Genomic DNA, 144,179 nt, shown 5'->3' with positions numbered 1-144,179 from the left:
TGGTGTGCTGGGAGGGCAGCACATCCAAGAAGGACACATCCAGGCTGGACAAACTGATCAGGCGGGCCGGCTCTGTGGTCGGCATGAAGCTGGACTCTTTGGTGACGGTGGCAGAGAAGAGGTCGATGGACAAACTATTGAACATCATGGACGATGCCAGTCACCCTCTGCACACCGTCATCAGCAACCAGAGGAGTCTGTACAGTGACAGAATGTTCCTTCCCAAGTGCAGGACGAACAGACTCAAAAACTCCTTTATCCCTCATGCCATCAGACTGTACAACTCCTGTCTGGGGGGAGGTGGGGTAACAGGAGGACAGAGGATGGGAAGGAGCAGTAGCCTAGCCTAACAATAAGCAATACCTGACAATGTGCAATATGAAGTGCAGTATCTCTCCTGCCGCCGCCCCCCTCTCTTTTTTCCTCCCCTCCTTCCCGCCCCTCCCCCTTCCTCTCTTCCCCATATCTTATTCTTTTTATATTTGTATATGTAAATACTTAATTTATTTTAATTTATCTAAAAGTTTTCTCTATTTTGGGGCGGCACGGTGGTGTAGTGGTTAGCGCTGTCGCCTCACAGCAAGAAGGTCCGGGTTCGAGCCCCGTGGCCGGCGAGGGCCTTTCTGTGTGGAGTTTGCATGTTCTCCCCGTGTCCGCGTGGGTTTCCTCCGGGTGCTCCGGTTTCCCCCACAGTCCAAAGACATGCAGGTTAGGTTAACTGGTGACTCCAAATTGACCGTAGGTGTGAGTGTGAATGGTTGTCTGTGTCTATGTGTCAGCCCTGTGATGACCTGGCGACTTGTCCAGGGTGTACCCCGCCTTTTGCCCGTAGTCAGCTGGGATAGGCTCCAGCTTGCCTGCGACCCTGTAGAACAGGATAAAGTGGCTAGAGATAATGAGATGAGCTGAGATGAGTGTTCTCTATTTCTTTTCTCTGTTTATCTGTAATGATGCTGCTGGGATCTTAATTTCCCTGAGGGAACCCGCCCAAAGGGATCAATAAAGTTTTATCTAATCTAATCTAATCTAATCTAATCTAATCTAATCTAATCTAATCTAATCTAATCTAATCTCTTTGAGTGGCAAAAGTATGTGAACCTTTGCTTTCAGTATCTGGTGTGACCCCCTTGTGCAGCAATAACTGCAACTAAACATTTCCGGTAACTGTTGATCAGTCCTGCACACTGGCTTGGAGGAATTTTAGCACCACTGTAAATATACAGTACATTCAACCTGCCAGTTTAACTCAGGAATTTCTTGTTTAAATAACAACCGAGGCCGTTTTTCCGAGTTAAAACTCGGAGCAGTGGGTCACCTTTTATATGTCTGCTTTTCCCCATAGCAACATGCAAAGTGGAGCAGAGAAAGTGCTCATTGTTTCAATGCCAAGGTCAGTTTCTATACAATACTGAAGAAAAAGCATTTCAGAGAAAGAAGAAAAAGTAATTGAAATTGGGACAAAAGACAGGCTGGACCAGATGCTGAATTCTTCAGCAATACACATACAGAGGTGCAGTTTGTCCTTGTCTAGTTGTTGATAATAGTTTTACACAGAGGACACCGGATGAGACAGCATCTTAATTGAAGACGCTGCTCGTAACGAGCAGTGAATTCTTATAGATACAATTATGAACAACACTGATAGTAGATCAGTGCTTGGTCAGCTTATTCTTCAAACTGTGTACATCCCATGCACAAATTACAATTTCATGACTTCCATATAGCGTCTTGCGCACACCATGACATCATTCAGTTACCGTCATTCTCTTGCTTTTACTGTATATCACATGACAGCAAAGAACATGCTCGACTCGTGTATATATAATCATGATATGATGAAGTTAGCACTGATTCATTAACCCGATGAACCCCAGACTACTTTCAGGGTAATGCCACTATCTTTACATTTAAACTCTGATCTTGGGCTCACCATACATGCTATATCTCGTTTTTTTTTCTTTTCCTTTTAGCCTATCCAGATCTTCCATCAATTAATATGATAACACTTGCACATTTTATATCCATCCATCCATTTCTTCTTTTTTACACCCTCATTCATTTATTCATCTTCAGGAAGTGTTTCATCTTGGTCAGGGTCACAGTGGATGCAGAGTCCACCATTGGGTGTTAGCAGGGTTAAAAATTAACTTCAGGGCTTGGGCACCACTCGGGCCAGTATCCCTGAATTCTTAGTGGCCCAGGCCAAAGTAAAGTGGCCTTAAATTTCCTCTAGTTGAACACAAAAAAAAATTAAAACCATTTTTACTTGAATAACACCCCAGGGTGTTTAACTTATGCCCCCAGAAATGGATTAATCAACAACATTAATTCTATGTAATTTAGATATTGTACTGTACATTATTCAAACATTACACTACATTACAGTCATTTAGTTGACGTTTTTATTCCAAGCGACTAACAATAAGTGCATGTAGACTGGGGATCCAAGAGAATCCAAGAGCAACCAGTGCTGAAGTACTGGTGTAAACAAATAGCCTACAAATATCATCCAGTATCTGGAATGATCAGGGTAGTTAAGAAGTTGAAGACGCATGGACAAATACATAGACAAGGAATCGTTTAATTATGGTGTGTTTATTGTTTCCAAAGTTTTACAGCATTTGCATCTACGATACATTAAAATGTTCAGCCGACACTTCTCTGACTTCACTTCTTGAGCCTATACAAGAGACATTACAATACAGTTGGCTAGTAGAGTTCTATTAGACAAGAGCTCGGTGCTGATGGTTAATATGGTTATAGTTATGGTTTTGGTATTTGGCAGACACTTTTGTCCAAAGCAACTTACAATATATACAGTGGGGCTTGAAAGTTTGTGAACCCTTTAGAATTTTCTATATTTCTGCATAAATATGACCTAAAACATCATCAGATTTTCACACAAGTCCTAAAAGTATATAAAGAGAACCCAGTTAAACAAATGAGACAAAAATATGACACTTGGTCTCGTCTCGTCTCGTCTCGTCTTCTTCCGCTTTATCCGGGACCGGGTCGCGGAGGCAGCAGTCTAAGCAGGGAAGCCCAAACTTCCCTTTCCCCAGACACCTCGGCCAGCTCCTCGGGAAGAACACCGAGGCGTTCCCAGGCCAGCCGAGAGACATAGTCCCTCCAGCGTGTCCTGGGTCTTCCCCGGGGCCACCTCCCCAGGGAGGCGTCCAGGAGGCATCCGAAAAAGATGCCCGAGCCACCTCAGCTGATTCCTCTCGATGTGGAGCAGCAGCGGCTCTACTCCGAGCTCCTCCCGAGTGACTGTGCTTCTCACCCTATCTCTAAGGGAGCGCCCAGCCACCCTGCGAAGGAAACTCATTTCGGCCGCTTGTATCCGCGATCTTGTCCTTTCGGTCATTACCCAAAGCTCATGACCATAGGTGAGAGTCGGAACGTAGATCGACCGGTAAATTGAGAGCTTCGCCTTTTGGCTCAGCTCCTTCTTCACCACAACGGACCGGTAAAGCGACCGCATCACTGCGGAGGCTGCACCGATCCATGACACTTGGTCATTTATTTATTGAGGAAAATGATCCAATATTGCATATCTGTGAGTGCCAAAAGTATGTGAACCTCTAGGATTAGCAGTTAATTTGAAGGTGAAATTAGAGTCAGGTGTTTTCAATCAATGGGATGACAATCAGGTGTGAGTGGGCACCCTGTTTTATTTAAAGAACAGGGATCTATCAAAGTCTGATCTTCACAATACATTTGTGAAAGTGTATCATGGCATGAACAAAGGAGATTTCAGAGGACCTCAGAAAAAGCGTTGTTGATGCTCATCAGGCTGGAAAAGGTTACAAAACCATCTCTAAAGAGTTTGGACTCCACCAATCCACAGTCAGACAGATTGTGTACAAATGGAGGAAATTCAAGACCATTGTTACCCTCCCCAGGAGTGGTCGACCAACAAAGATCACTCCAAGAGCAAGGCATGTAATAGTCAGCGAGGTCACAAAGGACCCCAGGGTAACTTCTAAGCAACTAAAGGCCTCTCTCACATTGGCTAATGTTAATGTTCATGAGTCCACCATCAGGAGAACACTGAACAACAATGGTGTGCATGGCAGCGTTGCAAGGAGAAAGCCACTGCTCTCCCAAAAGAACATTGCTGCTCGTCTGCAGTTTGCTAAAGATCATGTGGACAAGCCAGAAAGCTATTGGAAAAATGTTTTGTGGACGGATGAGACCAAAATAGAACTTTTTGCTTTAAATGAGAAGCGTTATGTTTGGAGAAAGGAAAACACTGCATTCCAGCATAAGAATCTTATCCCATCTGTGAAACATGGTGGTGGTAGTATCATGGTTTGGGCCTGTTTTGCTGCATCTGGGCCAGGACGGCTTGCCATCATTGATGGAACAATGAATTCTGAATTATACCAGTGAATTCTAAAGGAAAATGTCAGGACATCTGTCCATGAACTGAATCTCAAGAGAAGGTGGGTCATGCAGCAAGACAATGACCCTAAGCACACAAGTCGTTCTACCAAAGAATGGTTAAAGAAGAATAAAGTTAACGTTTTGGAGTGGCCAAGTCAAAGTCCTGACCTTAATCCAATCGGAATGTTGTGGAAGGACCTGAAGCAAGCAGTTCATGTGAGGAAACCCACCAACATCCCAGAGTTGAAGCTGTTCTGTACGGAGGAACGGGCTAAAATTCCTTCAAGCCGGTGTGCAGGACTGATCAACAGTTACCGGAAACGTTTAGTTGCAGTTATTGCTGCACAAGGGGGTCACACCAGATACTGAAAGCAAAGGTTCACATACTTTTGCCACTCACAGATATGTAATATTGGATCATTTTCCTCAATAAATAAATGACCAAGCATAATATTTTTGTCTCATTTGTTTAACTGGGTTCTCTTTATCTACTTTTAGGACTTGTGTGAAAATCTGATGATGTTTTAGATCATATTTATGCAGAAATATAGAAAATTCTAAAGGGCTCACAAACTTTCAAGCACCACTGTACACTACATTAATAGTAAACCAATACAATAATCCAATCGCTCTACTCTGACAGTGCCTACCTTCCAGATGATGGCTGCTGTATGACTGCATGATTTCCCTTATATTTTTTTTACTCTGGCTTGGCTTAACCTCAGCCTTTAAGCAAACAAACTCACCCTCTCTCTCTTTTACACATAATTTTCCCAGTTTTATTACTGTGTAGATAATTGTACGCCTCCATACTACGCTTTTGTAGTTCCTTAGGTCCTCACCATCAGCACCCTCACGAAGTATAAAATAATGGACCATATCAACATAGCTGACATCGGGCCACAACTTCATGTCGTCTGTCCGTTCCGTGAGGGCAGACTTTGATCGTCTTATCCCCAGACCACATCAGAAAATTGGACCCGTGTAACCATCTTTTAGCCAACGTACATAGCAGTTAGCGTTAGCTATAAACATCGACACAGTGGAGCGGAAGAAAAATACCAGCTTCCCCTTTGATGCAGCAATGAACCATGGGAAAGGTCAGAGTTCAGGAATGTTGTGGATATCGTGGAGCGATCTGAAAACTCACAAACGGCTTTGAATTTTGCATTTTAGAACTAAACTTTTACTAGAATTCACGAGCTAAGACTTGAGGAAAGGAAAGCAAAGAAGAGAAAGGTACTCCAAGGAAGGAGCATTTTTATTGTTTTTTTCATCCTTCTCAAATCGTAGTCAACCTTCAGGTGATCAAACCTCACTTTTAGTGGCTCTGGTCAGTTTTTAATCACCACTGGCGAGCACCAAGTCTCAGCCCTGTGTTAGGTAGGAATTAGCCACTAATCCACATCCTGGTATGTTTTTGGGATGTGGGGGGAAACCAGAGAACCCTCGAGAACCCACATGGATATAGGAGAACATTCAAAACTCCACACAGACAGCAATCTGAGCTCAGGATCGAACCCAATACCCTGGAGCAATGATGCAGGAGCAGCAGCACGATCATTTATCCAGGAAACCAAACTACTCTATTCCTAAATAATTACCCTTTGGAGAATAATGCAGTTATTTAGAGAGATGATCAGACTGTAATGAAGAATATATCCAGTACCTTTATGTAATTAGAATATCGAATGAAATAAGTAACTTTCTAATGTAGGCCATCATTTAATTAACATCATTACAAACCCTATGGCTCATTTTGATAGAAATGGGTCTGGATGTAGAAGAAGCTCATTTATAATTCCACACAGTCGCCGACTCCCAAACACCTGGATTTATGCAGCCGGATCCAGAGAAGCTGTCTGAACCGGACCGCTGAGCTTTAAACCTGAGTGGGTTTTCAAAGCTGTTAGGCGACAGACTGGCGTATGGGATTAAAGCTTTAAAACCAGGTACCACGCCCTAATCGGCTTACTTTTGCCTTTCCTTATATCGGGATGAAAGTGAACCTGTTGAAAACTGATATCAGGATTAAAAAAAAAAAAAACTCTACAAACTAAAATGTAGTAAAAATGCAACCGAGCCTATGATCATTAGATTTGTACAGATTTGCATGTTACATAAATCCGTATTTTAACTTTTTTTTTTTATTATTGTGAGAAAATAACTACTGTGAGTTTAAAAAAAAAATAACTTACCAAAACACAGTATTGTTACAACATTGAGTTACGTCTGTGGATCGAGTGTTACTGTGGAGTAAACGCTTTCTGATACTGTCATGGGAAAATAGTTACACTACCGTTCAAAAGTTTGGGGTCACTTTGAAATGTCCTTATTTTTGAAAGAAAAGCACTGTTCTTTTCAATGAAGATCACTTTAAACTAATCAGAAATACACTCTATACATTGCTAATGTGCTAAATGACTATTCTAGCTGCAAATGTCTGGTTTTTGGTGCAATATCTCCATAGGTGTATAGAGGCCCATTTCCAGCAACTCTCACTCCAGTGTTCTAATGGTACAATGTGTTTGCTCATTGCCTCAGAAGGCTAATGGATGATTAGAAAACCCTTGTACAATCATGTTAGCACAGCTGAAAACAGTTGAGCTCTTTAGAGAAGCTATAAAACTGACCTTCCTTTGAGCAGATTGAGTTTCTGGAGCATCACATTTGTGGGGTCGATTAAATGCTCAAAAAGGTCAGAAAAATGTCTTGACTATATTTTCTATTCATTTTACAACTTATGGTGGTAAATAAAAGTGTGACTTTTCATGGAAAACACAAAATTGTCTGGGTGACCCAAAACTTTTGAACAGTAGTGTATATTGCTTTTTTTTTTTTAACCTAACATGACTTAAAATATTTATTTTAAGCTGGAACTCTTTACTCGATGATATTCAATCACTGTCATCTATTAAAACATTTAAAAGAATGGTAAAAAGTTCTTTCATAGTCGATAATTCGGTTTTGTTTCTTTTAAAATTTTTTTTTTTACTTTTTCTTCATCGACATCATTGTTTTTGTCATTATCATGCTTTTTTATTGTTATTTATTAGAATGACTTTTTACTTAATTGTAGTTTTTATGATTATATGTGGCGGCACGGTGGTGTAGTGGTTAGCGCTGTCGCCTCACAGCAAGAAGGTCCTGGGTTCGAGCCCCAGGGCCGGCGAGGGCCTTTCTGTGTGGAGTTTGCATGTTCTCCCCGTGTCCGTGTGGGTTTCCTCCGGGTGCTCCGGTTTCCGCCAAAGACATGCAGGTTAGGTTAACTGGTGACTCTAAATTGACTGTAGGTGTGAGTGTGAATGGTTGTCTGTGTCTATGTGTCAGCCCTGTGATGACCTGGCGACTTGTCCAGGGTGTACCCCACCTTTCGCCCGTAGTCAGCTGGGATAGGCTCCAGCTTGCCTGCGACCCTGTAGAACAGGATAAAGCGGCTAGAGATAATGAGATGAGAATATGTATTTTATTATTATGTAGACGTATTTATTTATTTATTTCAATTTTTCCAGAGCCCTACTGAAAATCATATTGTATGGCGTAGGTCTTCTGAATAAAGAGTCTTCTTACTTTTTTTTTTTTTATTTTAGGAATAATGTATGGTACCTTGCTCCATAACAAGATTAACAGGACTATTAAACATTTAATTCCTTTTATTTTATTATATTTTAATTAGTACAGCAGAAGTAGATGTACACATTACATTTAGAATGGTTTTTTTTCTTATATGGAATTTTCTTCTTTCAAACTGATCGATGCTTACTTTTGTTGAAAATGACTCTCCTATCCCAAACATATGTCATATTTTAATTAGAGTAAGAATTTACACGTCAGCTGAACATTCGAAAAAACACGTACTGATATATAATAAGGCCACCTCCTATATAAAGACCAATAGATTTGAGTGACATACAATCCCTGATAAACATTATGCTGAAATATAGCAAAAAGTATATGACATGTAGTAAAGGGTTAAAGTCAAAACGACTCGGAATATTCAGAAAACTACTGTCATAATATTGCTTTAAAACCTTTGAACCTGTCAGTGAATCATATGGATGGATTTAAAAAAAAAGAAAAGCAGGTTGATAATCATGACGTCGATAACCAACAGAATCCCACAAATCATGAATTATGTAAGGAAATGATGCATGTGTGCATTCAAACCGATTCTGCTTTTGTTTGTTGAATCCAAGAATCGAAGCATGAGAAGACTTCACAACCAACAAAGGACACATGGTATCCATTACAAGTCTAAACGTCAGACTTGTATACAATATGCAACACCACCGAATCCACTATGGTACAATACAATATGTGATATATATATATATATATATATATATATATATATATATATATATATATATATATATATATGTTATTTACCAGCTGGGAGGTCCGTTTTGTGAAATACCGTGACCGAGGTCTTGAAAGTACTGAGCGAGGCCCTCTGGGCCGAGGTCAGTATTCAAGGCCGAGGTCACGGTATTTCACCATACGGACCGACCTTAAGCTGGTAAATAATACATTTATTTTTTTCTTTACCAAATTCTAACAGAAAACGAGAGCGCCTGAAAGGGAAAACCGAGCCGAGCCACCATTTTGAATCCTCATTCACGGCTGTAATGCAAATGGCTTCCTCCTCGGTATACAAGTGCACTTCCATGGCAGGAAAACAACTACATTTTGCTGCCTATGTAGTCCCCTATTTATACAAAATTGAGTCATTCAGGATTCAGCCATGTTTTTGCTCGGCGTTAGCAACAGTTACAGGTTTTTAGCTTTCTCCTGAAATGTTTTCTTTTATTTCTTCTTCCTCAGGGTAGTAAAACTCGCTTTCGCTGTGAAGACTGTCGTTATCGCTATCCATGCTGTAAAATTAATGCTATTCTCCTGAGAAACGCGAAAATAAATGTTGACAAAAAGTGCTACGATGTTTGTTGTTGTTGTGAACGAGCGAGTCGCCAGAGGTCCGTATCCGGGGTCCGTAACCAGGGTTCGTATCGTAGGATACGGACCCGCTCACCAGCCAATCAGAGCGCAGGATTTGATGGAAACCGGACCGCGAAAAAAATAAAATACGATATGTAGAGGATATTACACGGTGGCGTGAAGATATGAAGTTTATCTTCAAGTGGTGAATGTGTATATCATGAGTGAGTGAAGTGAACGAGTGAAATATTTTTCATCATGAGAAGATAAACTTCATATCTTCAAGCCAATGTGTGATTTTCTTTTTATTATATCGACACATTCACAAACAAAAAGTCCCCAAATTTATCAAAACAACTCACTCATCGATTTCCTCACGAGTCACATATAGAGATTTATGTCACGGTTTTGGTTCTCCAGGTCCCGGATGGAGCTCGGATGGAAAATACAAGTGGTGTATTTCCCAGTAAAACACTCGTGTCCAAAAAATACAATTTATTATTCTATCCACATTTACTGGATATGAGCAATTGCACACTCTGATTGGCTACTCACTACTAGGCTATCAGCTCATATACCATGAGTAGAGAAAAACAAAATGGCGGAGCGTGTTGCTGAACCAACTGAAGATGAAATAAAAACTCTACTCAAAAACACTCCCCCCCCCCAAAAAAAAAGCAACCAAATATGGAATAAAAGTATTTGATGATAAGAACTTTTTTTTTCAAGAATTATTATTATTGCATTTTTCACAAGTTGCTACTGTCATTTCGCCGGTTTGTTTAAATTCTAAGTAGAAAGGATTTTGTCAGATATTTTGTATAAAGTTTTTATTCACTGAATTTGCAAAAAATAAAAATGCTCTGTTTCTCAAAATCCAGTGAATGTGGATAGAATAAAACAGTTATTCCACTCAATCTCGTCATACATGGCTTATAGCAGACTCGGTGCTACGTGCCTCGTCAGCTATCAGCTCATGTACGACTCGATTTTGTGGAATAACTGTTAAATATCCATTGATCAATATTTAACCAACTATGAATCAACAGAATCTCTATATGACTCTTTATGAAATGTAATCCCTCTTATCTCTATGTTTATGCACCAGTTGTCTGTCTTTTTGCTATATTAACTGAATTCTAATCAATCTATTTGAAACCATCTAATAATTGATCATTTTCATTTTATGACTGTTGTTTCAAATTCTTTCAACCGTTACCTGTTTAAATCAGTGCATCAATCCAAATCGTCCGATTGTTACACTACTAGTATGCTGATCAATGTGAGACACAGAACAGGTGAACACAATAGGATAACAACCTCAGGAGAGTTAGAATGAAAACAGAAAACCAAAACAAGTAGGAATGACGACACGAGGGAGGAAACCATAACAGATATTTACTTTGTTAATGTTCCTGATGGGGCGGCATGGTGGTGTAGTGGTTAGCGCTGTCACCTCACAGCAAGAAGGTCCGGGTTCGAGCCCCGTGGCCGGCGAGGGCCTTTCTGTGTGGAGTTTGCATGTTCTCCCCGTGTCTGTGTGGGTTTCCTCTGGGTCCTCTCGTTTCCCCCACAGTCCAAAGACATGCAGGTTAGGTTAACTGGTGACTCTAAATTGACCGTAGGTGTGAATGTGAGTGTGAATGGTTGTTTGTGTCTATGTGTTGCCCTGCGATAACCTGGCGACTTGTCCAGGGTGTACCCCGCCTTTCGCCCGTAGTCAGCTGGGATAGGCTCCAGCTCGCCTGCGACCCTGCACAGGATAAGAGGTTACGGATAATGGATGGATGGATGTTCCTGATGGTGTCTTCATGCTGAAGTTCTTGTTACAGATGCCACCTTTGTTGGAAGAGTTGATGTTTCCGCCTCCATTTATTTGCTTATTCCCAACGTAACTCAAAAAGTAATGGATTTGGATGAAATTTGGAGGAAAGGTGAGCCATGGTCCAAGGAACAATTGATTGGTATTTTGACGCAAATCTGAACATGTGGCTTGGTGGAGATATGCACTCAACATTCTACCGACTGCCTTTCTAGTTCATGAATGTGTTCTAGAATGTCAGATAAATTCATTTTAATATAAAGTGTTACTAACATATCGATATCAGTGATGAATTTCTTTTTACCTGAAAGGTATTGAATTTAAAAAAAGCACAAGCACCAGTTTTTGTTGGTGATGCCTCCCATTAAGTTCAGCATAATTCAAACTGAGCTCAGCTCTGGCTCCAAATACATTTATACTTTTTTTTTATCTTTAAACATTGAAAAAAAATGCTCACTATGGAGTTGTTTAACTCAATAAAATGACTGGATGAGATCATTTCAGACTTGGATATTGTGCACACTGGCGTTTTGTTTAACTGCCTCAATCTGATCTCAAACAATAAAAAAGTAGAATAAAGTTTTGAAGTTATCCAAGCATTTTTCTTTGGAGTGGAAATAATGGGCTGATGAATTACTGAGAAATGCTGCGCAAGGACATTTCTGAAATGAAAAATACCGTCTGATAAATCAGTTCCTCCAATTCTGCCTGCTCAGGTTAATTATATATCTTATATACCCCAGCGCTGTTGAATTCTGATTGGTCAGAAGGGGTTGATTAGTTTTCTACAACAGCGAGTGCAGCTTTGTACTGGAATAATAAGGCAGGTTTATAATAATACATTATCGTTTCTGTAGTAACTTACACAAGGACTAATAGTTCGGAGTGCACTGGTGTTGAATCAGCTTGAATCTGAAGGGGTTTATTTTACAATGAATGCCAGCTCGTTGGACGTTATCCTGCTTATTACATGGGTACTTATGAAAGAAATCAATAATTTGACAATATGTAGATTTATAAATCATTTTAATTGATCTAACAGGGATTTTTTTGCTTCCACCAATGATGCTGTCGAAAGCAACATTATGTCAAACAGAAATAACAGGCTTTATTCTATCCACATTCACTGGATATGAGCAATCATGCACTCTGATTGGCTACTCTACTACTAGGATATCAGCTCATATACTGTGAGTAGAGAAAAACAAAATGGCGGCGCGTGTTGCTGAACCAGCCAAGGACGAAATAAAAACTCTACTCGAAAACAAAACCCCAAAAACTGTTAAGTATTTAAAAGAAACAGAAATAGCTAAAATAATATAGTTTTTTTTCACCCTTCTTCCCCCCAGTATCTCCTGTTCCACACTCCAGCCCAGTCAGTGGCGGTAATGTATGGAATCAATTTTGTGCCAAAATGTTCATACAATACTTTTGAAATATCAAACAAAAACGACAAATCAAAATACAAAAAAAAAAATCAATTTTTTTAGACTGGCAAACAAATAATTTGTGTAATCGTGCAAAATTTCAGTCTGTTACTCTTCAGAAACCTTTTATTTTTGTTCCGCGTCTTTCTCAGTTTTGTTTGACGTAATTTATTTTGGTTGCGATTCCAGCTTTCTCGTTTGCGCTCCCTGACTTTTTGCTTGCAGTTTTGGCACAAACTTGACGTGCGGGTGGGCTGTCCAGGAACGCATTCCCATTGGGTAACTTGTGTTTGACTGACAGCTGTGCTCAGCCATTCCCTACTCGGATTCTGGCGGACTGTTTGACGAGTGACCGATCCATTGACGGTAAATAAGGATTCAACAAAGTGTAAATTCAATATCATAGTCGCCACTGAAGTCCACTCGATCCTTGTTTACCGTCAATGGATCGGTCACTCGTCAAACAGTCCGCCAGAATCCGAGTAGGGAATGGCTGAGCGTAGCTGTCAGTCAAACACAAGTTAGCCAATGGGAATGCATTCCTGGACAGCCCACCCACACGTGAAGTTTGTGCCAAAACTGCAAGCAAAAAGTCAGGGAGGGCAAACGAGAAAGCTGGAATCGCAACCAAAATAAATTATGTCAAACAAAACTGAGAAAGACGCGGAACAAAAATAAAAGATTTCTGAAGAGTAATAGACTGATATTTTGCACGATTACACAAATAATTTGTTTGCCAGTCTAAAAAAAATGAATTTTTTTTTTTTTTTGTATTTTGATTTGTCATTTTTGTTTGATATTTCGAAAGTATTGTATGAACATTTTGGCACAAAATTGATTCCATAGTAATGCACCTTTTAAGTTGGTTTGCCAACTGCCAAAAAAAAAAAAAACGAAAGAAGAAAGAGAAGAAGAAAACCCCCAAAAATTACAAAAAAGAATGATTATTATCACATTTTTCACAAATTGTTCCTGTTATTTTGTCGGACATTTTGTGCAAAGTTTTTATTCATGAAATTTGCAGAAATGCACCATGTCTCAAAATCCAGTGAATGTTTGTAGAATAAAACAGTTATTCCTCTCAATCTCGTCATACATGGCTTATAGCTAACTCGGTGCTACGTGACTTGATGGCTACCATCTCATGTTTGACTCGATTTCATGGAATAATTGTTAAGCGTCAGAATACAGGCACTCACAGATGCAGATGCAGGGGACACTGGGGGCTTCGCCAACAGCATGCTGAGCCAAAACGTAGAGCAGGAATCATAATCCAGAAGTAAGCGAGGGTCAGTCGATCAGCAAACAACAGAATGGAGAGAAAACAAAAGACGAGGTCGGTGATAAACGTAAGCATGGGTCATACACTGGAATTCAGGTGGAAAACAAACGGCTCGGTAAAGTTAAACACAGGGTACTAGACAATACTTTGCGAAGTGGGGAAGTGAGAGCTGAGTGTATACTGTATATAGGAGTGCTTGGTAATTGCCGGATGAGAGACAGGTGTAATTAGTAGTCAGGTGATAGAGGGCGCTGTGACTCTTGGGGCCACTCTTGGGAGCGGCCATGTTTGGAGGGTGCTCCGAACTTGTGTTTTCGGTGCCGTTACGGACATTAAGTATAATGCCTGTATCATTGCACAATCAGAATCAAGTATTCAACAAATCTATGTAAAAACTAAGAATAATAATGAATGGATTTAATTTAATATCATTGATATTTTGTAGGCGGCACGGTGGTGTAGTGGTTAGCGCTGTCGCCTCACAGCAAGAAGGTCCGGGTTCGCGGCCGGCGAGGGCCTTTTTGTGTGGAGTTTGCATGTTGTCCGCATGGGTTTCCTCCGGGTGCTCCGGTTTCCTCCACAGTCCAAAGACATGCAGGTTAGGTTAACTGGTGACTCTAAATTGACCGTAGGTGTGAATGTGAGTGTGAATGGTTGTCTGTGTCTATGTGTCAGCCCTGTGATGACCTGGCGACTTGTCCAGGGTGTACCCCGCCTTTCGCCCGTAGTCAGCTGGGATAGGCTCCAGCTTGCCTGCGACCCTGTAGAAGGGTAAAGCGGCTAGAGATAATGAGATGAGATGAGAATAAACTAAGACTGAAGTGCGATTTTGCACATTTCATGGTCATGTCATGCATCCTCATCCTGTGAACATTTACTGCACATTCCAGCACAGACTTCACAGCTTGGTTATTGATTTAACCCACTGCACATATTCTCTTCTTCTCACACATTCATGTCATGACTCTTCATCCTGTGACCCATTTTTGCAGATACTGTACAGCTTGGACTTCAAAACAACCCATCCACATGCTCCTTAAATATGTCTTTTTTAATTTGGGTGGTTGACAAGATACGAATAGGTCACGGACTACGGATTACAAGAATATAATAAAAAATAGGTACCCTATGGGTACATGTGGCTACTGCTTATAAATAAAATAATTTTCTGATACCGTGTCCATACAGTAAATCTAGCACATATAGATGACTTGCAACCACGTGATCAAAATGTGCTACGTCATGAGCGTCCACCATGATGGTGGATCTAAATCAACTACAACCCCGATTCCAAAAAATTTGGGACAAAGTACAAATTGTAAATAAAAACGGAATGCAATGATGTGGAAGTTTCAAAATTCCATATTTTATTCAGAATAGAACATAGATGACATATCAAATGTTTAAACTGAGAAAATGTATCATTTAAAGAGAAAAATTAGGTGATTTTTAAATTTCATGACAACACCACATCTCAAAAAAGTTGGGACAAGGTCATGTTTCCCACTGTGAGACATCCCCTTTTCTCTTTACAACAGTCTGTAAACGTCTGGGGACTGAGGAGACAAGTTGCTCAAGTTTAGGGATAGGAATGTTAACCCATTCTTGTCTAATGTAGGATTCTAGTTGCTCAACTGTCTTCAGTCTTTTTTGTTGTATCTTCCGTTTTATGATGCGCCAAATGTTTTCTATGGGTGAAAGATCTGGACTGCAGGCTGGCCAGTTCAGTACCCGGACCCTTCTTCTACGCAGCCATGATGCTGTAATTGATGCAATATTTGGTTTGGCATTGTCATGTTGGAAAATGCAAGGTCTTCCCTGAAAGAGACGTCGTCTGGATGGGAGCATATGTTGCTCTAGAACCTGGATATACCTTTCAGCATTGATGGGGTCTTTCCAGATCTGTAAGCTGCCCATGCCACATGCACTAATGCAACCCCATACCATCAGAGATGCAGGCTTCTGAACTGAGTGCTGATAACAACTTGGGTCGTCCTTCTCCTCTTTAGTCCGAATGACACGGCGTCCCTGATTTCCATAAAGAACTTCAAATTTTGATTCATCTGACCACAGAACAATTTTCCACTTTGCCACAGTCCATTTTAAATGAGCCTTGGCCCAGAGAAGACGTCTGCACTTCTGGATCATGTTTAGATACGGCTTCTTCTTTGAACTATAGAGTTTTAGCTGGCAACGGCGGATGGCACGGTGAATTGTGTTCACAGATAATGTTCTCTGGAAATATTCCTGAGCCCATTTTGTGATTTCCAATACAGAAGCATGCCTGTATGTGATGCAGTGCCGTCTAAGGGCCCGAAGATCACGGGCACCCACTATGGTTTTCCGGCCTTGACCCTTACGCACAGAGATTCTTCCAGATTCTCTGAATCTTTTGATGATATTATGCACTGTAGATGATGATATGTTCAAACTCTTTGCAATTTTACACTGTCGAACTCCTTTCTGATATTGCTCCACTATTTGTCGGCGCAGAATTAGGGGGATTGGTGATCCTCTTCCCATCTTTACTTCTGAGAGCCGCTGCCACTCCAAGATGCTCTTTTTATACCCAGTCATGTTAATGACCTATTGCCAATTGACCTAATGAGTTGCAATTTGGTCCTCCAGCTGTTCCTTTTTTGTACCTTCAACTTTTCCAGCCTCTTATTGCCCCTGTCCCAACTTTTTTGAGATGTGTTGCTGTCATGAAATTTCAAATGAGCCAATATTTGGCATGAAATTTCAAAATGTCTCACTTTTGACATTTGATATGTTGTCTATGTTCTATTGTGAATACAATATCAGTTTTTGAGATTTGTAAATTATTGCATTCCGTTTTTATTTACAATTTGTACTTTGTCCCAACTTTTTTGGAATCGGGGTTGTAGGATGGCAGCTGCCGAAAGTGTGTCCGTAAACAATGCTGAATTTTCTCAGTATTACCATGATTTGAACAGTCGAGCAACGATTCGATACAAAGATAAGATAGATATGTGTGGTTTTGACTCATATTATTTAAAAAATGTCAGACTTTTCTGAAGATAAGATGCTTCTACCGACCATCGAGTCCCCAGATATCGCGTTCTATCTGGTTCGGCTGCTGAAGAATCAAGTCCGACCGTGGATGAAACATAGCCCATGTTCTGAGTGGGTGCCCAGTCTGGATTGTTTCTCTCATATAATTTTGCTGGCACTCCTAGAAGCGAAATGGTAATACACGTGTTAAAATTATACCAATGACCGAGTGAACCACGACAAGAGAGAGCGCTCATTTTATAGCAAAATTCTACCAACACGAAATAAAATTCTTCCCTGATATTATCGAGAAAGCTTTTGAATCTCACCTGAGATAAAATGACTACAGCAAACACGAGCTGTTTTGGTTTTAGTCTCTGTTAGATCAGCCCTGCCGATGTTGTTCAGCCGTGCTCATCTCCTCTCCGTACTAAGCCTCAGTTTCCTCGCCCTCTTTCCAAATCACAGATGGAATTCTAAAAAATCGGAACGTGCCACGGTCATGAGTACCATTGTGACCACAACCATATACGGTACAGCACAAAGATATGGAAGAGCTAAAAGAACGCTTAATGCAGTGGAAAAACAAAGAGTTGCGCATGCATGACTGTTTTATATGGAATGTCGTTTGACCCCGCATTTGTATCTCCACCAACATGGCCGACATCCGGGTCTCTATTTTGCTTTGATGTCACTTGCAAGTCAAGGATACGTACTATCAGTTATACTCGCCTCATCTCTTGTAAGCATCACCAAGCTGTGAGCAGCATCAGGGCTTGTAGTATTTGTTTACTGTGTTTTGTTCAAAATACAGTGCTGTGAACTAGATCTGCTTTAAAAATAGTAAGAAAGCACTTGTTCATGAATTGTCTTCGAAGCATTATTTAGTACTAATGAGCACATTTTGTTTCACGAATGTAGTTTAAAGACTCTAAAATAAAATAAAAAAAATTAAAGTGAATAGCAGAAGTTTGATATTGGCTTTTCAATCTATCTGCCGGGCGGCACGGTGGTGTAGTGGTTAGCGCTGTCGCCTCACAGCAAGAAGGTCCTGGGTTCGAGCCCCGTGGCCAGCGAGGGCCTTTCTGTGCGGAGTTTGCATGTTCTCCCCGTGTCCGCGTGGGTTTCCTCCGGGTGCTCCGGTTTCCCCCACAGTCCAAAGACATGCAGGTTAGGTTAACTGGTGACTCTAAATTGACCGTAGGTGTGAATGTGAGTGTGAATGGTTGTCTGTGTCTATGTGTCAGCCCTGTGATGACCTGGCGACTTGTCCAGGGTGTACCCCGCCTTTCGCCCGTAGTCAGCTGGGATAGGCTCCAGCTTGCCTGCGACCCTGTAGAAGGATAAAGCGGCTAGAGATAATGAGATGAGATGAATCTATCTGCCAAAAGGCAAAAAAAAACCCTACAAAACCTTTCATTTGACCTTTCAGAAGGACCAAACAAAAGCTGTGATAACCAAAAGGTACATTTTCTTCAAATAAACACCACTTACTTGATATCGAATCAGTTGCCTTGGCGAACCACAAGGTGACTTTGGTTTATCTTTTTATCTGCCGATTATCTTCCGATACTATGGTGTTCTAACGAGGTTTCTCTTGTTTCATTTCTGGTTCTGATTGGTTCCGATGTTTATCAAGAAGTAGAACAGGTAATCGAACTTGATCAGAATAAGTGCTGATTGGTTACAAAGTTTTGCTATTGTTACACTCATTCTTACAACACGATGACATAGTGGCTTCACCACTTGTTCTTGTGTGCCTCTGATAACGTGAGATCAACTGTTCGTATCGCGAGATCACGATTCGTCGTTCTGGTGACTGTAATGCACATGTGCAGTGCGCTATTGTTCTACTCATTCTTACAGTACATTCTTACAACATGATGACATAGTGGCTACTGCCTCACTTCGCCTCTGTGAGGCAGTAGCCACAAAAAGGATACAAAATACGGAGTGGTTACGGATTTTAATATGGATGCATCACAGATGCGAGTAATGTACGAATTGGTCACGGACGTTTCAGTAATTTACGGATTGGTTACGGATTTCATACGGATGATGTATCATGGATGGTCAATTTTACGGATGTTCCTACGAGTCTACGCAACAATGACACAGACGTCACAAAGATTGTCCCCATGGTGACGTTATGTGCCGATGGTAGCTACATGATGGAGGTAGAAGCGCCAGATAAAGTTGAGGCAATACTCATGGAGTCTTTCAATAAGAGATGTGGAGCATCTAATAATATACAGAGAACACAACTCTGAAATTTGCCAAAATGGGGTGAAGTTTGCATATTTCTCTCAAAGACTCATCTCATCTCATTATCTTTAGCCGCTTTATCCTGTTCTACAGGGTCGCAGGCAAGCTGGAGCCTATCCCAGCTGACTACGGGCGAAAGGCGGGGTACACCCTGGACAAGTCGCCAGGTCATCACAGGGCTGACACAGACACAGACAACCATTCACACCTACGGTCAATTTAGAGTCACCAGTTAACCTAACCTGCATGTCTTTGGACTGTGGGGGAAACCGGAGCACCCGGAGGAAACCCACGCGGACACGGGGAGAACATGCAAACTCCACACAGAAAGGCCCTCGCCGGCCACGGGGCTCGAACCCGGACCTTCTTGCTGTGAGGCAACAGCGCTCACCACTACACCACCATGCCGCCTCTCTCAAAGACTGATGTAGAAAAGAAGTTCGAAAAGAAGTTTACGTCCCATTGTTGTAAAACTTTAAGAACATTGCTGTGTTCCATTGCATCAATGATGAATCTCTATCTAAACCGAAGGCACATGGAAATTTCATAAAGCAAAGAAAAATATCCATAAAACCAAAGCCTTCAGTCATTTAAAAAGATGGAGGAGATGGTAAAAAGCAACATGGACCGACCAAAGTGACCGTAAATTATACAAAGAGTCCGTAGCCACCGAAAAGAAGGTGTAAATCACAGATATGCCACGGAATGTCTGTCAAATCCATTCCCTCAAAGATAAAAACAAAACATTAGAAAAGGTTGACTGAAGATGCCTGAATAATACATTTACAAGCAATTGCATGTAAAGGCAAAGGATTTGTTCATTTCATTGCAACTTTTCCGGATCTTATTGTAATTTTAGGCATGGAAGGCATGTCGAACGAATTAAACCGAAGTCTTCAATTTTAACAACTTAAAACAAATTAAAGAAGCCTAAAAAAATTACATGTTTGAACTCCCGAAGTTCATAATCAACCCTCTGGGGTCTGAGGGTATTTTCTGTCACTCTAATGATTTTTCCATGCTCTGATTTTGTTGCCAATTCTAACAAATCTCATCGCATCTCATTATCTCTAGCCGCTTTATCCTTCTACAGGGTCGCAGGCAAGCTGGAGCCTATCCCAGCTGACTACGGGCGAAAGGCGGGGTACACCCTGGACAAGTCGCCAGGTCATCACAGGGCTGACACATAGACACAGACAACCATTCACACTCACATTCACACCTACGGTCAATTTAGAGTCACCAGTTAACCTAACCTGCATGTCTTTGGACTGTGGGGGAAACCGGAGCACCCGGAGGAAACCCACGCGGACACGGGGAGAACATGCAAACTCCGCACAGAAAGGCCCTCGCCGGCCCCGGGGCTCGAACCCAGGACCTTCTTGCTGTGAGGCGACAGCGCTAACCACTACACCACCATGTTGCCCCTCTAACAAATCTAAGCAGTATTTTCAAAGTCATATGACTTTTTTGTATTCAGCACAAATTCAGCTACAATAATATCTCTGTAGTGTGTATGATTGTAATTTAAAAAAAAAACAGATAAATGAAGATGCTGTAAAAAGTAGTTTTAGAACTGTGTTGGAATTTGTGAAAAAACATGACCTTACCCATTGTGTCGAACCGTTTTGGTCACTTGAGGTGATTCTGTTCAGTCTCAGGAATGGATCAAGCACAAAAACTTAAATCTGCTCCATTGATTTGGACAATTAACTAGCCATCAAAAGATTTCTGTTTTGGGATAAAGGGTTGGCAGTGGGAGGGGTATTCAATGAGAAGAGTAAAACATTTCCATTCAATGAGAAGAGTGAAAACCCCTCCCACTGCCAACTCTTAATCCCATCAGGTCAAGTCCCAATGGGTAAGGTCATTTTTTTTCACACATTCCAACACAGTTCTAAAACTGCTTTTTACAACACCTTCATTTATCTGGTATTTGACTTTATTTTGGTATTTGACTCTATTCAGTGTGTCTTGAAATTAACTCTTGTACTGTTATGCTCAGTTCAGAGCCACAACCAACTCTGCTACTCAATTACTCTGTAATTTTGCTCCAACTCCAAATTTTACTCTCTAAACTCAAAATCGTGCAAAATTAATGATTTTTGAGGAAAATACTTTTAACTCTGGACAACCTGCTCAGTCATTATTCCTGTGTATGCACTACAGCGCACACATATCAACCCATCTGCTCATCAGAAATAGAAGAAATATTTACACTTACTTGAGCTGATCTTTGGCTGGATCGAGTCGAAGTAGGAAAAAAAAAGGCACCACTCATCATCAGTGTCGCAGTTCTCAAGATTGAATTGAATCACTGTCCTGAATCATGAAATGAATCATGAATTGATGCACTGTCCTGAAATTGAATTGCTGCCCTGAATCATGAATTGAATTGCTGTCTTGAATTATGAATTGAATCATTGTCCTGAATGATGAATTAATGCACTGTCCTGAAATTGAATTGCTGCCCTGAATCATGAATTGAATTGCTGTCTTGAATCATGAATTGAATCATTGTCCTGAATCATGAAATGAATCATGAATTGATTTGCTGTCCTGAAATCAAATCACTACCCTGACTCATGAAATGAATCATGAATTGAATCACTTCCCTGAATCATGAAATGAATCATGAAATGATTTGCTGTCCTGAAATTGAATTGCTGTCCTGAATCATGAATTGATTCGCTGTCCTGAAATTTAATCACTACCCTGAATCATGAAATGAATCATGAATTGATTTGCTGTCCTGAAATTGAATCGCTGCCCTGAATCATGAATTGATTCGCTGTCCTGAAATTGAATCACTACCCTGAATCATGAAGTGAATCATGAATTGATTCGCTGTCCTGAAATTAAATCGCTGCCCTGAATCATGAATTGAATTGCTGCCCTGAATCATGAAATGAATCATGAATTGATTTGCTGTCCTGAAATTGAATCGCTGTCCTGAATCATGAAATGATTTGCTGTCCTGAAATTGAATCACTACCCTGAATCATGAAATGAATCATGAATTGATTCACCATCCTGAAATTGAATCGCTGCCCTGAATCATGAATTGAATCATGAATTGAATCGCTGTCCTGAATCATGAAATTAATCATGAATTGATTCGCTGTCCTGAAGTTGAATCACTGCCCTGAATCATGAATTGAATCATGAATTGAATCGCTGCCCTGAATCATTTGAAGCACATCAAATCTGCGTGTCATCTCGCAACAAGTTTTTACCTCCAAATAGCCTAAACTATGTCTGACAGATTTTATCCTGTTTACGGTGGGCGTTCCGATCGTGAAAGAGAAACCAATGGAAACTGAAAGAGTGAAAGTGATGATCATGCCGTTACCATGTGAACAGTCTTTTATGAATGTGTAAGTGGGCGCTCAGCGCTCCGACTCCGGTGTGACTGAGGAAGGTGACAAGTTTTATGTTTCATCTAATTTAGGTAATTTAAAAACGATAATATTATTTGGCAGTGGGCACATAGGAACGTGTAAAGTATAAAGTTTCTCTCAATATGTTTATCATGTTTATATGATAAACTTGCGAAGATATCTATCTCAATACACGACCTGCTCATTCTAAACCTGTTGAGCTTCACCGGCGATGCTCTCGACCTCAAAGGGTTAAAATATCTTACCTGCATTTATATGTTTATATGTACTTTATTAATTTACTAGTGATATTTCACGAGGGTGCTCCGGTTTCCCCCACAGTCCAAAGACATGCAGGTTAGGTTAACTGGTGACTCTAAATTGACCGTAGGTGTGAATGTGAGTGTGAATGGTTGTCTGTGTCTATGTGTCAGCCCTGTGATGACCTGGCGACTTGTCCAGGGTGTACCCCGCCTTTCGCCCGTAGTCAGCTGGGATAGGCTCCAGCTTGCCTGCGACCCTGTAGAACAGGATAAAGCGGCTAGAGATAATGAGATAAGTAAATCCGCTGGAGGATCCCTTTAAGGAAGGAGTCTTCAGTGTCGGTGCTCTGGAATAATAAGGTTTCTGCAGACATTAGAAAGCTTTTTTTTTTTTTTTGGGGCCAAAAAAGTAAAGTATTTCCAGATTTTCAGAAACGTGTTTTTTTGTCTTATTAACTTCAAAAGTGAAAACAAAGCGAGGCTGGGGAAGGAACCACTGTTCATAGTGTCTTGTTTTATGGACATTTCAGAACATTAAATGTTACTATAAACAGATAAAAACTAGTGCTGTCAAGCGATTAAAATATTTAATCGCGATTAATGTCGCGACTGTCATAGTTACCTCGCGATTAATCGCAATTTAATCGCACATTTTTGTCACATGAAAAACCATTGTAATTCTCTTATCAGCATAAAAAAAGTGAATTGGCTTGCTTTGTACCAATGTTTTTTTTATTTTTTTTATTGCAGAGCATAACACGTCTCGTCACAGCCACTGACATCCATAACTTCCATATTAGATGAGAAAACCAAGGGATGAAAAATAAAGTGCATATCACTGTGAAAATAAAAATGTTTTATTTTACTCTTCATTAGTTTCTTTTGAAGAGAAGTATTTGCCATAAAAGAAGAAAAAAACAGATAGCAAAAATAAAAACATTCATCATACGTTCAAAAACGTTCATCATAGTGTGGCAGTGTATTATCTCATTCTCACTGCTTATAACTCTACACCCCCCCGGTGGAGATGAGCTGGGAAACTGCAGACTGAAGGAACAGTATTGAAAAGTATTTTTCCAGTCTCACCTGTGAAAGGTAATCCCATGTGATCTCGTTTGGACGGTAAACCTGTCGGTACAGTTAAACGCAGCACATGAATGAGGCATCTTTATTCTCGGCTACTGTCTAGACGCTATACCAGAGACAGTTGAAGAATCTCCACTTTGCCCCATCCAATATGGCGGCGAGGATGTAGGAACTACGGGTGACTCGCAGGGCCAAATTAGAATTTGTGTTAACGGCACTATTTTTTTTAATTGCGATAAATTGAGATCGCGTTAACGCGTTATTATCGCGTTAACTTTGACAACACTAATAAAAATATATGACAGTGTTCATGAATAAATAAATTAAAATTGTAATCAAAAGCAAATTCTCTTTTGGATAAAATAGACTGGTACCAAAATCCAGAATTGTGACACCCAAAGGCATTTTTGAGACAAAGTCGGCAAACAGTCTTATTTTGTCAATTTGGGTGTGCCGAATTCAAATCTGCAATATGCCGAGCTCTATCTGACCTCTGTTGACCTCTAGAGGTCATTGAACTTTGGGCCTGTAAACGTCTCAGCTGAACCCAGTTTCTCAGCTTTCTAAGGAATGAAATGTACTAAAATGATTCATGAAGTTAGCAAATGGCCTTGTTTGTTAAATGTTTGGGTGCTGAATTCATTTTTCATTTGTAAAACGACATATGACCTCTGATAACCTCAAGGTCATTAAACTTGGCCTATAGGCCTATGCATTTAACGGCATTTTTAAACTGACTTTACTCCCCCAAAAAGAATATGAACAGACAAAAAACAAATAGAAAGGAACAAATACAACATTAAATGCCAGTCCATGTACATGTGACTTACTTTTCACAATGAGAATGCCTCGGCGATCACCTTACATAACATTGCATTACATTTAGTGGTTATTGTTTATACAAAGCTACTGAAAAAAGGACAGATTCAGCAGCATACAAAATGTGGGGGCATACAGGGTATACAGGTTAATCAGGGTTAGTATATCTCATCTCATTATCTCTAGCCGCTTTATCCTTCTACAGGGTCGCAGGCAAGCTGGAGCCTATCCCAGCTGACTACGGGCGAAAGGCGGGGTACACCCTGGACAAGTCGCCAGGTCATCACAGGGCTGACACATAGACACAGACAACCATTCACACTCACACCTACGGTCAATTCAGAGTCACCAGTTAACCTAACCTGCATGTCTTTGGACTGTGGGGGAAACCGGAGCACCCGGAGGAAACCCACGCGGACACGGGGAGAACATGCAAACTCAGCACAGAAAGGCCCTCGCCGGCCCCGGGGCTCGAACCCAGGACTTTCTTGCTGTGAGGCGACAGCGCTAACCACTACACCACCGTGCCGCCCGGGGTTAGTATATATGAGAGTTTTTTCTTTGTTGTTTGTTTTTTGTTTTGTTTTAAACGGGGTAAAGCCTTTACAAAAAACAAACAGCAAAGAAAAAAACTCTCATATATACGAACCCTGATTAACCTGTATACCCTGTACGCCCCCACATTTTGTATGCTGCTGAATCTGTCCTTTTTTCAGTAGCTTTGTATAAACAATAACCGCTAAATGTAATGCAATGTTATGTAAGGTGATCGCCTAGGCATTCTCATTGTGAAAAGTAAGTCACATGTACATGGACTGGCATTTAATGTTGTATTTGTTCCTTTCTATTTGTTTTTTGTCTGTTCATATTCTTTTTGGGGGAGTAAAGTCAGTTTAAAAATGCCGTTAAATGCATAGGCCTATAGGCCAAGTTTAATGACCTTGAGGTTATCAGAGGTCATATGTCGTTTTACAAATGAAAAATGAATTCAGCACCCAAACATTTCACAAACAAGGCCATTTGCTAACTTCATTAATCATTTTAGTGCATTTCATTCCTTAGAAAGCTGAGAAACTGGGTTCAGCTGAGACGTTTACAGGCCCAAAGTTCAATGACCTCTAGAGGTCAACAGAGGTCAGATAGAGCTCGGCATATTGCAGATTTGAATTCGGCACACCCAAATTGACAAAATAAGACTGTTTGCCGACTTTGTCTCAAAAATGCCTTTAACTCCTTAAATAAGCACTTTTTTGAATTTTGGTGCCAGTCTAAAACACGTCTGCATGGAATATCATTGTTAAATACTCAAATCTGGAGTGATAAGGGCATTACGTAAAAAAAAAAAGAAGAAAGTGTAATCCTGCAAAAAAGTGAAGTCTGTGACTTTTATTAAATACAGCCTGTTCAGTTCCTGTCTTTCCTCTTGAAAGAACTCAGTAATCAGGAGCTAAAGAATGCTTCCGATAAAAAGAAATCCAGCATCCACCAGTCACTCAGTGTGCACCGGCTGTGGAATAATGGGCCTCTGAGCTGATTGACATTCTCAGCAGGCTCTCGGCGGTGGTTTCCCCTGGTACCGGCAAAAATGCCTACTGCTGCATCCTCAGCCTTTATGCAGATCTGGGCCACTCGCCAAAGCTGGGTCCAGAACAGGGGACAAGAGGTTACAGGGACAAAAGCAGGGGATTGGTTTGCAGAACTGGCTATTTAAGCAGCATTGTGGAGATTTTATTTTTAAAAAAATGAAGAACGACTTGCATATTCATTTTTAGCTCATCTGACTTGTAGGCCAGGCTGGATGAGCTTATGCGATCATGCATGGTCCATCCGTCATTGTCGTACGTCCACAATTTACAAAAATCACTACTCCTCCTATAGCATTGATCAGATTTTAATCAAACTCGCATACAGTGTTTCCCAGGTGGGTGTGTATAAAAGTTGTCAAGATGGTGGTGCCACCTATCATATTTACGATTTTATGGGCCTCTGAAATTTTTGCATGACTCTTTGTAAACTGCTAGGACATTTTCACTGAAACTCACCCAGAAGACTCTAAAGACAGATTCCAACAAGAATTGTTTACCAGGTGGTGCCACCTGCCATGGATGGCCATCGTAGTCCATGGTGTTCTGAACTGTAGACAGTGATCCATCAGCTTCCAGTTCATGGCAGGGCTGTGCCATGGTGGTTCCCAGGTTGTTCCTGACCATCCAAACCAATTTCCTTTCAGCAGAGGGTGACAGTTTGGGTTTTCATGAAGTGGCTTGGCAAAGTGACTACACCTCACAATAACTTGCATACAATTGTTTGACCTGATCTTGGAATTTGCAGTTGTTTAGAAAAGGCTCCAAGAGACATTCCAGAGTTGTGTACATCTGTAATCCTCTTTCTCAGATCTGCACTGAGCTCCTTCCCATTTTACTGTGTGTTGGTCAATCCAATGAGTGCTGTAAACAAACTATTTTTATGAAGGCACAGAGAAGCTACCGGCTGTAGTCAATCATGATCACTAACAGGAAGTTAAGAGACCTCGGCCTTGGCAAGATGAGGGAGAGTTTGGAAGTTTCAGCACCTCTGAATTAATAATTTAAGTGAACGTATGTAAATTTCTGACCCTGTATGTATAATTTTGACCCTGTGTTGATTTCAGAAAACCCAAAGAAAATTAAAACTTGTGCACCAAATTCTAGTGTTTTTTTAATGAAAGATGTATGCTGTACACTCATTCTGCCACAGAAAAAGAACAGTTCAAAGAAATGACTGAAAGCCCAAATATTGCCATGACATTCATATCCAAGATGACATTCATGTCACTGTATGTAAACTTCTGACCACAACTGTACAGGTGATCTTTAACATCGTATAATATTTACTTTGTGATGGCAGTATCAAGGCACCCTGAGGAGATGAAATTGGAAGTTGATGGAGTCATCCTGAAGCAAGTAAATCAATTGAAATACTTGGGGAATATTTTCAACAGCAAGACTACACATGAAAATGCTGTTTTGGTGCAAATCAAGGAATATAGCAAAAATGTGAACCTGCTCTTTCCCCTTCTAAAAGACAAACACATACCTCGAAAAGTGAAAATATGCATCTGTAAGACCATCTCTCATTATCTCATCATCTCTAGCCACTTTATCCTGTTCTACAGGGTCGCAGGCAAGCTGGAGCCTATCCCAGCTGACTACGGGCAAAAGGCAGGGTACACCCTGGACAAGTCGCCAGGTCATCACAGGGCTGACACATAGACAACCATTCACACCTACGGTCAATTTAGAGTCACCAGTTAACCTAACCTGCATGTCTTTGGGGGAAACCGGAGCACCCGGAGGAAACCCACGCGGACACAGGGAGAACATGCAAACTCCACACAGAAAGGCCCTCGCCGGCCATGGGGCTCGAACGCGGACCTTCTTGCTGTGAGGCAACAGCGCTAACCACTACACCACCATGCCACCTCTGGAAGACCATTCTACAATCAATACTATGTTATGGCTGCGAAGCATGGACCCTTACAGTACAGTCAGAGGAAAATGTTTGTACATCCTTTGGAATTTTTTACATTTCTGCCTAAACTGGTCATAAAACATCATCTGAACTCTCCAGCAATCTTAAGAATGAACAAACAGTGTCTGCTTGAACTAAAACCACCCAAACATTTGCGTTTTATCATATTTTTATTGGCCATAAGATGGAATTATTCACAGGATAGGGAGGCATAAGTAAGTACACCCTTTGATTTAGTAGCTGGTTGACCCTCCTCTGGCTGCAATAACTTCAACCAGACGTTTCCTGTAGTTGCAGACTAGACGGGCACAACGATCAGGAGAAATCTTGCACCATTCCTCTTTGCAAAACTGTTGCAATTCAGCAAGATTCCTGGGATGCCTGGAATGGATGGCTTTCTTGAGGTCATGCCACAACATCTCAGTTGGATTGAGGTCGGGGCTTTGACTGGGCCATTCCAGAATGTGAATTTTGTTCTTCTGAAACCATTCTAATGTCGACCTGCTTCTGTGTTTAGGGTCATTGTCCTGTTGCAGAACCCATCCTCTCTTGAGTTTCAACTTTTTGACAGATTGCCTCAGGTTTTTCTGCAAAATATCTTGATATACTTGAGAATTCATTTTCCCATTGATTATAGCCAGTTGTCCAGGCCCAGAGGCAGCAAAGCACCCCCACACCATGATGCTACCGCCGCCATACTTGACGGTGGGGATGAGGTTTTGCTGATGGTGTGCTGTACCGACTTTCCTCCACACATGATGTGGTGTGTTCCCCCCAAACAATTCAACTTTGGTTTCATCAGACCACAATATGTTTTTCCAGTGGCACTGAGGAGCATCCAAATGCTTTTTCGCGAACTCCAAGTGAGCAGAAATGTTCTTTCTGGACAGCAATGGCTTCCTCCGTGGCCTTCTCCCATGAATCCCATTCTTGTTCAGTGTCTTTCTTATAGTAGATGTGTCCACAGAGATGTCTGCATGTTTCAGTGATTTCCTCAAGTCTTCAGCGGACACTCTTGGATTCTTTTTTACATCATTGATGATGACTCGCAGTGCCTTTGGAGTGATCTTCGCAGGGCGGCCACTCCTTGGCAGAGTAACAACCGTTCCAAATTGTCTCCATTTATACACAATTTTTCTAATTGCAGACACATGAACACCAAGGGTCTTAGAGATGGTTTTGTAACCCTTTTTAGTTTTATACAAATCAATTATTTTGTGTCTTAAGTCTTCAGACAGCGAGGCATGATGCACAGAACATGCCTCTCATCAAAACACACCTTTTAACTGGTTTTCCAGTGGGGTGGGTAGCTTACGACACACCTCAGTGATTGGACATCAGGTTGGCTCACACCTGAGTCAAATTGTTTAATCATCTAATTAGTCTAATTAGCTCTTGGATGAGCCTTAGCTAAGGGTGTACTTACTTATGCCTCCCTATCCTGTCAATATTTCCATCTTATGGCCAATAAAAATATGATAACATGTAATTGTTTGAGTGGTTTTAGTTCAAGCAGACACTGTTTGTTCATTCTTAAGATTGCTGGAGAGTTCAGGCGATGTTTTATGACCAATTTAGGCAGAAATGTAAAAAATTCCAAAGGGTGTACAAACATTTTCCTCCGACTGTACATCAAAGATCAAGAGTAGGGTGCAGTCAGTGGAGATGAGAGTCCTTCGAATGATCAAGGGTGTAACCAAACTCGACAAAATCAGGAATTAAAAAAATTAGACAAGAACTGGGTGTGGAGAGTGTCCTCACTTTTGTGGAGTGTGCCAAACTTGGGTGGCTTGGTCATATGATGAGAAAGGAGGATCAATGAATACCAAAGAAATGGTTCATCTGGAAACCTACAATTAAAAGACTTGCTGGACGGCCAAGAAAGCAGTGTGGTAGTTGAGTCACGAAACCTCGAGTCCGAGTCCAGTCTTAAGTCCCCAGTGTCCGAGTCAAGTCCAAGTCATTAAAGAAAATTTTCGAGTCGAGTTAAGTCCACTATTGATCTGAGTCGAGTCCAAGAACAAGACTCCACCCGCACCATTTGACGGTGGCTGTTGCTGCCTTTATGTGAAACCATCTCTACTACTGTGTTGGACTAGCGTTCCTGCTCGACGGCCCCATTTTAGTTAACAGGCTACAGATAAAAAGCTTGTTCATCGCTCAGCAAGCCCCGCCCACTATCAACAGGGCAAATAACATGAAAGAGGGTTAACACTAGTTAGTTCATCGCTCAACAAGCCCCGCCCACTATCAACAGAGCAATGAACATAGCGTGTCACTTCCTTCTCTGGGTGGAGTCTTGCCAAATGACGATTGAAGTTCGAGGTCATCCCCGTCGTCTCCTCGATAGTTCTTCTACATATGGAACACATAGCGGTGCATTTTTTCCCACTGCACGAGAAGTCTGTATAAGCAAAGCGGACAATCCTAGCGGCATCTCTCCAGGCATTTTAGCGCCATTAATGTTAGTTTGTTCCTGAACAGGTGAATGTGCATTCTCCTGCAAAAAATTTGTATAAAAATTAATGTAGATATAAATATATTATGGCAAACTATTATGGCATGTTACAAAAAAATAAAGAAAAAAATCTGAGTCCTCGTGTCCAATTTACGAGTTCGAACGCAGTTAATGCATGAGTCCAAGTCCGAGTAATCAGTGCTCAAGTCCAAGTCAAGTCATGAGTCCTTAAAATTAGGGCACGATTAAAATTTACGATTTGTAAAATGTAAGGTTTTCTTCTATTAGACGTCATTGTACCTGCGTTGACAAGAACAACATCTGCTTGGGACAGCAGAAGTGCTATCTTTTCACATTATGGAAATACAAAACAACAACAAAACAAAGTGTACTAAAAATTAAGGAAAAGAGCGCAACGTTTCGGTGCTACTCGGACACCATTAGCAAGCAAGTGTTCGTAAGCTAAGGCTACATCCACACGACAACGGCAACGAGATTTTTTTTTTTAGCGGGTAAAAAAAATATCGCGTCCACATGGGCAACAGATCAGTAAAATATCAGGTACATATGGCAATGCAACGCTTGCTGAAAACGATGCAATACATATGCCACACCTCTACGTGCGCTGTAAGACGGTCCCATCGGAGACACCAGAACAATAGAAGAAGTAGGACGCATGCGCATAAACCCCTTCTTCTACCCGGTGTGAAGCACTCACAGGAACAAACACACAACAACAACAAGAAGATGGCTGCGACTACGCGAGGAAAAACTGACTCTCTTGTCTGGACCGATGACGAGGTGGAGTTACTCCTGCGAGTGACTCTGAACTATAAAACCTCTAAATATCAGGAGAATGTGGACTGGGAGACATGCCAAACCAAGTACGGAGATATTACGCTCGCCTTTCAGCAGCAGAGAGCAGCGAGAGTGCTGCTTGTTCTAGTCATGTGGTTTTGACGTCATCGTAAACAAATCCGTTCTACTCATCCAGACGACTTCGCAATGGCGCCGTTGCCAGATTTTTCCACTCTGGAAACCGTTCTCAAAAAATATCGTTTTGGGGCACCCAAAACGCCGGTGCCGTGTGGACGCCAGGCCGAAACGATAAAAAATTTTATCGGATTCACCTGGATTCGTTGCCGTGTGGGCAGGGCCTAAGTCAATGTCAACACATATAAAAATAGATTAGCATAATGCTAAACAAAAAGTTTGGCCTGTAAGGAGTCCGATTGCATATCGAGAGTTGGTCTTCTTTCTCTAATGGTCGAGCATTTCGTACAACAAGTAGTTCGAATTTACTCTGACACTTTCTTAAGACAACAAAGTCCTTAGGTGCAATCCCCTGTGCCGTCCTATAGTGTTTACTGATGCTTGATGACACGCCTTTATGCTCTTCGATACGCTCATGCAAGCGTCTACAGATGTCTCCAATATAACTCATCACAAGAATCACATTTGAAGCTATACACCACCTGTTGCTGTTTTATAATCAGTGGTTTTTCCTCTTGCAGCTTTCGCGTGTCGTTGAGTTTGCGGCTCACAAATACTGGCTGAATTCTAATATTTATGGTGTTACCCAAGTCCTAAATATTTATGTTGTTACCCATAAGAACCTACGGTGACACAGGTGTCACACACTCTTTTTAAATATTCTAGAAAGTTCCTTATACAGCTTTATCCTTGACTTTAACTCATGACCTAAAACTGTCACGTTGATTTATTTTCAAATGAAGAATAAAATTTATTTATTTATTTACTTACCATAAATGCCCAATGTAGCACCATATATACAGTTGTGGTCAGAAGTTTACATACAGTGACATGAATGTCATCTTGGATATGAATGTCATGGCAATATTTGGGCTTTCAGTCATTTCTTTGAACTGTTTTTTTTTTCTGTGTCAGAATGTACAGCATCCAGCTTTAATTATAAAAAAAACACTAGAATTTGGTGCACAAGTTTTCTTTGGGTTTTCTGAAATCAACACAGGGTCAAAATTATACATACAGGGTCAAAAATTTACATACGCTCACTTACCGTAGATTATTAATTCAGAGGTGCTGAAACTTCCAAAATGTCTCTTATCTTGCCAAGGCCGAGGTCTCTTAACTTCCTGTTAGTGATCATGATTGACTACAGCTGGTAGCTTCTCTGTGCCTTCATAAAAAGGATTTGTTTACAGCACTCACTGGATTGACCAACACACAATACAATGGGAAAGTCCAAGGAGCTCAGTGCAGATCTGAGAAAGAGGATCGCAGATGTACACATCTCTGTAATGTCTCTTGGAGCCATTTCTAAACAATGGTTTGTCGGTACTTCAGATGTAGGAACACTTTCCTTAAACGTTCACATTCATCGTTAAAATAGGACCAAGAGGACGATATTCAATAGGCTCTGTCCAGCATTGTTTTAAATAAGCCTCGTTTATAGCGGTCATCCACGTGAATTTTGTAGTGTAGAAGGAGGCTGGTGTTTGTTGGCTTGAACAAGATAAATATAAGAATTCAGCTAGTATTTGTGAGCCGCAAACTCAATGACGCATGAAAGCTGCAAGAGGAAAAAACACCGATTATAAAACAGCAACAGGTGGTGTATAGTTTCAGATGTGACTCTTGTGATGGATTATATTAGTTACACCTGGAGACACTTGCATGAGCATATCGAAGAGCATAAAGGCGTGTCATCAAGCATTGGTAAACACTATAGGACGGCATACGGGATTGCACCTAAGGACTTCATTGTCTTAAGAAAGTGTCAAAGTACATTTGACTGCTTGTTGTACGAAATGCTCTCCATTAGAGAACCAAGACCAACTTTCACCGTGCAATTGGACCCCTTACAGTCCAAACTGTTTATTTAGCATTATGCTAATCTATTTTTGTATGTTTTGACATTGACTTAGCTTACGAACATTCACTTAATAATGGTGCACTGCAAAAAATGTCTTAGGTGGGGTTTACATTAGACCGTATCAGCGGATCATCAGATTAACGTTTTTAAAACGATTAGTGTGCACACAGCAACACCAATACACAATTCGCGTGCACACAGCAACGCCAATATACGGATACGCTCGGCTCCACAGGCATCCTGCGCTCCAAATCACTCCGCCCTGAACAGCGAGTGCCCTCTGGAGGGTGCGCACTCCGGCCCTGCGCAGCTCACAGAGCGCGCGAGTGAAGTGCACGAGCCACGATTCGGGACTGAGCCGCTGTGTGTGTGATCCCAGCGCAGATCACTTACCACTTGCAAGTGGAAGGATGGCAAGCCTAAAGACAATCATAACTACACAATGGGCAGTATTTGCATCAGTATTTGCAGTATTTTCATACTTTTATACTCTTTAATGAAAGGTGATACAAGGCGGAAGTCCGCGCCGTTTTTCAGCAGTCGCGTCACATGACCAACGCCAGCGAATCAGGAAGGTGGCTGTCACAGTGACGTTGTCCAATGATGACGCCAGCTAGAGCTCAGCACAGCGTATCCGCGTATTCTCAATGTTTACACAGCACCGGACCAGACACGATCTAGATTGAATACGTGGACCCTGGCGGATTCCCGTTTCCCGGCGTTTCCAGGCGGTTTAATGTAAACGGACAGTGCATCCGCGAAGAAAACGAGACAGATACGGTCTAATGTAAACTTGGCCTTAGCAAGTGAAAATATCTTGAATATAGTTGAAACGATCTAGCATTTCCTATTAGACGAATACAAGACACCAATTCTGAGATTATTAAACCCAGTTCTAGATTGCAACCAATTTATTCTAAGATGTCTCATCAAGCAAAAATATCTGTCCATGCAGAAAGATAATTTCACTGGTATTAAGTAATTTTCTCCTCAAATTCAGTTTTCAATTTTTGCACGGTGTCTGAGCGACACTGAAACGTTGCACTCTTTTCCTTAATTTTTAGTACACCTTTTTTTTATTATTTTCACTTATAAATAACAAGGACCCTCCCAGATATTTCAGTCTGAACATCGTGAATGTCTTTCAGAATGGATTTTTCTTTTAAATCTCAGTACAGTGAAATGAAAAGCTTGGATGATCAATAGTTGGAATGTTTCCTCAGAGCTGTGGAATGTTAGCAGAATATTCACAGCTGTCTTGTGTCAACTCTCCTGCATTGATTTTTACGTCCTGCACTCCAGACTCACACACTCCCGCATTCACATTCACAGGTCGTCAGCTGATTGTTCTGTTTGCACTTAAAATTAATCATCGCAGGGCACGGTTTGCGTTTGCCTCCGCCGAGGTCTCAGCAGACGGATTGCAAATGAAACAGACAAAATGAGTTGTGCAAAGCTCAGCTCGAGTCATTGGCAGGAGTGCAGGGTGCCGGGGGATGGGGGACGGGAGACGGCCCGCCCGGAAACTTCAATTAGCCTTTTTATACTGTTTTGTTTTTCAAGTTTATAGACGCATATCAGCATTTTTCTTTGGAGTGGAAATAATAGGCTGATTAAGGACTGAGAAATGCTGTGTAAGTACATTTCTGAAAAAAAGGAAAATGAAAAATGCTTTATCTACAAATTAGTTTTTCAAAGTCTGGCCATGTTCAGGTTCAAGAAATAATATATTAATAAAATATTACCATTTAAAAAAAAAAAGTTCATTAATTATATAATATTCAGCGTATAGTGTGTGTGTGTGTGTGTGTGTGTGTACATTTTTATGCCTCCGCCACCTTAAAGTCTAGGTCACAACCGGACGTACGATTTTTTGGCCATGCGATTTTTGGCGTTTCCCAAATCGCTGCGTTTTTTTTTTTTTTTTTTGTGGAGAAAGACGCAGGCGGCACGGTGGTGTAGTGGTTAGCGCTGTCGCCTCACAGCAAGAAGGTCCGGGTTCGAGCCCCGTGGCCGGCGAGGGCCTTTCTGTGTGGAGTTTGCATGTTCTCCCCGTGTCCGCGTGGGTTTCCTCCGGGTGCTCCGGTTTCCCCCACAGTCCAAAGACATGCAGGTTAGGTTAACTGGTGACTCTAAATTGACCGTAGGTGTGAATGTGAGTGTGAATGGTTGTCTGTGTCTATGTGTCAGCCCTGTGATGACCTGGCGACTTGTCCAGGGTGTACCCTGCCTTTCGCCCGTAGTCAGCTGGGATAGGCTCCAGCTTGCCTGCGACCCTGTAGAAGGATAAAGTGGCTAGAGATGAATGAGAAAGACGCACGTTGGCCGTAAGTTTGTCTTGCAACCTGAAAAAAACGTAAGCGCCCGTAGAGTTTGTTTGACATGACAAAGAACCTCTGCGTCCGGTCTGCGGCTCGAAAGTCAGCACGTCACACGCGCGCCCTCCGTGCGTTTCTTGCGTTTTTTGCACGTAGTCCGGCCGTAGGAGCACATACGGCCGGTTGTGACCGAGGCATAAGGTGCAGGAGACATTATGTTTTCGGGTTGTCCGTCTGTCCATGCGTCTGTCCGTCCGTGTGTGCGTCCGTCTCGAAACCTTGTGAACACGATATCTTCAAGGCAAATGAAAGGAATTTCACCAAACTTTCACCATTTGTGCATTTGGGGACAAACATTTACTGATTAGATTTTGAGGTTAAAAGGTCACAGGTCAAGATTACTGTGTGGTCAAATGTCCATCCCCAAATCACAACTTAATAAGGCGTGTAGTCTACCAGGCGGAGGCATCCCCATCGACGCCGTTGGCATCGAATTCTATCTAGTTTAAGAGAATATCACCACATTGCTGAAGAACAGTGTTCATAATCCTATGACACCTACATAATCACTTCATAAGGACTGGTACCGTATAACCTCACATGAACATTTATAATAAAGGCTAACTCTATAATAATGATCACATGGCTCAACATTAACTCTTTAATCCACTCGTCCAGTCGGCGAAGCAGCAAGATTTCTCACTCGTCCTGACCGTAACCTTTTTATTCCTATGTATTTACGAGCTCAATGAAAGGAAAGTGATTCACAAAGTTTATCAAAAAGCAGATGTAGTTCAGATTATCATTCTACTTTAATGATTTATAATTCTTCAATAAAGCTCTAGCGTTAACTGTAACAATAAACAGAAACTATCCAAAGCCCCATTATGGTATGTGTGTTGTTTTTGTTCGAACTCATGACCTGATCTGCAGTTTTAAGAGTTAGACTCACCCAAATTCAAAGCTTCTGGAGGAAATAAGGTTAAATCTTGATTAATCCACTAAAACCTGAAGTATAAATTCATTTAAAGAAAAGAAAACAAGTTGAACATGATAAGGGGGACAGAATCACGTTGTGAAAAAAAAAAAAAACAAGCTGTAAGTGAGTTCGACACTGTCGTAAAAATTTCCCCGAAATATTTAAATAATATCAGCTGGCGTTGAGTGGTATCTCATCTCATTATCTCTAGCCACTTAATCCTTCTACAGGGTCGCAGGCAAGCTGGAGCCTATCCCAGCTGACTACGGGCGAAAGGCGGGGTACACCCTGGACAAGTCGCCAGGTCATCACAGGGCTGACACATAGACACAGACAACCATTCACACTCACATTCACACCTACGCTCAATTTAGAGTCACCAGTTAACCTAACCTGCATGTCTTTGGACTGTGGGGGAAACCGGAGCACCCGGAGGAAACCCACGCGGACACGGGGAGAACATGCAAACTCCACACAGAAAGGCCCTCGCCGGCCCCGGGGCTCAAACCCAGGACCTTCTTGCTGTGAGGCGACAGCGCTAACCACTACACCACCGTGCCGCCCGCGTTGAGTGGTATATCAGATATATTGCATTCAGCTAGCATGATGCTGAACGACTTGAAGACGAGTAGCTGAATGGAATATATCTGATATACCATGAAAAAACCAAACAATATTATTATTATTATTATTATTATTATAATACATACACATTCCTCTCGGGTGTTCAACGCATCTTTCTCTTTCAAAATTCTCTCAACATCTGACGTATTTAACAAAGCAAACCTGGCAGCCATGTTTGTTCACATATTGTCACAGTCGCTCGCTAGTGCAGAAGTTTTACGTCTCTGACGTGTGACGTCATGTTGTCTTGACAACCATGCAATATCGTAGACCATATTCAACGCTCATTCTCCATTGGGTAGAGTGGTGTAATACATGTAGGATAAGCGATATGCTAACAATATTGCATGCTATCAAACCAAAGGAATGAAACCTGCTAGAACATGTTTTTTTTTGTCCATGGAAAAAGTGTCCTGTATGTGTAATATTTTATGATGTGTTAATGTGAACCATACAAAAGAAAAATACAATGAACGTCCAAATGAAATGAAGATTCACCACAGATATTTATTTTATTGAGGTGTTTGATCGCCATTTCTCCAATTTCAATGATGTCTAATAATCTATAATTATACATTACGCCGTGGTTATTTTTATACACTCTCTCTCACACACATACACACACACACACACACACACACACACACACACACACACACACCTGCTGTACTCAGCTTCCCCAGAATTTCGTCAACAGTAACACAGCCGGATCACTGAGGGGATCGAACTCGTTTTGTTGGAACTTTATTGATGTAACTCTTGAATAATTATTATAAAAATGGTGACTTTCAACAAATATTCAACTTGTCCTGTCAGACAGGCAGATGTGGATTTGACTCATCCGGACCAAACATTTGGTTGTCCCGGACAGTCGGACTACCGTTAATGTTGAGCCCCTGGATAATAATAATAATAATAATAATAATAATAATAATAATAATAATAGTCTTATTCAGCGTTTATCATTTCTGATGTCAAGCACACTGTACACAAGTCAAATAAACGGGTTTTCTCGAGACAAGGTTATGTCACTGTCATAAGAGTGTTATGACACTGCTTGCATTACATTGTCATGACAAATGGCTTTGTAACTCTGTGTACTGCTGACATTTCACAGTTACTTCATATTAAAGTGCATTCTGGACACTTATCCAGGTTACATCTCAGTTACATGCAGTTTCATATGATTAAACCACAGCGCTGTCGAATCTTGGATTCTGGATTCTGATTGGTCAGAAGGTGTTGAGACATTTTCTAGAAGAGCAGCATCACTGCAAATCTGTTTTATATTGATGCACTCATTTTCATCAGTTATTATTTTTGTATAGTTTATAAACATTCATGGAAGGAGTCTCCAGTCTCAGCACTTTGTAACTTTAAAGGAGAACTGAAGTCATTTTTAAACTTGCTTTATTTCTTAATTAACGTGTTATTCAATTGCGTTTTCAGTTTTAGTAACCTTATATCGTGACTCGTGTTGTAATTAATTGCAATTAAATATTATACTTATCGGCCTATTCGGTTTTTAGCCATGTTGAATTTAGTTCGTTTGGTCCACGGCAGGTGTCGCTTATCCACGCGATCTTCTCGAGACTTGTGCAAGACTTCGAAATGTGAAGTGTCAGCCAGGTGTCAGCGCCGCCATTTTGAAAACTGTTTTCCAAACGAAATATTGCACCAAAACGAGTTTAAATGACGATTACTGCCTACTTTTTTCAAACTTTCCTGATTGCTATTCTGCTATGATTGCTATATTGCTATGATTTCCTGACTGGCACCAGCTTGTAAAGTAGCCTCTTTCAACCTGGATTACGATCATTGTAAAAGGCAAGAGAAAGCCTGTTTTGTGGATACGATTTCTGGATACGATCTTATTGATTATATGACTGGTTATTATTAGAGTGTTTTGTCAATTGTGTGTTTGTAAAAACAAAGAATAGAATAGTTTAGACTGAACTGCTTTGAAGATATGAGACCCCATCCGAGAACCAAATTGAACAGACAGGGCTTTCATGATTTTCGACTCGGTACCATCAATACAAGAACATGCAAATGTGAACTCAAGCTTGCTGACTGTGTTATTCAATTCAAGACTCTATCTCATGACATAACCTGTATGCAGGAAGTGAGACAAAAAGGAGAAGGAGAAATTTGTTTCAGTGACCCAGTACTTGACGGCTGGACGATAATCTAGAATGGTATGAAAACGGCTAAGGCAGGTGTTGCGATAGTACTAGCACCCCATGTGAGACTACTGGATGTAAACCACGTGGTTGAAGGAAGAATGACAATGGTACGCGTCACTGTGTGTGGTGTGAAGTTATCTATTATAAACTGCTACTTCCCAACTGAACAATACGCAGAATCAACGAAGCAATCATTCTATCAAACCCTCCAGAAACTAGTACATAAATGTAAGAACGAACATCCCTCCTTCAAAGTTATAGTCGCTGGAGATTTTAACGCCATGATTGCGACATGAATAGATGGCGCGGTGTTGGCCCATTCAATGACAACAACCCAACGAGCTTTAATGGATTACGCCTGATAGAAACAGCTGAAAGTGAAGATCTAGTCTTGCTAAACATGATGTTTGCAACTAAATCTGATGAACACCGATGGTCATTTGTGTCGAACCTTGGCTATAAGCGCAGGCTAGATTACATCCTGTCAGATTGGTATGTGAAATGATCAACCACGAACTGTCGAGTCTACCCGATGCAAAGTCAAGTCTTCGACTCTGATCATCGCATTGTGGTTATGACTGCTGCATTCCCAACTCGGAGACAAGTACACAAGATCTTTCGAAAATCCAGACTTCCTCTCACACGTCCGGATATGAATAAATTGAGGGATGACTTGAAGATTCAAGGACAGTATAGTGCAAAATTAGACTCTTTGCTGTTGGGACATGGTGAAGATAGTACCGAAATAGATACAGTAGAAGAAAGGATGACTGAGGCAATCATAGAGGCATCCCAAGAAATAATACCATCAAAAAGTAAAAGAGAGCTGAATAAGCCATGGACGAACTCAGTATACCAAGACCTCACACGGAAATATTGGGCTGAAAAGGACCCCAACAAAAGAAAGATCCTATACTATGAGACAAGAAAGATGCGAACAGAGTTGAAGGACAATTATTTCCAAACTAAGGCGGACTTACTGAATGCTGCAAGTGAAGAAAGAGACATAGAACAAGAGTTTCATTTGATGAAGGAGTATACATCTCTAACATGGCTCAATAGACCATTGGTCCCAATGCGTAGGTTGGAGGAGCATTTCTCTACGCACTTCAGCGATCGTGGGTATGAACCACAGCCCGAACTGGAACATCCGGAGAATTACCCATACATACTGCCACCAGATGATGCTCCGAAAATAGATGACTCAGTACCAGAGTGAGGAGAAATAGAACACAGTATCAAGAAACTTAAGAATGGCAAATGTCAAGGAACAGATAAAATATATGCTGAACAACTGAAATATTCGCAATCATCAGGTCTTCTTAACTTTATGGTACTACTCATCAGCCTGATTTGGTCTTGTGCTCAAGTTCCAGCAAAGTGGCTAACAGCTAGTATTACTTGCCTATACAAGAAGGGTTTAAGATCACTGGGAGAGAATTACAGAGGGCTCAGTATAATAGCCACGATATCCAAAGTCTCGTCTCATCTCATCTCATCTCATTATCTCTAGCCGCTTTATCCTGTTCTACAGGGTCGCAGGCAAGCCGGAGCCTATCCCAGCTGACTACGGGCGAAAGGCGGGGTACACCCTGGACAAGTCGCCAGGTCATCACAGGGCTGACACATAGACACAGACAACCATTCACACTCACATTCACACCTACGGTCAATTTAGAGTCACCAGTTAACCTAACCTGCATGTCTTTGGACTGTGGGGGAAACCGGAGCACCCGGAGGAAACCCACGCGGACACGGGGAGAACATGCAAACTCCGCACAGAAAGGCCCTCGCCGGCCACGGGGCTCGAACCCGGATATCCAAAGTCCTGTCTGGAATAGTTGTTGAAAGAATAAGGGAAACCTATGAGTACATCCTCCTGCAATCACAGTTTGGCTTTAGAGCAAACAGGTCAACTACAGATGCAATATATATACTACGCCAGCTACTTGAAAACACAAAGAGATCAAAGGAACCAGTGTACATAGCATTTGTGGACCTCAAAGCAGCATACGACTGGATACCAAGGGATGCCTTATTTAAGTGTCTGAAGATCAGACTAAAATCCCCCCATGTAGTATCCACACTGCATGCACTGTACACCGGCACAAAAGCGTTTGTGAAAGGAAGTAAGCATCTCTTCGACACACTGGTAGGATGTCGCCAAGGCGCACTTGAGTCCCCTGTCCTATTCAATATCTATATGGACTTTGTAGTCAGGGTAGCACGAAATGAAGTACTAAGGGATTGCCCAGGTGCAGGTGTAAACGTTACATACTGCATTCCCAATGAAGTATCACCACGGGAATACCGCTCAGAGGCCCCAGCACGTGGAACTACCCAGATTACCGAATTGCTGTATGCTGATGATGAGGCGATTTTTGCAAACTCAATAGATGAACTAAAGAACACCCTAGAGATTTACGATCGAACCTTTGCACGCTTCGGCTTGAAAATGTCTTATGTAAAAACAGAAACTATGGCCTTCAACGTAAATGAGGAAATAAAGAGCCAGGCAAGTCTGCTCACCATTGATGGTAACAAAATTAAGAATGTAAGGGTTTTTAAATACCTCGGGTATACAATTACCAACGATGAAGAAAAGACGTCTCGTTTCCTATTTGCAAGAATTGGAGCGGCCTACCAGAAATGGAATGAGCTAAAACATATCCTCACAGATAAGCGAGTCAAACTATCAACTCGAGTCAGATTCCTCACCACGTGCATGCGATCTCGCCTTCTATATAATATACAGGCATGTGCACTGACTGAAAAAGAGTTGGATATAGTGGAAGTGATCTGGAACAGATTTCTAAGGAAAATGGTCAAGGGTGGGTTTCAACGCATCAATGCTCCCACAAGAGAAAAGCAAGTGACCGATGACAGTGAACTAGATTGGAGATACAAAATTTCCAATGAAAAACTGAGGGAACTTACAAACACTCCTATCCACATCTTCTGTCAACGCCAGTATTTGAAATACCTAGCCCATGTTTGCAGGTTACAAAACTGGGCCATACAAAAGCAAGTTCTTTTTGATTGTAGAACACCGACCAAAGTCTGGACTAAGGTCGAAAAGTTGCTTGGGGTGGATAGGACACAGGCTAGGCGATGTATGATGGACAAAACAAGGCTTATGCAACTGATGGATGTTAGACTACCCCCATCAGGAGCGCCCCAAGGCCAGTAATGTGCCAAGAGGGAAATATGATGATGATGATGATGATGCTATCAAAACAAACAAAACTTCCGGCTTGATTACGTCAGCATTTGAAAGAGGGTGCGCGCGTCTTTTGACAACGTCGGCAGATGTCGGTCACTTTGATTTCCGCTGTACATTTTACTTCCGTCCTACGATGTCTCGCGCAGGTCTCAACGAATCTCGTTTATGACCATTGCTTTGACATATGGACTGATATATTACAGAGCATATTTCAAACACTCAGAACTTGCTATAGCAGCGACAAAATAGCAATCAAAAATGCATTCCTATATTTAATAAAATGAGGTAAATAGAATTTTGATAATAAAACATTTGCCTTCAGTTATTCTTTAAATTTGCCAAACTGAGAGCTGAGTTTTACGCTTGGAGGTTATGTTTTAACATGACAAACTGCATTCTTTGTTTTATTTACTCAAAAGATAGACAGAAGATAAGAAAACTAACCTCAATGAGGCTGTAGCTCATACCGGCCACTGTTGTTGGGTGTGAGTTTGAAATCTGATCAATCCTGTAGGTGGAGTAGCGATTTTTGTGAAATTGTATATGACCCCTGTGTAGCCGCATCCATGGCAGGTGGCGCCACCTGGTGAACAATTCTTGTTGGAATATGTCTTTAGAGTCTTCTGGGTGAGTTTCAGTGAAAACGTCCTTGCAGTTTACAAACAGTAGTGTTTGGTGTGATGAGTCACGCAAAATTTTCAGACACCCATAAAATGTTAAATATGACAGGTGGCACTACCGTCTTGACAACTTTTATACACACCAACCTGGGGAACATTCCATACATGTTTGATCAAAATCTGATCACTCCTGTAGGAGGAGTAGAGTAGCAATTTTCATGAAATTGCACGTGACCCTTCTGTAGCTGCATCCATGGCAGGTGGCGCCATCTGGTGAGCAACTCTTGTTGGACTATGTCTTGAGAGTCTTCTGGGTGAGCATCAGTGAAAACGTCCCAGCAGTTTATGAAGAGTAGCATTTAAAGTGACGGGTCACCCAGAAATTTCAAACGCCCATAAAATTGTGAATATGACAGGTGGTGCTACCATCTTGACGACTTTTATGGACACCCACCTGAGGAACATTGTACGTATGTGAGTGTGATTGAAATCTGATCAAGCTTGTAGAAGGAGTAGTGATTTTTGTAAATTGTGGATGGACGACAACGACGACGACGGATGAGCTAATAAATGGATATAAAACAAATGTTTCCAGTTGTGCTGTTAGAGGAAAAGGAGTAACTTTGTTTGAAGTGGTAACTCTTCAGTCTTCATTATGTCACATTCACATCATGTCGCTGATTATTTTCCTTGAACTGCATGACACTAAATGATTGATTAATAAAACCTATGATAAAATATGCTGTATTGTATATTGGCTCGATTTACATTGACACCAAAATGTCACTTATTTTCAACGTTTTGTCAACTGTATATAAAATCTCCCAAAAAGCTGTTGAAGGCTGTTGGAACCAAAGCTGTCTAAAAGGTCTACAAGTTTGTATCTGATGTCCAAAAGGCCTCAAGTATAGGTTTTATGTAGCACTAAGAACACCATCTTTGGATCAAATCTTCCAGACTAATAGACTCGATCCAGCTGTGCTAGGCTAACAGCAGGGGGATGAATCAGTGTTAGATAAGAGTATAGAGAAGGACACTGGTGTCAGCTCAGCCAAGAAAACTTCGCTTCTCTTTAATGGAGACGTATAACCTGTAAGACCCTCCGCACACCTGATCCATAATTTCCATCCGCTCTCCAACCTTCAGATTTATCACCAGGGATAAAAAAGAGAACGATGTGCCTCGACTTGTATCTAACTGCTTTCTATTTTCACTTCAGGTTCCCAGAGGTTTCTTCTGTGTACGAAGGTGACAAGTGATGGAGCACAGCTTCGGAGCGTTTATTGAAATTCAGTGCAAGTGAAGGTTAACTCAGAAAAAAAGAAAAAAGTGAAGTCACAAGGATGTAAATAACTATTCCCCAAGGAAGTATAAATATTAGATTTTTTTTTTTTACGCTCTTGCAATGACATTCTGAACCTGAGACACAATGGCAAAGCCGTTCTACAGACTTCAACGCTTCTTGCGGCGGACTCAGTTGCTTTTTCTCTTCCTGGGTGTGGCTTACATCATGGCAGGAAGTGTCCTCTTGCTGCAGAGATCAGGACTGGTGGTTTCTCAGCGTGGTAGCTTGCTCCCTCCACCCTCGCTGCCTTCACCTCCACGAGCACTCGAGGCTCCTGCTTTCAGGACTGGGCATATTGTGATGGCTTCACAGTTGGGGAGAAATATGTATCAGGCTGGTCAGGCAGATGATGGGAGAGAAGCACAATGGCTGATGTCACGGAACCAAGAGATCCGGCATCTTCGGCGGCGCTGGTTCCACAGTCTGATGTCAGAGCAGGACACGAACAGGGTGGAGAGAGTTACTCCGAAGAGGAAAGTCATGCACAAAGGTAACTTTAACGATCGATGTTTGGATTTGGATTGGTGAAATTACTACGAACAAATTTATTTGTAAATCGTTCACTGGAGCACTGAGACGAGAAATGTCATAGGCTTGGAAATCTACGGTACTTCGTTACTCTTCCTATGAGCACGTTGGGGTTTGTGTCAATTTTTTAAGAAGATTCACTGTTTAAGGAGACAATTTGATATCCAGATTACATTATCACTTATTTATTTCAATTCCACACACCAATTTTAAAGAATGTTTTGTGAAACTCACTTGTTTCATATTAGCGACTTGAAAGAAAGCAATAAGACGAGCATTTCAAGTCAAACAAAAGTAATGGCGCCCTATAAAAGGAGGGAAAGAAACACAAGTGTGTGTGTCTTTGCTCATTGAAGTGCTGCATTTTAAGTGATATCGCCAAGAAAATGATTTAAAGCTAGATGGCCTTTCGATTTCATAAAATCTGTGAAATTTAATTCCCTCTGAAATGTGGTCATTGTGATATATGTTTATTTCTGTAATATCTCACAAAATATCAGGCCATTCTGTGGCTGGGAAGTTATTTAATTTGAGGGGATTAAAGCAAATAATGTGCATGAAATCGCTCGCTTCGCGCAGTCAAGCAGACAGAGGAAGTCCGTGTGCGCATGCGCAGGTTTACCTTCTTCTTCTTCTTCTTTTGGGTTTTACGGCAGCTGGCATCCACCGTGTTGCATTACTGCCATCTACAGGTTTACCTTTGAGCGTGCACTGACAGTTCCATCATTCTGACGCTAAACGAACAGCTGATCACATCGAGGTGCTCACTGAGCGCCCATATTTATTAGTTTGGTCCTGCGTTTCCTTTCCTTCGTATATAACATCACGTCTTTTCTTCTCACTTTCTTTCCGTTACTGTAGTCGGTCTTTCACGTTTCATTCGCACACTCACGTCCGCCATTTTTCTCTCTTGTTTCAAATTTGTATCCCACAATGCCTTGCGCAAACAGGGAAAGCCCACCACGGGATGCATGATGCAGGATCTTGAATTGGGTCACGGTGAAGCTGGAAAAAATAGCAGAGAATTTAGGGCCACGTGGCTCTAAATTAATTAATTGCTCTAATTAAAAAAATGAATAAAATTGGAAGTCTGTGATTCGAATTCAGTAGCTTTTGGTCCACTAAACAAAAATGATTGGGTATCGGGGAAAATTCTTTTTATGACCTACACTTGAAAATTCTGAAAGGCAGTATACCTTTAAACCAAGCCCAAAGATAGTAACAGAAGAAATAAGTTTTATATATATATATATATATATATATATGTGTGTGTGTGTGTGTGTGTGTGTGTGTGTGTGTATAATTTTTTTTATTTGTGTCTTCTCTCAAGGAACCTACATTGGATGTTTTTTGGATGATGCTAAAGACCGAACCCTGAAAGGCATGGTGTTCTATGATTTCCGCAAAATGACCAGCACGTTATGTCAAGACACGTGCACAGAGAGGTACCCGAAGTTTCCATACAAATTTTGGAACCAATTAAAAAAAAAAAAACATTATCTGTGATGGTAGTTACCTGTAATAGCATTCATCAAAGTGAGCAGACTTACCGGTACTCTTTAGGCTCCTTTCAGATATGCCACACTTTTCTCAGTCACCAGTACACAATTTTTTTTTTTAATGTAATCCAATGAGATGGAGCCCTGAGGGCTGTGTGTGTGTGTGTGTGTGTGTGTATAAAGAGGCTGTTTTTAACAGGAGCTGTTGCTGTTGGTGCTTTCTGGACTTTATAGAAAAGTCCAGAAGAGTGAGGAAAAACGCAAATAACAGTGTCAGTAAAAGTCCTGGTTCGTCTTGTTATTGAGTGAATATGACGAGGGTTAGTGCTTTGTCTGTAAACGCCAACCTGTAACTACCTAAGCTGCAAGACTGTATTATTGTATTAGCTAGTGAGTTACAACCCCAATTCCAAAAAAGTTGGCATGCTGTGTAAACTGTAAATAAAAACAGAATGTGATCATTTGCAAATCAAGGAAACCCTATATTTAATTGAAAATAGTCCAAAGACAACTTATCAATGTTGAAATTGAGATTTTATTGCTTTTTGAAAAATACATACTCATTTTGAATTTGATGCCAGTAACACACTTCAAAGAAGTTGGGACAGGGGCATGTTTACCATTGTGTTGCATCACCTCTACTTTTAACAACACTCTGTAAACGTCTGGGAACTGAGGAGACCACTTGCTGTAATTTTGAAAGAGAAATGTTGCCCCATTCTTGCCTGATATACAGTTTCAGTTGCTCAACAGTTCGGGGTCTCATTTGTCATATTTTGCGCTTCCTAATGTGCCAAATGTTTTAAATGGGAGACAGGTCTGGACTGCTGACAGGCCAGTTTAGCACCTGGACTCTTTTACGACAGAGCTATGCAGTTTTAATATGTGCAGAAAGCGGTTTGGCATTGTCTTGCTGAAAGACAGAAGGCCTTCCCTGAAAAAGATTTAGTCTGGATGGCAGCATATTGCTCTGAAACGTGTTTATATCATTCAGCATTAATGATGCCTTCCCAGATGTACAAGCTCCCCATGTCATGTGCACTAATGCACCCTCATACCATCACAGATGCTGGCTTTTGAATTGTGCACTGATAACAAGCCGGATGGTCCCTCTCCTCTTTAGCCTGGAGGACGTGGTGTCCATGATTTCTAAAAATAATTTCTACTTTTGATTCGTCAGACCTCGGGGCAATTTTCTACTTCGCTTCAGTCCATCGTAAAAGAGCTCGGGCCCAGAGAAGGTGGCAGTGTTTCTGGATATTGTTTATATCTGGTTTTAACTTGCATTTGTGGATGCAGTAATAAACTGTTTTCACAGACGATGGTTTTCTGAAGTGTTCCTGAACCCATACAGTGATTTCCACTCCAGACACGTGTCTGCTTTTAATGCAGTGTCAACTGAGGGCCTGAAGATCACAGGCATCCAATGTCAGTTTTCAGCCTTGTCTCTTGCATACAGAGATTTCTCCAGATTCTCTAACTCTTTTAATGATATTATGGACCATGGATGATGTGATCCCCAAATTCTTTGCAATTTTACATTGAGGAATGTTAATCTTAAATTGTTGCACTGTTTGCCCACGCAGTCTTTCACAGAGCGGTGAACCCCTCCCCATCTTTACTTCTGAGAGACTCCGCCTCTCTGGGATGCTCTTTTTATATCCAATCTTGTTACTGACCTGTTGCCAATTAACCCAATTTTTTTTCAGCATTACACAACTTTTTCAGTCTTTTGTTGCCCCTGTCCCAACTTTTTTGAAATGTGTTACTGACATCAAATTCATAATGAGCATATATTTTTTGAAAGACAATAAACTTTCTCACTTTCAACATTTGATATGTTGTCTTTGTACTATTTTCAATGAAAGATCGGGTTTCCATGATTTGCGAGTCTTCACATTCTGTTTTCATTTACAGTTTGCACAGCGTCCCAACTTTTTGGGAATTGGGGTTGTATATTTGATCCGAAAACCTGATTTTGGTAACTTTTCTCATGCTGACATTCGAGGTGGCTTCCAGTAGGGTGCATCAGTTGCCCCCTAAAAATGAAAAGTTCCTCCGATCATGATGCATTTTTGTTTTTATGTTCCTTTTGGTAAGAAAACACACTGGGTGAAATATTTTGACAAAATTCAAAAGTTTAATGGTGGCACCAGGAGCTCAAAGTTATGGAAAAAGCTGCTATTTTATGACTTTTATGACAAAATTTCGATCACTTTTCATGAAACATTACGGCACCTTATAGAGTATACCAAATACCTTAGATACACGTTTTTAGTACATATTCTAAATATATTATCAAGCACAGTTTGAGTTTTAGCTGTTCATTGAATCATTGTTCAACTACTTTTAAACAATACAAATGAATCACATTCATGCTTCTCAATCCGTTGCAAAGGTTCTTAACATGATCTCTGGCTCACAAGAAATCAATAAATGGAGTCCAACATTGTGATTCAAACCTTACGCGAAAACATAAAATAAGCGTTTTTTTGGCAAAAAATGAACCTCATGGTGCCACCATTAGACTTTTGAATATGGTCAAAAATTTTTACAAGATGTTTTTATTGGTGAAAAGGAACACCCGAACAAAAATGCATCAGATTTTATGAAAGTGAGGGCAACTGATGCGCCCTAGCTTCCAGCATGGAAATAAAATATAGTTCAGGATCTGAATCAGTGCAGGATATGCAACCTTTACTGATTTTACGCAGGAGATCCAGATTTTTATATCAGACGATGCTCGTGTGAATTATCTCTCAAAAATATTGTCTGCTAAAATGCAAGTTAAATCCAAGTACTGTCCGAGCTTCAAATATACAACTAATCCTGCCTTAAGGGAGCCGTAGTCGTTAAGCTAAATATTGTCGGAACTGACCTTCAAGATATTGACACAAAATTGCAGATTATAGACTCAGTTATCTGGCATATATATTTCATTCACAGAAAAAAAAAAGAAAAAAAACCCGACACACATTAACAATCATTACAATTAATTACACTGCAGTTCATGCATTATATAGAAGTCAGTGATTAGCATGAAGGGTTAGCTTGGCACGAGTGCGATTTTCACTCTGAGGATATTGGCAGTCTGGGATTCAGTGGGATATATTTGCTTTGGCTGAATGTCATTTCGAAAGTTTTATGCAAGTATAAGCAGTAAGCAGTGTGTATAAACCAGTTAGTGCGTCTGGCCTGAGTCAGTATTGCAGTGTTTTAGGAATCAATGAGCTCTAACAAGAGTGAGAAAAAAAAAAAAGACAGTTCACACACACACTGCCTGGAAAGGCCGATTCATCAAGTTCACTCAACTGAATTATTCACACACTCACTGGCCACTTTAATAGGAACTTGTTCTTGATTCGAAGGTTCCTGTTCTTGGCTGCAGGAGTGGAACACAGTGTGGTCTCCTGCTGTTGCATGCTGAGATGCTTTTCTGCTCACCACGGTTGTAAAGAGTTGCTATGAGTTACTCTATCCTTCCTGGCCAAAAAGCTCAAACCAATCTGTCCATTTTTCTCTGACCCTCTCTTATCAACAAGGTGTTTGTTTCCACCCATAGAACTGTCACTTGCTTGATGTTTTTTGTTTTCCGCACCATTCTGTGTAAACTCTAGAGACTGTTGTGTGTGAAACCCCAGGAGATCAGCAGTTTCTGAAATACTCAAACCAGTCCATCTGGCTCAAACCAACACCCATACCACAGTGAAAGTCACACTTTGAGATCACAGTTTTTCCCATTCTGATGTTTAAACACTGTGAACATTAACTGAAGCTCTTGATTTGTATCTGCATGATTTGATGCACTGTGCTGCTGTCAAGGGATCGGCTGATTACAGAACTGCATAAACAGGGATCGAAACGGGCGGTCGCCCACTCGTCAGTGTGAGTTGGAAAGGGTACGGGCGACTAGTGACAACATGTACTCGACCGAGTGGGCGACTGGCTCGCCACGCTATATATATCAAACTACTCACTGCCTCGATGGTTTCTATCAACGATTCTCACCCATTTTAAGCAGAACTTGGTCTATTTTACCGTTTTTTACGATAATTTCAATAGATTTTATGAGACATTTGTCAAGTTGGCATAGACGCGGGCGCCGCCATATTGTTTACGTGCGCAGTATACACCGCTACATGCAGCATGGCTGCGCGAAGTTTCGTTTCTTCCCGTTCATTTTCGTTGCTGCCCGTGAAGACAAATGTAACTTGAACCTCTGTTGGTCAGATAGATTAGACCCCCGCGAAGTTTAAAAGTCCTTGGCTTGATATTTCTGACAGCTATCAAAACAAACGGATATCAGGTGATGAGAGGGAGTATGTGGCAGGAGATGTAGAGCCCCAGGAGAGACAGAATGAGGAGGTAGAAGATGAAGATGACGAGGAGGCGCAGCATGATGTGGTGTATGACCCGATAGATGATGATGATGATGATCTGGATGAGGGTTTCGAAGATTGTGATGATAATGAGATGGCTGAGGAAGAAGTTTATAGACAGTTGAAATTGATCACTCATGTATAATATGGTTGTATTATATGAATAAATTTATAAAATTGGCTTGAAATTTGTAATTATAAATACGGACCAGTGCTCCCAAATTCCCGTTTCGATCCCTGATAAAACAGCAGGTGTTTATCAGGGTGTTCCTTATAAAGTGGCCACCAGTGAGTGTATAAAGCACTTGGAGAAATGCCATGTGTGGCACAAACCCAACACCCTGAGAACACCATTCCTACAGTGAAGCATGGTGGTGGCACCATCATGCTGTGGGGATGTTTTTCATCTGCAGGGACAGGAAAGCTGGTCAGGACTGAAGGAAAGATGGATGGCACTAAATGCAGGGCGATTCTGTAGGAAAACCTGTTTGAGTCAGCCAGAGGTTTCAGGCTGGGATGAAGGTTCATGTTCCAGCAGGACAATGACCCTCAAAGTACTGCTAAAGCTACATTGGCGTGGTTTAAAGGGAAACATTTAAATGTCTTGGAATGGCCTAATCAAAGCCCAGACCTCAATCCAGTTGAGAATCTGTGGCATAACTTGAAGATTGCTGCACACCAACGCAACCCATCTAACTTGAAGGAGTTGGAGCAGTTTTGCCTTGAGGAATGGGCAAAAATCCCAGTGGCTAGATGTGCTAAGCTAATAGAGACATACCCCAAGAGACTTGCAGCTGTAATTACAGCAAAATGTGTCTCTACAAAGCACTGACTTTAGGGGGTGTGAATACCTATGCACACTCCAGATTTGTTTTTTCATCTTAATTATTGTACAAAAAAAAATACACAGTTTGCACCTTTAAAGTGGTAGGCATGTTGTGTAAATCAAATTGTGCTAACCCTCCAAAAATCCATTTTAATTCCAACTTGTAATGCAACAAAAGAGGACAAACACCAAGGGGGATGAATACTTTTGCAAGACGCTATCTATCTATCTATCTATCTATCTATCTATCTATCTATCTATCTATCTATCTATCTATCTATCTATCTTATATAATATACCATTTTTTATAATTATCTACAGTCATGTACAACAGTTTGCATCCCATTAGGACACAATAAACACATGAACGTAATTTACTGTGATGGCTTTGGTATCAATTTTATCACTTCCCATGTATTTCAGAATCCTGATATGAATAGTTTATTACCTTGAATACCAAAGGTTTGCTTTTACACACTAAATGGTCAAAAGTTATGGACAACTGATCATCACATCCATATGTTTTTTTTTTTTTCCCACATCTCATTCCAGATTTAGTCCTCCTTTACTGTTAGGCCAAAAAAAAAAAAAAAAGTGTGTTTCCGGTTACGTAGATTTCAAAACTAGGGTCGGTAGGCAGGCTTTTTTTTTTTGAATTTTTTTTTCAAGATGGCTGCCATAACCTATATTTAGACAGGAATAATTTCACAAAATATAATGAATTTCTTTGCAGGTCACCTGAGTTACCACCTTCTGATGAATCTGATGCAGCATGAGACACCTTTTAACGTGGAGCTCGTTGCCTTGGTAACGGTGCAGGAAAAAGACACAATATAACAAGCAAAGAGCACTTTTTCTCTCAGAGTTCCCTCTCCTCGAACAATGCTGATTTACATGGAAACGAAAGGAGCTATTCACAAAATTCTTTCACATTGAGCGCTTCAAGGCTCCCATGAACACATTAATGTAATTTTTTTTGTCCCTAGTGTAAAAAATGTGGACACTAGAGCGAGTTAAAAACAAGTGACTCTTCTGATTTTGCAGTAAAAGCGCTGCCACGTTTATAATGTGAGTCTATGGGAGAGCGCGGCTGTCCTCTCCTCACTTTCAGGCTTCTCATTCAAAAACTGTAAATCCTATCGCTCAGGTAGACACTTGTCTTGATTCACACAATGTGTGACTACAACTTTTGAGAAAATTGTGTGTGTAGAGTGAAAATTGTGGCTGAGAAAACAGTTTAAATGAGAAAGTTAGAGCTTTTTTTTCAAGCTGCCTACATTCTAAACTCCTGAGCGTCGCTGGTGTGTAACGCAATAGACACCCATTATAAAGCCTGAATTTCTGCAGATTTGCTCATGGTGTTTGATCTGTGACTGATCAAACAGTATAGAGCCTAGCAAAAAAGTTGAATGCCAGATCCACACAGGAAAATTTTGTCTACGTTTTAAAGTTTGAATCATGTCTCTAGGTGAAAGACAAAATAAGCGTTATCTCTGCTTCTGTTCCCTCCGACACACTACTGCCTCCGCCGAGCGCGCGCGCGCACACCGCATGTCGGGGCCGCGGATGAGTTACTCTCCCTTGGTCAACGAAGTCGGCGGGGAATTTGTGGTTATTATCGGTACAAACAGCGCGAATCACAACTTAAATGAGTGCGGTTCAGTTTAACATTATTGTCAGTCCGTTAGATAAACATTTAATTTTATTAAAATCGAAAATTAATATTTAGAGCCTGTGAGCCAGGGGTGTAGTGGGCGTGGTACGTGGGGGTACGCCGTCCACCCACTTCTCCCGAGGTGACAATTCCCCTGCTGGAAATTGTGAGAGGATGCAGTGCGCGAAGCAATTCGGTCACGCATGTTTGCTGGCCGTGAATGGGTGACCTGCTATGACGCTACAATGATTATGTGTGTGCTTGAGACAGCAGCCCCCCCCCCCCCCCCCGCTCCCTCACTTGCCCCAGTCGGCTGAGTCACACAAGATCTTGTCAGTTTTCTGCTGTTTTTTGCTCAGGAGCAGGCCTCGAACAACGACGAATAACTCGAAAACGAAAGCAGCTATTCACAAAATTCTTTCACAGTGAGCGCTACAAGGGTCTCCTGAATACACTGATGTAATTTTTTTTGTCTGTAGTGTTAAAAGTGAGGACACTAGAGCGAGTTAAAAATGAGTGACTTTTCTGTCACGCTAATAATGGGTGTCAATGAGGCCTCTCGGCTGCACTCTCCTCAGTTTGAGGCTTCTCATTCAAAAACTGTAAATCCTATCGGTTAGCTAGACACATTGTGTGAATCAGGACAAGTGTGACTACTACTTTTGAGAAAATCATATCTGTAGAGTGAAATTTGTGGCTGAAAACACAGTTTAAGCGAGAAAGTTTGAGCTATTTTTTCAAGCTCTCTACACTCTAACTAAACAAGCTCCACTGGTGTGTAACACAATAGACACCCATTCAAAAGCCGGAATTTCTCCCGGAACCCACATGGCGTTTGAGCCGGGACTGATCCGAAAGTGTAGAACCTAGCAGAAAAGTTGAATGCCAGATCCACAGAGGAGAAGTTTTCCTACGTTTTAGAGTTTGAATCACATCTCTAGGTGAAAGCATGCCAGAGCAGCGGATGTTTGAAAAAGTGCTTTTTTTTCAATTAATTCCATAGAAATGAATGGGGTGGAGCCGGCCCCCGCCTCCGCGGTGGGGGAATGGGGCGAGGGAGAGGAACAGAAGGAGAGAGAGAGAGGGGAGGGGAGAAGGGGAGACATCACGAATCGCATACCCCCACTTTAAAAATCTCCACTACACCACTGCTGTGGGCTACAAAAATAATAGTCATTAAAGTAGCTGGCTGGACTTAATTGTGTAGTCGGCTGTATGGCCGGCAGCCGGCGCTTGTGGAAAGCCCTGATTTTCCCAGTGAGTGACAAAAACTTCCGGTTCACGCGGTTGGGTTATATGTAAAAGTCGCGACTGGGAAAAAAACGAAAAAAAAGTTTAGGGTCGGGCGGTACGGATTAGGGTCGGTCGGGTAACCGGAAACACACATTTTTTTTTTTTTTGGCCTTATTGTGATAATACCCTCCACTCTTCTGGGAAGGCTTTCCACTAGATTCTGGAGCGTAGCTGTGGGGATTTATGGTTTCATGTTCAAAGGAGGCCTGGGGTGCACTCGGCGTTCCAGTTTATCCAAGAGGTGTTAAGTAGGTTTGAGATCAGGGCTCTGTGCAGGAGACTCGAGTTCTTCTCCACCAACCTTGGCAAACCATGTCTTCACAGAACTCACTTTGTGTAGCTTTAGCATCTTAAAGGAACCAGAAGAAACAGGTAGCCGTGAGCTTACCGTCTGCTACTGAACTGTTAATTTGCAGAAATGGAGTCAGAAAAGGATCGGTTTAGGTTGCTATAGAAATATATTGATGCTTGGTATTGACCTGAGGATTAGGGGACAGTTGCTCAGTTTAATGTCCACTGAACAAGAGATTGGTACGGCTGTGGATTCGATGGCCAGGTGGTATCCTGCAGACAGTTGCCACTACAAAGAGGCTTTGGGCTGCACTCCATACCCGAGAGAGACATTGAGACAGATGTTTAGTGCTGTGAGCTGGCCATTAACCAACTGTTAACCCTCTCCAGGCTCTGTCTGGCTTGCAGGAGTGGAGAGAGCAATAGTGCTATAAAAGAGCATCGCTAATCAGCCCCGAACAGCAGGGTTTTACACCGGGCCATGATTCATGACACGCTGATCTGTATATGTAGTATCCGTATGGACAACATATGTAATTTATTCAGACCTGGCAACCTCGAAGAGGAATAATGCATAGTCCTGATGAATAAATACCACATATTTATAGCAGTCCATTTGCAACATAGGCTGATATTGTTGTTCTGTTTTGTTTGGACTGGTTGATCAGTATCTGAGCACTAATATCAATTTCATCACTCTAATTATAATTATACTGTAATTACAATTAATTGTAAATTCATGTATTTGATCTTTTTTTTATATCCTTTGGATGAAAACTGAACGTGAACCAAAACTATTGATGCTTTTCTGACTATTTTCGATGGCATTCTTAATACATTTACATTGTTCCGCCAAAAGTATGTGGACACCTGACCATCTTGCCCATATTTGCGTATTCTCATCGTTCTGGTATCAGCCAAATGCATGGGCATAACATCAGAGATTAATACCTATTGTTTTGTGTCATCTATTCGTTGGAGACAGCAAATCAGGAAGCAGAGTTGGTTAGTAAGGATGAGGTGAGGGCAGCCATGAAAAGAATGAAGACTGGGAAAGCAGTCGGACCAGATGGCATCCCGATTGAGGCTTGGAGATGTTTGGGTGAGACGGCTGTGGAGTTCCTAACGAGATTGTTTAATAAGATCCTAGAGAATGAGAAAATGCCAAATGAATGGAGAGTGTGCTAGTCCCAATATACAAGAATAAGGGAGATGTATAGAGCTGCAGTAATTACAGAGGGATAAAATTGATGAGCCACACCATGAAGTTATGGGAAAGGGTATTGGAGGCGAGATTGAGAAGAGAGGTAGCAATCTGTGAACAGCAGTACGGGTTTATGCCAAGGAAGAGCACGTCGGATGCAATTTTTGCTTTAAGAACGTTAATGGAGAAGTACAGGGAAGGCCAGAGAAAGCTACATTGTGTGTTTGTAGACCTGGAGAAGGCATACGATAGAGTACTGAGAGATGAGTTATGGTATTGTATGAGAAAGTGTGGAATGAATGAGAAGTATATCAGAGTGGTGCGAGACATGTATGAGAACAGTGAAACAGCAGTGAGGTGTGCAGCTGGAACGACTGAATGGTTCAAGGTGAAGGTGGGACTCCATCAAGGATCTGCTTTGAGTCCTTTCTTGTTTGCCATAGTGATGGATAGCTTGACGGACGAAGAGAGGCAAGAGTCACCAAGGAACATGATGTTTGCGGATGATGTTGTGATCTGTGGTGAAAGTAGAAAAGAGGTTGAGTTGGGTTTGGAGAGATGGAGGTATGCATTGGAATGAAGAGGAATGAAGGTGAGCAGGAGCAAAACAGAATACATGCGCATCAATGAGAATGGGGATGAGAGTGCAGTGAAGATGCAAGGAGTAGACGTAAAGAAAGTTGGTGAATTCAAGTACCTGGGGTCAACTGTGCAGGAAAATGGGGGCTGCGATAGTGAGGTGAGAAAGAGAGTGCAGGCAGGGTGGAGCAGTTGGAGAAGGATTACGGGAGTCATTTGTGATCGGAAAGTCCCAGCAAAAGTGAAAAGTAAGATTTATAAGACAGTAGTGAGACCAACTGTGATGTATGGATTGGAGACCGTACCCTTAACGAAGAGACAGGAGGCAAAGTTGGAGGTGGCGGAGTTGAGGATGTTAAGGTTTGCGATGGGAGTGACGAGGTTGGGCAGGATAAGGAACAAGCACATTAGAGGGACAGCACATGTGGAGAGCTTGGGAATTAAGCTAAGAGAGATGAGACTGAGATGGTACGGGCACGGCGGCATGGTGGTGCAGTGGTTAGCACTGTCGCCTCACAGCAAGAAGGTCCAGGTTCGAGCCCCGTGGCCGGCGAGGGCCTTTCTGTGTGGAGTTTGCATGTTCTCCCCGTGTCCGCATGGGTTTCCTCCGGGTGCTCCGGTTTCCCCCACAGTCCAAAGACATGCAGGTTAGGTTAACTGGTGACTCTAAATTGACCGTAGGTGTGAATGTGAGTGTGAATGGTTGTCTGTGTCTATGTGTCAGCCCTGTGATGACCTGGCGACTTGCCCAGGGTGTACCCCGCCTTTCGCCCGTAGTCAGCTGGGATAGGCTCCAGCTCGCCCGCGACCCTGTAGAAGGATAAAGCAGCTAGAGATAATGAGATGAGATGAGATGGTACGGGCACATCCTGAGAAGAGATGCAGAGCATGTTGGAAGGAGAATGTTGAGGATGGAGCTGCCAGGCACACGAAAACAAGGAAGGCCAAAGAAGGAGATACATGGATGTAGTGAGAGAGGACATGAAAGTGGCAGGTGTGGTAGAGAAGAATGTGGAAGACAGAGAGCAATGGAGATGAAAGAGCCGCTGTGGCGACCCCTAATCGGGAGCAGCCAAAAGAAGAAGAAGGTTTAATATTCAATTCAAAAAAAAAAAAAATAATAATAATAAAAACGTCCATTACAAATGGGTACAGTATGTTGCTTTTTGCATCATTTTTTTTCCAGCACAGATAAATTGATGATGCACAGACACCCAAACACACCTGCTGAATGATCAGACTTATTGATTGGTGAAAACCTTTTTTTTTTTTTATTGCCCCCCCATTTAACTATGGGTGCAATTTAAAGTCTCTACACTAAATACTTTCTAAATAATACATATATTAAGATATAAAACATGATTTTTCATGGTATGGACACCATCACAGATTTTGCATGGGTCTCGATTTGCATTACTTGTCCTTGTAGTGATAAATTATTAGGTAATAATTAAAAATAATTCGCTGAAGGTGAAGTGAATATCAGTGATTATTATACATACAGGACACTTTTTCGATGGAATAAAAACATGTATATAAAGGATTGAATATGGTTTACGATCTTGCATGATCATCAAGACAACATGATGTCACACATCGGAGACGTAAAACTCCCGTACTAGCGGGTGACTGTGACAATTTGTAAACAAACATGGCCACCAGGTTTGCTTCACTAAAACCGGAAGACTTTGAGAGAATTTTGGCTGCCAGGTTGCTCCGTTGTGTGTAGCTGTTGATGTTGTTGATTTTAAAAGTAACTCAGTAAATTACAGAGGGAAATGAATACTTAAGTCTGAGTGAAAAATACTGTGGCAAGCGTGCAGCGTAGAAGAAAAGTTTGGAGACAGACATCTTAGTTTCTCATTCATTAGCCTGTGCTAGTAGCTCTTGGTAGCTGCACTAGCATTGGCCTTTGCGAACAGTACTGATAAACGCTACACCGGCTGGAAGCTAACTGGACTGCCACACAAACAGCACCGAGTCACGGGTAAATTAGCGTTGGCCTTTGAAAATGCTTATATGAAGAGTGTGTATGTATAATAATAATAATAACAATAATAATAATAATAATATTGGCTGGCTTTTTTTCATTGTATATCAGATATATTCCATTCAGCTATTTGTCTTTGACTCATTCAACATCATGCTAGCTGAATGGAATATATCTGATATATCACTCAACGCCAGCCAGCATTATTTAAATAATATCTGAGACGAAGTTGAGGTTATTGTTCACCGAGATTCACTGAGCCTGAGGCGGGTAATTGTTTTAGCATAGATACTGTACACAAGTGATTATTTTAAGGACTTGTATTTTAAAAAATATTTCAAACTTCAAAAGCAGCATGCAAATGTAATAAAGGCACTGCGCAGACTTGTGTAACTTATCTACACCGAGTCACATAAAATACTTTGTTTTGAAATCGATAAAATAAATCATAATTCCACTTTACCTTTGAATAATTTTAGACCAAACTTCGTAGCATCTTTAGTGCTTTTAGGAACAGCATTTTCTTTCATCATTTGTAATTCTTCCTCACTTACGGTGATGAATTGATTGGCCGCCATTTTGCCGAGTCGCTCGAGGTGATTATCGAGAAATAGTCTGAATTTCTCAACCAATCAGAGCGCACGATTTTCTATAATCACCTGCGTATTTATACGAAAGGCATTTATTTATTACTGGTATTGATATTAATGAGACGGACTATACAGTATATATATATATATATATATATATATATATATATATATATATATAGAGAGAGAGAGAGAGAGAGAGAGAGAGAGAGATTTTGAGGCAAGTGTGATGCTAAACTGCTAAACTGTAGCCATCACAAAACATAAAAAGCAAACGTCAGACCCCAAACATATCTGGACTGATTAACTTGATACGAGATCGAGGGAAACATTGGTGAAAATGTGCTTCTCCTTTAAAGGGTGGAATCTCATTTGTCCACTGTTGATTTACACAGTGGGTACCAGTATGCTGGCCTGGAGTATGGGTCCGAGTGTTACTGTGGCAACCGCATAGCTGGTGCCCGGATGAAGGAGGAAGAGTGTCATCTGGACTGTAAAGGAGAGAAGGGATCTATCTGTGGGGGCGTGGCCCGTCTGTCTGTCTACAAAGTGGAGGAGGTTCTTCCCAGCCAAAGGAGATGTGAGTATGAGGCTTGATTTTCCCCATCCTCATCTTCTGATGGTCATTAATGCTCCATTCTGATATGTTCTTGTTTAAAAAAAAAACATCTGGCAGATGTTCAGGCACTCTCTTGTCCATCTATCTAGTTTAAATCCAAAACTTGCAGCAGTTTGTATTGTAAAGGTACTGAGCTGCAAGAAGATGCAGTATGCAGAATAGATGCAGGAAGTGTGTTATGTAGGTTTATAAGTGTTTATGGTCTGAATGGCCTGATGGAAGAAGCTCCTTCTCAGACTCTCCGTCTCAGCCATGATGGAGCAGAGACACTTGCCTGAGGGCAGCCCCTGAAGCAGTTTCTGGTTGAGGCAGCGAATGTCCTTAATGATCTGGTTTGCCTTGGACCTGCACTGCCTAGTGTAGATGTCCTGGAGGCAGGGCAGGGCAAGGCAGAGCTTTCTCTGTGAAGAGCTTTCCTATCCTGAGAGCTGCAGGTACTGTAACAGGCAGTGATGCTTCCAGAGAGCACAGACCCTACTGTGGCAGTGTCAAAGGATTTCTTCAGCACTGTGGAGAGCTTGAGTTTCCTCAGTTGTCCGAGGGGATACAAGTGCTGCTTTGAGTTATTCACCAGGGTAGTGAAACAGGTTCCCATTTCCAAGGCTGTTGATTTTTTATTTTTTTTTTCCAGAGGTGGACAGTAACAAAGTACATTTACTTGACTCCTGTACTTAAGTACACTTTTTGAGTATCTGTACTTTACTTGAGTATTAATTTTTTTGGAAACTTATGACTTTAACTTCACTACATTTGAAAGACAAATATCGTTCTTTTTACTCCACTACATTTCTATCAAGGTCATCGTTACTCGTTACTACAACCCTGATTCCAAAAAAGTTGGGACAAAGTACAAATTGTAAATAAAAATGGAATGCAATAATTTACAAATCTCAGAAACTGATATTGTATTCACAATAGAACATAGACAACATATCAAATGTCGAAAGTGAGACATTTTGAAATTTCATGCCAAATATTGACTCATTTGAAATTTCATGACAGCAACACATCTCAAAAAAGTTGGGACAGGGGCAATAAGAGGCTGGAAAAGTTAAAGGTACAAAAAAGGAACAGCTGGAGGACCAAATTGCAACTCATTAGGTCAATTGGCAATAGGTCATTAACATGACTGGGTATAAAAAGAGCATCTTGGAGTGGCAGCGGCTCTCAGAAGTAAAGATGGGAAGAGGATCACCAATCCCCCTAATTCTGCGCCAACAAATAGTGGAGCAATATCAGAAAGGAGTTCGAGAGTGTAAAATTGCAAAGCATTTGAACATATCATCATCTACAGTGCATAATATCATCAAAAGATTCAGAGAATCTGGAAGAATCTCTGTGCGTAAGGGTCAAGGCCGAAAAACCATACTGGGTGCCCGTGATCTTCGGGCCCTTAGACGGCACTGCATCACATACAGGCATGCTTCTGTATTGGAAATCACAAAATGGGCTCAGGAATATTTCCAGAGAACATTATCTGTGAACACAATTCACCGTGCCATCCGCCGTTGCCAGCTAAAACTCTATAGTTCAAAGAAGAAGCCGTATCTAAACATGATCCAGAAGCGCAGACATCTTCTCTGGGCCAAGGCTCATTTAAAATGGACTGTGGCAAAGTGGAAAACTGTTCTGTGGTCAGACGAATCAAAATTTGAAGTTCTTTATGGAAATCAGGGACGCCGTGTCATTCAGACTAAAGAGGAGAAGGACGACCCAAGTTGTTATCAGCGCTCAGTTCAGAAGCCTGCATCTCTGATGGTATGGGGTTGCATCAGTGCGTGTGGCATGGGCAGCTTACACATCTGGAAAGACACCATCAATGCTGAAAGGTATATCCAGGTTCTAGAGCAACATATGCTCCCATCCAGACGACGTCTCTTTCAGGGAAGACCTTGCATTTTCCAACATGACAATGCCAAACCACATACTGCATCAATTACAGCATCATGGCTGCGTAGAAGAAGGGTCCGGGTACTGAACTGGCCAGCCTGCAGTCCAGATCTTTCACCCACAGAAAACATTTGGCACATCATAAAATGGAAGATACGACAACAAAGACCTAAGACAGTTGAGCAACTCGAATCCTACATTAGACAAGAATGGGTTAACATTCCTATCCCTAAACTTGAGCAACTTGTCTCCTCAGTCCCCAGACGTTTACAGACTGTTGTAAAGAGAAAAGGGGATGTCTCACAGTGGTAAACATGGCCTTGTCCCAATTTTTTTGAGATGTGTTGTTGTCTTGAAATTTAAAATCACCTAATTTTTCTCTTTAAATGATACATTTTCTCAGTTTAAACATTTGATATGTCATCTATGTTCTATTCTGAATAAAATATGGAATTTTGAAACTTCCACATCATTGCATTCCATTTTTATTTACAATTTGTACTTTGTCCCAACTTTTTTGGAATCGGGGTTGTATGATTAAAATCTATAACATTCTGTTTTTTTACACAGGCCGTGTGGTAGCTAGTTTGAGGTTAGCATGCGGAGTCAAGACACAAAATGGTGGGAAATGTCAACTCTGTTACCGTCAGTTCTGTTAATGGATTGCCCAGTTTAATGGTAACAGAGCTGACGGTGACTAACAGAGTCGACACTTGAAATGTACCCACAATTATATAACAGTCCGTTACAGTTAGCAGTAGTTAATCCATGTGTACTGTAACATGGCATTGTGTGCAGCAGCAGTAAGAACACGTGTACAGCTGTTTACATGCACAGTAATATTATATATACAGGATACTTTTTCAATGGAATAAAAACATGTGTTCTATTCCCTTCTGGCAGGTTTCATTCATTTGGTTTGATAGCATGCAATATTGTTAGCATATCGCTTATCCTACGTGTATTACGTCACTCTACCCGATGGAGAATGAGTGTTGAATATGGTTTATGATATTGCATGGCTGTCAAGACAACATGACATCACACGTTAGAGACGTAAAACTTCTGCAGTAGCGAGCGACTGTAACAATTTGTAAACAAACATAGCCGCCCAGTAATATTATGCACAGTAATATTATATATACAGGATACTTTTTCAATGGAATAAAAACATGTGTTCTATTCCCTTCTGGCAGGTTTCATTCATTTGGTTTGATAGCATGCAATATTGTTAGCATATCGCTTATCCTACGTGTATTACGTCACTCTACCCGATGGAGAATGAGTGTTGAATATGGTTTATGATATTGCATGGCTGTCAAGACAACATGACATCACACGTTAGAGACGTAAAACTTCTGCAGTAGCGAGCGACTGTAACATTTTGTAAACAAACATAGCCGCCAGGTTTGCTTTGTTAAATGCAGAAGATTTTGAGAGAATTTTGAAAGAGAAAGACGCATTGAACACCCGAAAGGAATGTGTATGTATAATAATAATAATAATAATAATATATTGACTGCCTTTTGTTTTCATGCTATATCAGATATATTCCATTCAGTTAGCATGATATTGAATGAGTCGAAGACGAGTTGCATCCCTTGTTTTTACATTAAAAGCTAAAAGTCTGAAGTTCTTCCCATGCCATGCCCTGGTCTGGTCTTCCATCCCAGTCCTAACCAGACCCTTCAGGCAGATTGGGCAGTACCGAGCTCCGTTTCCATAGCCCTTGGCCTCTCACCTATGGCTACAGTGGGGGGCTAGTCCTCTGGTACCCAGAAGAGTTTGACTCCCCACTCACATCTGTACTGCAGCGTGCCTTGCTAGATGCCAGTAGGTACCATTTTTATGATGGTCTTTTATATGACCCAACCATGAGCAGAACTCATGAGCTCCTGGTCAAGAAGCGGACACACTAACCACTAGGCCAGCTCACAGTTAGAGTAAAAGCTAGTAGAGTCAAAACTTCTGAATTGAAAAGAGCTGTGATAAAACATACCATTCTTGATGGTGAATAAGTGGCAAATTAATCCTTTCTTTTTTTTTCCCCAAAGACAAACTCTTCACAAACACTGAGGAAAGTTTAACTCGGGCGATCCTCCAAGTTCTACTCACAGACCAGCTCATTTTTCACAGGACAGCATTGAGAACCACTGACGTACAGTATTAACGATTGATTTCTTGCAGGGTTTTATTTAATTAAATCATGAATCATGAAATTCCTGCTGAGGTTTGGAACAAAAAACAGGTTACAAATGACTTCCACTTGTCCCTTCCTTTATTGTGCATGTTTTCAGCTGGGTAATAAGCTAACTTTAATATCTTTAGCTTCTCACAGTCTTCACTGTTGAATATCTTGTGCCTCTCAAGATCATATTCTCAGGACAGACTCGTATGAATGACAAGCAGCAGCCAGGGTTATGGAATTTCAATATCAACTCATGATATTGAGTTGGAAGAATGTAAGAATGAAATACTTGTTTGTGATTGGCAGGCAGGAGGTGTGCATTCATTTTTGAAGTCACTATGAATAACAGATTAGGCTGGACATGCATACCTTCAGTGATGACTGATCACAATGTTGAATGGGAGGGGCATCAGAAATTCGACAACTTTTCAGAAAGACAGCATTACAATGATGAAACCATTACAGTTGAGCTTTAGAACACCAGAGTGACGCAGTAGCTCACACGGCCGTACCGATCACAAAACCAGGGAGTCACTATTGTGCAGACTGATTAGATCTTCCAAACAAATCAATCAGATTCAAAATCCTCTCAATTGAGTCTCATTTAGTTTCAAACTGGAACACTGGTTCCTTTCTAGAAAGTTGGCAAGACAAGGTTAAAAAGTAAATAAAAACATTTTCTTATCCTTTTGAAATATATATATATATATATATATATATATATATATATATATATATATATATATATATATATATATATATATTTTTTTTTAAGTAAAGATGTCAAAATGTTTTCATTTTTGGCTGCATTCCAGTTCATCCACATTGACATCCAGCAGAACGCAATACCACTATATGTATCTGGAAGTATTTGTCTTTGTGCTCTAAATATGTGTATTTTTATTCAGAATTGAATCTGAAATGGGCATGGTCTAAACCACAAGGTTTTTATTTTTCTGTCAAGTTAAATAAAAACCGTACCACTTACCTTTGAATACCGCAAACTAGCCTAGTGGTTAGCGTGTCCACCTTTCAACTGGGAGATTGCAAGTTCTACTTGCGGTCGGGTCATACCAAAGACCATCATGAAAATGGTGCCATCTGGCAAGGCGCGCTGCAATAGAAATGTGAGTGGGGAGTCAAACTCTCAAGGTTACCAGAGGACTAGCCCCCCACTGTAACTCTAGCTGTATAATAGGCCAGAGGCTGAGGGCTATGGAAACGGAAAATGGTGCCACACCCATGCACCTTAAGAGCTGGTTAGTACTGGGACAGGAAACTGCCGGGGAAGACCAGATTCTGGCTCAGGGGGGATTTTGACTTGACTTGACTTGACTTGACTTACCTTTGAATAAAGCTGCAATAAATGTCGGTGTGATTTACACGAATCAGAGAGTAAGCCTTCCCTTCCAACCTGAGAGTACGGCCAATTTTAAACCCTTGACTCTGAGCTGTGTATTAGCTGATAGGGTGAATGCTTTTCTGGGGTTCCCATATTGGAGTGTTGTTTTTTACACCTCACTTGTTTGTGCAGTTAATATTTTTGTTTGTACCTGCCTGTTATATTCTCTAATAAATGTAGTTGGTACCGATATATTTCCCAAAATATAAACAAACTACAGTAGTAGCCTAATTTAAACCACCACAACCTAGACTCGGCTGTTCCTGTTCCATGGATTGCTGAAAGTTCCCATTAATGAACATGGTCTTTGTTGTTCCAGAAGCTTCATATCTGAACACCTTCCACTCACCCGAGATTTTATTGTGTCCTGGGATCCTGATGCACACCTCAAGGCAGTGACCTGTGACCCTTTCTTATAATTTAATGATATTTTAACAGGATGCTTCTTCACCAAAGTGATTTTCAAGAAGGTCCTGTAAAACCTGATTACAGTGGTGCTTGAAAGTTTGTGAACCCTTTAAAATTTTCTATATTTCTGCATAAATATGACCTAAAACATCATCAGATTTTCACACAAGTCCTAAAAGTAGATAAAGAGAACCCAGTTAAACAAATGAGACAAAAATATTATACTTGGTCATTTATTTATTGAGAAAAATGATCCAATATTACATATCTGTGAGTGGCAAAAGTATGTGAACCTCTAGGATTAGCAGTTAATTTGAAGGTGAAATTAGAGTCAGGTGTTTTCAATCAATGGGATGACAATCAGGTGTGAGTGGGCACTCTGTTTTATTTAAAGAACAGGGATCTATCAAAGTCTGATCTTCACAACACACATTTGTGGAAGTGGATCATGGCACGAACAAAGGAGATTTCTGAGGACCTCAGAAAAAGTGTTGTTGATGTTCATCAGGCTGGAAAAGGTTACAAAGCCATCTCTAAAGAGTTTGGACTCCACCAATCCACAGTCAGACAGATTGTGTACAAATGGAGGAAATTCAAGACCATTGTTACCCTCCTCAGGAGTGGTCGACCAACAAAGATCACTCCAAGAGCAAGGCGTGTAATAGTCGGCGAGGTCATAATGGACCCCAGGGTAACTTCTAAGCAACTGAAGGCCTCTCTCACATTGGTTAATGTTAATGTTCATGAGTCCAGCATCAGGATAAGACCGAACAACAATGGTGTGCATGGCAGGGTTGCAAGGAGAAAGCCACTGCTCTCTAAAAACAACATTGCTGCTTGTCTGCAGTTTGCTAAAGATCACGTGGACAAGCCAGAAGGCTATTGGAAAAATATTTTGTGGATGGATGAGACCAAAATAGAACTTTTTGGTTTAAATGAGAAGCATCAAACTGGGAAATCTTAGAGCACAGTTTAACATCGTCACTTAGATTGTTCCATTCTTTGATGGCTTAATACTATATCCTTTGTTTTCCCCAATTTGCAGTTGGTAGACGAAACTTGCTTCGGTGTCTTGTGTCATAACCATGTTAATTCACCTTCAGGTATGTCGCTGACAAGTTGTTCTTACATTTGAAGACGTGTAGACATTGGTGATAGAGTCTGCATTGAGTGAGATCTTTCCAGTTGAGTTCCTTACATGCATCAGTTGCTGAGGACTCTAGGGGGCGATCCAAGATAACCTTGGCGGCTTTATTGTGCAGAATTTTAAGTGATTGCATCAGCGTGATGTTGTCTTTATCTCCCCAAACAATATCACCATAATCAATGAGCGGTAGAACTAAGTTATTGAAGTACAACAATCTCACAAATTTACATAAAATATGTTTAAAGCTAGACGGCCTTTCGATTTCATAAAATTGGTGAAATTTAGTTCCCTCTGAAATTTGGTCATTGCGATGTATGTTTATTTCTGTAATATCTCACAAAATATCAGGCCATTCTGTGGCTGGGAAGTTATTTAATTTGAGAGGATTAAAGCAAATAATGTGCATGAAATCGCTCGCTTCGCGCAATCAAGCAGACAGAGGAAGTCCGTGTGTGTGTGTGCGCATGCACAGGTTTACCTTTGAGCGTGCACTGACAGTTCCATCATTCTGTCGCTAAACGAACAGCTGATCACACCGAGGTGCTCGCTGAGCGCCGATATTTATTAGTTTGGTCCTGTGTTTCCTTTCCTTCGTATCTAACATAACGTCTTTTCTTCTCGCTTTCTTTCCGTTACTGTAGTCGGTCTTTCACATTTCATTCACACACTCACGTCCTCCATTTTTCTCTCCTGTTTCAAATTTGTATCCCACAATGCCTTGAGCGAACGGAGAAAACCCACTACGTGATGCATGACATAGTATCTTGAATCGGGTCATGGTGAAGCAGGAAAAAATAGCAGAGAATTTAGGGCCATGTGGCTCTAAATTCATTAATTGCTCTATTTAAAAAAAAACTAATAAAATTGGAAGTCTGTGATTCAAATTCAGTAGCTTTCGGTCCACTAAACAAAAATGATTGGGTGTTGAGGAAAATTATTTTTATGACCTACACTTGAAAAATCTGAAAGGCAGTTGACCTTTAATTTGCTTCAGAAGGCCAAGACATTTATTGATTTTGATAATCAGTTTTTCAGTGTGACCAGACCAAGACAAGTTGCTTGAAAAGACCACACCAAGGTACTTGAATTCCTCCACTCTTTCAGTCTCTTTCAGGTGTACTTGAATGGATATAGCAGAAACGTTGCTAGTTTTCCTCTTACTTCCAAACAACATGGCTTTAGTTTTGGATGTATTCAAGGTTAAATGATTGCGTTTAAACCAGTCATCAACCATTTTGAGATCGTCATTAAGCTTATCTTCAATGCCAGCAACTGAAGAGGAGAAATACACAGTACAGGACTGTGTCATCAGCATATAGGGATACTTGAGTATGATGGACAATGTCAGGAAGATCGTTAATGTAGATAAAGCTTTCTAGAAAGCATTAATAAAAAAAGATGCCTTGTATTCATATCTGAATTTGGATTCATTGAATACATATCATGTTCTTCAGAACGAACAGATATATTTTTATTCACACACACACACACACACACACACACACACACACACACACACACACACACACACACACTACTGTTATCCAGCCTAATAAAGGTTATCCAGAAGGTGAACTAGATTCTGGCTTCAGTTCTGTGAAGAGCCATATGTCTGAGTTTCAGCTTCTCTGACTCTGGCAAAGTGCAGCTGGAGCCAAACCAACACAGCACAACACCAACAACAACGACAGCTGCGTCCTCTCACCCTGATTCACACACACACACACACACACCTCCCAAAACATATTTTCTACCTTAAATAGGCTTATGGCTCTTTAATAAGCTCTACACACAGCTGTGTCACTGTGGTGTCAGGTGTTACAGTCGTTACACTCCAGCATCTCAATGAAACCATCACACACAGCTTGTAGTCTCTAAAGTGGTGTGTGTGATAATTTTGGAGCTGATTCACTGTTACGGCCCATGGTGATTCAAACACCATTCCGGTCCGTTTGAGGCTTTGATTATTTGGAGTGGGAAAAACAAAACAGAACAAAAGCCTGGGTCTGGTTAATTCCCCAGCGGTGCTGATGGGTATTGTGTGTCATGGCATGTCCCACAGGCAACCTGACACATGCAAGTTAATGAATCTGGAATTGCTCTAATTGTGCAGTGCACACACTCTCGGAGATGCGTGGGATGCGACATGACATGTCTGATGACAATGTGATAAGCCTGTGTTCACACTGCAAACACAAAGCTGTACAAATCAGGGGTCTCATTTAGCAAAGTGCATAGAACAACTCGATCAGTTTGATATATTCAAAATTGCTCTGCTTTTGTACCACCATAAAGAAATGTGCCCAAATTACCAAATATGGTAAACACATATACATAAATTTAAAAACCCTAGCCACCTGTAACATGAAGTATACAAAAAGATCGAACAAGATGAACTTCGATAATGAAGTAGAGATACAGTTCCACAAATATCTCATCTCATTATCTGTAGCCGCTTTATCCTGTTCTACAGGGTCGCAGGCAAGCTGGAGCCTATCCCAGCTGACTACGGGCGAAAGGCGGGGTACACCCTGGACAAGTCCATACATGTCAACCCCTTTGGGCGTCCACCTGTAGTATCAGAAGAAGAAATCCATAAAATCAACATAAAATCCTTATAGCCTTCGAATCGCACCAAACTTAATAAATAAATAAGTAAATATAACTTGCCTGAGAACTTCATCCAGCATGTTGAAAATCGCCTCGCCTGTGCCGATATTGCACACGGGCATGTCTATGATTCTTGACTTCGCCCCTCTGTTTGTCAAAGATCCGCACCAAAACGGCCAGTCGCTTGTCCGTCTTTTTGTCATTGGATTCGTCGATCATCAAGGAAAATGGCGACGTCCGGCAGTGCTGGATGATCGGTAGTGTAGCTTCGGGGGCCAAGCTCTTTTTGATTATTTGCGTTGTTTTGGTGCGCCTACAGCTGATAGATTTCGCAATCGTACTGTCCGTGCAAATTCGCGGCAACAGTTCTGTCAGGTGGTCCGCAACGGCTAGCGGCAAATTGTGCTGAGCAATAAAATTACAGATCGTAACTTCTGCTCAGTTGATCATCGGTCTTAGGCTTTGCAAACATCGTTATTTGCAGCTGATTCTGTTTCTGGTGCAAATTTCGCTGATGTAGTTTGGACCTCATGTGTTCCCTCACGTCGTAAACTCCAGACGCCGCAACTTTTATATCTCGCGCACAAACTGTGCAGTGCGCATACTCCTCATTTTTCGCCTGAACAATGACACCATTAAATGTCTCCTTCCATTCAGGAAGATACCGCCCGCTGTATCTCATTTTCTTTCTCGGTGTTCCCATTCTTTCACTCAGCAGACGCTATTCAAAATCTCTCAGGTGTAAACAATGTCGCTCTGCAAAATGAGAAAATCATTTGAACAATGACCATTTGTCGCATTTAAATGCAGATCGTGCGCATGACCGGAACGAGCGAAGTCTCGCAGTCGCGATACTGCACGAGGCTTGAGGAATAAACATCCGGTTTCACATAGTCTGGGTTATCTGCCCCTGCATACACACTGTTCTTTGTCTATAAATCGAGCTTTTGTATGTTTTTGCGACGATCAGCTGACGATGTTCAAGTAAGATACACAAAATAAACTTAGGTCAGAAAATACTGAAAACCTGTAAGACTTTGTTTATACGCCCATACGCCCTTGAAATGAGCTAAAATCCGTATAATTTCCAGACAATCCGTATAGGTTGACATGTATGCAAGTCGCCAGGTCATCACAGGGCTGACACATAGACACAGACAACCATTCACACTCACATCTACGGTCAATTTAGAGTCACCAGTTAACCTAACCTGCATGTCTTTGGATTGTGGGGGAAACCGGAGCACCTGGAGGAAACCCACGCGGGCAACATGCAAACTCATCACAGAAAGGCCCTCGCCGGCCACGGGGCTCGAACCCGGACCTTCTTGCTGTGAGGCGACAGGGCTAACCACTACACCACCGTGCCGCCCTGTCATCATTATACTTTAATACAATATGTTCTAGATGAAAAAAAAAAATTAAGTGGACTTTAGCTTAAAAAAAATTTTAACGTTGTAACATCAGTCCGTTGGGCCATTTCCATGGGCGTGGCCGTACTGGATTAGCCAGATACATTGGATGAATGCATTAGGAAACGAAAACAAGGGTTGCGCTGCGTGACATAGGATCACGTACAGTGTACGTCTTCCTCATTCCATCCTGGATTCAAGACGAGTGGCTTCATCAGGTAAAGCGAAAAAACTTTACTCCTGGAGAAAGCAGCAAATTGTGCAGTGAGCATTTTATAGAAGAGTGTGGATTTGTGGAGGACTTATATGAAAAATAAATCACTGGGAAGAAGCAAGACACGAGGCAGAAACGACAACTGAAGCCAGGTGCGATCCCAACTTTGTTTCACCACTAAACACCTTCAGCACGACAGCACATCGTGCCACGCGTCAAACGGATGAAAGTTAAGCAGGTAAATATATATTTTTAAATAAACAGGCAGTAAACTAGCCACTACTTTTATTCTGATTCCTTTTCTAATCCTGCATTGGCATAAATTTTGTGGAGAAATGCAAACAAATTGACCGAGACCATCATACACTAGACCATAATTTTATACTATAGTCTAGTACAGCATGCACTTGTACACCTCTGCTGTGCGCGCAGGAAATGACATCACACGATAACACGATGGAGTTATGGCGGCCTCCCTGACAAAAAATAGTCCCGTCTGTTTTCATCACTTTACTGGTTATATCGTTAAGAACAAATTCAGCGTAAAACTTTTTTATAAAGGACAGACATAAAGACTGACTTTTAGCTCAATTTGTTTATTTGCAAGATATTTTCTTTATGAAATAAATAAGAACAAAAATAAGCCAGTCATCTTTAATATTACATTGCAAAGTCAAACTCCCGATGAAAGAATTGTGTGTGCCAGCTGGCCACATGATGACGTTCAAGAACCTCAACTGCGCATCACATGTCGGGTTGTAACGGTGCACTCCGGTCACGATTTGATTCAATTCGATTCTTCGGATATTTTGAACTTCATTTGAATGAAGAAAAATTGCAATTGAAAAGATTCCTGTTTTATTTCTGAATCATGAACAATGCAAAACAATGCAAAAATATTTTGCCTCTATAAACCTTAATAAATCAAAAATTGCTATGAACAGAGTTTTGATGTCAATAAAATGTGCCACTGGCTCACCGTATCTCAATCAATCAATTAATTAATTAATTAATTCAAATATTCATTTAGTAATTGGCTAAAAATTGTTTAAATAAACAAAGTGTCTGATCTGTGGACTTTGAAAATGATCAAACAAAACGTAGTGAGCTGAAAAGCAGAAATAGAGCTCCAAAGTAGGCTAAAGTGGCAGTTTTCCGCAGTTGTTTAAAAGTTACTGAGGAGCTCTTTTTAACACATGTTGGTTATTGCAACGCAGAGCTGTCGGAATTTACAACTGCAGATCTTGCACACTTTGTACTTTACAAGTATGGCATTTAGACACCCTTATCCAGACTTACATTTATACAACTGAGCAGATGAAAGTCAAGCACTAATAGCAGTACTGGGACTTGAACTCATAACCTTCTGATCAGAAAGTCAAGGACTTGACCACTGAGCTACCAACATAGCGCTTAGGCACGATGGGATGTGCAAAGCAGGACGTCTAGTGTTCAAATAACGTGACTGCATTACAAGAATAAATAACTGAAAGCTGGTTTCCATAATGCACATCATCACATTTTTGTGTCACAGTGTATCTTTCCACCCTGAGTCACAAGTTACCAGGACACGAACTGAGTAGCTTTTTTATGTTCAAACTGGGTGAAATCATTTTCATTATTTTTGTTGTATTTGGATAAGTAACATATTGTAGCATGAGTTTGAAATACTAAAGTTAATGCTAAAAGTACAAAATGTATATCTTTGATAGTACCACCCAAGCGACAAGCAACCTTTTTTTTTTCGGAGAGTCTGGTTTTATTTCACTCCAGGATGAAACCCCTGGATACCATTCACACAATAATCTTCAAACTCAGTCAGGCAGTGATATATGACAAAGTATTTGCTATAAATACCACCGTCATACATCAATATTTCCCTTTCTCTTGCTCATCTCCATTCTTACCTCCAGAAATAAAGGTTTTATTTCCCCTTACAGGTTTATTTTTCCTTAACTGAGGGTACATATCCACAGGGTACATATTTGTCCCTATATTAGGTATCTTTCATCTTTAATTCGCAAATATAGTAAAGCTTTAAAGGTACATCAGTATTAAAGGTCCAGTGCTGCCCTTTAAAGGTATACTGCCTTTCAGATTTTTCAAGTGTAGATCATAAAAAGAATTTTCCCCGACACCCAATTATTTTTGTTTAGTGGACCGAAAGCTACTGAATTCGAATCACAGACTTCCAATTTTATTCAGTTTTTTAAAATAAAACACTTTATGAATTTAGCGCCACGTGGCCCTAAATTCTCTGCTATTTTTCCTGCTTCACCATGACCCGATACAAGATACTACGTCATGCATCACATGGTGGGCTTTCCCTGTTTGCGCAAGGCATTGTCTCATCTCATTATCTCTAGCCGCTTTATCCTTCTACAGGGTCGCAGGCAAGCTGGAACCTATCCCAGCTGACTACGGGCGAAAGGCGGGGTACACCCTGGACAAGTCGCCAGGTCATCACAGGGCTGACACATAGACACAGACAACCATTCACACTCACATTCACACCTACGCTCAATTTAGAGTCACCAGTTAACCTAACCTGCATGTCTTTGGACTGTGGGGGAAACCGGAGCACCCGGAGGAAACCCACGCGGACACGGGGAGAACATGCAAACTCCGCACAGAAAGGCCCTCGCCGGCCCCGGGGCTCGAACCCAGGACCTTCTTGCTGTGAGGCGACAGTGCTAACCACTACACCACCGTGCCGCCCGCAAGGCATTGTGGGATACAAATTTGAAACAGGAGAGAAAAATGGAGGACATGAGTGTGCGAATGAAACGTGAAAGACCGACTACAGTAACGGAAAGAAAGCGAGAAGAAAAGACGTTATGTTATATACAAAGGAAAGGAAACGCAGGACCAAACTAATAAATATCGGTGGTCAGCGAGCACCTCGGTGTGATCAGCTGTTCGTTTAGCGACAGAATGATGGAACTGTCAGTGCACGCTCAAAGGTAAACCTGTAGATGGCAGTAATGCAACACTGTGGATGCCAGCTGCCGTAAAACCCAAAAGAAGAAGAAGGGAAACCTGTGCATGCGCACACACATGGACTTCCTCTGTCTGTTTAAATGTGCAAAGCGAGTGATTTCATGCACATTATTTGCTTTAATCCCCTCAAATTAAATAACTTCCCAGCCACAGAATGGCCTGATATTTTATGAGATATTACAGAAATAAACATATATCACAATGACCACATTTCAGAGCGAACTAAATTTCACCAATTTTATGAAATCGAAAGGCAAGCTTGAAATTAATTTTAAATATACATTATTATATATATATATATATATATATATATATATATATATATATATATATATATATATATATATATATATATATGTCATTCCTATGAACATAACATTAAACCAAAAATATTTAATTAGATGATGCACAATGTGTAAACAAAGAAATACAACTAAGAGAAAGAAAGAAACTCATTTGTTCTTGATTAATCTTGACGTTTATAAATTATATACATGTGAACGAGTGAATAAATCAATCTGATTTGAGCAGTAAGCTGAAATCAAACAGTCTGAACATAGCTTGAGTCTCTGTCTTATTTCTTAAGAATGTAGTTATATCTCCAAGCATCCAACATTTTATATTTTAATTTGCTGTTTTGATGTTTTCATTATTTTCCGTTCGCAAGTGAAAGTGTAACTGTGCTCATGGTACTTCAAAAATGCACACGTGCCTACAGTGAGTCTGATTTTGTAATGTCATATAGCCTTGAGGCAAATCAATTTAGATTTATTTTGCTTTTGATTTAATGAAATTGATTGCAACACTTTTTTTTTACCATAGATGGCTTCGGGGATTTCTTGTAGGGCCTTTATAGCATTATTAATGCTCATGAATCTATCAAGAATGTGTTAAAATAACTTCTTTGCCCTTACCTTTTCTCAAAAACATAATTCAAGGACCTGTGAATATTCATGAAGATGCAAATCAGACACACCCCCACATTCACCAGCTGTTGATATATGAGTCACCTTGCTAACTGCTTTTAAACCGTAACTCCACCCACTGTATAATTTTGCAAAATGCTAAGAGGTGGGCAGTGGGGCAGTGGGGCTGGGGGTGGAAGTGTGAGGTAGGAGTTGCTGAGCGAGTCTCGATGAGCGTATAATTGAAAATGAGTGCAGTTTTGCAGACTCCCACTCAAAGGGAGGGGCTGGGGGAAGGTGGGTCTTAACATTCTTAGATAACAGGAGTGTTTTACTGGGAAATACACCACTCGTATTTTTCATACGAGCTCCATCCAGACAGCAACCATGACATAAATCTCTACATGTCGCTCGTGAGGAAATTGATGAATTGTTTTGATAAATTTGGGTACGTGTCGATACTTGTGAATGTGTCGATGTAATAAAAAGAAAATCACGCTGGCTTGAAGATATGAAGTTTGTCTTTTCGTGTTGAAAAACTTGAATTTTTCATCCGAAATACATCACGGATCTGAGTGACATATTTAAACAATATTGCCTGGTATTGAGTGGTGTATCAGTTATATTCCATTCAGCTAGCATGATACTGAACAAGTTGAAGACGAGTAGCTGAATGGAATATATCTGATAGACCATGACAAAAAGCCAGCCAATATCTTACCAATATCCAATGCTGATTCTGATCCAATGTAATTCAATGTTCTGTCAAGCCAATGTGCATGTACAAACTCAAAGTTCTAGCAGTAAAAATGGTCCAACACCAAAAATTCCTGTTTTTTCTCTCGTATATATGCATGAAGACTATCTCATGAAGTTTTGGTAGCCTTTCGGGTGTTCAATGCATATTTCTCTTTCAAAATTCTCTCAAAATCCATCCATCCATCCATTATCTGTAGCCGCTTATCCTGTTCTACAGGGTTGCAGGCAAGCTGGAGCCTATCCCAGCTGACTATGGGTGAGAGGCGGGGTACACCCTGGACAAGTCGCCAGGTCATCGCAGGGCTTCTCTCAAAATCTTCCGTATTTAACAAAGCAAACCTGGTGGCTATGTTTGTTCACAAATTGCCCCAGTCGCTCGCTAGCAAGGAAGTTTTACATCTCCGATGTGTCTCTTTTCCAGTTTTTCCGTGTCTGTTGGTATGTTTTTCTCTTGTAAATATGCATGAAGAACATGTAATATTTTGGGAGCCTTTCGGGTGTTCAACACGTCTTCCTCTTTCCTCAGCATGTCTAACTCAAATAAATGTTTGTGCACATGCACAGCAGAAAACTTTTCATTGGATATTCACATCAGCTCCGGCGTGTGATGTCATGTCTTGACAACCATGCAGCGTCGTAAACCATATTCAACGCTCATTCTCCATTGGGTAGGGTGACGTAATACACTTAGGATAAGCGATATGCTAACAATATTGCATGCTATCAAACCAAATGAAAGAAGCCCGCTAGAAGGGAATATAACTCAGTTTTATTCCATTGAAAAAGTGTCCTGTATGGATAAATATTTCCTGATATTTCACTCCGATGATGACGCTCTGTGTTTTCCCGCTGACTAGATATACGTTGTCAAAATGGTGAATTGGTTCAAAATTAAAATTCTTTTGATTAACTTGTGTATTTTTTTTTTGTGGATGTGTCCATATAATATAAAGAACATTACATGGTGGCACAAAGATATGAACCTCTGTAGAGAATTACCAATCGGTCGACTCTACATCAACATCGGCCTTGCAATGTTGAGGATGATTTTAACCAGTCAATGGCGTTTTTGAGCCATTTTCAACCCTTTTTTTTATAAAAATGGTCATTTTGTCAATATTAACACCAGCACTGATGTGTTTCATCACAGTACAGTCATATCATTCAGCTTACAGCTCAAAAAGACATTCCAGTATGCAGTACTTCTAAGGTCCAGTGACATAAAATCCCTTGATGATGAAGCAACCTAATGGCGACAACAGTTGAACCATTCCTGAAAAGTTCATGGCTATAAATAAGCCAAATTGAAGTGAATATGTTTTGTCGTGGTGCTTGATGTTGCCACGTTTGACTAGAGCCATGAACTCTGAACAGATGAGGCACATGATTTGAACCTGACCCTGGGAAAATCAACAAATAATTGTCTTTAATGAGTAGGGTTTGATCATTATGCTTTTGAAACAAGCTGTGTAGTCAGGTCCCTAAAAGGTAGCGTACATGAGTTTAGAACTGATTTCCCAGTCGGCAACATATTAGCTCATCTGGCCAAAAGGCTGATGAGTTATTGCCATGGCATGGTGTCTGTTTTCCATCTGTCATCCACAATTCACTTAAATCGTATCTCTTCCATCAGTTCTCGATGGATTTCCGTTCTGATTGTTTTGTTTGAAAGAACTCATCACTCCGCACAAAACTTGGTCGTTGTTTTGTCAATTTTTTTGCTAATGAGTTACTAATTAGGCCAACTCAACGACTTTTCCAGGCCTCTCACTTGAATTGTATCTCCTCTCTGATTTCTCATCCGATTCCAGTTCTGATTGATGTTTTGGGTAGATCTTCACTTGAGGAACAAAACTTGGTCGTTTGTATGTTGATTTTCCTCATCTCATCTCATTATCTCTAGCTGCTTTATCCTGTTCTACAGGGTCACAGGCAAGCTGGAGCCTATCCCAGCTGACTACGGGCGAAAGGCGGGGTACACCCTGGACAAGTCGCCAGGTCATCACAGGGCTGACACATAGACACAGACAACCATTCACACTCACATTCACACCTACGGTCAATTTAGAGTCACCAGTTAACCTAACCTGCATGCCTTTGGACTGTGGGGGAAACCGGAGCACCCGGAGGAAACTCACGCGGACACGGGGAGAACATGCAAACTCCGCACAGAAAGGCCCTCACTGGCCACGGGGCTCGAACCCGGACCTTCTTGCTGTGAGGCGACAGTGCTAACCACTACACCACTGTGCCGCCCCTTTTGATTTTCCTGTTGTAAACAATTTGTTGACAACTTTGTTTATTTTCAGTTAAATCATGTCTCCTTCCTCGATTCTCAATGGATTTCAGTTCTGATTGTTTTTTTCATTTGAAAGAACTCAACCTTCTGCACAGCACTTGGTCATTGTTTTGTCAAATCTTTGCTAACGAGCTGCTATTTAGGTCACCTTAATGAGTTTTGGGACTTCTCATTAGAATTGTATCTCCTCTTGCAGTTCTCACTCGATTTCAGTTCTGACCAATGTTTTGGGTAGATCTTCCCTCGGGGAGCAAAACTTGGTCATTGGTTTGTTGCTTTTTCTTGTTGTAAACAATTTGTTGACAACTTTGTTTATTTTCAGTTGAATTGTATCTCCTCTCTCAGTTCTCAATGGATTTCAGTTCTGATTGTTTGTTTTATTTGTAAGAACTCAACCTTCTGCGCAACACTTGGTCATTATATTGTCAATTTTTTTGCGAACAAATTAGTAATTAGTTCAACTTAGTACATTTTCTTCTGACTAGAATTGGATCTCCTCTCTAATTTATCATGCGAATTCAGTTCTGATCGATGTTTTGGGTCGATCTTCACTCGGTGAACAAAATTTAGTCCTTTGTTGATGTTCCTGTTGTAAACAGTCTGTCGTGGAGGTTGGTCCTGTCTCAGATTGTTACATTTCAGTTCTGTTGGATGTTTCGATAGTCATGGTTGTTTTGATGGCCGGCCAGATGAGCTCCTACATCCTTGACGTTCTGGTTTTATGGCTCAGCGACTAATGCTGTGTTCAACTAATAATCGTAACAGAGAATTCCCAACCATCGACTCTGGAAAAAATCTTCCTCAATGCAGAATTCCTATTTAGAAAGTCAGGAAAGTCTCCTTCACCCTAAGTTCAGCATGTCACATCAAATCAACATGGCCACTCAGAGCATCAACAGGAAACAAATTATAATTTGATTATAACTATAATTATGAGTTATCCTGCCATACTACTTCTGACTTCTTGACGCATTTCGAAGGTAAGTCAAATGCAACACCCCTTTCATACTTACACCTCTCCCCCCAAACTCCCTCACAACAGCTTGTATATTGTATCATGAGATTTTGAAAGTCATGCAAACTCGTGTTTATCAGGCCAGAGTGGTTAAGAAAAAAAAGAAAAACTCTCTCTTAGCTCATCTCTGGTCTGATGAGCTGCCTTTAGCTCAACAATTTACATCAACACAAGTGATTGGAGTCATTTGAGTTGCTTCAAATGATTCAGACGAATCAGATCTGATTGTTTGCATCATGTTTTTTTTTTTCTCCCCTTTCCTTTCAGACAGGAACGTACGCTATCGTGGCTGCTTCAGAAGACCAGACAACACCTCTGCGGCATCTCTGATCCGCATGGTTCAGCCTAACCTCACCTCCCAGATGTGCATCGAGGCCTGCATGGACAAGGTGATGCCTCCTTGCTGTCTTCCATTTCCAAATCCCCTTTCCAAACGATTCATTATACCCCTGCTCCAAAGGACAGTGGGTATACTGGTTTACCTCTGTCCATCCGTCCGTCTGTCCATATCTCTGTCCATCCAAAACACCCTTTTTCTCAGCAATCACAAATCATAGCCACTTGGTACCGAGCTTCAGCTTGGGGTTCTATACCATGTGTACTGTTTTCAGGTCTGTCGCACGTCAACTTCCTGTTTACCGACTGAATGTATTTGCAAAACATATAGCGTGTATTTACAAAATTTCCAAAACACTTTTCTCAGCAACTACAAATCACAACTGCTTGATATTTGGTACCGAGCTTCAGCTTGGGGTTCTATACCGTGTATACCGTTTTCACGTCTGTCGCACATCGACTTCCTGTTTACCGATTGAATGTATTTACAAAACATATAGGGTGGATTTTGACGCTATTTCAAGAAGCAAAATGCTATTTCAGAATGACAGTTTCCCAGGATGTTATTTGAAATCCCTGGGGAGAGACACTGCTCTTTACTTACTCATTTCAGGGTTCATTATTTGTTGAAGTCAACATTCATAATAAGTGTCCTATTCCTTCAATTGCTTGCATCCTGTATTACGTGCGAGGTTAGCAGCAAATGCCCAACACAAAAGTTATAGAAAAAGTTTAAATCTTTATCTCACAACCAACATATGTTCAAAATAAAAACCCCATCACGTTACATACATATTACCCTAGGCCTAGGTCACAACACAAAGGTTTCCCTTTTAAAACCCATTCAAAATAAAAATACAATACAATAATGAATACGGGAAGGCACGGTGGTGTAGTGGTTAGCACTGTCACCTCACAGCAAGAAGGTCCGGGTTCGAGCCCCGTGGCCGGCGAGGGCCTTTCTGTGTGGAGTTTGCATGTTCTCCCCGTGTCCGCGTGGGTTTCCTCCGGGTGCTCCGGTTTCCCCCACAGTCCAAAGACATGCAGGTTAGGTTAACTGGTGACTCTAAATTGACCGTAGGTGTGAATGTGAGTGTGAATGGTTGTCTGTGTCTATGTGTCAGCCCTGTGATGACCTGGCGACTTGTCCAGGGTGTACCCCGCCTTTCGCCCGTAGTCAGCTGGGATAGGCTCCAGCTTGCCTGCGACCCTGTAGAACAGGATAAAGCGGCTAGAGATGAGATGAGATAATGAATACAGGCTAATGTGAATGGTGCATCATCTTACTGTCCTTCATGCCTCGTGGTAGGCGTGCGCACATGTGAGTATGTATCATTGTCCCAAATGTCCAACTGCCTGTGCAGCAGTCTCCACAAAAGTCCATAGAAGTCACAGTAACCATTCCAGTGGCAACCGTGAGAGAAGTCCTTAAATAATCCAATGTGAATGAATAGCGCACCCAACAAATGTCCATGCATCGATGGCACCGCAAACTTTCAAACAGTGTAGAGCGCGTCTGAGGCGTGTGCTACTGTAACGTCCCTGCACGTCTCTCCTCCATGAGTTCTTCACGTGAATTATCAGTTAACATTGAGCCAATCACAGCGTTGGACCTGAATCTCCATGTGGTGCCACACATGTGAACTTTCCTGAACTCTTGGTTCAAAACCTAACTCCACCCTCAAATTTAAATGCAAAAACCGGGAGGGGATGACACTATGATTATACATGCCAATTCTAGCACAAATAATTATACACAAACATAAAATAATGTATGCAACCAAAATCAAAATGTCCTTAACATAAAATACAGGATATATTCATCTCATCTCATTATCTCTAGCCACTTTATCCTGTTCTACAGGGTCGCAGGCAAGGTGGAGCCTATCCCAGCTGACTACGGGCGAAAGGCAGGGTACACCCTGGACAAGTCGCCAGGTCATCACAGGGCTGACACATATGCTGTGTTCACACTTATACCGGTACAAAAGTGGTATAACTGTATCGATACAAAGTATACCGGTACAGTTTAGTGCATCTGTCCACACTAGCGAGAAATGTTTGCGGTTTTCTTTCACGGTAGTTGAAATGCACGTGCGTGAAATGTTTCCATGGTTACCGAGTAACTTCCTTCCGAGAATATATGGCATCCGTTATTTCGAGATCTCAAGAAAACAAAACAATTATTTCATGATCTCAGCTGGATCACTGTATCTCCGTCGGTAGAGACGAAGCCGGGCCAGTCTTCTGCGGAGGTGCCGCAGACTAATTTTGAAATTATCCCTTATTAAAAGACTTAATGCAATCTCTCCCTGTGTCAACCCCTGATCAAAATATTGCCTTATTAGGTGATCGATTATTCCAGACATTCTAATGACCAAAGTTGCGTCTATACAGAATGAGAAATAGCCCCAAAGTCAGCATAGCACAAGTCTCTTGGCACACCTGAATGAACCATTTCTCAGCTGTTTACTCGAGATCATGAAATAATTGTTTTGTTTTCTCGAGATCTCGAAATAACGGTTTTGTTTTCTCAAGATTTAGAATTAATTGTGTTGTTTTCTCGAGATCCTGAATTAATTATGTCGTTACCTCGGGATAACAAGGTGAATAAAAAAAAAGGATTATATGAAGGGCCTCTCGCGGCTTCCGTACGGATGAAACAATGTGTCTGTGCTTTTTGTTGTCAGTGTACAGTCTGTATTTCTGGTGGTCATTTATTCAGTTGAATCGTATAAAACGCGCGAGGCAGTTGAGAAAGAAACAAACGAATCTCTGTTCTTCACTATTTTATTCAGCGAAGACATCGATTGAGGTGTGTGACTTTGCGCATGCGCATTATATTTGTATCGATACAGAGCCGCTTCATCTGTCCACACTACAGCGAAGCGCTACAGTACCGATACGAAACCCATACATTTGTGGGTTTCGTACTGATACAGTTATACCGCTACAGTACCGGTATAGTTGCTAGTGTGGACAGGTGTTGCGGTACGAAAGTAGTTTCGTATCGGTACAAAATCCTTAGTGTGGACAGGGTAATAGACACAGACAACCATTCACACTCACTTTAGAGTCACCAGTTAACCTAACCTGCATGTCTTTGGACTGTGGGGGAAACCAGAGCACCCAGAGGAAACCCACGCGGACAACATGCAAACTCCGCACAGAAAGGCCCTCGCGCCACGGGGCTCGAACCCAGACCTTCTTGCTGTGAGGCGACAGCGCTAACCACTACACCACCATGCCACCCCTGGATATATTCATGTCAACACAAAATAAAATATTCGTCCATCACATCTGATATAAGCGAGAGCGGGGGGACGTAAGCGAGCAGTAGCTCACGGTTGATCTTGTTTTTCTGCTAATATCACAAGAAGATTAGCATTGATTGCTCATGCTCAGAGTAAAGCCCTTCTCTGTGTTAGGTTTCTGCTGCAGTCCTTCTGAAAACAATCTGCTTGTTTAAACATTAACATGACCCTTAAGACAATCAATTAATGCGATAATCAATCGTGCACGCTAAATGCTGAGTGGTGTTATTCCAGAGTAATTGGAGAACCCACGGTTAGATGGGAATGCTTTGTTACGCTCTGCCCACAGGGTCAATTGATTGTTAACTGAGAAACCAATTTTGGTGTTTCTGCTAATAGGATCGACAAATAAATGCAACAGCATGTCATGATACAGTACATAGAAAGGCAAAGATCTACATTTGAGTAAATGTCTCTGTGATATGTTCTTCATTTTTATTTCCAATGTGTGAAATGCTGGTTCAGTACAAACACACGGACGAAAACTGAAGACATTTCTTCTCTCCATTAGGAGTTTCCGTTAGCCATGCTGAGCGCTCCGGAGTGTTTCTGCGGCTACACTACTCCACAGTTCTCCCTCCATGATCCAGTCAACCAAGAACACTGTACTCAGAACAACAGCAGCCTGGTGGCTGAAAAACCACACCCCTACTTCCTGCAGGTCTATCAGACCCCCGTGCAGGGTAAGACTTACCGTACACACTTACACTACCGTTCAAAAGTTTGGAGCCATTTTGAAATGTCCTTATTTTTGAAAGAAAAGCACTGTTCTTTTCAATGAAGATCACTTTAAACTAATCAGAAATCCACTCTATACATTGCTAATGTGGTAAATGACTATTCTAGCTGCAAATGTCTGTTTTTGGTGCAATATCTCCATAGGTGTATAGAGGCCCATTTCCAGCAACTCTCACTCCAGTGTTCTAATGGTACAGTGTGTTTGCTCATTGCCTCAGAAGGCTAATGGATGATTAGAAAACCCTTGTACAATCATGTTAGCACAGCTGAAAACAGTTGAGCTCTTTAGAGAAGCTATAAAACTGACCTTCCTTTGAGCAGATTGAGTTTCTGGGGCTACATCCACACGACAACAGCAACGGGATGTTATTAAAAAAATATCGCGTCCACATGGGCAACGATCAGTAAAATATCAGGTACATATGGCAACGCAACGCTTGCTGAAAACGATGCAATACACATGACACACCTCTAGGGGCGCTGTAAGACGGTCCCTTCGGAGACACCAGAACAATAGAAGAAGTAAGGACGCATGCGCATAAACTATTATGCACAAGACTTCATATTAGCCACAAAGTCAGAAAAATCTGTTCGTAAAATTACGTTATAATGACCAAATACAATGAAAAGTATTTTTCCAGTCTCACCTGTGAAAGGTAATCCCATGTGATCTCGTTTGGACGGCAAACCTGTTGGTACAGTTAAACGCAGCACATGAATGAGGCATCTTTATTCTTCGCTTTGACCCATCCAATATGGCGGTGAGGATGACGTATGATTCTACGCGGAAGGCGGCGTCTTTAATGGTCCGGAATAAATTGAATGCTACACGTTGATGGATTAATTTGTTCTTCTACGCCCTTTTTGAGGAATGTATTGTAGGACTTAAACCAACATCTGAAGAGGTGAGATCGCTCCTTTTTTTCCCTATTTTTGCTGGCGGGATTGACTCTCACTCTCTCTCTCACTTTGCACCATTACACAATAAATATTCACAGTGAAAATATTTTGTAAGCGCGTTTCATGAACCAAGTTATAGGATTTGTTGACAACTCGCATCGAGTTTTTTACACTTCTACCCGGCGTGAAGCACATGTGCTTGTGACGTCATCCTAAACAAATCCGTTCTACTCATCCAGACGACTTCGCAACGGCGCCATTGCCAGATCTTTCCACTCTGGAACCCGTTCTCAAAATATTTCGTTTTGGGGCACCCAAAACGCCGGTGCCGTGTGGACGCCAGGCCGAAACGCGAAACAATTTTATTGGATTCACCTGAATCCGTTGCCGTGTGGACAGGGCCTGGAGCATCACATTTGTGGGGTCGATTAAATGCTCAAAATGGCCAGTAAAATGTATTTGTAGCGCGTATTGAGTGTGGGTGGAGCACAGAGGATGGCAGGACAGCGTTTGGAGGCAGACAAGGTGATTTATTCTTATAACTTTTCAGTCTAAAAATCTTAGTTATTCATTTATTCACACACACACACACACACACACTTGTCTGGTCCCGGGTTGCGCTCCCTCTCCTCTCTCTCTGCCTCCTTAAATAGGGAGCGGTTACTGGGAAAACACACACACAAACACAGGTTAATTATCCTCAGGTGTCGTGATTCTGCCACTCACCTTCCCCGGCTCCACCCTCCTGTCACAGACCGGCGCTTGACCACGCCCCCGCTGCCACATACCCCCACTGCCCGACTCAGGCCGGGCGCTCGTCCGGCCCGCAGCCGACTCCCCCCCCCCCCCCCCCCCCTCGACGGGAGAGGAAGTCCGCCACGACCATCTGCGCCCCCGGCCTGTGGACCACCTTGAAGTTGAAGGGTTGGAGTGCCAGATACCAACGGGTGATCCGCGCGTTGGCATCCTTCATGCGGTGGAGCCACTGGAGGGGCGCGTGGTCCGAACAGAGAGTGAAAGAGCGCCCCAGCAGGTAGTAACGGAGGGCGAGGACCGCCCACTTAATCGCCAGGCACTCTTTTTCAATGGTGCTGTAGCGCCCCTCACGCACCGACAGCTTCCGGCTGATATACAGGACCGGGCGGTCCTCCCCCTCCACCTGCTGGGACAAAAAGGCCCCCAGCCCTCTGTCCGACGCATCGGTCTGCAACACAAAAGGGAGAGAGAAGTCAGGGGAGTGTAAAAGTGGCCCCCCACACAGTGCAGCCTTTACCTCAGAGAAAGCCCGCTGGCACTGCTCCGTCCACTGGACCGGATCTGGCGCCCCCTTTTTAGTGAGGTCAGTCAGCGGGCTGGTGACGTCCGAATAATTAGGTATAAACCTACGATAGTAGCCAGCCAGCCCCAGGAACTGCCTCACCCCCTTTTTGGTCTTGGGCCTCGGGCAGGCCGCAATCGCTGCCGTCTTATTAATTTGGGGACGCACCTGCCCGTTGCCCAAGTGGAAGCCCAGATACCGTACTTCCACCCGCCCAATCGCACACTTCTTCGGGTTGGCAGTGAGTCCCGCCCTCCTCAGCGACCTAAGGACGGCCCTCAGGTGTTGTAGGTGCCGCTGCCAATCATTACTATAAATGATGATATCATCTAGGTAAGCGGCGGCATAGGTGGCGTGGGGCCGGAGGACCCTGTCCATCAGCCGCTGAAATGTAGCGGGCGCCCCAAACAGCCCAAAAGGAAGTGTGACGAACTGGTGTAAGCCGAACGGTGTGGAAAAGGCCGTTTTTTCCCGGGATAATGGAGTCAAGGAGATCTGCCAATATCCCTTCGTCAAATCCAGTGTCGAGTAAAAGCGAGCCGTGCCTAGTCGATCGAGCAGCTCATCAATACGAGGCATTGGGTACGCATCAAATTTAGACACCGCGTTGACTTTTCTATAGTCCACGCAGAACCGGACTGAGCCGTCGGCCTTGGGAACCAAGACCACCGGGCTGCTCCAGTCACTGTGGGACTCCTCGACGATGCCCATTTCGAGCATGGCCTGAAGTTCTTCCCGAACCACCTTTTTTTTGTGTTCGGGTAATCTATAAGGACGGCTCCGCACTACCACCCCCGGGGGCGTCTCTATGTGGTGTTCTATGAGGTTAGTGCGACCGGGCAGGGGCGAGAACACATCCGAAAACTCGGCCTGCAACTGGGCGACCTCCGTGAGTTGGGTCGGGGAGAGGTGGTCTCCACAGGGGACCGGAGAGGTACGCGATGCCAATGACCCTTTTTGGACCTCCGGCCCCAGCTCCGCCTTCTCCGGAACTACCGACACCAACGCCACGGGGACCTCCTCGTTCCAAAGTTTCAGCAGATTGAGGTGGTAGATCTGTAGCGCCCCCTCCCTGTCCGTTCGCCTAACCTCATAGTCGACGTCCCCGATTCGCCGTGTGACCTCAAAGGGTCCTTGCCACTTGGCGATTAATTTGGAGCTCGACGTGGGCAACAGGACGAGTACCTTATCTCCCGGAGTGAACTCTCTAAGGCGCGTGCCCTTGTTGTACAGGCGGGCTTGCCGTTCCTGGGCCTGCCGCAAATTCTCCTGAGTTAGGTGGGTGAGCGTGTGGAGTTTTGCGCGCAGATCCATAACGTACTGAATTTCGTTTTTGCTCGGTGAAGGTCCCTCCTCCCAATTTTCCCGCAGTACATCTAAGATGCCGCGCGGCTTACGCCCATATAATAATTCAAACGGGGAGAACCCCGTGGAGGCTTGGGGGACCTCTCGCACTGCAAACAACAAGGGTTCGAGCCACTTATCCCAGTTACGTGCGTCCTCACTTACGAATTTTTTGATAATATTCTTGAGGGTGCGGTTGAACCGTTCAACTAAACCGTCCGTCTGTGGGTGATAAACGCTGGTGCGGATCGGCTTAATACCCAGTAGCCCATACAGTTCGCTCAGTGTTCGTGACATAAACGAGGTGCCTTGGTCAGTCAGAATCTCTTTCGGGATTCCAACCCGGGAGATGACGTGGAAGAGGGCCTCCGCAATACTGCGTGCTGAGATATTGCGAAGAGGCACCGCTTCCGGGTATCGCGTTGCATAGTCCACCAGAACCAATATAAAGCGGTACCCTCGTGTTGACCGATCTAATGGCCCGACGAGATCCATCCCAATCCTTTCGAACGGGGTCTCGATTAATGGTAGGGGGCGCAAGGGCGCTTTTGGAATGGCCGCTGGATTTACTAACTGGCATTCGCGGCACGCCGTACACCACTTACGGACATCGCCGCGAATCCCCGGCCAATAGAATCGGGCCATTATCCGGGCGAGTGTCTTATCCTGCCCAAGGTGTCCAGCCATGGGATTAAAGTGAGCCGCCTGAAATACCAATTCCCGGCGGCTCTTTGGAATTAGCAATTGGGTGACTCGCTCTTTCGTCTGAGTGTCCTGCGTCACTCGGTATAACCTATCCTTCAAAATGGAAAAATAGGGGAAGGACGGGGTGGCGCCCGGCGGGAGCGTCTGACCATCGATTACTCTCACTTGGTCAAACGCGTGTCGCAGAGTCTCGTCTCGCGATTGTTCCAGTGGGAAATCCGCGAGGGATTCCCCAATAGAAAGAGGAGGGGCCGGTGGCTCCTCACTCTGTCGCGGAGATGACGTAGACGGCTCTGCGACCGCAGCTCCAGCCAAAGCGACACCGGGACCCTCCCCTGTTAACCGGCAGGACCCACTCTTTATTAGGCGTGCCATTAAACCCCGAAATCCCGGCCAATCAGTCTCCAAGATCAAAGAGTGGGTAAGGCGGGGATTAACCGCCGCCTTCACTATCGATTTCTCCCCTCTGAAATGTATGTGGACCGACACCAATGGGTAGCTGTGAATATCCCCGTGCACACACAACACCTTCACCCCTTGTGCTCCCCCCAATGCCTCGCCTTGCACCAGGCTTTGGCGGATTGAGGTCTGATTGCAACCTGAATCCACCAACGCCTGATATGTAGCCCCTTGTACACTTACCGGTATGCGATACGCTCCGGCCCGATCGAGGGCAGCCTCTGGCGCGTCGGGGATCCGCACCACCACCCCCACTTCCATCGCTGCACACTGTTGCTGCAGGTGGCCCGGATCCCCGCAGCGCCAGCAACCCGGCCCGGGCCTTCCCTCTGCAGCTGTGTTCTGGGGCTCACTCACCTGAGGGGGGGGAGAGACAGACACAGAAGGGAGAAACGGGAGGGCACCACGGGTGCGGCGGGCCGGCTGGGGTGGAGCCGGCCCCCGCCTCCGCGGTGGGGGAATGGGGCGAGGACGGGACACGGGAGGAGGGGGGGGAGAAAGAGAGAGAGAAGAGGAGAAAGAAGATGCTGTCGTCCGCTGTCCTGCTGCAGGAACAGCCGCCAGATGATCCTCCGCCAGTCCCACGGCCTGATCCAGCGACGCCGGGCGGTGGCACTGGACCCACTCCGCGGTTCCAGCTGGTAAGCGGGCGATGAACTGTTCCAGCGCCACCTGGTCGATGATTCCCTCAGCGTCGCGATCTTCGGCCCTCAGCCACCGCCAGCAGGCGTCCCGGAGCTGCTGGCCGAACGCGAACGGGCTGCCGACTTCCTCCATCCGCAGCGCGTGGAAGCGCTGGCGCTGCTGCTCCGGCGTGCGCCCCACGCGCTGGAGGACAGCCCGGCGAAGGTCGGCGTAGGCCAGCCTGCGATCGGCGGGGAGCTGTAGCGCGGCCAGCTGCACCTCTCCCGTCAGGAGGGGGAGGAGGCGCGCCGCGCGCTGCTCCATCGGCCACCCCGAGGCTTCGGCGACCTGCTCGAACAATGTGATGAAAGCCTCGGGGTCGTCCTGCGGGCCCATCTTGGTCACGGTGAGGGGAGACGGGCCCGCGGCCGGGGCGCTGGTGGACCCCGCCGACGCGAGGAGACGCCGGAACGCCTCTCGATCTTCCTGCTGGGCCAGCACCAGGGCTTCGAAGCGGCGCTCCTGCTCCTTTCGGAGCGTGACAAGTGCCTGGTGCTGGCTCTGCTGAGCCGTGGCGAGGGCGTGGACCAAGTCCGTGAACGGGGAGGATTCCATGGGGCTGCTGTGTTGGTGCGCCACCTTTTCCCGGGTTTTGGCACCACTGTAGCGCGTATTGAGTGTGGGTGGAGCACAGAGGACGGCAGGACAGCGTTTGGAGGCAGACAAGGTGATTTATTCTTATAACTTTTCAGTCTAAAAATCTTAGTTATTCATTTATTCACACACACACACACTCGTCTGGTCCCGGGTTGCGCTCCCTCTCCTCTCTCTCTGCCTCCTTAAATAGGGAGCGGTTACTGGGAAAACACACACACAAACACAGGTTAATTATCCTCAGGTGTCGCGATTCTGCCACTCACCTTCCCCGGCTCCACTCTCCTGTCACAGACCGGCGCTTGACCACGCCCCCGCTGCCACAGTATTGACTATATTTTCTATTCATTTTACAACTTATGGTGGTAAATAAAAGTGTGACTTTTCATGGAAAACACAAAATTGTCTGGGTGACCCCAAACTTTTGAACGGTAGTGTAGCCCTTTTTGACCAACAGGGATTGTGTTATTGAACCAGTTCTGTTCAGGATTCTTTGAACCTTGGTGCGAGCGAGCGAACGAACCGGCTCACATTTTCACCAGTTTTGAGCGGAGCCATTGTAAGCAAGAATGGAGGGCGTGGCACAATTCACAATGGGAGTAAACAGTCATAGCAAGATGGTGGACCATACTGATTACCTGCAAGCCTTTGTTCTGTTATTACAGATATTTGTTTTCGGTCCATTTTTTTCTGAAGTGTTTTATCCTTTTCCATTGTGTTCTCCATTATTGAGCTTTGCATCCTCTCCAAATCATTGTTGTAGTCGAGTCACTAAATCTCGAGTCCAAGGCCCTGTCCACATGAGTACGCGGCCTCACCCAATACGCTGTCGTTTTGAAAAAAATCTCCGTAAACACGGCGTCGTTTCGATTCACTGGAAACGACCCAAAATGCTGTAGCACATATGCCAGGCCTGTATGTGGCGCTGTGACGCCACCACACCAATACACTAAAACCGGAAGAGAAGCCATGGAGCATGCGTATAAAGGTCGCGCGGTGTTTACAAAACAAGCTCATAACACGAGAAGTTTTGTTGCTCCTCACAGTAATATAAAAGCAGAAGGTTTTGTTGTAGCAGCCGTAATAGACTGAGTTGTTTCTGCAGTACGAGCACAAGCCTGTAGTCCGCCGTTGTTGTTGTTGTTATGACGCATCTAGCGGTGGCGGCTGAGGTTAAAGGTTAAAGAGGCGGGGCTTATACGTCATCGTTTCTGAAAAAATCCGCTTCGCCGTCCAGACGACTCCGGGCTATCCGGCGTTTTTGGATTTTCCCACTCTGGGACCCGTTTTCAAAAAATACCGGTTTCACACCTCGAAAAAGCCAGCTCCGTCTGGACGCGAGGCCGAAACGATAAAGTATTTATGCGGATTCGACAAAAATGTACTCGTGTGGACAGGGCCCAAGTCCAGTCTCGAGTCCCCAGTGTTCAAGTCCAAGTCATTAAAGAAAATTTCAAGTCGAGCCCGAGTCGAGTCCAAGAACAAGACTCCACCCACACCATTTGACGGTGGCTGTTGCTGCCTTTCTGTGAAAGCATCTCTGCTACTGTGTTGGACTGACGTTACTGCCCGACTGCTGCATTTTAGTTAACAGGCTACTGATAAAAAGCTTGTTCATCACTCAGCAAGCCCCGCCCATTATCAACAGGGCAAATAACATGAGAGAGGGTTAACGCTAGCTAGTTCATTGCTCAGCAAGCAAGCCCTGCCCACTATCAACAGTGCAATGAACACAGCGTGTCACTTCCTTCTCTGGGTGGAGTCTTGCCAAATGACGATTGAAGTTCGAGGTTGTCCTAGTCGTCTCCTTGATGGTTCGTCTACATATGGAACACATAGCAATGCATTTTTTCCCACTGCACGAGAAGTCTGTATAAGCAAAGCGGACATTCTTAGCGGCGTCTCTCCAGGCATTTTAGCGCCATTAACGTTAGTTTGTTCCTAAACATGACGTATGAACAGGTGAATGTGCATTCTCTTGCACAAAATTAGTATAAAAATTAATGTAGATATAAATTGTGAGGGAAATTTAGTGGATGAACATTCCTATTCTCTGTGTTTCTGTGTGTTGAGCTCAAGTGGCCTAATATACTGAGAAAGATGTTTTTTCCAATGTTGTAATCGCTTTTCTGTGGCCTTGGTGGTAATGAGCAGGGTGCCTGAGTTCTCCATAACTACGCATCCACCTGCACATACCAGAGCACGCCAGGTGCACGCTTTAACAAAGCTTCATAGAAAATCTTGAGCCAATCACGTGAAGATGCAAGCAGTAAGTGAATGCCTTTAGAGCAGGGGTCACCAAACTTTTTTCTCTGGGGGCCACATTGTCGTTCCTGACTGTGATGGGGGGCCGGGGTCAGGTCAGCTATATCACATAGAATTGTATGACCCAGACAAATATGACCACCAGCAGGCCTCATTGTGTAGTAGAGATTACTAGCCTGGCACGGCCATCCCCACTACTATACCCACACTACTATATCAACACTTGATTCCTGGCACATATTTGTTTATCTTTACTAGTGGTCTGCAAAAGTAGTAATTGAGTCTTCACACTTTGTTTTAATTTGAAATACCACTGATATTCCATTTATTTATTTTCTAATAAAAATAATATCAAAGCTGTCAAGGTAAGAAACATCTGCCTAGTTGAGGTCATTGACACTGGCAAAGGTGAGTGGAAAATTATAAATTGTAGGTAGGCCTGTTGATATTATTAATAATATTAATAATAATTGTGTGCAGCACTTAATAAAGGTCAAATAAATAGGCCTATAAAATAAATACATTTTAAAAAACAGTGAAATTATAATAATATGAGCAATAGATCAATAGATCACAGCAGTTGTGCTGTGTCCTGCACGTCATTGCTCTCATCCATGGCCAAAGCAAAAAACTCGAATTCTGACACTCTCTCATTCAGCTGGTCATACACGTTGTCCCCCAGATCTTCGGTTCGCCTGGTCATAGTAGGTGCGGAGAGACTCACCGCATTGAGCGCATCCTTCTTGTCGGGACACACCTCCTCGGCCACAGCAAGCATGCATACTTTAACAAAGTCCCCATCAGTAAACGGCTTTCCATGGGTAGCTAGTAGGTGAGCTACCTTATAGCTAGCTCGGACAGCAGCCTGGTTGATCTGGGTTTGGCGAAGGAATACATTCTGTTGTGCAGCCAGTCCGCATTTCATCCTCCGAATCCTGTCTTCTCTTGTTTGCCCTCGCAAACTAGCATACTCTTTGTGGCGGGTTTCATAGTGACGACGCAGATTATATTCTTTGAAAACCGGCACACTTTCTTTACATACAAGATAAACTGCACGGTCCTTACACTGAACGAAAAAATAATCGGTGGTCCACTGTTCTTTAAAAACTCTGCACTCTCTGGCAGCTTTTCGCTGACCGCTAGCCATTTTGCTGTCCTGAACACTGACAGTTCTCTGCGCATGCGCTGCCTGTCACTGCTTGATCGCGAGCATATGACGAAAATTCGGAAAATATGAATAGTTCATTTTATAACTAAATATCAATTTTAATTGATAAAATCAACAAAATACAAGATGCAGACATGTTATTATTTGCCAAAAAGCAATTTAAAAAAATAGGCCATGACCACTTTTGGGGATTGCCTCATAGGGCCGGTTCAAGTGGTGGGGGGCAGAGGGGCTGGGGGGCCGGTCAAAGGGGGGTGGCGGGCCGGATCTGGCCCGCGGGCCGTAGTTTGGTGACCCCTGATCTACGATAATAAATGACTGAAAAGACACCTGCTAAGCGTTCTGAAGTGTTTATTAGACATTTCCATTACAAAATATCTTATGCCAAATTATTATGGCATGTTACAAAAAAATAAAGATAAAAATCCGAGTCCTCGTCTCCAATTTACAAGTCCAAATGCTGTTAATGCACGAGTCCGAGTCATCAGTGCTCAAATCCAAGTAAAGTCATGAGTCCTTAAAATTAGGGCACAAGTCCTGACCTCGAGTACTACAACCCATACTAACCGGGTTGACTTTTATGAGCTGTGTGTCCTTTCCAAATCAGTGTTGTAGTCGAGTCACTAAATCTCGAGTCCAAGTCCAGTCTCATACTAATGACACACCCACTGAAAACGCCCGTGGTTCATGCTGGAAAAACCAGCAATATTTCGGTTCCAGCTAGGAACTGACTTTTCAGGTTCCGATCCAATTTATTTTTGGTTGAAATGCTCTGGGGTGGGTTTCCCAAAAGCCTCTTAATGCTAAGAGCATCTTAACTAGGAGAGAGAGTGTTCATTATGATGCTCGCTCTACCATTTAACGATGATCTTTGTGCTGCGATGCTTTTGGGAAACTCACCACCAAATGGTTCATAATTTGTTCTGCGATCCAGAACAGAACCTGTTCCTGAACCTGTTGGTCAAAAAGAGAAAACTGAGTGTTAAACACACAAACACATCGGCTGATTCATGATAGCAATTCTCCTTTTAATATTGTGCCGCTCAGTGCAAAGGTTTGTACCCCCTTGAAACATGAAAAAGACATTATTAAGGGATATGGTGTTCTGGGAAGCAAACCAATCATGCAGTGGTGTTTTATGAAAGAACATGATGTCATATTTAATTTTATTCATTTATTATCCAGTTACATTTAATATCGTGGAACATCCATGAAACAAGTTCATTCCCACTTCATAGCACAAATTCTCCAGAAAGCACTGTTTTCACTTGTTTGGTTCTGCAAGTGCTTTATACACTCACCGGTGGCCACTTTATTAGGAACACGCTGATAAACACCCGCTGTTTGATGCTGTTCTCTAATCAGCCGATCCCTTGACAGCAGCACAGTGCATCAAATCACGCAGATACAAATCAAGAGCTTCAGTTAATGTTCACAATGTTCAAACATCAGGATGGGAAAAATTGTGATCTCACAGTGAAGTATGACTTTCTTTCACTGTGGCGTGGGCGCTGGTTTGAGCCAGATGAAGCATGAAGGTTTGAGTATTTCAGAAACTGCTGATCTCCTGGGGTTTTCACACGCACACACAACAATCTCTCGAGATTATACAGAATGGTGTGAAAAACAAAAAACACTGAGCGACAGTTCTGTGGGTGGAAGCCAGTGGCGGCTGCTGGTTTTTAAAACAGGGGAAGCCCATTTTACGCATTCATCGTAAAACCTGTAGGACGGATATCAAAGCATAGAAAGGTGTGCCCCATTAGCACAGTGAACTAGACAACCCTACCTAGTGTCAGAAAGTATTTTTGCTTGTACATTTCATGTTATAGTCTGGCTTGCCAGGCTAGTGCCTCATATCCTTAATCAAAAATATCAAACATCCAAAAATCACTGGCTATTCAACAAAGAGCCTTGAACAATCATACCCTGATATGCAACACAGAGTCTTTAACACAACACCCAGCTGTGCAACACATCCTTGAACATCTTCTGCAACACAGTCTGGAAATTTATAACCAGGTAGGCTATGCAACACACAGAACCTTGAATATTATACCCAGGTATAACCTATAACACAGAGCCCACCATTCTCTTAACATTACTGAACAATATACACACTTCAGATTCATGAACATGAACACTATTTATACACAAATTCTGCCCTCCGCTCCTTTTCCAGAAAATGGTCTGTGACCCTGTCATACCAGCTGGTTGTGCTTTCCAGAGACTTCACCAATTTCTGTTAGCAGCTAGCACTGCAGATCCCAATAAGGCTCAAGCTAGCCTACAACCAGATTGAACTACAAATGAAATAAACGAGTGAATTCACGAATGATCAAACTGATAGAATGGATGAAAGTTAACGGAGCACAACGAGTAATATTTACATTTATTTACAGAGTAATGTACAGAGACATCAATGAGAAGAACCGTTTATATGAAAAGAAATTCGGACAGCACTTTGGCACACGACTACACTTTCTCGACATCCGCTAGGGACTGACTTATCATACTTCAGTGTTCCTCGCCGAAGTACCGCCCTCCTCATGTCTTTCAAACACTACCTCCAATAATCCTTTATCAGCCCGGCTTCTTGTCCCTCCCACTGTCTCGTTTAGTCCCAGAGAAGCCCGGCTTCCCTGGAAGTGACGATTTTGTTGATTTTAACCAATAACAACTAGCCGAAATTGGCTGTTCAGAGCCGTCTCATAGACTGCAACGGATACCCGGCTGCCAGTCAGTGTTGCCAGATACTGCTGACGTTTTCCATCCCAAAATATATTCAAAACCCGCCAAAATGCACTTAAAACCGCCCAATCTGGCAACACTGCTGCCAGTCCATAGAGCCCATTGAAATAAGAAAGGTTACAGCCTGGCAGCAAAGGTGATTCTCGTAGCGAACTGCAAGTTCGTCAGACATCACTCAAATAAGTTACAGGATAGTTATGAACATAAATACAATCTTGGGCATATATTATGTTATGCAAGTTATTGTTTTAATGAGAATTCAACGTCGTAGATGCCGCAGTTTGGGGAGAGAATTTTAGGGGAAGCTCGGCTTCCCTTGTTGTCTCTGAGAAATCGCCCCTGGTGGAAACAAACGCCTTGTTAATAAGAGAGGTCAGAGGAAAATGGCCAGATATTAATCACAGGAAAAAAAAAAAAAGAACACCCCTTGTCCAAATTTTGGAAATGTTCACCTCTATTACCTACACTCCGTTTTGCTTCCATCACTTTATAGCAACATGTAACAGGTTTATCTCTCTATTTGTTCATTTGGTGATGAATAACTCTACGTTCCTCACACAGACTCCAGATGTACGGAGAGAAGATTCCTGCCAGAAAAGTTGACCCGGTTGGTGGCTCTGTCCAGTTTTCCTGGAGCAGGGAACACCTGGGTGAGACACCTGATCGAGCTCGCTACTGGATATTACACAGGCAGCTACTACTTCGACGGCACACTTTACAATCGAGGTAAACAGACCTGACATTTTCTTCTAATTGTATTATTTTTATCGTAATATAATTTGAAAAAAAAAATTACACCAAACACAGTAAATGCTTCTTCAGTCCATCCCTGTGTGTGCCTGAAACAAAAGGAACTCAGATTTAAGAGACCACATTATACATTTAAATCAAGTTTCATCCAAGCAATAAAATCATGTTTTGATGAGAAACATGTTTCTTTTTTTATTTTTATCAAAACTATACGTTTCTAATTATTAGATTGAATTATTCATGTTGTCTTAAATTAAATCAATTACGTTGTTAAATCTCATGACGATGTTGCCACAGACTGGAGCTGGAACTGTAATTATACAGTCGGAGGAAAATGTTTGTACACCCTTTGGAATTTTTTACATTTCTGCCTAAATTGGTCATAAAACATCGCCTGAACTCTCCAGCAATCTTAAGAATGAACAAACAGTGTCTGCTTGAACTAAAACCACTCAAACAATTACATGTTATCATATTTTTATTGGCCATAAGATGGAAATATTGACAGGATAGGGAGGCATAAGTAAGTACACCCTTAGCTAAGGCTCATCCAAGAGCTAATTAGACTAATTAGATGATTAAACAATTTGACTCAGGTGTGAGCCAACCTGATGTCCAATCACTGAGGTGTGTCGTAAGCTACCCACCCCACTGGAAAACCAGTTAAAAGGTGTGTTTTGATGAGAGGCATGTTCTGTGCATCATGCCTCGCTCAAAGGAGCTGTCTGAAGACTTAAGACACAAAATAATTGATTTGTATAAAACTAAAAAGGGTTACAAAACCATCTCTAAGACCCTTGGTGTTCATGTGTCTACAATTAGAAAAATTGTGTATAAATGGAGACAATTTGGAACGGTTGTTACTCTGCCAAGGAGTGGCCGCCCTGCGAAGATCACTCCAAAGGCACTGCGAGTCATCATCAATGAGGTAAAAAAGAATCCAAGAGTGTCCGCTGAAGACTTGAGGAAATCACTGAAACATGCAGACATCTCTGTGGACACATCTACTATAAGAAAGACACTGAACAAGAATGGGATTCATGGGAGAAGGCCACGGAGGAAGCCATTGCTGTCCAGAAAGAACATTTCTGCTCGTTTGGAGTTCGCGAAAAAGCATTTGGATGCTCCTCAGCGCCACTGGAAAAACATATTGTGGTCTGATGAAACCAAAGTTGAATTGTTTGGGGGGAACACACCACATCATGTGTGGAGGAAAGTCGGTACAGCACACCATCAGCAAAACCTCATCCCCACCGTCAAGTATGGCGGCGGTAGCATCATGGTGTGGGGGTGCTTTGCTGCCTCTGGGCCTGGACAACTGGCTATAATCAATGGGAAAATGAATTCTCAAGTATATCAAGATATTTTGCAGAAAAACCTGAGGCAATCTGTCAAAAAGTTGAAACTCAAGAGAGGATGGGTTCTGCAACAGGACAATGACCCTAAACACAGAAGCAGGTCGACATTAGAATGGTTTCAGAAGAACAAAATTCACATTCTGGAATGGCCCAGTCAAAGCCCCGACCTCAATCCAATCGAGATGTTGTGGCATGACCTCAAGAAAGCCATCCATTCCAGGCATCCCAGGAATCTTGCTGAATTGCAACAGTTTTGCAAAGAGGAATGGTGCAAGATTTCTCCTGATCGTTGTGCCCGTCTAGTCTGCAACTACAGGAAACGTCTGGTTGAAGTTATTGCAGCCAGAGGAGGGTCAACCAGCTACTAAATCAAAGGGTGTACTTACTTATGCCTCCCTATCCTGTGAATAATTCCATCTTATGGTCAATAAAAATATGATAAAACGCAAATGTTTGGGTGGTTTTAGTTCAAGCAGACACTGTTTGTTCATTCTTAAGATTGCTGGAGAGTTCAGATGATGTTTTATGACCAATTTAGGCAGAAATGTAAAAAATTCCAAAGGATGTACAAACATTTTCCTCCGACTGTAGTGTTAAATCGATACCATTAAAATGTATAGTGATAATGTCATGACTGCAGTTGTCATGAACAGTTTTGCACTCAAGTTTCCATCAATGAAGAGTTACAACATCAACGAAACTGACTTCATGTTAAAACTGTTAATATTATAGTCAGGCTGTCTGTTGTTGCCCAAATGAGGATGGGTTCCCTTTTGAGTCTGGTTCCTCTCGAGGTTTCTTCCTCATGTCGTCTGAGGGAGTTTTTCCTTGCCACCGTCGCCACAGGCTTGCTCATTGGGGATAGATTAGGGATAAAATTAGCTCATGTTTTAAGTCGTTCAAATTCTGTAAAGCTGCTTTGCAACAATTTTTATTGTTAAAAGCGCTATACAAATAAACTTGACTTGACTTGACTAATGTGGCTGTGGCAAAATGCCAGAGATCTGGGTTTGAGCCTCAGTTTGATCTCAGGTGAGAGTGCAGTTTGATTTTATCCAGCGTTTTCAAAATGCACGATCAAATCATGCTGGATGGATGAAAACAAGTTTAACCATTTCAGCACTGAAAGCTGCGATATCGGTCTGGAAGATATGGAATCTTTCAACAGTGTGTATTAGGTGGGGTTTACATTAGACCGTATCAGCGGATCATCAGATTAACGTTTTTAAAACGATTAGCGTGCACACAGCAACGCCAATACACGATTCGCGTGCACACAGCAACGCCAATACACGGATACGCTCGGCTCCGCAGGCATCCTGCACTCCAAATCACTCCGCCCTGAACAGCGAGTGCCCTCTGGAGGGTGCGCACTCCGGCCCTGCGCAGCTCACAGAGCGCGCGAGTGAAGTGCACGAGCAGTGATTCGGGACTGAGCCGCTGTGTGTGTGATCTCAGTGCATATCGGGTATGCGCAAGTCACTTACCACTTGCAAGTGGAAGGATGGCAAGCCTAAAGACAATCATAACTACACAATGGGCAGTATTTGCATCAGTATTTTCATACTTTTATACTCTTTAATGAAAGGTGATACAAGGCGGAAGTCCGCGCCGTTTTTCAGCAGTCGCGTCACATGACCAACGCCAGCGAATCAGGAAGGTGGATGTCACAGTGACGTTGTCCAATGACGACGCCAGCTAGAGCTCAGCACAGCGTATCCACGTATCTGCGTATTCTCAATGTTTACACAGCACCGGACCAGACACGATCTGGATTGAATACGTGGACCCTGGCGGATTCCCGTTTCCCGGCGTTTCCAGGCGTTTTAATGTAAATGGACAGTGCATCCGTGAAGAAAACGAGACAGATACGGTCTAATGTAAACTTGGCCTTAGTCACAGTTACTGTATCATGGCAGACTGCTATTCCGGTCTCAGTTTAGTCGAAAAACTCCTGTGTATCGGAAATGCTGATTGGTTAAGAAGTCGGATTCTCTGGGATTTCCAGCAACGTAATTAAGATAAGCAGAATGTTATTTTATATTCATTCGAGTTACGCATCTTTCTTTTGGTAAATATTAGTGGATAAAACACAAATTTGCCTGTGTTTGAGTTTATTGTCATAAGTGTTACATATTCTCGAATCAGAATTCCTCTCGTTTCCATCACTACCAAATATGTCACTATGGCACACATTCCGGTTCACTATATTTCCTTTTAATATTGTGTCCTGGTTTATACTGAATTTACCACAGTTACTTCATGCTGATGATGGTATTTATTTGCTAATAATAAGAATGATAATAATAATAATAGGAGTGGCACGGTGGTGTAGTGGTTAGCACTGTTGCCTCACAGCAAGAAGGTCTGGGTTCAAGCCCAGTGGCCGACGGGGGCCTTTCTATGCGGAGTTTGCATGTTCTCCCCATGTCCGCGTGGGTTTCCTCCGGGTGCTCCGGTTTCCCCCACAGTCCAAAGACATGAAGGTTAGGATAATTGGTGGCTCTAAATTGACCATAGGTGTGTGATGACCTGGCGACTTGTCCAGGGTGTACCCTACCTCTCGCCCATAGTCAGCTGGGATAGGCTCCAGCTTGGCCGCGACCCTGCACAGGATAAGCAGCTACAGATAATGGATGGATAGATGGATGGATAATAATAGCTTTATTAAGCACAAGAGCCACTCAGCTGATGCTGCTTTCCATTGGAGACGTGTCTAAACTTATGTGAATAATCTATACCTACATTATTAAGTTTGTAAAATATACAATATAACTAATATAAAATAAGCAATATACAGTATAGTGAGACGGACATATTATTGTGATTAATAATGAATAAAATTTGTATTCCGTTTATAAAAAAATAAATAAATAACATTATATCGAGTGTACAGCAGTCTGTATCTGAAGGTACGCAGTGATGAAAGGGTTAACTCAATTCACTCACCTGGAAACGATGTACAGTACGCATTGGAATGAATTAAATTCAATTTGATTATTTTTTTTCTCCAGTGTGAGTGAGAACATTTAGGAAGCATGAGCATTAATCATCCAAAGATCCTCTTAAGGAATAACTTTGTTTGTTTGTTTGTTTGTTTGTTTGTTTGTTTGTTTGTTTGTTTGTTTAAATACAGTCAGAGGAAAATGTTTGTACATCCTTTGGAATTTTTTACATTTCTGCCTAAACTGGTCATAAAACATCATCTGAACTCTCCAGCAATCTTAAGAATGAACAAACAGTGTCTGCTTGAACTAAAACCACCCAAACATTTGCGTTTTATCATATTTTTATTGGCCATAAGATGGAATTATTCACAGGATAGGGAGGCATAAGTAAGTACACCCTTTGATTTAGTAGCTGGTTGACCCTCCTCTGGCTGCAATAACTTCAACCAGACGTTTCCTGTAGTTGCAGACTAGACGGGCACAACGATCAGGAGAAATCTTGCACCATTCCTCTTTGCAAAACTGTTGCAATTCAGCAAGATTCCTGGGATGCCTGGAATGGATGGCTTTCTTGAGGTCATGCCACAACATCTCAGTTGGATTGAGGTCGGGGCTTTGACTGGGCCATTCCAGAATGTGAATTTTGTTCTTCTGAAACCATTCTAATGTCGACCTGCTTCTGTGTTTAGGGTCATTGTCCTGTTGCAGGACCCATCCTCTCTTGAGTTTCAACTTTTTGACAGATTGCCTCAGGTTTTTCTGCAAAATATCTTGATATACTTGAGAATTCATTTTCCCATTGATTATAGCCAGTTGTCCAGGCCCAGAGGCAGCAAAGCACCCCCACACCATGATGCTACCGCCGCCATACTTGACGGTGGGGATGAGGTTTTGCTGATGGTGTGCTGTACCGACTTTCCTCCACACATGATGTGGTGTGTTCCCCCCAAACAATTCAACTTTGGTTTCATCAGACCACAATATGTTTTTCCAGTGGCACTGAGGAGCATCCAAATGCTTTTTCGCGAACTCCAAGTGAGCAGAAATGTTCTTTCTGGACAGCAATGGCTTCCTCCGTGGCCTTCTCCCATGAATCCCATTCTTGTTCAGTGTCTTTCTTATAGTAGATGTGTCCACAGAGATGTCTGCATGTTTCAGTGATTTCCTCAAGTCTTCAGCGGACACTCTTGGATTCTTTTTTACATCATTGATGATGACTCGCAGTGCCTTTGGAGTGATCTTCGCAGGGCGGCCACTCCTTGGCAGAGTAACAACCGTTCCAAATTGTCTCCATTTATACACAATTTTTCTAATTGCAGACACATGAACACCAAGGGTCTTAGAGATGGTTTTGTAACCCTTTTTAGTTTTATACAAATCAATTATTTTGTGTCTTAAGTCTTCAGACAGCGAGGCATGATGCACAGAACATGCCTCTCATCAAAACACACCTTTTAACTGGTTTTCCAGTGGGGTGGGTAGCTTACGACACACCTCAGTGATTGGACATCAGGTTGGCTCACACCTGAGTCAAATTGTTTAATCATCTAATTAGTCTAATTAGCTCTTGGATGAGCCTTAGCTAAGGGTGTACTTACTTATGCCTCCCTATCCTGTCAATATTTCCATCTTATGGCCAATAAAAATATGATAACATGTAATTGTTTGAGTGGTTTTAGTTCAAGCAGACACTGTTTGTTCATTCTTAAGATTGCTGGAGAGTTCAGGCGATGTTTTATGACCAATTTAGGCAGAAATGTAAAAAATTCCAAAGGGTGTACAAACATTTTCCTCCGACTGTAGTACTGCTGTACTGATGTGACAAACTCAGGAAACTTTCTTGAAATTACTAAAAAAGTCATTATTTATTTATCTATTTATTTATTTTTGTGGGGTGGGTAGGTGGGGGAGCAGTGCCTTAGGTTCAGGTCAGGGGCGGGTTTAGTGTTCATACAAAATCACCTTCACTTCCTTAAAGGTCCCATGGCATGACATTTTCACTTTCTGAGGTTTTTTATCGTTAAAATGAGTTCCTCTGACCTCCTTAAGTCACCCCAGTGGCTAGAAATTTCATCATGTGTAAACCAAACTATGCCCAACATTTGAGAATGGCGCGTCAAAACGGCGCGTTGATAAGCTCTTCCCTTTACTACGTCAGCAAGGGAGATGATCCCCACGCCCCCCCTCTGGATTCCCACCCACTGTATGGATTGCCCCGCCCAGTTGTAGTGAGGAGACCATAGAGGACACAACAACATGGCATCACCTAAGTGAGTGAAACATGGAAATTGCGCTGTACATGGATGTGACAACACAGAAAAGAGTCTGTTTTTACTGCCGACGGGAGAGCCCCTGAAGACGCAGTGGCTTAATTTTATTTACTTCAATAATACGCCGTCGAGTCTACCTAAGACGGTGTATGTTTGTTGGAAGCATTTTCCTGAGGAATGTTTCCACAACTTGGGACAGTACAGGGCAGGTTTTGCACATCAACTGTCACTGAAGCCTGGGTCCGTACCAAACATCCCTGCCGCATCAGCCACAAACACCGAACAAGTAAGTGTATAACTGGTCGTTTTGCCGTGTTTTAAAATCGGTGCGTTAGCCTAGCAGTGGCTACATTAGCTGTGCAGCTAACCGCTTCCTGCAGTTAGCCAGGTACTCTGCGCTACAAAACTAAAGAGCATGCAGCATGCTCTGTTAAACTGACTTTAGTCTGGAAATTGACTGTAACTTATGAGCTTATGTTTGACTATTGCTCCGCAATGCATGTCTTCTGTTGGATAAGCGCTATGTTGCTGTAGTTGCTGCTTCTATCCTCTTTGGTTATGGAGTGCATGTTCAAGCCTAGGGTATTATACGTTCGTAAACTACCACTCCGAACACTCTCACTCTCTGTTCTCTGTGTCACGTTGAGTTTACGAAAGGAGTCCGAGGGAGAACGGGGTTTTGTCTTAGCAGCGTGGCTACAGGTGCTGATAGCAGCGAGTATGTGTGTGCGCAGCTTGGTCAAGCCCCTCCCTCCTGCTTCTCATTAGCAAAACGACACACTGGGAAAAGCGCTGAAATGGGGCTTTCTCCCAGGAGGCTATATTTACGTGCCGAGGGTTCATTTCGAGAAAGGCTGCGGATATAACATCCGGAAGCCTCCACGAGCCCGTTTAAAGCATCAACAAGCCACCATGCCATGGGTCCTTTAATGAGATCAGGATGAACAAAAGATGGTCACTGTGACATACAGAGAGCAAATGAGGGCCAAAACTTTGCGAATGAACTCTATTTGATTTCACTTGTCATATAATTAAATGGACCACATTTTAAATAAATAAATAAATAAATGGACCTTGAGCTTGCCAGACAGTGAGCCAACATAGATGTCTGGAAATTGTTATAACTTGTTTATTAATTAATTTGTTTATTAATGATTGATAAAGTGTTTCCAACCTTATTATAATAGCGTAATTAAATGTGCCATCTAATAATACAATCTAATTAATAATATACCATATTTACCATTATAAACCATGTATACGCCATTTATAAAGGTAATCTTATTGGAAAGTGGTACCAGAAATACAAAAAAAAGTGTGTGGGGGGGGGGGGATTTATGCATAGGAATTTAAAAAAATTAAAAATCACCCAAGCATGGAGAACATGGCTAAATAAATGATAAACAGTTTATTGAAAACTTTTTATGTATCACATTCAGTTTTTTTTTTTTTAACCTCCATAACACCTGGCATTCCTGCCGCTCTACACAGCTCTGTCCTTTTCTCAGTTCAGCAGCTCACATCAACAAAAACACTGCAAGCCAGAACACACAGCATACATGTTCGAATCCCTTGATTCAGAGTCAAATCGGTTCCTCACTGTAGCCAAACTGCACTAGAGTTCAGCTGGTAGTGGGAGAGACGGCCTCACTCAGACGAACATGTCTCCTTCTCACCTGCCAAAAGAACCATACTGAGACGAGAACACACCAGAGCACTGATCCGACTGATGAAACACGACAGACAGGATCTGAAAGCAGTCTTAAACACCCAAGAGAAGTTAGCAGGTCCGGATTTAATCATCCTCCCTGTTGTAGCAGCACAATATACTATCTCATCTCATTATCTGTAGCCGCTTTATCCTGTTCTACAGGGTCGCAGGCAAGCTGGAGCCTATCCCAGCTGACTACGGGCGAAAGGCGGGGTACACCCTGGACAAGTCGCCAGGTCATCACAGGGCTGACACATAGACACAGACAACCATTCACACTCACATTCACACCTACGGTCAATTTAGAGTCACCAGTTAACCTAACCTGCATGTCTTTGGACTGTGGGGGAAACCGGAGCACCCGGAGGAAACCCACGGGGAGAACATGCAAACTCCGCACAGAAAGGCCCTCGCCGGCCACGGGGCTCGAACCCGGACCTTCTTGCTGTGAGGCGACAGCGCTAACCACTACACCACCGTGCCGCCCCCACAATATACTAAATTATGAAATAAAATGATTCAACATGAATAGTTGAGACTTTCTTGAATCATACATCAGATAAAGATTTATGTCTGGAGCACAATTTATACATTTAATCCAGCTCAATAAGCTTTAGAAAGAGAAAAGGAAAGTGTATGAAATGTAACAGAAATTGTAAAGATCAATATTTTTTTTAAATGATCATCAAGTAACCATGAAATAAAATACATGACATAAATTAAAAATAATATTAAATAATTAAAATTGTTTGAAAGACTTGGCTAAAGCAGAAAAACGTAGCTGAAGGATTTGCCCGAAGCTGAAAGTCAGACACTTGCTCCTATCCATCACTGACCTGATATCATTAGTCTGGCGTGTGAAGGAGAAGCGCCATTACTCAGATTACTGGAAACCATGTGTGCGTTTGGATTGAGACATGGCTCTGAGATGCACCCGCGTCTTTCTTTCTGGCATCAAGTCTCAAACCTCCTTCCTTCTGTTCAGGCTTCAAGGGTGAGAAGGATTACTGGAAAAGTGGACGCACCATCTGCGTGAAGACGCACGAGAGCGGCAAGCGTGACATCGAGATGTATGACTCGGCCATCTTGCTGATTAGAAACCCGTACCGTTCTCTCATGGCCGAGTTTAATCGCAAATGTGCAGGACATCTCGGCTTCGCCTCGGACCAGCACTGGAAGAGCAACGGTATCTCCATCACACCACATTCTTTCACTGTCTCACTGGCAAAAACAAAAATCTCATAGGCTCCGAATTAACTGTTGAATTCTGGATTCTGATTGGTTAGAAGGTGCTGATTAATTTTCACATAATCGCAGCAGCTCGGGCAGTAGCTTGTTCAAAAATGTTGTAGTTTCCATAGTAACAAGTACAGTAACAAGGTTTATTTTATTTACTTCACAGTTATGGAAGGAGTCTTCAGTGTCAGTGCTTTGTAACACTATGGAGATTTTAGGGCCTGAGCACCGGAGGTGCAAGGCCCTATTGTTTTCTGAAGGATTAGCTTATTATTATTATTATTATTATTTTCTTCCTCTTCTTCGTCTTTTTCTTCAAGACTTGGCCATTTTTGAGGTGGTTTCCATGGGCAAAAACTCACAAAATTTGGTAGACACATCAGTCCTGGCCACTGCTACTCAGGGATGCAGGCTTGGCCCCAGATGTGTCCGTGGGACTCCATAGCACCCCCACATGTCATTGAGACTTTTGCCTGGTATATAGTTTCACCTATCCGTGTCAAATTTGGTAGGTGTGTGGAGTGCCCCAAGAGGAACAAAATTGTAATATACATTGTATTAGCCAATTGAACTGCAAAGGGATTTGCAATATCATGTAAGATGTTGAAAAGGTGAAGCAATAAATTTATATGTTAAGCCACACAAACAGGAAATGTGTCATAAATTCACCATGCATTGCCTGATATGGCTCAAACTTCACAGGTTATAGGACATAATGGCTCTGATGATATCCACATGCCTAAAGTGACTCTCTGGTTTAGCGCCACCATTTGGATCTGGACAGTAATGATTCCATTGTCTAAAAACTCAAACTCATCAAATGTGGTACACAAATCAGTCCTGCCCACCAGTACTCATGGATACAGGCTTGGTACTTGGTGTGTCTGTGGGACTCCATAGCGCCCCCACATGTCATTGAGACTTTTGCCTGGTATATAGTTTCACCTATCAGTGTCAAATTTGGTAGGTGTGTAGGGGGGGTGCCCCAAGATGAACCAAATTGTAATGTACATTGTATTAGCCATACTCAACAGGAAGTGAGTTATTTTTGAGTTTGTGCATTTTGATTTACAAACGTGTTACATTTTGACATTCTCCTCCGAGGCAGTTTGTTGGACTCATGCTGGATTTGGTTTACGTGATGTCAAAGTGTTGCTGATTTTGAATTGCGAAGGAATTTGCGTTATCTTGCAAGACATTGAAAAGGTGAAACAATAAATTTATCTGTTAAGCCACGCAAACAGGAAATGTGTCATGAATTCGCCATGCATTGCCTTATATGGCTCAAACTTCACAGGTTATAGGATATGATGGTTCTGATGATATCCACATGCCCAACGTGACCCTCTGGTATAGTGCCATCGTTTTGGACATGGGCAGTAATGATTCCATTGCCTAAAATCTCATCACTGGTGGTACACACATCAGATACCCAGGCTTTTATCTCACGTCTCAGATGTGTCTGCATTGTATGATGACCATGTGTGATGGGTGACAGAACTGGAGGTGTTCAGGCCCTTCATTGCTGCTTGCGGCTATATTTTTGTTTTATTCCCTTCAAGTAAGATTCCCATCATGTTTTATGGACATTCTGCAACATTAATTGTAACTATAAATGGGTAAAAAGTGCAGCCTATCATTCAGTTAAATTTCTTGAGTATAAGAGGAATAAAACACTTCAGGATGTACTGTTCTTGGAAAGTAATCTTTGGCATTGCAACAGTAACTAGTCATTGCTTATTTTCCAATAACAGCACAACTCTACATGTTTGATTTCTTTCTCATTTCCGTGCAGAAAGATCAATGCTGTTATCTCAGAAATGCAAAAAGCAGAAAGCCAGTTGGATTTGCAAAATGTAATTAAGGCCAACTGAGACACTGAAGGATTAAACAGATATTTGCTCTCTCTGTGTGTCTGTGCAGAATGGCCTGAGTTTGTGGGCAGTTACGCATCCTGGTGGGCGTCTCACGTCCTCGACTGGCTCCGATTTGGCCAGAAGCTGCTGGTGATTCATTATGAAGAGCTGCAGGAGTCGCTGGTGCCCAGACTCCGCTCTGTTATCGCCTTTCTCAATGTCAGCACCAGCGAAGAACGTCTGCTCTGCGCCGAAACCAACAAGGACGGGCATTTCAAACGCTCCAGTGCGCATCGGCCCACCTTTAACCCCTTCACCCCGGACATGAGACGCTTGATTGACAGTTATATTACAGTAGTGGATCAGGCACTCAGAGACAGCAACCACAGTGGCCTGCCTCAGGAGTACATCCCAAGATGATGAGGGTTATAACCATGGCCTTTGTTTTGTTTTAGTTTTCCTTCATTTTTAATCCTTCACATTTTAAATTAAGGGCTTTGTTCCAGGTAAATGTTAGTTTTGTTTTTGGAGCATTGTCAGGATTTGATTTTCTTTTCCAGTTTAAAGCTTTGGCACTCTGCAGAATGCCATTATGTTTAATGTTGCGGTGAAGATTCATTAAAGATTCCATCTCATGAGATTCTGGTAAGATTACAAGGGAAAATGTTGAGGATTTGACCGAGTGGAAATGATGTCGAGAATGTGTAGGCCATTTTTTAACATCTAATTTAATACACTTTTGCTTAGTGTCTAAAATGTTTTCAGTGTAATTAGATAAGAAGTGTCATTTTTCAATAAAAATGATGTGTGGTCAGCTGACTGGGCAGTGTGTATTTTTCTGCAGAAATAATGTCATTACATATTACGCAACTACTGTAGAAGGGCACTCGGGAGAATAGAGCCCATAACTCCAGCAAGCCACATGTTATCAACATCAAAATGAAATCACTTGGACCGAGGATAATACTAAAGCTGTCCACCAAATTTCATCCAAATCCATTCACTACTTTTTGAGTTACGTTGGGAACAGACAGAAACATTGTGGATCGTGGATTCGCATACATATCCCAATTTGCTTCAAAATCTAATCAATTGTTCCTTGGCCCATGGCTCACCTTTCCTCCAAATTTCATCAAAATTTGTTCAAGACATTTTGACTTACGTTGGGAACAGACAAACAAACAGAGGCGAAAACATCTCATCTCATCTCGCCGCTTTATCCTGTTCTACAGGGTCGCAGGCAAGCTGGAGCCTATCCCAGCTGACTACGGGCGAAAGGCGGGGTACACCCTGGACAAGTCACCAGGTCATCACAGGGCCGACACATAGACAACCATTCACATCTACAGTCAATTTAGAGTCACCAGTTAACCTAACCTGCATGTCTTTGGACTGTGGGGGAAACTGGAGCACCCAGAGGAAACCCACGTGGACACAGGGAGAACATGCAAACTCCGCACAGAAACGCCCTCGCCGGCCACGGGGCTTGAACCCGGACCTTCTTGCTGTGAGGCGATAGTGCTAACCACTACACCACCGTGCCGCTGAGGTGAAAACATAACCTCCTCCAACAAACTTGGTGAAGGTAATGAACAGAGGTGTTATAAACAAATACAGATATGAAAAGGATTATTCATTTGACCTTCACTTATGAAGCAAAGCAGGAATTTATAAACAGAGTAATTTTTTAGTGAATAAAATATATGTCTAATTTGTGCTTTCTTGAAGAAATGGATGAACAAGACCTTAAATAACCCCACTGACGTGCAATCCTGAGAATAAAGTGTTACTACACCACATTTTAGGTTCATTCATACAAGAAAGTGACAAAGAAATTGACACTATTTCATTTTCTATGTAGCTGCGATTTCAGCAACAATGACAAAAGACGTGAGTTCAGCAAATTAGCTGCGATACATGGGAAGGCTATGGTCACATTACAGCTCATGATGCTTTGCGATGGGTCATCGATGAAAACGAGGCGTTTGGTGGCGAAGCTTCCCCAAGCTTCGGGAAGTATTCCCAAACCCATCTGCGAGGATTTGCCATCATTATTAACCGCTATCTCCGCCTGTGGAAATATTTCAAGTTAGTTTCATCAGTCATAATCTTCTGTGCTGGCTTAGGGCATGCTGGAAGAGGGTATCAATTTTGTAGTTTTCCTTCTCCTAGATTGACTGTTTTTACCACAGCTAAGGAGCTCAAGCTACCCCAACTATACAAGGCACAGTCGTTAATCCATGAGGCTTACCACAAGCCTGCATACCCACGGATTTGCCATTTGCCAACAAAAACAAATTAGGACTAATTACCATGCACCTGTTCCAGATTAGAGTGCAATCACAGCACACACTTACAAGGACTCTCATTACACACAGATTTTGCAAAGTATATGTGCTGTACCTAGTGTCTCACATTACCAAGCCTTTTGTAGCACTGTTTTGATATTCTGGTTTCCAACTCTGTTTGGTATTTTGGATTTTGCCCTTTAGTATCCCGTCTGTTCCTCACTTGATCATCACCTGTTTCTTGACTCGGGCTTTTGATCACTGATTTGGATCTGTTTGCCAGCATGTTTTTAAATAAAACTCTTCCAGTGATTACATCCCTCTATCGCCTGCATTTTCTGAAAGTTGGAGAGTATCTTACATTTACAAGTAGCCATGACAACAGTGCTTCCAGAGTAATGACTCGAGTAAAACTGCTTTTAGCTAAGATAAAGTCCTATTAAGGGATTTTTTGAAGTCAGTGATCACCGTTCTTGATAATTGTGAGTGAGGCTCCTTAAGCTTTTGTTTTATGGCGTTAAGATGTTAACTTGACTGTAGACTTGATTACTTATTGTTTGTCTCTAGGGGAAAAGGAACGCATTGCTAAGTGATGTTTTTTTTTGAAGACATCAACTTGTTGTCATTAAAGGTGGGGGACACAAACCAAATTAGTTATGTGTGAAAGTTCGTAGTAAAAGAGTTCATTATAGCATGATTGGGGTAGTGCAGTAGTTAGCACTGTCACCCTACAGCAAGAAAGTTCTAGGTTTGAACCTCACAGCTGATGGGGGCCTTTCTGTGTGCAGTTTGTGTGTTCTTCTCCCTCTTCAAAGACATGCTGATGAGATAAAATTGTTCAACTTGTTGTAAGTTGATCAGGATAAGAGTGTCTGCTAAATGTATTTAGTTTGTGTTTACCTAGTTAGACGAAGGTATAAATACAGTGGGGCTTGAAAGTTTGTGAACCCTTTAGAACAGGGGTGTCCAAACTGATCCATAAAGGGCCGTGTGGCTGCAGGTTTTCATTCCAGCCATGCAGCAGCACACCTGACTTGGCTCATTCAATCAACTGAACTGTCTTCACATAGTCAAATACTTGCAGCCACACCCACCCTTGATTAAAGGGTGGGTGTGTCAGATGATTGAATAAGCCAAATCAGGGTGCTGCTGCATGGCTGGAATGAAAATCTGCAGCCACACGGCCCTTTATGGATCAGTTTGGACACCCCTGCTTTAGAATTTTCTATATTTCTGCATAAATACGACCTAAAACATCATCAGATTTTCACACAAGTCCTAAAAGTAGATAAAGAGAACCCAGTTAAACAAATGAGACAAAAATATTATATTTGGTCATTTATTTATTGAGAAAAATGATTCAATATTACATATCTGTGAGTGGCAAAAGTATGTGAACCTCTAGGATTAGCAGTTAATTTGAAGGTGAAATTAGAGTCAGGTGTTTTCAATCAATGGGATGACAATCAGGTGTGAGTGAGCACCCTGTTTTATTTAAATAACAGGGATCTATCAAAGTCTGATCTTCACAACACATTTGTGTAAGTGTATCATGGCATGAACAAAGGAGATTTCTGAGGACCTCAGAAAAAAGCGCTGTTGATGCTCATCAGGCTGGAAAAGGTTACAAAACCATCTCTAAAGAGTTTGGACTCCACCAATCCACAGTCAGACAGATTGTGTACAAATGGAGGAAATTCAAGACCATTGTTACCCTCCCCAGGAGTGGTCAACCAACAAAGATCACTCCAAGAGCAAGGCGTGTAATAGTCAGTGAGGTCACAAAGGACCCCAGGGTAACTTCTAAGCAACTGAAGGCCTCTCTCACATTGGCTAATGTTAATGTTCATGAGTCCACCATCAGGAGAACACTGAACAACAATGGTGTGCATGGCAGGGTTGCAAGGAGAAAGCCACTGCTCTCCAAAAAGAACATTGCTGCTCATCTGCAGTTTGCTAAAGATCATGTGGACAAGCCAGAAGTCTATTGGAAAAATGTTTTGTGGATGGACGAGACCAAAATAGAACTTTTTGGTTTAAATGAGAAGTGTTATATTTTGAGAAATTCCAGCATAAGAACCTTATCCCATCTGTGAAACATGGTGGTGGTAGTATCATGGCTTGGGCCTTTTTTGCTGCATCTGGGCCAGGACGGCTTACCGTCATTGATGTAACAATGAATTCTGAATTATTCCAGCGAATTCTAAAGGAAAATTTCAGGACATCTGTCCATGAACTGAATCTCAAGAGAAGGTGGGTCATGCAGCAAGACAACGACCCTAAGCACACAAGTCGTTCTACCAAAGAATGGTTAAAGAAGAATAAAGTTAATGTTTTGGAATGGCCAAGTCAAAGTCCTGACCTTAATCCAATCGAAATGCTGTGGAAGGACCTGAAGTGAGCAGTTCATGTGAGGAAACCTACCAACATCCCAGAGTTGAAGCTGTTCTGTACGGAGGAATGGGCTAAAATTCCTCCAAGCCGGTGTGCAGGACTGATCAACAGTTACCGCAAACGTTTAGTTGCAGTTATTGCTGCGCAAGGGGGTCACACCAGTTACTGAAAGCAAAGGTTCACATACTTTTGCCACTCACAGATATGTAATATTGGATCATTTTCCTCAATAAATAAATGATCAAGTATAATATTTTTGTCTCATTTGTTTAACTGGGTTCTCTTTATCTACTTTTAGAACTTGTGTGAAAATCTGATGATGTTTTAGGTCATATTTATGCAGAAATCTAGAACATTCTAAAGGGTTCACAAACTTTCAAGTGCCACTGTAGATATTTAGGCACCGGACGTGGCGATGCCTCATGTGAGTGTACGTAGTTCGTACAGTTCGCTTAAACTGCTCACAAAGCTAATACGAAGCACGTAGCATTATTCAAAGTGACAGATTTTCATACTTTTTCAGGTTTCTTTTTAAAGATTACAATTCATTCTAAGTACATTTTAAATACAATTAAAGAGTATAGTAAATTGTGTGCTCGAAGCTACATTTCAGCGTCTACTTTTTCTCAGCAGAGCTAAAAATGATAGACAGACGGAACACACTGATGAGTGACGGAACACACTGATGAGTGTCTCCATGCCCACAAGAAAGAAAATACAAGAGATAAGAGTGACTTGCTTGATATTTTACTTAACTACGATCAGATTTCAGAGTGTTTAAAATGTTGCTACAAATACAAGGTGTCACCCGAATGGGAAGTTTGGTCGTCAACACGTCAGCTCTTTCAAACAGGAGTAGATAACCACAATGTTCTGTCAGTGACGATCACTAAACAGCCCAAAGTGCCATTTTAAAAATAGCAACACCAACATAGTGGGTTTTTTTTGCTACACAAAAATCCCAAAAGACCATCATGTTCATTCAACCTGCTTACGGAAACCTCTTCAAACACAATCTGGACTGCTTTAATGGTGCTAGCATCCTGCTAATCCTCACTAAGCAGATTAGCATAATGACAGTCCACTCCAGATGTGTCTGAATTTCACATGAGGTAGCACAGCTGTATGGGCTGAGATCAGGCTTGGTAACAGCAGTTATAGGTGGGGTTTACATTAGACCGTATCAGCGGATCATCAGATTAACGTTTTTAAAACGATTAGTGTGCACACAGCAACACCAATACATGATTCGCGTGCACACAGCAACACCAATACACGGATACACTCGGCTCCGCAGGCATCCTGCACTCCAAATCACTCCGCCCTGAACAGCGAGTGCCCTCTGGAGGGTGCGCACTCCGGCCCTGCGCAGCTCACAGAGCGCGCGAGTGAAGTGCACAAGCAGTGATTCGGGACTGAGCCACTGTGTGTGTGATCCCAGCGCATATCACTTACCACTTGCAAGTGGAAGGATGGCAAGCCTAAAGACAATCATAACTACACAATGGGCAGTATTTGCATCAGTATTTGCAGTATTTTCATACTTTTATACTCTTTAATGAAAGGTGATACAAGGCGGAAGTCCGCGCCGTTTTTCAGCAGTCACGTCACATGACCAACGCCAGCGAACCAGGAAGGTGGATGTCACAGTGACGTTGTCCAATGACGACGCCAGCTAGAGCTCAGCACAGCGTATCCACGTATTCTCAATGTTTACACAGCACCGGACCAGACACGATCTAGATTGAATACGTGGACCCTTCCCGTTTCCCGGCGTTTCCAGGCATTTTAATGTAAACAGACAGTGCATCCGCGAAGAAAATGAGACAGATACGGTCTAATGTAAACTTGGCCATAGATTCTCTCCTGGCCCATGATACACATGGCTATATTACTGTACATAATGTACTGTATATAACAATCTTACAGCTAGATCTGCTGGCGCAGGGAATCAAACCATCAACCTTTTGGTCCTGAAGCTGCTTCTTTAACCATTAGGCCATTACTTTTACATTTTATGCAGCTTTGAATTTCCAGTCTTCAAGGCTTGACAGAGTAACTCCATGGAAAACAATGGAAAATTTAATTTCCTTTATAAAACATTATAATTCTGGTCAGTGAGGACTTTTAATGATTCAAAGACTTCTCCATTTGCTTTACAGACTGATTACTATTTTCCAAATCATTATGTACTCTGAATTTATTTAAAAAGTCAGAATAAAATAATGTTCTTTTTTTCTGTTCACAATTTATAATGTCAAGTCAGATTGTGTGTGTGTGTTTTTTTTTTTTCCAATTTGGAACAATAAGCAATTATTGGATGAGGCTGAACAAAATGGTGAGCAAGCAATTAATTATTTATAAAAATGATTTATAAATAATTGCTTGCAAGACAGCGACACGGTGGTGTAGTGGTTAGCACTGTCACCTCACAGCAAGAAGGTCCTGGGCTCGAGCCCAGTGGTCAGCGGGGGCCTTTCTGTGTGGAGTTTGCATGTTCTCCCCATGTCTGCGCAGGTTTCCTCCGGGTGCTCCGGTTTCCCCCAAAGACATGCAGGTTAGGCTAATTGGTGGCTCTAAATTGACCGTAGGTGTGAATGGTTGTTTGTCTTGATGTATCAGCTCTGTGATGACCTGGTGACTTGTCCAGGGTGTATCCCACCTCTTGCCCATAGTCAGCAGGGATAGGCTCCAGCTTGCCTGCAACCCTGTAGAACAGGATAAATACAAAAATGTGAAAATGTGCTGACAAAAATGTGAAGTAACTATACATGTCAAAAAGTCAAAATCCCTTCCACACCAGGATCTGGTCTTCCCAGGCAGGCTCCTATTCCAATACTAACCAGCTCTTTTGAGGTACATGGGTGCAGCACCAATCTCCATTTCCAATCTCCATTTGTTGTTGTTGGTGTTGCTGTTGCTCCTGCTGTTGTTGGTGCTAGTGCTGTTGTTGGTGGTATTTTTGTTGTTGGTGGTGATGTTTGTTGTTGTTGGTGGTGGTGTTTTTGTTGTTGTTGTAGTTGGTGTTGATGTTTTTTTTTGTTGGTGGTGGTGGTGGTGATGTTTTTGTTGGTGGTAGTGGTGGTGATGTTTTTGTTGGTGGTGGTGGTGTTTTTGTTGTTGTTGGTGGTGTTGTTGGTGTTTTTGTTGTTGGTGGTGGTGGTATTTTTGTTGTTGATGTTGTTGTTGATGGTGTTTTTGTTGGTGGTGTTTTTGTTGTTGTTGTTGGTGGTGTTTTTGTTGGTGGTGGTGCTGTTGTTTTCGTTGGTGCTATTTTTGTTGTTGGTGGTGATGTGTGGTGGTGGTGGTGGTGTTTTTGTTGGTGGTGTTAATGGTGTTTTTGTTGTTGGTGGAGGTGTTTCTGTTGGTGGTGTTGGCAGTGTTTTTGTTGTTGTTCGTGTTGTTGGTGCTGTTTTTGTTGTTGTTGGTGGTGTTTTTGTTGTTGTTGTTGTTGGTGGTGCTGGTGTTGTTTTTGTTGGTGGTGGAGGTGTTTTAGTTGTTGTTGTTGTTGGTGGTGGTGGTGATAGTGATGTTTGTTGTTGTTGTTGGTGGTGTTTTTGTTGTTGGTGGTGTTTTTGTTGTTGTTGGTGATGTGTGGTGGTGGTGTTTTTGCTGTTGGAGGTGGTGTTCGTGGTGTTTTTGTTGTTGTTGGAGGTGTTTCTATTGGTGGTGTTGGTGGTGTTTTTGTTGTTAGTGTTGTTGTTGGTGGTGTTTTTGTTGTTGTTGGTGATGTGTGGTGGTGGTGTTTTTGTTGTTGTTGGTGATGTGTGGTGGTGGTGTTTTTGCTGTTGGAGGTGGTGTTCGTGGTGTTTTTGTTGTTGTTGGAGGTGTTTCTGTTGGTGGTGTTTTTGTTGTTAGTGTTGTTGTTGGTGGTGTTTTTGTTGTTGGTATTGTTGTTGGTGGTGGTGTTTTTGTTGGTGGTGTTGGTGTTTTTGTTCTTGGTGCTGTTGTTGTTGGTGGTGTTTTTGTTTTTGGTGGTCGTGTTTTTGTTGTTGGTGGTGGTGGTGTTTTTGTTGTTGGTATTGTTGTTGTTGGTGGTGTTTTTGTTGGTGGTGTTGGTGTTTTTGTCGTTGGTATTGTTGTTGGTGGTGGTGTTTTTGTTTTTGGTGGTCGTGTTTTTGTTGGTGGTGGTGGTGGTGTTTTTTTTTATCTTAGAGAGGGGCTAGTGAGGTTAAGATGCTGTAACATTAGTGATATCAGTGATTTTTGATTTTTTTTTTTTTGGCTGTCCCACAGTGTAGATTTTTAAAAAAGATATGATGTCTTTCTTTAATTAATTTTGTTAATAATATTTTATTCCTGACTGAATATTATTAGTGATGATTGTATGAATGACTCTACACTCATGGTTGATATAGGTGCCATGGAGTGATGGGTTATTCCAGTACAGTACACTGTTGTTACTCTTTAGCATGCAGATTAAATCCTTCAATGAGCTACAAAAGAAAGATAATAGCTTCAGTGTTGTCATTTTTCTCAGGATGTCACCACTGAGGTTCATGCTTGAAAAGGCCTGTGACAGATTAATCTACTTCCAACGCTGATGTTGTAGTGTGTGTGTGTGTGTGTGTGTGTGTGTCTATTCACATGCATTGAGTGCCTCTTTCTTGTTGGACAATCCAAATCCCATTTCATTCCCATCATTCACTGATTACATTCTATAAATTGCATTCCTTTACTTCACTACATCATGGACAGAATGTGTGATTTCTGCCTAAATATTAATGAGAGTCTGAATATCTGAAGGTGGTGAAGGAGATGATTAGTGGCCATCATGTACAACCCCAATTCTAAAAAACAAACAAACAAACAAACAAACAAACAAAAAAACAGTTGGGACGCTATGTAAACCGTAAATAAAAACAGAATGTGAAGATTTTCAAATCATGGAAACCCTATATTTCATTGAAAATAGTACAAAGACAACATATCAAATGTGGAAACAGACATTTTATTGTTTTTTGAAAAATATATGCTCATTTTGAATTTGATGTCAGCAACTTGTTTCAGAAAAGCTGGCACAGGAGCATGTTTGCCACTGTGTTGCATCACCTCTACTTTTAAAAAAACACTCTGTAAACGTTTGGGAACTGAGGAGACCAAGTGCTGTAGTTTTGAAAGAGAAATGTTGCCCCATTCTTGCCTGATATACAATTGCAGTTGCTCAACAGGTCAGGGTCTACTTTGTCGTATTTTGTGCTTCATAATGCGCCAAATGTTTTAAATGGGAGACAGGTCTGAATTGCAGGCAGGCCAGTTGAGCACCTGGACTCTTTTACTACAGAGCCATGCAGTTTTAATATGTGCAGAAAGCAGTTTGGTGTTGTCTTGCTGAAAGAAGGAAGGCCTTCCCTGAAAAAAAGGTTTTGTCTGGATGGCAGCATATTGCTCTGAAACGTGTATATATCATTCAGCATTAATGATGCCTTCCCAAATGTACAAGCTACCCATGCCATGTGCACTAACGCACCCTCATACCATCACAGATGCTGGATTTTGAACTGTGCACTGATAACAAGCTGGATGGTCCCTCTCCTCTTTAGCCTGGAGGATGTGGTGTCCATGATTTCTAAAAATAATTTCTACTTTTGATTCGTCAGATCTCAGGACAGTTTTCCACATCACCTCAGTCAATCATAAAAGAGCTCGGGCCCAGAGAAGGTGGCAGTGTTTCTGGATATTGTTTATATCTGGTTTTAACTTGTGTTTGTGGATGCAGTAATGAACTGTTTTCACAGACGATGGTTTTCTGAAGTGTTCCTGAACCCATACAGTGATTTCCACTCCAGACACGTGTCTGCTTTTAATGCAGTGTCTCCGGAGGGCCTGAAGATCACAGGCATCCAATGTCAGTTTTCAGCCTTGTCTCTTGCATACAGAGATTTCTCCAGAGTCTCTGAATCTTTTAATGATATTATGGACCGTAGATGATGTGGTCCACAAATTCTTTGCAATTTTACATTGAGGAACATTATTCTTAAATTGTTGCACTGTTTGCCCACGCAGTCTTTCACAGAGCAGTGAACCCCTCCCCATCTTTACTTCAGAGAGACTCTGCCTCTCTGGGATGCTCTTTTTATACCCAATTTTGTTATTGACCTGCTGCCAGTTAACCAAATTAGTTTTTTTTTCGCATTACACAACTTTTCAGTCTCTTGTTGCCCCATCCCAACTTTTCTGAAATATGTTGCTGACATAAAATTCAAAATGAGCATATCTATCCATTATCTGTAGCCACTTATCCTCTTCTACAGGGTCGCAGGCAAGCTGGAGCCTATCCCAGCTGACTATGGGCGAGAGGTGGGGTACACCCTGGACAAGTCGCCAGGTCATCACAGGGCTGACGCATAGAGACAAACAACCATTCACACTCACATTCACACCTACAGTCAATTTAGAGCCACCAATTAGCCTAACCTGCATGTCTTTGGACTGTAGGGGAAACCGGAGCACCCAGAGGAAACTCCACACAGAAAGGCCCTCGCCGGCCGCTGGATTCGAACCCAGGTGAAAGTGCTAACCACTACACCACTGTGCCACCCATAAAAAACATGCCTCCTTCACTGTGACTAACACACACACCGAGGCCACACCTCCTACACTGTGACTGACACACTGCAAAACATGATATCTTAGCAAGTGAAAATATCTTGAAAATAGTTGAAATGAGGGCGGCACGGTGGTGTAGTGGTTAGCGCTGTCGCCTCACAGCAGGAATGTCCTGGGTTCGAGCCCCGTGGCCGGCGAGGGCCGTTCTGTGCGGAGTTTGCATGTTCTCCCCGTGTCTGCGTGGGTTTCCTCCGGGTGCTCCGGTTTCCCCCACAGTCCAAAGACATGCAGGTTAGGTTAACTGGTGACTCTAAATTGAGCGTAGGTGTGAATGTGAGTGTGAATGGTTGTCTGTGTCTATGTGTCAGCCCTGTGATGACCTGGCGACTTGTCCAGGGTGTACCCCGCCTTTCGCCCGTAGTCAGCTGGGCTAGGCTCCAGCTCGCCTGCGAACCTGTAGAACAGGATAAAGTAGCTAGAGATGATGCGATAATTGAAACGATCTTGCATTTCCTATTAGAAGAATACAAGACACCAATTCTGAGATTATGAAACTTAGTTCCAGATTGCAACCAACTTATTCTAAGATGTCTTATCAAGTAAAACTATCTGTCCATGCAGCAAGATAATTTCACTCATATTAATTTTCTCCTCAAATTCAGTTTTCATTTTTTTTGCAGTGCACCAGAGGCCACGCCTCCTTCGCTGTGACTGACACAAACAGAGGCCGCACCTCCTACACTATGACTGACAGATAGGCCAGGCCTCCTACACTGTGACTGACACACACACAGAGGCCACGCCTCCTTCATTGTGACTGACACACACCGAGGCCACACCTCCTACACTATGACTCACAGTTAGGTCAGGCCTCCTACACTGTGACTGACACACACAGAGGCCACACCTCCTTCACGGAGACTGACACACATATAGGCCACGCCTCTTTCACTGTGACTGACACAAATGGAGACCAGGCTTCCTACACCATGAGCACGATACAGTTGGGTTCCACATCAGCAAATAAGCAGAATACAGTTGGTTCCACATTATAATCATAAGAACAGGTCCAAACACAGACCCCGCCCATAGCCCTATTGCTAACTCTTTTAAAAAAGCTTCACTCGTATGAGCTGTCATGAATGTGTGGATGTAAGACTTCCTGTTCATTCAGGAAACCCTTCCTCGGTCTGCTTTCTTAAAAGGAACTGTCACATGTTTTATTTCCTTTAAACACTCAGAGCCTGCAGCTAGGCAGAAGTGCCCGTAATTGCTTTTCCATGCTCCGCACCCCTCAGAGAGCTGCATACATGGAGTCATCTTACTGTTCAGTCCCCAGCGTAACTGAATCGGATCTTTCACCCCGAGCGAGCGAGCGAACATCTCATGGTGCAGTTCAACAGTCACTGAAGACTGGAGTCGGGCCTGGTGGGAGGCAGAGCTGTTTCAGTCCCACACAAGGACATTTTCATCTCATTTATCAGCTCTGGTGTACAATTTCATTAAAGACTATTCAGCTGAGAAATTGTCTCTTGATTTGTCTGAAATTATTAGTTATGTAATGATGTAATTATGGTTCTAATCATCTCTTCAGGAAGACTGACAAAAAAGGAATCATTTTATTTGTTTTAATGTCTTTTGGAAGTTTGGTTATTGACATGTGTAGTACTGTCGATAAATAAAGTGATAGTTACCTGTAAGCAAAAAATAACCTCATAAATGAATCAATGATTGAGGAACTAAATGAGTCAATTAGTGTCTGCATGAATCAGTGAATTGAACAATGAGTGAATAAATCTCATCTCATCTCATTATCTCTAGCCGCTTTATCCTGTTCTACAGGGTCGCAGACGAGCTGGAGCCTATCCCAGCTGACTACAGGCGAAAGGCGGGGTACACCCTGGACAAGTTGCCAGGTCATCACAGGGCTGACACATAGACACGCAACCATTCACACTCACATTCACACCTACGCTCAATTTAGAGTCACCAGTTAACCTAACCTGCATGTCTTTGGACTGTGGGGGAAACCGGAGCACCCGGAGGAAACCCACGAGGACACGGGGAGAACATGCAAACTCCACACAGAAAGGCCCTCGCTGGCCACGGGGCTCGAACCCAGACCTTGCTGTGAGGCAGCAGCGCTAACCACTACACCACCGTGCCGCCCCTTGAGTGAATAAATTAATGCATAAATAAAAGTGTTAATGAATGCACCAATGAATGAGTTCATGAATGAAACAATTCATGAATTAATGAATGGATCAATGAATGATGGAATAAATGAGTCTAATGAATCAATAAATGAGTCAATTAATGTATGAATCAATCAATGAATGCATCAATGAGTGAATACATGAATGCATAAATTAAAGTATTAATGAACACTCCAATGAATGAATCAATGACTGAGTCCATGAATGAAACAATTAATGAATTAATGTATGAATGAATAAATGAGGAAATAAATGAGTTGAAAATTAATCAACAAATGAGTCAATTAGTGTATGAATGAATTGATGAATAGATCAGTGAACTGAACGAGTGAATACACGAATGCATAAATGAAAGCCTTAATGGATGAATCAAGGAATGAGTCCATCCATCCTTTATCTGTAGCCACTTATCCTGTCCTACAGGGTCGCAGGCGAGCTGGAGCCTATCCCAGCTGACTACGGGCGAAAGGCAGGGTACACCCTGGACAAGTCACCAGGTCATCACAGGGCTGACACATAGACACAGACAACCATTCACACTCATATTCATATCTACGGTCAATTTAGAGTCACCAGTTAACCTAACCTGCATGTCTTTGGACTGTGGGGGAAACCGGAGCACCCGGAGGAAACCCACACAGACAGCATGCAAACTCCACACAGAAAGGCCCTCGCCAGCCGCTGGGCTCAAACCCAGGACCTTCTTGCTGTGAGGTGACAGTGCTAACCATTACACCACCGTGCTGCCCGGAATGAGTCCATTAATTAAATAATTAATGAAGTAATGAATGGATAAAGGAATGGATCAATGAATTGAACAATGAGTGAATAAATGAATGTGCCAATGAATGAATCAATGAATGAGTCCATGAATGAAACAATTAATTAATTACTTAATTAATGAATGAGGAAATACATGAGTCAAAATGAATCAATAAATGACTCAGTTAGTGTATGAATGAATCGATGAATGGATCAGTGAATTGAACAATGAATAAATACATGAATGTATAAATGAATGCTCCAATGAATGAATCAATGAATGAAACAATTAATGAATGAATCAACAAATGAGTCAATTAGTGTATGAAAGAATTGATGAATGGATCAATGAGTGAATAAATGAATGCATCGATGAATACTCCAATGAATGAATCAAGGAATGAGTCTATGAATTAAATAATAGATATATTAATGAATGAATCAATGTGTGAAGCAATTAATAAATGAATCAGTGGATGAGTCAAGAAAATCCATGAATGAATGACTCACTGAATGAGTCAATGCATAAATGATGAATCAATAAGCCAACAAACCTACTGAACAATCAATAATAACAATAACGCATCATACTCACTCACAAAAATAATAACTTTTCTTAATGGAGACCTGACACAAGGTCAATCCAAATCCAGTCCTGTATGATTATCATCTGGGATATTTGGCCACTGCCATTTGCAGTGTGTGTGTGTGTGTGTGTGTGTGTGAGTGATTCATTATGCAAGGCATGCTCTGTCCTGCTGACCTCCCAGATGGCATTCATGATACTTCTGCAGCTTGTCAGGTTCCCTCAGGTGCTCTTAGCACAGCATACGCTCCGGCTTAGATGCTGTCACTGATATGACCCATCAGTGACGGCTGCAACTGAACAGATGGTTACTGCATATTATAATCGCTCCCTCCATGACCACACACAGGTTTGACGAGCATGTTGATGTTACCAAGCACTGAATTACTGTCCATTAGAGGTCATAGGATATTTATCACACAAGTGCCAAATTAAAGAGAAAAAACCCAACACCAACAGTGTGTTAGTAAGGTGATGGATCATCATGAGATGACAGAACAGCGTCAGTGCACTTTGATACTAATTCAACACATCTCTGGAACTGTACTGAACATCATTCTTCCTGAAGATCTTCCCTCGGCTGATGTTTTGAAGATGATGGTAAAGAGAGATGTCTAATGCACCATTTTTGCCCTGAAACATGACATTTTCATTCTCATTAAACTTCTTCCTGAAAGAGATGAAACCAATCAGGAGAGAAATGTTTCATCATGAGATAAAAGTGATCACTCAGAACCTTTATACTGAACTTTGTATTGATTTACGGTGATTACAGGGAGAAGGGCCATCGAAGAATGAGTCAAGGAACAAATCAAAGAATGAGTCATCTCACAAATCTCCAGTTTCCCCTTGGGATCAATAAAATGTTTTCTTGTGGATGATTAAATGGAAGAATCATTGAATGAGTCAGTGAATCAATCAATGAATGTCAGTGAAGCAAATGAGTCAAAGAATGAATCAATTAATAAATCTCATCTCATTATCTCTAGCCGCTTTATCCTTCTACAGGGTCGCAGGCAAGCTGGAGCCTATCCCAGCTGACTATGGGCGAAAGGCGGGGTACACCCTGGACAAGTCGCCAGGTCATCACAGGGCTGACACATAGACACAGACAACCATTCACACTCACGGTCAATTTTAGAGTCACCAGTTAACCTAACCTGCATGTCTTTGGACTGTGGGGGAAACTGGCGCACCCGGAGGAAACCCACGCGGACACGGGGAGAACATGCAAACTCCGCACAGAAAGGCCCTCGCCGGCCCCGGGGCTCGAACCCAGGACCTTCTTGCTGTGAGGCGACAGTGCTAACCACTACACCACCGTGCCGCCCTCAATTAATAAATGAAACAAGAATTTAGTCAATTCAATAATTAAATAAATAAATGAATAAAGCACTGTATGAACAACTCAATGCCTCAGTGAATAAATAAATGAATGGAGTCAATTGAATAATTGAATCAATCAATGAGTCAATTGAATAAATCAATGAATAAAGTGCTGAATTATTAAATGAATCAATGCCTCAATGAATGAATAAATGAATGGAGTCAATTGAATAATTGAATAAACAAATGAGTCAATTGAATAAATAAATAACCAATGAGTCAATTGAATCAATGAGTCAGCTGAACAATTGAATAAATCAGTGAATAAATTACTGAATGAATCAATCAATCAATGCCTCAGTGAATGAATAAATGAATGGAGTCAATTGAATAGTTGAATCAAACAGTGAGTCGACTGAAGCAATGAGTCAATTGAGCAACTGAATAAATCAATGACCAAAGTACTGAATGAATGAATCAGTACCTCAGTGAACAAATAAATGAATGGATTCAATTGAATAATTGAATAAATCAATGAGTCAATTTAATCAATCAGTCAATTGAGCAATTGGATAAATCAGTGAATAAAGTAGTGAATGAATGAATGAGTCAATCAATGACTCAGTGAATGAATAAATGAATGGAGTCAACTGAATAATTGAATCAATCAGTGAGTCGATTGAAGCAATGAGTCAACTGAGCAATTGAATAAATCAATGAATAAAGTACTGAATGAATCAATCAATACCTCAGTGATCAAAGAAATTAATGGAGTCCATTGAATAATCAATGAGTCAACTGAATAATTGAGTAAATCAATGAATAAAGTCCGAAATGAATGAATCAATGGCTCAGTAAATGAATAAATGAATGGAGCCAACTCATATCAGAGCTCATATGCTCTCCCCCCCCACCCTTCCCCAGTATAACAACCACAATCCCCTCCCCCCATTCTTCTATATTTTATATTAAAGGGGACATATTATGAAAAACTCACTTTTTCCGTGCTTGTGCACACACATTTGGGTATCCGGAGTGCCTACCAATGGCGACTTGTCCAGGGTGTACCCGGCCTCTCGCCCATAGTCAGCTGGGATAGGGAGTAGGGAATGAGTGAATGATTTTGGACACAACCTCTGTCACAACCGGAGCTCCTTAGAATAATCCCGCCCCCTCATCTGAGTATCTCCACTCATGGCTTGGGAACTCCTTTGTGAATGACTATTCATGAAGAAAGTGCTATCTGATTGGCTGGCGGAAGAGGGGGTTGGGTGAGAAGTGTCTCATTATCATTCAAAGGAACAGGCCGCTCTTCAAATCACCCATTTTGAACAGGGCTGTTTAGACAGGGTGAAAAGGAGCTGTGGTGCTTTATCCTTATGGCATTTTGATCAAAGCATGTCACAGACTTTTTCATTAAGACCTCAGGGAACTGTGTCAACTTGTGGAAAAGAGGTATAATATCTCATCTCATTATCCTGTTCTACAGGGTCGCAGGCAAGCTGGAGCCTATCCCAGCTGACTATGGGCAAAAGGCGGGGTACACCCTGGACAAGTCGCCAGGTCATCACAGGGCTGACACATAGACAACCATTCACACTTACGGTCAATTTAGAGTCATCAGTTAACCTAACCTGCATGTCTTTGGACTGTGGGGGAAACCGGAGCACCCGGAGGAAACCCACGCAGACACGGGGAGAACATGCAAACTCCGCACAGAAAGGCCTTCGCCGGCCACGGGGCTCGAACCCGGACCTTCTTGCTGTGAGGCGACAGCGCTAACCACTACACCACCATGCCGCCCGGGGTATAATACGTCGCCTTTAAATTGTGTACGGTATTTTGTTATAAGGGTGTGTAAACCTTTGCACTCAACTCAAGTACATGGAATATCTTCTCTATGAGTGCTATTCATAAGATCACGACCCTGTAATCTCAGAGTAAAGAGTTTTATTGTAATGCGCTGCATGATCACTGTGTTTAGAATCCAATAAAATGTTATTGTACTATAAGCCTAGATTTATGATGGCCTCAGGGCCAAACAGCAGTGAAGACTGAATGCCAAGACTCTTAAAATACAGTAATATTTTCTGATTCTGATTTGAGACAATATCAAGATTAAAGCTCTGAAAGAAAACAAAAGTTAAAATGTTTTTTTTTAATTTTATTTTAGGAGTGGGATTTATTTTGGTGGGGCGGCACGGTGGTGTAGTGGTTAGCGCTGTCGCCTCACAGCAAGAAGGTCCGGGTTCGAGCCCCGTGGCCGGCGAGGGCCTTTCTGTGAGGAGTTTGCATGTTCTCCCCGTGTCCGCGTGGGTTTCCTCCGGGTGCTCCGGTTTCCCCCACAGTCCAAAGACATGCAGGTTAGGTTAACTGGTGACTCTAAATTGACCGTAGGTGTGAATGTGAGTGTGAATGGTTGTCTGTGTCTATGTGTCAGCCCTGTGATGACCTGACGACTTGTCCAGGGTGTACCCCGCCTTTCACCCGTAGTCAGCTGGGATAGGCTCCAGCTTGCCTGCGACCCTGTAGAAGGATAAAGCGGCTAGAGATAATGAGATGAGATTTATTTTGGCCAATATGTGCAGAAGAAAACTTGTTGAAGCGACATTTTTTACATATTATGGTAATATTATGTACATGCATTTTTGTAAAACAGCTTTGAAAGTCACTGGATTGTGTTCAACATTCAGTTTCGATCTTCATAACAAATGCAAGAGACCATACTCATCACTGTGTTGTCAATCAAATGACGGATTGCCCTGAACATTCGATGCCAAGACAGATACACTTGAGTATTTTTGTCTGTAAGGCAATTCTAAAAGCATTGAAATCCAAAGCATGATGTTATTTTGACATTCATTTTGATCTATTGGCGAAATCTGAATTCAGGATTTAGTTACAACTCTCTGTCAACACGGAGAGCCAAATCTAAAGAAGTTCAGTCCAAATATCAATCCTGTTCCTCATATACAGTGTGAAATCAGTGTGTCTGCAATTTATCATAATAAACAAGTGTTGCCAAGCAAAACAAACCTCGCCCGGCAGCACTTACACTACCGTTCAAAAGTTTGGGGTCACTTTGAAATGTCCTTATTTTTGAAAGAAAAGCACTGTTCTTTTCAATGACGATCACTTTAAACTAATCAGAAATCCACTCTATACATTGCTAATGTGGTAAATGACTATTCTAGCTGCAAATGTCTGGTTTTTGGTGCAATATCTCCATAGGTGTATAGAGGCCCATTTCCAGCAACTCTCACTCCAGTGTTCTAATGGTACAATGTGTTTGCTCGTTGCCTCAGAAGGCTAATGGATGATTAGAAAACCCTTGTACAATCATGTTAGCACAGCTGAAAACAGTTGAGCTCTTTAGAGAAGCTATAAAACTGACCTTCCTTTGAGCAGATTGAGTTTCTGGAGCATCACATTTGAGGGGTCGATTAAATGCTCAAAATGGCCAGAAAAATGTCTTGACTATATTTTCTATTCATTTTACAACTTATGGTGGTAAATAAAAGTGTGACTTTTCATGGAAAACACAAAATTGTCTGGGTGACCCCAAACTTTTGAACGGTAGTGTATTTTATACCTATATGTTGATAATGGTAATATTTCTTAGTAATCAGCTGTCAGGTTATAGTCCTATGAAAAGCCATGACATTGAGGTTGACATTTCAAAGTCATTCAAGGTCAAAGGTCATGGCGTCAAATGAAAGCCCATATGGGACTTCTTATATGTTGATAATAGTAAACATCTGGCTATCATGAACCATTTTAAAGTTATAGCCCTTTGAAAAACCATGACCTTGAGTTTGACCTTTCAAGGTCACTCAAGGTCAAACATCGTGGTGCCAAATGAAAGGCCATATGGCACGTCCTATAATAATAACATAATAATAATAATAATAATAATAATAATAATAATAATAATAATAAGTTCAATTTATATAGCACCTTTCTCAAAACCCAAGGTCGCTTTACAACTATAGGGAATAAATAAATAAATAAATTAATTAATTAATTAATTTTTTAAAAAAAAGTTATAAGTTGATAAGGGTAAATATCTGTCTGCCATCAACCGTTTTCAAGCTACAGCCCTCTGAAAAGCTGTGATCTTGAGTTTGACCTTTCAAGGTCACTCAAGGTCAAAGATCATGGTGCCAAATGAAAGGCCATATGGGAGTTCCTGTAGGCTCATAATAGTAAACATCTGTCTACCAGCAACCGTTTTCGAGTTGTAATGGAGAATATGTTATTTTGACCAAAAGTTTGACCTTGACCTTCACCTTGACCCGATTACCCCCAAAATTTAATCAGGTAATCGATGGCCCATTGCCCACCTACCCGGAAAATCTGAAATCAATTGGTGCAACCGTCTAGACGCTAGATTGTTAACAGACAAACAAACAAAGAGCACTGATTACAATATAATAATAATGATAATAATAATAATAATAATAATAGGCGGCACGGTGGTGTAGTGGTTAGCGCTGTCGCCTCACAGCAAGAAGGTCCTGGGTTCGAGCCCCGGGGCCGGCGAGGGCCTTTCTGTGTGGAGTTTGCATGTTCTCCCCGTTTCCGCGTGGGTTTCCTCCGGGTGCTCCGGTTTCCCCCACAGTCCAAAGACATGCAGGTTAGGTTAACTGGTGACTCTAAATTGACCGTAGGTGTGAATGTGAGTGTGAATGGTTGTCTGTGTCTATGTGTCAGCCCTGTGATGACCTGGCGACTTGTCCAGGGTGTAGCCCGCCTTTCGCCCATAGTCAGCTGGGATAGGCTCCAGCTTACCTGCGACCCTGTAGAAGGATAAAGCGGCTAGAGATAATGAGATGAGATGAGATAATAATAATAATAATAATAATAAAGGCACCATGCATCTATCTCAAAGGCAAAGTTCACTCTGAAACACACGGAACATGCTCCTACTGAAATATTTCGGATGTGTTTAGTGATTCTGATGTTAATACAGTACTCATTGATTCATGATGCAGTTTATCTCGTGCAAATTGCAATTGTAAAATTAGCTAAATTGTTAATAGGACATTTTGATTATGTTCTGTGGACTAAACCATATGTCCATGAATATGAAATGAGACTTGACACAGAAAAGCATTTCACGCAACCAATTTAACTCGATGGCATTTTTAATTTTCCTCCTTGACTGAAAAGAGGACAAACTGTTCCACCGAGAGCAGCACTGGTAAGCATTGTATGGAAGTCACTTAAAGAGAATTGCCTTGCTTGGAAATGTGATTAATTTTATGGTTTGTTAAGCAGTACTTGTGCATTTTACTGAAACTCGTCTCAGCTTGGATAAAATGCACTTGAGGCTGAATGACAAAGTGGTTTCCTCTGCCGCAAAAAATAAAAAAAACAACAAAAACAAACAAACAAACAAAACGCTGGCTTGTCATTTATCAATATACAGTACATGCTGTCATTATCTTCAAATAATGAATTGAAAAAGTGGTAAACAATAAATAAAAGAATAATTGCCCTCTCAACGCCTATGCTAATCTGCACAAAAGAGAAATGCTAATAAGATATTTGTACATCCTTCCAGCGATGAATAATAATTAATTTAAAACCTATTTTGAATTCTAAACAAAGTGGAAACTCAGAGAATAAGATATTTTATCATAAGCCATTCATTTCAGCTCATTATTTTAACATTCCTTGTAATAATAATAAAAAAAATATGATCACGAAATCCAGGGACACATGTCTGCCCGGGGGCATTTTGAGTTATTGACAGATTCAGAAAGTACAGTTTCTAAGCTTTCCAATGATGCCTTCCATGTGGAGATCTGACAATATTTGAAGAATGTGTGGCCTTTTGAAAGTGCATACCTCTTAAAACAGGAAAGGGAGAAAATCGCCCTCAAAGTTTTCCTTCTCAGTTCCTCTGGGTGCAGGGAGGGCACATAATGGTGCTCATTTGCATGATATTAAGGAAAGCCCTACCCCCTACTAGCTAGCACGATGCTACTTTCATGTAAACAAAGATCACCACGTCAATTTTCCTTCCATGCAAAGTATGCCCAACACAATTATGAAGTAAAAAAATAAGTCCTAAAGTATACTTTAACGTTTTGTGGTTGAAAAATTACTCACACCATAAGAAAGAAAGATAGCACGATGATGACACAACTAACACAATGCTAGTTTCATGTAACCAAACCACAACACTCTCCGTTACATGCAAAAATAACCACACAGCCTTAGATTAATAAACTTACCCCATCAGAAAGAGAAACGTCGCCTTGCACACATCAATGCCTCCGATGGAATACATAGTCCTAGAACACTTCCTTTTGGTTGGGGTTTTTTTGCTAGAAATGGTGATCTCCGATGTAACTACCGTGCGTCTGTTTGCTTCGCGGTGTTTCAGCTCCTCTGCGATCTGTTTAGCCTGCTCATTCCATAGTGAAATTACATGCCTGTATGCTGCTTAAGTAGCCACAAGCTCAGCTCGTATCATACAGCTGATTGGCGAAAAAAAAAAAAGACTTAAATAGTCACGTGAATGGCCCATATGGTAATTTACCCACACCCCCCAGCAGGCTACAGTCCTGACAAAAATGAGACAATTTGCAACAAAAAATGTATGCTTTTCCAACAAAACAATCTATTATCTGAAATACTGATTGCATTCTTCAAGATCTCAATGTGCACATTATGGAAAAAACGAAAATCACAAATTTAGAAAAAAAAATGCTTCTTTTGCGATTTTCTCAGATTCGTTTCGGCCGACATGTGTCCCTGGATTCCGCAAAGTGCCATATATATATATATATATATATATATATATATATATATATATATATATATATATATATATGTATATATATATATCATCTCATCTCATTATCTGTAGCCGCTTTATCCTGTTCTACAGGGTTGCAGGCAAGCTGGAGCCTATCCCAGCTGACTACGGGCGAAAGGCGGGGTACACCCTGGACAAGTCGCCAGGTCATCACAGGGCTGACACATAGACACAGACAACCATTCACACTCACATTCACACCTACGCTCAATTTAGAGTCACCAGTTAACCTAACCTGCATGTCTTTGGACTGTGGGGGAAACCGGAGCACCCGGAGGAAACCCACGCGGACACAGGGAGAACATGCAAACTCCACACAGAAAGGCCCTCGCCGGCCACGGGGCTCGAACCCGGACCTTCTTGCTGTGAGGCGACAGCGCTAACCACTACACCACCGTGCCGCCCCATATATATATATATATATATATATATATATATATATATATATAAAGATTGCAAAAATCTTGTGTGATATTTTCTCTAATCTTCATCCCCTTTTGTTCCTGTGCCCTCTGTATACTCAGATTCCTGTTCTTGGCAAACAAGAGTGATACCCAATGTGCTTTATTGATGTCATCACTCATCTGCCACAAGGTTTGCAATTTTGTGTGGTCTGAGATGCTTTTCTGCTCATCATGGTTGTAAAGAGTGATTATTTGAGTTACTGTAGCCCAGTGGCAAACTGTTACTATTAGAGCTGGGACTTTGGGACCAAAACTTAGCCAGAAACACCAAAAAAGCAACAGGGCAAAGGATTTTGTAAGGGATTAGCATCAGGCTGCCAGGTTGCTCCATTGTGTATAGCTGTCAATGTTGATTTTAAAAGTAACTCAGTAAATTACAGAAGGAAATGAATACTTAAGTCTGAGTGGAAAATATTGTAGTGAGCGTGCAGTGTGGAAGAAAAGTCTGGAGGCAGAAATCTTAGTTTCTCGGTTGTTAGCCTGTGCTACTTGTGCTCGATAGATAGCGCTGGCTTGACTGCTTTATTAGCATTCACTAACACTACTGATGAACGCTACACTGGCTGGAAGGTGACTTCACTGCTGCGCTGATGGCGCCGACTCATGGTTAAGCTCATGTTGGCCTTCCAGAAGGCCTAAGGTGAGGAATTTTTGGTCCCTCCTACTATAAATCAAAATCTGATTGGTTAATTCATCTGTCAGTTCCTGCATAAACATACACTGCCATGGCCTTCTGTCCCGGCAATGAAGTCCTAACCAATGAGTGAGCAGCTCTAAACTCTTCTCAGCCTAGAGACAACAAACAAAAACATCTCATTGGATAACTCGATTTTAGTGTTTTCAGGACAGTAACGCTTTCATTTCTGAAGCAAATTTGATAGAACATGAGGCCAAATTAGAATTAGAAGATAATAATTATCATGAAATTATGAAAGAAATTAAAGAATGTCAGCTTTAATTTAAAGAATGTCATAGTCAGCTGGGATAGGTGCCAGCTTGCTCGTGACCCTGCACAGGATAAGCAGTTATGGATAATGGATGGATGGATGGATCTGTCCTGTGACTTGGATCCGCTCCAAAATTTAATGGGTTTTTCCTTAGCCCATGCTTCACCGTTCCACCAAGTTTCAAGCCGATTTCGGCTTGGTGGGTTTTGCACAATCCTGCTTAATGGCAAACAAAGAAAGAAACAAACAAACTGCACTGAAAATATAACCGTCTTGGCGAAGGTAGTAACATAAACAAAAATGCCAATTATGCTCAGTACAGAGTTTGTTATTGGAGTCTTTTTTAATTTGAACAGCATCACACAGTGTACTGCACTGATTTGGTTTTTGATTCCTCTAAAGTTTTGCGATGTTGATCCATCAAAATGAAGAAAGTCCTCCAAATCACATCTGCAAAATCACAATGAAGCCTCTAATGATGATGTGAGAAGGCAGAAATGTATGTTTATACTCCACACAGTGAGAAAAGCAGTTAGCAACTGTATTTCGTCAGTGCCTTGCTGGACCTTTTAACCCTCATCCTACCATGCTATTTTACACCTTAATCTTACCATGTGGGGTCCGTTTGGACCCCAATACTTTTCTTTAAAATTAAAGCTTATAAAGACAAAATCACCAGATAAGTTTTGTTCAGAACATCTTGTATTAATAACAGCAATACACTAAAGGGCCCAAGGCATAAAGAACACACTTAACCTTCATCCTACCAGCCAATTTTACATACACAAACTACCAGGTGGGGTCCGTATGGACCCCAGGAGGGAATACCTTGAAATCAATGCAGTAAGAACCAATTCAATGCAGCAAACAGACATAACTTTATTGAAGAACAAAATCCACTATAGCTGAATATCAATGATGTATTATAAATGCAATAACATTGCAATAATATTGCAATAACTAGCATACATGTAGCAAATTATAGCGCCACAAAAAAAATTGGCATTATATACATGATTTTTGCAGCTCATGCAGCTGTAAAACATTCTGGATTACAACTTAGGTCTTTTCTTACAGAATTTAAAACAAAAAAGTAATTGTAAAATAATTTAGGGCTTTTGTTTTGCAGCCTGTGCTTATTGCAGCAGTGGGGTCCACACGGACCCCAAGAAGGAATGCCTTGGTAGTTTCATTATGGAACATAAAAGAAATAAAAGAAGTTAACTTTCAGTGTGCTATTCAATTATAAAATGAAAGACAGATAAACTTTACTCTGGGGTCCGGTTGGACCCCAGTAACAAATTAATTATACCTTCACAATGCAAAAAGCTGATCTTCCGGTGCTTTAGTGTTTTAATTAAGACATAAATTCCGACAAATTCATAAAACGGTGAGGCAGTATGTCACATATTTTTAAAATGGCAAACAAACATATAGGTGCGGGGTCCAGATGGACCCCACTTGGTAGGATGAAGGTTAATTATATGCTGATAAAAGTAGATGTACAAACTCATGACAAATGAAGTACAAACCCACACAAATACACACATACACTCACTCGCTGTGGGTGGCATGGTGGTGTAGTGGTTAGCGCTGTCACCTCACAGCAAGAAGGTCCGGGTTCGAGCCCCGTGGCCGGCGAGGGCCTTTCTGTGCGGAGTTTGCATGTTCTCCCCGTGTCCGCGTGGGTTTCCTCCGGGTGCTCCGGTTTCCCCCACAGTCCAAAGACATGCAGGTTAGGTTAACTGGTGACTCTAAATTGACCGTAGGTGTGAATGTGAGTGTGAATGGTTGTCTGTGTCTATGTGTCAGCCCTGTGATGACCTGGCGACTTGTCCAGGGTGTACCCCGCCTTTCACCCGTAGTCAGCTGGGATAGGCTCCAGCTTGCCTGCGACCCTGTAGAACAGGATAAAGCGGCTAGAGATAATGATATGAGATGAGACACACTTGCTGCATTCCCTTAAAGGGGCACACTGTCATTTAAATCAACATGATTTCACACTCGGAAACTCATTCGTCTTCAATATAAAGCTCCAGTCATTTGTCGAATTGAAGGCCATGGCCTGAAGAGAGGCAGTCTTCGGCCGAAAGGGTCAACAGTTTGATTCCTGGGACCAGCAGGAAAAATGTGAGGGGATTTGAGTGAATGAACAGCACTTTCCTCTAACCTTTAGGCCATGGCTTCCCTACAATTCATGTCTATGAAATATATTCATGTATGTTCTGGTGTGGACTCTTTCTGTGTCGTTGATTTTCATTTTATTCTGATGGGTCTACTTGTGTTTAACTCTGCATGCTTGTGAGACGACCCCCAGCATGCATAATGATGATGATTTTTCTATTTGTCCCAAGAACGCTGACTCCGAGTTCACACACTGGCATCCTGCTTCATCAAGTTGGATGTTGCAGAGCTGATTATTTGATTTTGATTCCCAAAACTGACTATTCCTTGCAAAACGTTATTCCATAAACAAACCATTTGCAGCACAGTATGAAGATTCTACAGTCCTCCTTTCCAACATGGTCTTGCCATCACCTTAATATTCCATAGAAATGTTTTCGACGCAGTTTGAAAGCTGAGTAATTTACATTTATTCATTTGGCAGATACTGTTATCCAAAGTGACTTACAAATAAGGAAGAATCAAATCCAAGCACCGTAGGAAGTACAATAACTCGATTAGCTTGCTTTATACCGGTACTATCTTCTATGTATGTGCATAAAAGTAGGAACGCATTTACACCTCTTTCAGGATACATGACTGATTTCCACTTCTAGGGAGTTTAATTTGCACACCCCCAAAGACACAAGCCATTCAATCATCTCTAGAAGTGCTAAAACTTTTCTGTGCTCTGTTTACATGCAGGCTCAAGTCGAGTGTAATAATACGATGCCAGCAATTTGCAAAATTGAACGAAATTTTCACGGCTGCCACTTGGTCCAGATGCAACAGGTCCCGTCTTATTTCTTAGAAGTTACACTAATTTTCTTTTTAATTCATTTTAAATCAGCTACTTCATCCAATTAATGACTAAATATAACTGACTTGATTTTTTTTTTCTGGGTCAAATAATGCTGTGTTTGATTCAAAGTCTGAAGTCGGAATTTCCCAGTTGAAATTTCCAGTTTCTGACCTCCAAGCGTTCCAGGTGCATGACGCCAAGTGTAAAATATATAGACAGTTAAACTGTCATTGTTGTTAGTTTTTTCTTTTTTATCAGACATCTAATTTTTTTAGGTTTGTTTACCTGACATGTTTCGACATGTTTCAGGTAAACAAACCTAAAAAAATTAGATGTCTGATAAAAAAGAAAAAACTAACAATATTCAATATAAGACATAATGAACGTCATCGAAAGAAAAAAAAGTTAAACTGTCAGCAGGACAGAGGAGGAAAAATGAAGTTGTTGTATATGTACTGTATTTCCTAATTTTTTTATTTTTTTGGTATTTTTAACATTTTCCCAAATAACTTTTGTGCAAAGAAGATAAGGGCGAGCAGGGAGACTTGGGACACTGTAGATTGTGTCAAGTCAAGTTTATTTGTATAGCGCTTTTAACAATAAACATTGTCGCAAAGCAGCTTTACAGAATTTGAACCACTTAAAATATGAGCTAATTTTATCCCTAATCTATCCCCAATGAGCAAGCCTGTGGCGACAGTGGCAAGGAAAAACTCCTTCAGACGACATGAGGAAGAAACCTCGAGAGGAACCAGACTCAAAAGGGCAACAACAGACAGTGTGACTATAACATTAACAGTTTTAACATGAAGTCAGTTTTGTTCATGTTATAACTCTTCATTGATGGAAACTTGAGTGCAAAACTCATCTCATCTCATTATCTGTAGCCGCTTTATCCTTCTACAGGGTCGCAGGCAAGCTGGAGCCTATCCCAGCTGACTACGGGCGAAAGGCGGGGTACACCCTGGACAAGTCGCCAGGTCATCACAGGGCTGACACATAGACACAGACAACCATTTACACTCACACCTACGGTCAATTTAGAGTCACCAGTTAACCTAACCTGCATGTCTTTGGACTGTGGGGGAAACCGGAGCATCCGGAGGAAACCCACGCGGACACAGGGAGAACATGCAAACTCCGCACAGAAAGGCCCTCGCCGGCCCCGGGGCTCGAACCCAGGACCTTCTTGCTGTGAGGCGACAGCGCTAACCACTACACCACCGTGCCGCCCTGAGTGCAAAACTGTTCATGACAACTGCAGTCCTAAAGTTAGCAAGTCAACTGTAGTCCTCAGCCATAAAAGCATTACTGTAAGAGTCCAGAGCGTCCTCCAGGTGTGACTTTCAACTGTCCATACGGGGCTGTCCTTCACAGGAGTGATGTGATGAGACTCCAACCAGACACAGGGCACCAGGATGGATCAAGCAGGTCCAAGGAGCAGAAGAGGTCAGCGTCTCGATCCCAGGACTGACATGTAACTCAGAGGGACAGATTTGGGGGGAGGGGGGAGGGAGAGAGAGAGAGGGAGAGAAAACACAGGTTGTTAGGTATGCCCAATGTCACCTGAATAAGTAGGAACAGTATACATATTGCACTGAGTTCAAGCAGGGACTCCGGCAACTAACTATGACAGAATAACTAAAAGGGGAGAGCCAGACAATTTCATTGTGTGAAATTCTTTGCAGGTAGCGTGATGTTCATATTGCATTACAGAGTATTTACTAAACCCTCTTACCACAACATTAGTTTCTGAGCTTGGCACATACGGTATACTGGCCTTTAGGCTTCACTTTTACTGTCATTATTTTTTGTAGGGGGGCGGCACAGTGGTGTAGTGGTTAGCACTATTGCCTCACAGCAAGAAAGTTCTGGGTTCGAGCCCAGTGGCCAACGGAGGCTTTTCTGTGTGGAGTTTGCATGTTCTCCCCGTGTCCGCGTGGGTTTCCTCCAGGTGCTCCGGTTTCCTCCACAGTTCAAAGACATGCAGGTTAGGTTAACTGGTGACTCTAAATTGAGCGTAGGTGTGAATGGGAGTGCGAATGGTTGTGTGTCTCTATGTGTCAGCTCTGCGATGACCTGGCGACTTGTCCAGGGTGTACCCCGCCTCTCGCCCGTAGTCAGTTGGGATAGGCTCCAGCTTGCCCATGACCCTGCAAAGGGTAAGCAGTTACAGATCATGGATGGATGGATGGATGGATTTTTTTGCAGGGAGGCATGAGACATTGAGGGGAGACATGGGACATGATGTTGGGAGACAAATCCCAAATTCACCAGCGTGCATTACACCATAGAGTGGAGGTGAAGTAGAAAAAAAAAACAAGTTTTGGTTAATTAAATATTGAATTGCACAAACCTTACTGCAGTGTCCAGATTTGTGGCTCCAAAGGAAGAAAGTTACTCTAAGGGTCAACATCAAACCTCTGATATCATCTAATGTAAAACCTGATTGGGTGATTATGGGAATACAAACTGTCCCGAGTCTCCCTGCTCTCTCCTCACTTTCAGATGTCTGCCTAATAACATTGCCAACATACACCCATACACTTGCTGTTTTATGCAGTTCTCGAATCAGCCGATCCCTTGACAGCAGCACAATGCATCAAACCATGCAGATGCAAATCAAGAGCTTCAGTTAATGTTCACAGTGTTCAAACATCACAATGGGGAAAATTGTGATCTCAAAGTTTGACTTTCACTGTCGCATGGGTGTTGGGTTGAGCCAGATGATTTGAATTTGGTTTGAGTTTTTCAGGAAGTGCTGAACTCCTGGGGTTTTTACACAGCCCAGTGTCAGTCTCTAGAGTTTACACAGAATGGTGCGGAAAACAAAAAAAAAAAACATTGAGTCAGTGGTGACAGTTCTGTGGGTGGAAACAAATGCCTTGTTGGTAAGAGAGGTCAGAGGAAAATGTCCAGATTGGTTCGAGCTTTTTTTTGCCAGGAAGGATATAGCAACCATGGTGAGCAGAAAAGCATCTCAGCATGCAACAGCAGAAGACCGCATTGGCTTCCACTCCTGCAGCCCAAGAACAGGAATCTTACAGTAGAATCAAGAACAAGTTCCGATTAAAGTGGCCAGTAAGTATCTTGACATCAGTTTACTTGCAGAATAGGTTTAAAATATGATAGTATGTACTACTTTAATTGCCCTCCACTGTTACCCTCGCTATGTAATAGGCAAGAGGCCAAAGGCGAAAGAAATGGAGACTGGCACCACCCAATGTGTCTTAAGGGCCTGCTTAGTATTGGCACAGGAGACTGCCTAGGAAGACCAGGTCTTGGCATGGGAGGGACTTTTGACTATTTTAATTCAATACAAGCAAATATACTTTATGTTGCCTTTTAGTTGATGGTATTTGATGACCATTTACGTCGTGGAACCTCCCTGGGCACTGCCATTGTTATGCATGGATTAAAGTTTTCCGTCGTGTGACGGATTTCCGTCAACAACTCTCCCAAGGCCAAATGTGAGGTCGGTGCTGATCCGAGGAGAATTAAAATGACGGGTGGTTGGGTAGAGATTGGGTTATAACACTGATGTGTTGCAACACCATCAACTATCAGTAGGGTTTATTTAACTTTTTTGTTTTTGAGCCATGCTTTGTGTCGTTCATTTCCTATGTTTGATCATGTTTAAACGTTCACTGTCTACGGTGCGGCATTAAAAAAACATGTACTGTCAAAATGGCAAAATACATTCCCATGTGCTTGGCGTGCTTGTGTGTGACCATTTCTGTTTTGTATTAAATTAAATCTTGCCAAAATGACTAAGTTCAAACTTGGACATATAGAAATAGAGCATGTTAAAAAAAAAAATGAAAAAATAAACCCCGGAAAGCCCGCGCCTCTGCTTCAGCCAGACTTGAAGACCCGACGGTGCAATGCTTGCAGACTGTCAGAAGTAATTAGACCTAAATTTATAGCTAACAAATCAGCAGACGCCCCAACAATTATTATTTTCGTCAGGCCAGTGTGTAAGGTATGTTAGAACCGTGCCTTATAGCCAACGTTATATCACAACTTAAAGGACGTTTGAGGAGTTGGAGGCTGCGAGCACAATGATGTTCCGACATGCGCTAAACTTTATTCCCTGAAAATCATACACCAGCGTTCAATGCCCCAACAGTCAAAATGTCTAGAAGACTACGGTTAAATAATAATCATAGCCTACTAAGTTAAATTATGTCAAAACATCTGTTTCTGGCCTATGAAATGATGGAGAAAAATGAGAACGAACGCAAAGTAGATAGCAGCCAACTTCACGCGATCTTTTAGGTAACTTAACATTCGTGTTGGCCACAATATTTCTCTTAATAAAATATTGAAGTGTTTTTGAAGTCGTATTCAACACAAAGTAAGGTCAAACCCCAATTTTAATTTAAGCGAAGATCCAAACTTTTTTCTATATTGACGTCGAGCACAGAGGAGCATGTAATTCTGCTTTCGGTTTCGGCAGCATGGATGCGCTTTACATGAAAGAGGGCACTGATGTGTCTGCCATCGATAAAGGTGTAAAAAACAAGTGGAGGTGGGCTTGGCTGTACGAAATAGGTGAAAACGGAAAGCCATTTAGTTCATGGTGCAAAAAACTAAACATTCCAGGTGCTTGCATTTGTGTGGTTTGCCACAAAAAAATAATATACGGAAGCAATGGAAAGAAAGTGCTGTCGCGCCATCAACTGGAAGCCAGCCACAAGGCCAATGTAAGGGGTCTTCAGCACACCTCTTCTTTACCATGAGCAAGTCTCACCTCAATGGAGGTCAGTCCATCTACGGCTGATCGTGTCTGTGCACAGAAAATACGTGTCTGTGCTTTTATCTCAAAAACGAACAATGGTGAAGAATCACTCAACAATAAATTGAATATATTAATCCATTAATTAATTGATAATAAAGTTATCAGTTCTAAGTTAACCATTCTCAGAATTTCATCGAAATCCACCCATAACACCCCCCCCCCCCCCATAAATTTTCAGTCAAATAATTTTTTTTTGCTTTAATCCATGGTTATGTGACATTAGACAGCTGCTTCTCCATGAAGTCTGGGTGGATGGATAAATATTGAACGTGACCTTGAGCGGCATTCCGTTGTATTTTTTTCTAGTCAGAGGCCAGAAAATTTCAAATATCTTGAGTTGTCCAGAACACAGGATAAGAACACAGTCGCTGGCACTAAATTGATTCATTATACACGAAAACTCATAAAGGCCTGTGTGTGTGACTTAAGTCACAAAGCTGTGTCAGTATTTAAGGTAGGAAAGTGATGTGTATTCAGAGATGGGTTACGCAGCATGCTCCAACTCATCAATGGTCTCCTTGTCAATTAAGACATCAAACATGAAGTTACCTCAAATGAGAGAAGTCGATTTGATTGGATATCGCAGCAGCACACATCACCAACCATCGTGCTAATGTAATCATTCTAGCCCCTCCCATTTTCAACCATGACACAGCACTGTGCCAGGTTACCACTTTCACCAATGATCACAAATATCCTTGACTTGCAAGTGATGTCAAGGCAAAATAGAAACACGGATGTCGGCCATGTTGGTGGAGACACAAATGCGAGGTCAAGCGACATTCCATAGAAAACATAGTCACGCATGCGCAACTCTCTTTGTTTTTCCACTGCTTTAAAGTGCTGATGACACGTTTTTGACATCTTTGGCGATGTTTTATAACATAAAAAGTAATTCCCGATGATCCATATATTAATTCACGAAGGAACCCATTTTACAAGTTATGATAAAAAACGCGGCTATTTGGGCAAATTTGACGGGGCTGCAGCACCCAGGAGACGAATGAGGAGGAGGGGCTATATGACGTCAGCGAAAGAATCTTCCTCCTCACTTACCAGTTTGTTGTTGATGCGACAGGTGTTCAGTTTATCATCCCATCTCATTATCTCTAGCCGCTTTATCCAGTTCTACAGGGTCGCAGGCAAGCTGGAGCCTATCCCAGCTGACTACGGGCGAAAGGCGGGGTACACCCTGGACAAGTCGCCAGGTCATCACAGGGCTGACACATAGACACAGACAACCATTCACACTCACATTCACACCTACGCTCAATTTAGAGTCACCAGTTAACCTAACCTGCATGACTTTGGACTGTGGGGGAAACCGGAGCACCCGGAGGAAACCCACGCGGACACGGGGAGAATATGCAAACTCCGCACAGAAAGGCCCTCGCCGGCCACGGGGCTCAAACCCGGACCTTCTTGCTGTGAGGCGACAGCGCTAACCACTACACCACTGTGCCACCCCCAGTTTATCATAATTAGTATTATTATTATACATTATTATATATATATATATATATATATATATATATATATATATATATATATATATATATATATATATATATATATATATATATATATGATGCCTTTGCGTTGTGTTGCCGGCTTTTGCTCCAAAACCCACAAGGATGGGGTAAGTTTATTCAAGTTTCCCAGAGATCCTGAGCTGCATGCGAAGTGGGTGAAGCAAGTCAGGCGCACTCGTGACAAGTGGGAGCCCTCACCAACATCCGTCCTGTGCTCTGAACACTTCGATTTGGATTGTTTTGACACCCTTCCCAGCTTAAAAGAATCTCTTGGGTGTTCAGTTCAGCACAAACGTGTGCTGCTACCATCAGCAGTGCCTACAGTATTCCGGAGGGGGTCTACTAGTAGCTATGCCGGAGCCAGCAGTCGCCTGGGACAAGGCGACTCCTCCAAAGACAGTCCTCCTGTCAGAACATGTGTTGAGAAACGACATAAGATAAAGGTACGTAGAGCTATAGAGTGCTCCGACATGATGCTAAAAATAGTAACCATGCGGTCTGCGCGGCCATCTTGGAAGTGACTCGCTCTAGAGCACTCATAGAGTACACATCATAGAGTACACATTCATGATAATCATAAATGTAATCATAAAGTCGGCGTGATATCAGTCATGTATTTGCTTGTGAAAGCTTGCGGCTTTCATGTAACTGCCGCCTAGCAACGAGAGGCAAAGGGTAAAGAGGGTAGGCTATCATAGATTTTATTCGGAAGAGATCAACACATGATTGCTTAAAAATTAGGTATTTTAACAATTTGCATCTGTTTTGTGATTATCGTGACACTTGTGTGTTATATAGAACTGTATGTCTTATCAGCACATCGAGGATCTTCCACCGGAGGCTTTAGCAAGTACTCGTAGCAACACTACACTTTACCATGTGTTGTTAGGGAACGGTAGCAAGTACCCCGATGACCGACTTCAAGAATATGTAGAAAAAATTTAGAAATTATACTTTCCAAAAGTCATTTGAGCTTAGTGTATTGCATTTCCATTTATATTGTAGGTTCTTGCTGATGTTTTTGCGGAGTATGACGCAGCTGCTGAATCAGAAGCTGCAGAGTTTGTACCGGTATGTACTAGTTGTGAACATTCACATTATTATCAATCTCATTTATTTAAAATCAGATAAAATCATGCCATCATGATCACTGCTTAAAGTACCAGTATTTGGTTGTTCTTTTGTTCAGAACTGTGATGCCAGCTGCCAAGTAGACCGGCGTTTTCATGCGCCATTTCCATTGAGTAGAACAGCCAGTGAACCGCAGCGTGTTCTTCCGCTGACGTCACAGCATGGCCGCGAGCCACGGACCCAGTTTTCTTGCGCTGTGCAATTAAAAGTTGGATATTCGCGTAACAACAGCTTCTTTTCACGTAATTATAACAGAAATCTAACATGTTTGCCATGTTGTATAGTTTATTTAAGAAATTGCATAGAGTCATGTTCATGTCATCAGCCCTTTAAGTGTTCTTTTAGCAATGCCATATCTTTGTGCTGTATATGGTTGTGGTCACAACAGTACACGTGATCGTAGCACATTCCGATTTTTTAGAATTCCGTCTGTGATTCTGAAAGAAGGCGAGGAAACCCTGAGGCTTAGTACGGAGAGGAGACGAGCACGGCTGAACAACATCGGCAGGGCTGATCTAACAGAGGCTCAAACCAAAACAGCTCGTGTTTGCAGTAGTCATTTTATCTCATGTGAGATTCAAAAGCTTTCTCAATAATATCATGGAAGAATTTTATTTCGTGTTGCTAGAATCTTGCTATAAAATGAGCGTTCTCTCTTGTCGTGGTTCACTCAGTCGTTGTTATAATTTTAACACGTGTATTACCGTTTCGCTTCGAGGAGCGCCAGCAAAATTATACGATAGAAACAATCCAGACTGGGCGCCCACTCAGAACATGGGCTATGTTTCGTCTGAGGTCGGACTTGATTCTTCGGCAGCCAAACCAGATAGAACGCGATATCTGGGTACTTGATGGTCAGTAAAAGCGTCTTATCTTCAGAAAAGTGACATTTTTCAATAATATGGGTAAAAACCCACACATATCTCTCTTCTCTTTGTATTTAATCTCCACTAAACCATTCAAATCATGGTAATACTGAGAAAATTCAGCATTGTTTACAGACACACTTTCAGCGGCTGTCATCCTAGTTGCTTTGTATATCCACCATCATGGTGGACGCTCATGACATTGCACATTTTGATCACGTGGTTGCAAGTCATCTATTGCTGTGTTTCGCGTGACGTCACATTCACCTCATTAGTTATTCAAAACTTTAGCTGGTGGTCTACCAAAGCTCAGT

The 144,179-nt window shown here is 42.0% G+C and overlaps 1 protein-coding gene across 1 annotated transcript; it reads left to right on the top strand.

Annotated features, from left to right (window-relative positions):
• The first annotated feature begins 44,887 nt into the window (after positions 1–44,887).
• LOC132864783 (sialate:O-sulfotransferase 1) lies at positions 44,888–108,629 on the top strand. The gene is made up of 8 exons (XM_060898203.1): positions 44,888–45,293; positions 46,662–46,776; positions 60,032–60,216; positions 79,772–79,893; positions 83,666–83,837; positions 96,642–96,806; positions 106,103–106,303; positions 108,277–108,629. Exons 1-8 carry the CDS (start codon positions 44,888–44,890, stop codon positions 108,627–108,629), a joined length of 1,719 nt encoding a protein of 572 aa, XP_060754186.1.
• Positions 108,630–144,179: the final 35,550 nt, after the last annotated feature.

The sequence above is a fragment of the Neoarius graeffei genome, chromosome 17 (assembly GCF_027579695.1).
Source record: "Neoarius graeffei isolate fNeoGra1 chromosome 17, fNeoGra1.pri, whole genome shotgun sequence".
Taxonomy (NCBI): domain Eukaryota; kingdom Metazoa; phylum Chordata; class Actinopteri; order Siluriformes; family Ariidae; genus Neoarius; species Neoarius graeffei.
Note: the sequence above shows the minus strand (reverse complement) of the source record. Positions and strands in the feature narration are given on the sequence as shown.

Bases quoted from the DNA above. Each gene is read 5' to 3' on its own strand.
- LOC132864783 (XM_060898203.1), top strand. From the start codon at position 44,888: ATGGCAAAGCCGTTCTACAGACTTCAACGCTTCTTGCGGCGGACTCAG. The intron at 45,294-46,661 runs GTAACTTTAACG...TCTTCTCTCAAG, and splicing joins GAGGAAAGTCATGCACAAAG to GAACCTACATTGGATGTTTT. The intron at 60,217-79,771 runs GTGAGTATGAGG...CTTTCCTTTCAG, and splicing joins TCTTCCCAGCCAAAGGAGAT to ACAGGAACGTACGCTATCGT.